This window comes from Strix aluco, chromosome Z (assembly GCF_031877795.1).
Source record: "Strix aluco isolate bStrAlu1 chromosome Z, bStrAlu1.hap1, whole genome shotgun sequence".
Taxonomy (NCBI): domain Eukaryota; kingdom Metazoa; phylum Chordata; class Aves; order Strigiformes; family Strigidae; genus Strix; species Strix aluco.
The window spans coordinates 60,123,258-60,253,319 of record NC_133971.1 but is presented as its reverse complement, the minus strand read 5'-3'; the positions used below and the strand labels follow the sequence as shown (position 1 = coordinate 60,253,319).

Genomic DNA, 130,062 nt, shown 5'->3' with positions numbered 1-130,062 from the left:
ATGGGATTGTCAATGCACTGCCTCCCTGTCAAACAATATGCAATGTATTCAGTAGAGTTCTAATGTGCAAGATGAAACCTGAAGGGATAGCTCATCCAACTTGCTCAGGAAGCTAATTTAAATAACAAACCTCTTCAAAGGTTTAAGATTGCAGCTGCCAAACCTGTTGATCCTGTATGAAGTGAACTGAAGTACATACCTGTGAATTTTGAGTACCAGACTAAACCTTGCAGGCTTTGGAAAGATGAATATTGTGTTTGTGGAACAACTTATGTAGAAAGTAGAAGGGAAGTGCCTCAAAAAATAGGAGGAAATTGGGACACCTGATTGTACTTGGTGCTTGTTAATGTAGGAATATTGTGTGCTGTGAAGTGCTGAGTGTTCCCTACCTTAGTGTTTGAGCTTAGTGTTTTCTCTGGGTCTGCTCCTCTCCTGATCCCTGCTCACTAGATCCTGTCAGTTTCATTATGGAGCTCAAAAATGCTATGTGATATTGACAGCCTTCCTAGTACCTGTTAAAGGAGTGTTTGACCCAGAGCCTTCCCTGTTGTCTTTGGTTCTGAGACTTCAGCATCCTCCAGGTTTCTGGAGTTTCTAAAGCAATGGGTTCACCAGATTTTGTGTGGAAACTGACCTTCAGCAAAGCAGAACCAGAAACAATCAACCTGCAGCAGTGAGCTGCTGTGATGTCTCATGGCTCCTCCTTTCCTGCTGCATGCCTGCTCTGTCTGCATGCTAAGTGTGACTCACCCTAGAGGCAAATAAGGTGCCAGGTTTGTCATAGTGGTGTATGAACCATGAGAACTGGACTCCCACAAGTGTTTGAATGGATTGAATTAAGGTTGTTGAACCCGTGCATGTTCTGCATAATTTCACTCACTTTTTTGTATATTATGGCTAAACTTGCTTCTCCTGCCCTCACTGACTAACCATGAAACCAGGAATGAATACAGGGTTTCTATTGCCAACATCTTTTTTTCACAAGTGTCTTGGTTCTCCATGGAAACTGCCCTCCCTTTTTCTTCGCCCACTCCCACTTCTCATGAGGCTAACACCTATTAGACCTGGAAATTCCTCATCTCCTTCTGTGCCCACCTACTGTAGCTGCTTTCCCCCATGTGCAAGGCAGGGGCCACTTTCAGACCTCTGTATTTCTTTTCCTGTGTGTGGGGTGTCATGAGGAGCATGTCCCGTGCAGAGTTGAGCTGCAATTTTTTACTATCCCCAGATGTAAAAAAGGGTGTTTGGGGGTTTCCTAGGAATTCAGCCAAGGGGGAAAGGCAGAAGGGATTCTGTTCTGTGCTCTGTTTTTCCTAATGCAGGCAGCTCTGCCTGTCTTTGGCCTTGTGGGCTCCACAGTAGGCTATAATCCTTTCCGTCCTGCCAGGAGAGGAGGGGAGATGGCAGTTCTGAGCCAGCCCTTCTGGTGGCAGGCAGGGCTGTGGCCAGTACAAGTCCATAAGGAGAAGAGGCAGCATCTCCACAAGAAGAGGAGTGCCAACTTTCTGCCATGTACCCCTCAGGGTGGGTGGCAGCTGCATTGCTCTCTTGAATAAATGCATCTGACTGCAAGTAGAATTATTTATCAGAATCATGTGTGTGTGTTTTGATTGCCACCTCCTGGCAGAAGGACATGTTCATAGCCATTTCACACTTTTATCACACAGGTTTTTTAACCAAACCCATACCATACTAATCAGTTTGCATGTGTTTATAAAGTTTGTATGTGAATGCTGCAGAAAAGGGACTGCTTTTGGATGTCTGAATTCATAGAGCTGATGATGCCTGAGGCAGGGCTCACAGCTGTCACTGGGGCTGGGGCTGGAAAAGCAACAGAGGCACTCAGCTCATCTCCCCAAGCTCTGCTGAGGGAAGGTGCTGTGCAGCTGCTCCTGTTTCAAGCTGGGGCACTGTGCCTGTTTTCCTCCTCCAGAAGCCCGCAGGCTCTGCCTGTGCTGCTTTTTAAATGCTACCACATGATAATGGGTGATCCACTACTTGAAGCAGGAGCAAGTAATCTACCTTGCTCTTGTCTTGGAGCTGGAGAAAAGGGGAAGATGAGGGAACAGGAATCTGAACTGGGAGTGGTGGGGGGAGAAATAACTGAAAAGAGCATAGGAAAGGAAAGGGCTAAGGAGTAAGCAGGTAGATGACAGGGCTGTGCATTGCATGTGCCCAAGCTGTGGTGAGTAGATGTGACCTCAGTACAGACATGCAAGTATTTGAGTGCAGATACTCAGACACAGTTGCCTGCAATGGGAGGAAGAAGAATAGACTAAGCAGCCAAAGCTTCTGGACAGTGCAATCTGCTATACTGCCGCAATACTTGCCCTGAGCTACCACTAAATGAGGCTGTACTGACTGTTCAGCCCAGGCTGCTTCACCCATGGTGAGGTGGTTGAGCCATCATCTGTACCTGCACTGTCAAGCACTAGTATCAGGGGCGGCATTCTCAACATGCACTCTCATAGAAAAGATTGATCTCTCACCAGTATTCCTATGCTGCACCATGACTGACACAAAATTCATCTGGTCAGGATGCTAAATACTTAAGCTTAGGTACTGAATGAAGTTCTGCCCTGAGAAGTTCCTTGTCTGAAGAAAGATGCCAGCAACTTCGAAGAAAATTTGATCTGCATTTATTTACCTTCATGCAGGAATGTATAAAATTCAGCCTAAGTGACAGCAATTCACAAGGAAGTGTTACCAACTGGACCTTAAAAGAGAATTTTAGTTTTACCTGGAGGAATGGTTGGAAACTGTATCTTTAATATGATCAAATATCTTGTGTATGGTAAATCAGATTAGATGAGCTGTTGCTGTCAAGTATAATGTGTCTGCTTCAACTGAGAAATGATAAATGCATTTCTTAAATTTCAGCACTATGTAAACAGTATTAGAAGATTACTCCTGATACTGGGAGATCAGCATAGACTGGAAGATCTATTGCTGCGATCCATTATGGCACTTAATACTTATTCTTTTCCATAGATAGGTTGAAATGCAAATGTATTTCTGAAAGGCACTTTTCATAGCACAAGTATTTGTTGTTTGTGCAGAAGCATACAAGGAAGGAGATGGTAAAAGACCACGCACTTATCCAGGAATATGAAATTAAGCTCCAGGTCTGCAGAACACTGGGGAACCTTTGCATGCCTTAACTGAACAAAGGCTGCATCATCTTTAATGATCCCCACTGAACAATGCACAGAAGGCACACATATTCACCTGCTGCTCTCACCTGTGTCCTCCTGCTAGACCCATCTCTGTATTTTCTCTCAGGATGTCACTAGAGTTCAATGTGAGCAAAACCAAGCATTCTTCTTCTACAGCTTGAGACTTATGAATGGAAATTTCCTGAAGCCTGTATAGGAGAGCTTGGGGAAGGTGCACATGGCTGGGAGGAAAGCATTATAAAGGGTGCTGGGAATTGTCTATGTGGGAGCAGTGCTGCTGCCAGTCCTTGTGTGAACCTAAAGGCAAGTGTTTGCTCAGAGCCCAAGAGCCTGGATGTGTCCTGTCTTCATCTGTTTGTACAGTTTTGCTTCTGAGCTGGCCCCTCCAACATGAGAAAAGGAAAAGAGTAAAATGTTTACCCTACAAAGTACAATGCTTCTAGCACTAATTACTTCATCATACTTCATCAATATCTTGCCTTAGCGCTTCCTGTGCATTGTTCCTTGGCATCCTGTGTCCTTTGCCAGGAGAAATCCTCTGTTGATAGCGGGCAATTTCTTCCTTCTTGTTTTTGGGTGCATTTAGGATGATCTTTCTATGTTTCAATCCCACACTTGCTAATAGGTTATACTTTCTCCTCTCTTGTGGGTCCACAGGGTTAATTATAACATGATCACTGAGGTTTGCTGTTTCTTTCACAGATCACAGAATCATCTAGGTTGGAGAAGACCTTGAAGATCATCCAGTCCAACCATTAACCTAACACTGACAGTTCCCAACTACACCATATCCCTAAGTGCTATGTCAACCTGACTCTTAAACACCACCAGGGATGGGGACTCCACCACTGCCCTCAGCACCCCATTCCAACGCCTAACAACCCGTTCTGTAAAGAAATACTTCCTAATATCTAGTCTAAACCTTCCCTGGCACAACTTGAGGCCATTACCTCTTGTCCTATCGCTTATTACTTGGTTAAAGAGACTCATCCCCAGCTCTCTGCAACCTCCTTTCAGGTAGTTGTAGAGGGTGATGAGGTCTCCCCTCAGCCTCCTCTTCTCCACACTAAACAACCCCAGTTCCCTCAGCCGCTCCTTGTACGACATGTGCTCCAGACCCTTCACCAGCTTTGTTGCCCTTCTCTGGACACGCTCGAGTAATTCAATGTCCTTTTTGTAGTGAGGGGCCCAAAACTGAACACAGTCATCGAGGTGCGGCCTCACCAGTGCTGAGTACAGGGGTAAGATCCCTTCCCTGTCCCTGCTGGCCACTCTATTGCTGATACAAGCCAGGATGCCATTGGCCTTCTTGGCCACCTGGGCACACTGCTGGCTCATGTTCAGCTGGCTGTCAATCAACACCCCCAGGTCAAATATGTATTGACATGATTTGTATATGACATGATTTCTTAGGAAGGGAGAAACGCACAAAAAAAAAGCTCAAAACCACAGGACAAAAACAGATAGTGGCCATTAGACAATTTCGGTGCTGCAGCTAGGACAGGCTTGACAATATGTGTCTAGTCCTATGGTAAGTTGCAGGTGCAGGTGATGCATGTTAACATCTAGAGATGTTCATTCAGAGATAGCCAAAAGCAGGCAAAGATGAGTTCAAGGCCTGACAAGACTTCAGGTCTATTATAGTGAATTCATGTTACAAAGTTTGAGGTCTGTTATGGGCATGGCTGAGCTACAATTTCTAGGTGAGAAAAGGCAAGTTCAAGGCCTCTTAAGACCTGACATTTCAGAAATTCTTATGTGGCGGTGATACATTTGTGGTGAGCAAACTCCCAGCTTCCCCTGTAGGGAATTCCAAACTGTTAGGAGGAATAAAATCTTTCAACCAACCTACAATACCATGGGCTTTGCAAGGGGAGGTCAATACTTCTGACTATTTAGATAGCTTCTAAAAAAATCTCAGGTTTGGTACCTTTAGAATGGGTCCTACAGGCCTGTGTGTTGCCTATATTCAGATGTTTGACTATGTCTGAGATAATGTTTGTCCTTGTTTTACATGTCCAGTTATTGATGCTGAAGCCACTCAGTTTTGGAGCAATGAGTGTGAACAAGAAAGCAGCCTGGCATTCCTGGCAAACGTGCATTGAGGTAGAGCCTTGTTTTCACATTTGTGGCTTTTGCAGAATTACCTGCTTATTGATCTCTCTGCAACTCCAGTGTTGGAGTCGTCGGAAACATTGGTGATTTTTCTTTTTCTTGCTATGGCATTTTTGGAAAGCTGAAGTGGTTCCCTTGGTGTTAAGTGTAACTGGAGTCATATGTCCGCTTAGGTTTTTAGCTAAAACTCAGGTTTCTGCAGCAAAGACTAGCCTGTGCAGTTGGGTACCTGGCTTGGGCAGATATGCCTTCCTGGTGATGTGTGGGCCCTGTGCTGCCTGGGCTGTGCCCCCAAGCGAGGCCTGAGAGGGGGTCTGTAGAAGGTCATGAGAGGGTTTCTGTGGCATTAGCAACATGCTGTCTTCCCAGCAGAAGAGTTTAGTAAGAAAATTATGCTTTGCAGTTCTGCTTTTCCTAAAGGGCAGAATAAATATTGAAGTGCTAGTAAGATCCAGCTGAGGTGTCTGAATAATCCACTAATAAACGGCATAAGTGATTTCTTCTTTCACTTCTTTCACAGAAGGAGGAGATCAGCTGTTTACACTGGTCCGTAATTGATCTCTAGCAAATAACACTCCCACTGAGCATCTTTCCTGCTTTCAGATATGCCAATACAGACCTTTCAGCCCTAGGGACATGAAGAATGAGATGGCACGAGCTGTTTCCCTCCTCTCTACTTTCAATGTCATTGTTTGCATAGTGACTAGGATTAGGTACATCCTGTGTGGGAGCCACTGCAAGGCAATTGAACGATGGGGCTTTGCATGAACAGCTTGCAGCTACTGGTGGTTGCAGTGTGCTGGCTGGAAGAAGTACCTCGCTAGGCAGAACTGATTATGCTCCTGTCACTGCAGACTCAACACCTAAATCTGACAAGGGAGCTGGCTCAGCATTGCTGCAGTGAGGACTGTTTTCAGGAGCTTGTGCTAGGGCTTTCAGGGGGTGCTGCAGGGAGCAGGGCAGCTCTGGAATGCTGGGTACCTGCTGTGGTCTTGGACATCTGACTTCAGGGCAGACGTTCTGGAAACATAGTACATGACACCTGGGAGTCTGCACACTGCTTCCCCAAGGACCCCATCCTAGATCCACCTGCCTTGTGTGGTCTGGGCTCCTGGGACAGGGTCTTAGTGCATTTTCTCTTGTGGCTCCAGGGCAGATCAGACCTCGGGGTTTCTGGAAGGATCCCCAATACATTGTCTGTGATAGTGTGACCCTGAAGCATTGGAACAGCTGACCATGCAAACACACATTTAATGGTTGAGCATCAGAAAAGGGATCTGCCCATCTCCAGTGGCTCATATCATAGCAACGTACCCTTTTGTGTCATGGGGCAAGGGACTGAATAAAAGGAATTGGTGCCCTCAGACAGCCCTCTGGAGCCACACACTCTCCTACTCCTGCTGCTTCCCCCTGCCTTATCTCATGCTTGAGCAGAAAACCAGAGGAACCATCCCATTGCTGTGTGCCTTGTAAATCCTGTCCCAAATGTCTTGGTGAGGGAGGTGATCCCTGCTCCTGCTTCTCTTCCTGTTACAGCAGCTACAAAGTGTGGGACACAATGTTCTTACAGTCCAACTTAGCACTTCTTAAGCCTTCTACATGCCCTTCTGCAACAGACATATCTCTGCCTAATACAACAGTGCAAGAGGCTCTGCTGTTTGGCCCAGTCCTTCCTCAGTGCTGCGAAAGGGCCAGCACTTCTCACAGGCTCCCCTCCTGCTCCCTTGTGTCTGACGATTTCTCTGAGCTGGCACCTTTTAAAGCTTCCTACCCTCTGCCTGAGGAGCACCTAGCACTGTGTGTGCTGTGGCCCCAGACAGGTTTTACGTATGTACTTTGGAGTCCTGATACATGTCTGGGTGGAAGGCTTGTTGGGCTGCCAATGATTCAGAGCCCTGGGGCAATGCACCCCATTAGTCAGGAGGAGCTGGGTGCTGCAAGCCGGCTAACAGCATCTCCTTTTGGTCAACCGCACAGTATGATCTGCCACCTCCTCCCACATTCACTGTATGCTGGAGTGCACAGAGACTTAATTTGATACCAAACAGATGCATTGGATATGCAGAGCACATTGCCATACACACGGCCAGTTTTACTGCTAGGAAGGTTTTAGAGGCTGTGAAATGAGGTAAGCCAAATAGTGTTACGTTGGTATCAGTGGACAAAAGAATAAAAAAAAAGGGTTCTGCATAACAACAACAACAACAAAAGATATATTAAGTCTGATGTTAGATGGTTCATGAAATAATTAGCTTTTCCAAGCGTGTCCTAATTTCAGACAAAAGTGAAGATACAGCAAGAGGAACACAAAATGACGGGTTATGCTTTTGGAACAAGGCACTTTGAGCCAGATGGGCCCAGATGCTTCTTCCCACTCTCTGACTGAAATGATCACCTATTCAGAGAGAAATGTTGTGGGAGAAACGGTAACAAAGATACAAGAGGAAATTTTCCACAAGCAATGACTACATTAAGGGGACTTCAGGCAGTTCCTACTGCTCTAGTAAGGCTAATTGTGTATGAAAACAGGAACATTTGAAGGCTGACTTAAAGAGGTGCTTACTGCTGCTCACACTTCAGTTTGCATTTTGATCCAAGAAAGACTTTATGATCAGTCTCCTCTCTCATCAACTGGCTTTGACTTCAGGTTTCCTTTTGGTCATCTGCTCTTTCTGTTCCTGGTTAATGCAAGCAGACCTGTTATCTCTGTGTTTCAGCTTTCCTGATGAGTTTGATAACAGTGGCTGTTTTTCTTCTAATCCATTTTTAGAGTTTCAGTTTGAAGTTGCACCTGAGAGGAATGGTTTTACATCATTGCAACATTTGACGTGATCAGCTTAAGCAGAGATCTTTGAAGAGTCTCACACCTTAAATGCCTCCCTGCTTCCCTGCACACTCATTTGAAGCTGCCAAGGGGTTATGCATGCATGGTGAGGTGGGAAGCATGCATACACTTGTATGCAGATGTGTCCACAAGAAAAAGTGGAGATTCAAGACTATAACATTAGGAGTCCGGTAGGTTTTAGGAAGGTGTTGAGGCCATCAGGTCTGGAATGGGTCTGGGCATGGGGATGCTTGATCTGTCTGTCCTGGGTGCTCCCTTGCTAGCCAGCCTGTGCTACCTGCTCTCCTGCTCAACCCCCTGGCTGTGGTCAGTCACATGTGGTATGATCAGAAAGAAGGTTTGGTTTATTTTTCTGCCCCAGGCTGTGGTGGTCAGGTGCAGGGCTGCATGGCAGTTGTCCTTGGACAGCCCTGACTGCATATCTTAGTATCCCATTACTTGATCCTCCTCTTTGTTGCCCTTGTTCTTCCCTTTCTCAGCTCAGTCCCCTCCCAGATAAATAAGTTACCTCCAAGTTACTGCTTCTCCACTGGCTCCAGTTTTCTACAACCATACCCAAGTTTGGTATTTCTGATATGGTTATCCATACAATCACTGTCCTCTGTGCTTCTACTGATGTAGTTCCTGGGTCACTGCTGGCCTGGCAAGAGTTATTCCCCCACAGGTCCCCAAAGCTCCCCTCCCTGTGAAGTTCAGCCACTTCTCGCATCTCTGAATGGCCTGTGAAACCCAGCTAGCCCTCATAGTGGCCTGGAAATTTCCGTATTGTTCCTCCATCACACTGTCCTGAAAAGCTGGCAGAGTTCCCTGCAAGGCCATGTTCCAGCACCTTCCATGGGTTATCAGTACTACATCTCCACTCCTCTTCATCCCATCAGGGAGAGAGTAGACACAGAGAGCAGCCACCCAAGTCATCCCTGCTATTGCCTTGCAGGGAGGGCAGGAAAGACAGGGGAGGGCGTGGCTCGTGAGAAACACACATAAAGCAGCTCACTTGTGACTGACTTTTAATTGAAGATCCTGTAGGATCCTGATGTCCCCAGTTCATCTTGTGAGGTGCCTCTGGAGACTGGGCACTGCACCTTCTCCCTCACATGTCCTCTTGGTAGGATGGAGGTGGAAGCATCCTAGGTAAGCTTCAACTCCATCTTCCCCTCCTTGGATAATGTGCCACCCCAGAGCTGAGGTACTAGCCCAACTTGTGTGAGTCCCAGGTGCTGGCCTCACACTGCAGTTGGACAATGGCTTCCTCCTGCCTTCCTAACAGCCTGGGCAGTCATTTGCTGGGGCATCCTGCAGGAGTGTTGCTGGGAAAGTGAGGTTTTGACTTCAGCACTAAACATCTTCTGAAGAAAACCTCCCAGGTCTGGGGGTCAATTCTCCTCTTCCAAATGCTCTGACAGTTAGGAAAAGGGGCTTCTCCCACCTGGTCCTGCCTCCAAAGTGCTCCACTGCCAGCCTCTGGGTTGGAGCTGTGGCTCTTTGAGTCCCACCACACCCCAAGAAGGAGCTTATGGGCCTTGAATGGCATGCAGTAGGACCTCTGCCTCTTCAGAGAGGTTCACTGGGAGCTGTGTACCCTTCCTCTATGAGCTGCATCTCAATCCAGCTCAGCTGGGGAAGAGGGCAAGGAATTGTTGATGAGTATTAAAGTAATTAACATTGCAGAGTGGCATTTTTCTCTCAGGTGTGTGTGACCCTGCTTCTCCACTGCTGGGAACCAGCTCCTGCTAGAGGGTTTTTCTCCAGGCTGGTGGAGCAAAAACCTCTGTGGAAACGCACTGCTTCCTTCTCCTCCCTGCTTGATGAGCGTTTGACTCAAGGATTCAGATTTGCTTTATAGCCAAACAGGAGACTGTTTCCTTTCGCTAACCCAGGGCAGCATGTTTCTCACCACATGCCTAAACTGCTGTTGCAGAATGGCAAGGGAGCAGGCACAAACGCAGTGAGGTGGTACGTGAGGCATGGGAAGCTGCTGCATCTATCAAACACTTCTAAATAAGAAGAACAGCTGGACAGCACAGACCAACAAACATCCCTGCAGATGCTTGCTTGTCTTCAACTTGGCAGCTTTCTTCCGAGCTCCCATTAAGCATTGTGGCCAGTTGATGTTGGGGTGCTTTATGTGGGGGTCTGTTTGCAGGCTCAGATGTTCTAGAGCTGTACTGATATAAACCAAAAGTCTCTGAGACAAACTGCCTTGTAGTTCCTATTCATCATCTAGGAAAAGCTTAAAGCTCTTGGACAAGTCTTTAGCTCTGCCCTGGATCCCCATATGAGGATTAATGAGTGAGAGCCCCAGGGAACAGTGCTACTACTCATGTTCACTTGTTCCAAGGAACACTACAAGCCAACAGCTGTTAAAAAAAAGAACTTATGAAGGTAGCAACTCCTCACCACCCCACACACCTCTTACTTAGTAGCTTACAAAATCTTCTTTCTGCTGATGAGAATAAAGAGGCTTTGTTTCTTCTTCTTTTCAGTAGATTTCTGGTTAGGAGGTAGTTGCACCGATACAAAAATTACATGAGTTCCTGGCCTGATCTCAATGTATGAAGACAGTACCCTACACAATAATCTCCCATCCTGGGTACACCTGCAACAGAGAGGTGATCAGCAAACAGCAGTCGGGAGGGAGGGAGATGCAAAAGCTCCCTGTGCATCCTCAGGCAGTGTAGATGCAGAACACAAACCTGCCTTGAAATATGCCATGGTAGCTGGTTACCTGCAGTTATCACTACCACAGAATCTCAGAAGTGTTGGATATTCATTTAGGAAATGGACCTCCAGGGTAAATACCAGTCCTTCCTTAAGTACCTCCGTTATGATGCACAGAAATCCGGGAACCAACAGTTCACAAATGGATAGTGTTCTCTGCATGCACCCTGTGATGTGGGAACATCGTTCTCAGCTTTGGCAACCCAAATGCAATGTTACTGATGACCTGGACAATTTCCCTCTTGTGACTGCTTCACAGGCTTTCTTTAGTTTTGGTGGTGGTTTTTTTTCTTGGAAATACAGGACAGTGAGGACATGAAATAAAGACAAATCACAGCACTCTAAGACACAGCGGTTCCTCAGCAGACTTACAGAAACTGTTCTAGGAGTGCAAAATGTGTTCTCATATCTCTGTTTCACGTCAGTGTTTGAGCACTTAGCGTATGAGATACTGTAAGAGTCACTGAACCCTAATCAAACAAAGTAACTTTCATAAAAAGAGGAACTGCTTGACAATGAATTTGAACACAGCATTTTTTCCCTGACCAAGGGGTTCAGGCATTTTGAACACTGGCATAATAAGCTCTCACCTGGAGAGACCCCTCTGGAGGATCCTGTAAGTATTCCAGAGAACTCCCTTCAAAGCTGGAGTCAGTTGCTAAACTAGGCACAGGGCAGTCTGAATACTTATTCAGCCATCACTCTGCCCCTTTGGGCATGACACAGCAGCTCCCCATCACAAACACTCCTCTGCTGTCAAGTCAGCATGTGCTTAGACTGGGAATTGTTCACAGAAACCCTGGGCTGCAGCTTCTCGTATGCTGGAAAGGCCATGCTCTGCTTCCTGGCAGCCTAGAAATGGGCAGGAATATATCTGCCAGTATCTGTATACCCTAGTTTCTTGCAAAGGAAATACATTCCACTACTGTTGGTAAAGGAATCTGGTTGTATCACTGGGTATAAACACAGGTTTTATTTTTTTGGACACAGAAACAAAAATTCTTTAGCAGTCCTTAATTTCCAAACTAATTTTAGTTTTTCATTAAATGTATGATGGCCAAATCTTCCTGTGAAAATAGCTGATCTTTGTGGATGTAGCTTGTCCAGGACATGTCTTCTCATATGGTGACAGGCAGAAGGAATCTTTTTTTTTAAAACTTACAAGGGCCAAGTTGCTTTAATAAATGTCATCTGGTTACCAGCAATACAGTGTTGAGCAAACAGAAGCCACCTATAAATGAATGATTACTAACTCTTGGCTTGTGAAAACAAATGCATACCTTATCACTGCAGTTGGGATGGCTCCCAATAATGGGTTCAGTTCAGTCCTGGGACGACACTTACTATGGGATACTATTAAAATTAAAATGGCACAGGTCCTCATCTCCACAAGTGCTGCACCCTGGTCTGCCACTGCACGCCACAGAAAGCTACATCTGGGGCTGTTTGCCGTGTCAAAAGCACCTGTCCTTTCATTGCTGCCCCCAATGTACTGGTGAATCAGGCAGGCAGTCAGCTACAAACTGAAAAAAACTTGTTCCTGCTGATACAGCCTGGACTCCACATTACCAGATCGTTTGTGTCTCAGAGATGTCTGCCTGGTTTTTATCTGTAATCCTGCAATGTAGTGACTAGCGCATGGAGCTACTGGCTTGAACATGCAGTTCACCTTAGCAACTGGCTCCCAAAAATGCTGCCTTCTCCCCACCTTTCCTCCCACATTTTCCTTTGCTGTAGAAGCTGGCTCGTCCTGACACATGGGCTATCTGGGGAAGCCAAGGCTCTGAAGAGTCTCAGCCCCTTGTACATTTGGGCATCAAACCTGCTTCCACCACCATGTGCAAGCCCTCCACGCTGCACAGAAATCAGTCACCTCCAGCAGCCAAGCCCTGGCCTGGCACTAAGTTGCACCAGTGAACCATGAGGTGGGGTCCCATGTTAAGTCAGCCACTGGCAACCCTGTGTCATCTTCACTGAGGTCTGTTCACACCTCCACAGTTAAAAGGGATGTTCTTGTACCACCTGAAACCCAGGCATGGACCAAGCTCTCTTACCTCTGAAGGCCCTGGAGAGGAAATTGGCTTTAACTGGATGATCAAAGGCTGCTGAGCACAAGTGGTGTCCTTGAGTGGTGCCACCACAACCTCTTCTTAGCAGTGGGCTAGAAGAGGGACTTGTGGGTGTGTCATCATGGCGTGCCTGTACACCTGTTATGAATCATGAGGAGGGTCTGCATGTGTCCTTTCGAGGGGCTTTGTGGGGACCAGGGGAAGCCCCTTGCAGGTGAGAGGCTCTGCACTGTCTGCCTTTGGCAGCAGTGTATGTACCACCCAGCATCCCACTGCCATGAGGGCTTCCAGTGCCCAGGAGAAAATACGCCATGCCTGAGGACCTCTTCCAGAAATACGCTTCTGAGGGTTGTCCCAAAGAGAAAAACCTCCTGATTTGCATCCTGCTGTTTCCTTCATTTCACAAACAACCTTAGTAAGAACGCTACTTGTTTCAGGTGTCATGCAGAAGGAAGTCAAACGCCTCACAAAAAGTCAGAGAAACCCGTGCCAACCTGGATCCTCTGTGCAACCACCTCCCACCCCTCCAAACAGATCCTGCTCTAACAATGGCATCCTGTCTTCCTCCTTCTCCCCAGCTAGTGTCAGGTCTAACAGTAACCAGATTTGGGAGTTATGTTGTTTTAAAACTGCTGTGAAAAGAGAGGATGCAGCATCTATGTGACAACAGCCAAATGCACTGGGGAGGAGTCAAGCTGTCCAGGGAGCTGGGTGTCAAAGGCCCAAAATGCAGACCAGACCTGCTTCATAGGGAAGTCTGCTGCCTCTCTGGGGCCCAGGTCAAGGGCCTCATGGCAAAACTCCCCACTCTAGTGAGACCCAAGGACTACTACCCTCTCCTGGTTTTTCAGGTACGTAATGACGACATTACCAGGAGATGTCCTAAAGCAATGAAGAGAGATTTCAGGGCCTTGGGGAAACTGGTTAAGGGGTCAGGGGCACAAATTGTGTTCTCCTCCATCCCTTCAGTTGGGGGGGATGGATGAAGAAGAATACAGAACTCAACAGATGAACTTGTGGATCCAAGACTGGTGTTACCGTCCAGACTTCAGATTTTTCAATCATGGGTTGGTATACAGGGCACCAGACCTTTTGGCATTAGACGGAATGCACCTGTCCCAGAGGGGGAAGAGGATCTTGGGGCAGGAGTTAGCTGGGCTCATTGACAGAGCTTTAAACTAGATTTGAAGGGGGCAAAACACCAGCTCATCTGAAGTGCATGTATACCAATGCACACAGCATGGGTAACAAACAGGAGGAGCTTGAAGCCATGATGAAACAGGAAAATTATGATGTTGTGGCTATTACAGAAACATGGTGGGATGTCTCCCAGTTGATGGCTGCAAGCTCTTTAGGAGGGACAGAGAAGGAAGGAGAGGTGGTGGGCTGGCACTGTGTGTTAGGGACTGTTATGATTGCTTTGAGCACAAGTGTAGTGAAGACAGGGTGGAGTGTCTTTGTGTTAGAATCAGGGGGAAGGCCAACAGGGCAGATGTTGTAGTAGCAGTCTACTATAGGCCACCCACCCAGGACAGAGAGGTGGACGAAATATTCTATAGGCACTTAGGAGAAATCTCATGATCGCTTGCCCTTGTTCTTGTGGGAGACTTTAACTTCCCAGACATCTGCTGGAAATACAACACAGCAGAGCAGGACCAGTCCCGGAGATTCCTGGAATGGTGGGAGATAACTTCCTGATGCAGCTGGTGAGAGAACCAACCAGAGAAGGTGCCCTGCTGGATCTCCTCTTTGTGAACAGAGAAGGACTGGTGGACGATGTGGCAGTTGGAAGACGATTAGGGCACAGTGATCATGAAATAATAGAGTTCTCTATTCTTAGAGAGTCCAGGAGAGGAGGCAGCAGAACTGACATCCTGGACTTCCAAAGGGCTGACTTTGACTTGTTTAAGCACCTGCTTGACAGGATCCCTTGGGAGATGATCCTGAAGGGTATAGGGGTCCAGGAAGGCTGGGCACTCTTTAAGAAGGAACTGTTAATGGCTCAGGAACAGGCGGTCCCCAGGTGCTGTAAGAGAAGCCGGCGACAGAGAAGACCACCCTGGCTGAACAGGGAGCTTTGGCTGCAACTCAGGGAGAAAAGGAGAGTTTACAGCCTTTGGAAGAAGGGGCTAGCCACTCACAATGATTACAAAGATGCTGTGAGGCTATGCAGGGCAGAAATCAGGAGGTCTAAAGCCCAGATGGAAATTACCCTGGCTTCAGCAATCAAGGACAACAAGAAATGTTTCTATAAGTATGTCAGCAGCAAAAGAAAGACCAGGGAGAGTCTCCATCCCCTGCTAGATGCAGGAGGAAACATGGTAACGAGTGATGAGGAGAAGGCTGAGGTCCTTAATGCCTTCTTTGCCTCAGTCTTTAATAGCAAGACTAGTTGTATTGACGGAGTCCAGCCTCCTCAGCCAGAGGACACAGACTGGGAGAACGACCTCCCCACAATCCAGGAGACAGTCAGTGACCTACTGCATCACATAGACACACACAAGTATATGGGACTAGATGGGATACACCCGAGGGTGCTGAAGGAGCTGGCTGGGGTGCTCGCTGAGCTGCTTTCCATCATTTACCAGCAGTCCTGGCTGACTGGGGAGGTCCCGACAGATTGGAAACTGGCCAACGTGACGCCCATCTATAAGAAGGGTCAGAAGGATGATCCAGGAAATTACAGGCCTGTCAGCTTGACGTCATTGCCCAGGAAGCTGATGGAGCAGCTCATCCTGAGTACCATCACACAACACATGTGGGACAACCAGATGATCAGGCCCAGTCAGCATGGGTTTATGAAAGGCAGGTCCTGCTTGACAAACCTGATCTCCTTCTACGACAGGGCGACCTGCTTATTGGATGAGGGCAAGGCTGTGGATGTTGTTTACCTTGACTTTAGTAAGGCCTTTGACACTGTTTCCAACACCATTCTCCTGGTGAAACTGGCTGCTTGTGGCTTGGATGGGCACACGCTTTGCTGAGTAAAAAACTGTCTGGATGGCCGGGCCCAAAGAGTTGTGGTGAACGGAGTTAAATCCAGCTGGCGGCCGGTCACGAGTGGTGTCCCCCAGGGCTCGGTTTTGGGGCCACTCCTGTTTAACATCTTTAGTGATGATCTAGACGAGGGGATCGAGTGCACCCTCAGTAAGTTTGCAGGCAACACCAAGTTGGGTGGGAGTGTTGATCTGCTCGAGGGTAGGGAGGCTCTGCAGAGAGACCTGGACAGGCTGGAGTGATGGGCTAAGGCCAACTGGAGGAGTTTCAATAAGGCCAAATGCCGGGTGCTGCACTTCAGCCTCAACAACCCCCAGCAGCGCTACAGGCTTGGGGAGGAGTGACTGGAGAGCTGCCAGTCAGAGAGGGACCTGGGGGTGTTGACTGACAGCCGGCTGTACATGAGCCAGCAGTGTGCCCAGGTGGCCAAGAAGGCCAATGGTATCCTGGCTTGTATCAGCAATAGAGTGGCCAGCAGGGACAGGGAAGTGATCTTACCCCTGTACTCAGCACTGGTGAGGCCACACCTCGATGACTGTGTTCAGTTTTGGGCCCCTCACTACAAAAAGGACACTGAATGACTTGAGCGTGTCCAGAGGAGGGCAACAAAGCTGGTGAAGCGTCTGGAGCACAGGTCGTACGAGGAGCGGCTGAGGGAACTGGGGTTGTTTAGTGTGGAGAAGAGGAGGCTGAGGGGAGACCTCATCGCCCTCTACAGCTACCTGAAAGGAGGTTGCAGAGAGCTGGGGATGAGCCTCTTTAACCAAGTAATAAGCCATAGGACAAGAGGTAATGGCCTCAAGTTGTGCCAGGGAAGGTTTAGACTGGATATTAGGAAGCATTTCTTTACAGAATGGGTTGTTAGGCAGTGGAATGGGCTGCCCAAGGAGGAGGTGGTGGAGTCCCCATCCCTGGTGGTGTTTAAGAGTAGGGTCGACATAGTGCTGAGGGGTATGGTGTAGTTAGGAACTGTCAGTGTTAGGTTAATGGTTGGACTGGATGATCTTCAAGGTCTTTTCCAACCTAGACAATTCTGTGATTCTGTGGGTGCAAGAAGGGAGAGTGACAGAGCGTGCAAGAGAGCTCAAGCATGCACTTGAGAGCACCTGTGAACAGACCCACAGCTGTGCATTAGAAAGGGTGCTAGGGGGGGCTCTGGCTGCAGCTGAGGGGAATAAATGAGTGCTGAGAGGATACGTGTGCCTGCCACGAACTGCCTGCTCTGTCTGAAAAGTGCTGTGAGCTGCATGGAGTTCATTTACTGTGCCTCTATTTCTGTTTCACTGACAATGAGTTTCCTCAAGAGCAGGCTGTCTAGTGCCTGTTCTGACAAAAAGCTGTCCCCAGTAAGGCTCATGATATCTTCAAGGCTGCACCATGGCCAGCATGGACAAAACAGTGCTTATATTTGTTCAGACTGAGTGGGAAGGTGGAAAAGTGGGGTTCACTCCAGAAGTAATGGTTGGGTGACTTGTTCTGCTTTGCTTGCATAGGTAAGAGGGAAGGGGGTTGATGCCTACTGTTCTCCCTCCAGACTCAGCAGGCATAACATCAGCTCTGTGGTGACCTTAGTGTCAGGCAGGTTCATGAGGATGCAGAGTATGTGCTGTTGTTTAAGCACATTTCCCAGCCCCTGGTCTCTAGATAAGAAGTGAATTCCAGGGGTTAGCTCAAGAGAAGGTAGACTTTGGAAAGGGACTGAAATTAGAAGCAATGTATTGAAAATGAGCTGTGTATTGCAGCAGGTGAATTGAAATGAATGCACTATAAATATTAAACAGAATAAATAGCATGTGTTATAAATTCTATAAATATAACAGAAGGGAATATTTGTACTGAACATTTTGAAAACTTGAAGATGTTAAAATACCACAGATGGCTAGCTAAACATTGCACAGACTTCTGGTGTAGCCTAGTTTTTCTACTTTGGTTTTACAAGAACTAGTCTTGCTCTCTATATTGTAGTCAGTTTGAGCTACTAGAGAGTAAACCAAACAAACAAACAAGTCTGCATTACTTCTATAGCTTCATGCTGAAGATCACATTCTCTGGTTCCTTTTTTCTCTTTGAACCACCTTAAGCTGAAAATCTTGACATAAAACTTATAATCCTTCAAAGAAATCTAAGGCCTCTGAAATAAATGCAATAATGTATTGCCTTTGTTATCTTCCTACTTCTTTTCATATGTACACCTTTTGGATAAAAGTAGCCACCATGTGTTGTGTTTGCACAGCACGCAGCTCAGCAGATCTGGTCCACCTCCAGTGTTTCTACAGTCTGCTGAAAATCCTGCAAACCTTCCCTGTGTTTTCCAGGCAGCCATCGAGCTTGCATTCCTTCAAGATCCCAGACTGGATCTCTGGCTGACTGAAGGCACTACCAGGTGCTTTGCTCCCTCACCCTTCTTTGCCCCATGCCAGTCCTGAAATAACAACAAGAGATCTTCTCTCCCATTAGTATCAGCTGTGCCAGCCTGAAAAACAAACATATTCCTGCTGCTTGTATAAACAGCTACATGGTGGTGCTTGCTGTGTCCCATCTCTGTGTAGGGTGAGACACTGATGTAAGCACCTGTGCCTTGTCCAAAAAGTGGACCACCTTCATTGCAGCAACTCTCAGCAGTGATAAAATAAGGCAGGATTTCCAGCAGAATCTTGCTCTCATCAAAAAAGGAACCTGTCAGCTGCTGCCATTTCACTGCAGTCCTTAAGCAAAATCTCAGGGACTCATTTGAAAATATTTGGTTTAAGTGGGGGAACACTGTGCTCTGGAGTCTTTGTAAAATAAACTCCTGTTTGGTAGCATAATAAAAAGAGAAGGTCTGAAAGCATTTCTCCCTTGGTGCTACGTCATATTGTCATTTCCTTGATTTCCATGTAGTCTCCTGTTCCCTACAAATGAAAAAATTCTTTGCATTGAGAAAATATAACAAAGCTGCTGCTTGATTATGGCTGTTGCATTTAGAGGTGTATTGGTGCTCCTTTCCTGGGGCAGTCCTGGCTGTTAATGCAGTCGTGTGTGCTGGTCAGTGCCCAACCCTGAGACAGGCCCCATGTAAATGGTTGAAATCTCCCACAGTAAAGTTCTGCTCATTCTGAGTGGGAAAAGTAGGGCCTTGGTTCTTTTTCTTATCCTGTTCTTACGGCAGCATTCTCCAGATGGCACTGTTTGGCCATTTTATGTGGGTTTTTTCTTTGCCCTTTTTTTTTTTTTTTTTTTTTTTTGTTAAAGTTCATAGGCAGTGTACAGTCTTTGAAGAAATGCTATATTCTTCCATATAGAAGGAAGGGCTGCTTCCTTTGATTCTGGAGCCTCTTCCTTAGAAATGGATTAATTCTTTTTGACTGTCAGTGTTTCACAATGCTCTGCTATCCCCAAATCCCTTCCTCCCATGACAGATCTTCTCTCTCACCTTTGAATATTCTTCAAGTATTGCAGGCAGCAAGAAACTGCGAGCAAGACACTGCTGTATGTGGATAGATGGTATATCCTGAAGCATCATACTCACAACCTGGTATCTTTCTTTGCAGGTCTAAACTTCCACACTTCCACTGTCAAGGATGTTTGTGTTTCTATCCCCTTTTTAGTGTATTTTTTATGACTCCTTCCATTGTTAACTCATACTTCAACTACATAAAGAAAACCAAGATGACTTTGATACATTTTTTTTCAGATAGAGTCACAAGCTAATAAGGGACTTCTAAGGTTACTACTGCTGTAGTTTGAGGAAAAGCCAAACAATATTTTTTGTTGTTGCATTCAGTACTCAAGAAGGGGGACATAGGACCAGATAAAGCCAGTGTAACACAATGTACAGAACTGTTCAGAGAGAGAAGCATAGTAGTGGTGAAACCTGTTCTCAGGTGGAGATGATTACGTTCCTCATCTAGCATTCTTAAGAAATGAAACTGTAGAAAACCTAGATGATTTTGGTTTTCTGCTTGGCATATATCTTGGCCCAGCTGCAGAGGGCAGGTGCAAACACAGGGACACAGGTAACTCAAATGTGGTGATGCAGATAGTCTGTTTCAGGGACCAGCTTCCACTGGGTGACGCTTCTCCAGGCTCGGCCCCCTGTGACCATCCAGGCAGGCCGAGTTCCCTCTCTTACTCTATGCTCCTTTCCAGGGCACACAACAGCTGAATCTCAGCTTCACCCCACAGAAAACACGGAACACAGTCATTGCAGAAGCAAGCTGGGAAAACCCCCAAAGCAATGGTCTTGTAGCCCTAATTGATTTGGGGCATGGAGGAGAATGGGTCCAGGTACAATGCAGAATGACTCTGGCCCACGGAGGAGCAGCTAGCTCTTCCCCACCGGGTAGGAAGTGGGTACATCTGCCTGGCAGGCTGTTAATTGGTGACAAGGCTATCAAAGCAAGAAGTTCTAGCTACAGGGTATTGGAAGAGATTTATCCTGAAAATATAAGCACTTGAGAACCTCTTTGAGAATTTACTGACGTCACAGTTTGACCATGCTGATTCATTACCTTAGGTGACTAAAGACAGCTAAGTTACTGTTTCTTGCCCCCTCACAAACACTTTTAATAATTTGTCTGCCGACACATTCTTGTTTCCTATGCCTGCACAGTAACAAGCAGCATTTCCTGACCTCTCTGCAGACACTGACACATTTTATTAAGGACCTTTGTATAGGTTCAGCTTCTCCCTTGGTGATGGTTTGACTCTTCAGCATCAAATCTGACAAAGTGAAGACTTCAGTTGGAAAATGGGCAAACAGCCTACACTCATAATACTTGCTGCATTTCTCATTTTCTTATTTCTTAAACAGTTGAATAGCACCTGAGCATTAAGATGAGCGGTTTATGATGCTAGCTTGGTACAGCATTGCATTTCTTAGCAGTGAAAAGCAACACATAAAGACCTCTCTCCTGGAAACAAGTATTCATGGTAAGAAGTGTCAGAGAAGAAGCTGGTTTCTAAAACAAGAAGTGCATACATTATATGTAGGTATTTTTTAACATAAAGAATGTGGTGTTTAGCTATCGATAAATAGTTACGTTTAAAGTAAATCAGAGACAGTATTACTGAACATCTGGCACCTGCAGGTCAATTTTGAAGTTAGTTCCTTTTAAAATGAAGGGTTTGGCCCAGAGAAGGGAGAGATGTGCAGCAAGAATGCTATAAAGATGAAAAAAGAAAAAACAAATTTGGCTAGGATTTCTTCATTAGGAGGCTTATTTCAGTAAATTCATATGTCATGGAAGAATGTAACTACATTTCCTACTTCAGCATTGTAGTTGTTTATCACCATTGTTCATAGGGACCCAGGAAAAGAGGATTTTTGCACCATGAGAAAGATTCTGAGTAGGATAAAGACCATGTGACTAAATAAAGACCTATAGCACTGGGCAGATTAGGCAAACAAGGAGGGCTGGAGTGGGCTGAAGTCATCACTTGCATGCTGGGGACAAACATACTAATGCCATGGAGTGGGAGTAGCTAAGCAGGAAAAGGGGCAGTCCTGTTTCTTGCAGTTGTGAGGTGGAGTTGCTGGATTCCTGGGTGACCAAGATGCAAATGTGGTTATTGCATGTGTTCTGGTTGGGACGTTCATATCATGCCTCTTTTCTCCCACTGCCCTGTGGATTCTTTGGCACCTGCTAAGGGGTCAGTTTACACCACAGAGGATTTTCTTGGTGGGGGCACTAATAGAGTCAGTTTGTTGTTTCCAGGTTCTCACTAAACCTGGAAGAACCTAGCGTCACCAGGACCGTGGTTCACTGCCTCTCTAGAAACAAGCTAATGCTGTCAGGAAGAGCAGGAGAGAGACTGTCAAGCATAGAGCATGGTTGCACAAGCTTTTTCCTTAGGAATAGGAAGCAGAGTAGGAAAGGAAATGGGATTAAAGAAGGAGACAGTAAGATAAGGGGCAAAATTAGAGGGAGGAGAGATTTTGGTCAGTTTTCATGTGTACAGCAAAACTGTGCCCTGATTTGGCTACTCTCAGTGTCTGCCATGAAGGCTAGATGGCTGGCATTACTCTAGGTGGTAGAGTCTGCTGACATTTGGGGTTTTCAGACATTTATACCACCAGAATCAGTCCATCTACTTAAGTGGTTTTGAAAGTTTTCCTTGAGGACTTATTCTTTTTCATTCGTGTTTTATCCAGCCCATTTAGACTGAATGAAGAACTAATATTGGGTCAGAGCATCCTGAGATCTGTTCTAACCAGCAGCACATGTGGTGATCCGGCTCAGCAATTCCAGCCTATGCTTGCAGCTCTTGGAGAATTTGCCTGGATGGGAGCACAAATGCAGTTCTAAAGACAGGGCCTTCTTAAACTGGAATGACTGTTGACATCTCCGTACAACCTGATGTAGAGAAAGGGGGTTAGAGATATTGCTACTAAGCAGTATAAGCTTTGGGTGCAGGGCTTTCAGGGAAATGAATGAGCAGTCTCTTTCTTCAATTAATTCTTGCTCCGCAGCTTTGCTTCCTCTTTGAAAGCAAGTAATTTCATACTGCAGCAAGGAGCAAGTCTGCAGTCTACAGAAACAAAACAGACTGGCTTCCTACAGATCACCATCTCAGGTGTTATCAGGGGTTATGTTTTCCAGTGATCCCTGGCTGCCTCAGTCTCAAATCCCGTAAGGTCTGCAAGCATGGTCTCCAAAGTATCTAAATCTGAAGGTAGACTCTGTGTGTGTATGCACATGTGCATGTGTGTAAAGATAGACAATCAATCATTTGATGTGGATAAAGCTATTGAATTATTTTTTAATGTATTTTTGCTGTTTAATTCTCCTGTATGTGCAGAAATTGCCATTTGGTCTCAGATTTGAGAAGCAGGGTTTACACTGATAGTGTTTCTGCATTGTCTTTTGCCTCAGCAGCTACAAACCTCTGGAGACTGCAGTGCACCAGAATGGAGGAGGGAGACTCACAGTTCAGTAAACAGTCTTTGATAACCTTTTCTCATGTTTTACCATGTCTTAAATACAGCACAGACCTGTCTGTCACACATTCAAATTGCCAGATACTGAAGGATGGAGAAATAATAGGAGAGAAAAAAATTACTGTGTGTCCTTCTGGATTTCTAACTACATAGTAGTGCTTTCAGAGTGTCAGATGACCTTTGAAAGTTTTTGGGGTTTGTTTTGTAAATTACAGCTTCACTTAACTGATATGCTACACACCCCTTGTATGTAAAAACGGTTGCTTTTACTTACACTGGTCAATTTTGCCACTGTCCCCGTCCCCATTCCTGCTTCTCTTGTGTGTTCCCCAATACAGTACTGAATGTGTTAGGGACAAGTTTAAGAAGTATCATTCTGATTACAGAAGAGGGATGCTTGTTTAAACAACCAGCATGAGATGTTCACATACCTGACCTTGTCAAGTTCAAAAGAAATGTGGGGGTTTCACATACACACACACTCACATGTGAAATCCTGTTAAATTAGGATCAGAGAGGGAGAATACCTGAGGCAGTTCAGAGAGCAAGGTGGTAAGCTGCAGGTCCCCAGAAGTTATTAACTTAACAGCAGATAAAGAGACCCGAGAGTAAAACTACAAGGGAATCAGCCAAAATAAGCTTAAGTAAGGTTAAGTTAGAGAAGGGGAAAGAAGAAAAAAAAAATGAGGAAATTGGCTGCATATTGGCTGTGTTTGAAACTAGAGGAGAGGGGAAGATTGGGCCTTTTTTTTCCAGTCAAAATGTGAAACATAAGAAGTGAAAGAATCGGGAGAAAAGGAACTGGGGAAGCAGACATGCTGGGTACTGACCAACTTGTGTAGCTTTTCATTAAGTGCTGGTAGAGGACACAGAGACTGTTGGAATGTTGCTCCTCCCTCATGGGACACACTAACTTTTTGTCTTATCTGCCTTTTAATTGTTGCCCTGGTAAAGAAAAGCCTTGAGGGATGCCAGAGAGACTAACAGCATCAACTGGCTTCTTTAACTGTTGGTTGCAAAGAGCTTCATCAAAATGTGTTCCTACTGGTTAAGTGGAACCAGTGGTAAGCCTGGTGAAGACAAGGCTTGGCTGGCTTTCTGTCTGCTGATTTCTCAGGAAGTTTGGGGCAATGTTTCTAGTGAGGGCTGGGCAAAGAGCCTTAAATTCCTCATTCTTCCTCAAGACATAGAGGTAAGTTTGCTTGAGTGGCTGCACAACATTTCCTGTCACTCTGACATGAACGTAAAAGCTATTTAAGTTAGTCTGTGCTCCTTGGCATAAATTGGTGTGCACAACAGAATCACAGAATCACAGAATTGTCTAGGTTGGAAAAGACCTTGAAGATCATCCAGTCCAACCATCAACCCAACATTGACAGATCCCAACTACACCATATCCCTCAGCACTATGTCGACCCTACTCTTAAACACCTCTGGGGATGAGGACTCCACCATCTTCCTGGGAAGCCCATTCCAACGCCTAACAACCCATTCTGTAAAGAAATACTTCCTAATATCCAGTCTAAACCTTCCCTGGCGCAACTTGAGGCCATTACCTCTTGTCCTATGGCTTATTACTTGGTTAAAGAGGCTCATCCCCACCTCTCTGAAACCTCCTTTGAGGTAGTTGTAGAGGGCGATGAGGTCTCCCCTCAGCCTCCTCTTCTCCACACTAAACAACCCCAGTTCCCTCAGCCGCTCCTCGTACGACATGTGCTCCAGACGCTTCACCAGCTTTGTTGCCCTCCTCTGGACACGCTCAAGTCATTCAGTGTCCTTTTTGTAGTGAGGGGCCCAAAACTGAACACAGGAATCGAGGTGCGGCCTCACCAGTGCTGAGTACAGGGGTAAGATCCCTTTCCCGTCCCTGCTGGCCACGCTATTTCTGATCCAAGCCAGGATGCCATTGGCCTTCTTGGCCACCTGGGCACACTGCTGGCTCATGTTCAGCCAGCTGTCAATCAGCACCCCCAGGTCCCTCTCTGACTGGCAGCTCTCCAGCCACTCCTCCCCAAGCCTGTAGCACTGGTTGTGTGCTTACAAACTGGGGAACATACGAACTTTTCCTCTGAATTCTCATTAAATGACCAACACTCACAGGGCACAAGTCTGTTATGCACAACAGAAAAGGTTACACTCACAAACTTGTAAAATGGCCACAGAAATGCACAGCAGTGATTGTATATTATTATATACTTGTAAACTCATAGACAGTTCATGTGGGAAAATAATGGAAGATTGGTGAGGAGGATTGTAAACACGCTCAAGTGACTTGCAACTGGGGTGTTGAAAAACACATGTATCACATGCATCATACTAATTGTTGTTTGGCTTTGTGTGTTGGACAAGTAGAACATCTGTGTTTAGGTAACATAGGCCTGTGATAGACTTAGAGGCACCATATTGAACATGCTTGAGATTCTTGCCCTGCTTTGGGAAAGATCATAGCATAGTGGTAAATTACACCTGTGCAAATCCCTGAAATACAGGCAAAACCTAGCAAGGACCGAGCTCCATGTGCCTGTGTTCCTGCTTGTGTGCCTCTGCCTGGGTGCTGCTTCGGGGATCCCCCAATTTTCATGGTAATAAAATAAATCTACTCTTTGCATTTTGTCTGTGGTTTTGTGGTTGTTCCTGCGTCCTGCCTGTGTCAGCTCACACACTCAGTCAGATCTAAAGTCTTGTGCAGCACTCAGATTTTTTCCTAGATATTTGATGCCTGCAGTTAAGTGAAATAATAAACTTGAAAGCATATTGCTGAAAGAACTTGCCAAATGGTGACGGGGGTGGAATGCTAATGCTACTCAGTAAATGCCCAGAGATAGATCCTGGAGAGCATGAAACCCATGCCAGCTAGTGTATTTATGTCCGTGGAGAAATCGTTTTGCCTGAACACAGAAATTATGATCTTAGTGGGTATTTGAAGGTGTGAACCATGGAGAAAGATGCAATGTTTGGGGAATTTCCACCTTTTTCCTGAAAGGAAAAGTGCTGTAATATTTGCCCAGGAAATAAAAAGAAGACACATTTCTTAGTTGCTGTTTTGTGGTTTATAAGCACTGACTATGTTAGTTTAGGTGCTTTTTAGCGGAGTTAACCTTTCTTATTTTCTACTTGGAGAGTCTCACTCACTAGTTCAAGGTTTAAAGGAAAGCAGAAAATGCCCCCAAAAAGTAACAAAGACAGCTTTTCTGGACATACAAACAATGTAGCTTTGAGGCATATTACCCAAAGACATTTCAGAGCTTGAACAACACATACGATGGTGTTGCATTTAAGGTGATGAATTAATTTGGTAAGAGATATGTTCTAGCCTAGCTAATCTAGAGATTAGAGGCACTAGGGGCAGATTAGAGGGGTTTATCTCTTAATAGGTATGCCAATTATGGCTATAACTATAGGTCTGACCCAGCCCAAACAGTCCATATGCTGTAGGTCCGGTTGCATTCAAGAGAAGCAGTCAGGTTCACGAATAGTGTGGTTTATTCTTATGCAACATCTACAGATTCTTTGAGATTGCTTACAATAAATGCACAGACTGCAGGTTGGCTATATAGCACTGCACACAAATGAAAAATGATTGCAATCACACACACTTAATTCCTGGGTACAGACTTGGCGTAGCCGAGGGCTCAAATCTTACCAAAAGATTCTGGGGGAGGGCGAAGAGTACAAACCCATCCATCTGTCCCTCCAATTTGGTGTTGGATTATTGTCCCTCCAAGTTAGGTACAAACTTGGGGTAGTATTTATCTTACTGTGCATGGTGAGTGGGTGGGACTGCAGTTAAGCCATTATCTTTTGAGTAACGACACAGTACATTCCTTGATGTGAGGGGTACAGCTGGTTTTTGTGGGAAAATAGGGAGGATGAGAGACAAGGTCGGCTGGCTACTGCAAAAACTGTTCCTTGACATAAGTGAAAGAACGGGACCGTGCAGCCTCCACCTTGCTTCGCATTCCTCCTTGGTGCCACGACAAACACAAATCACTGGAACTCCATCCTGTCCTGTGTTTGTTCTGGGCACCCTGTGTCAAGAAAATGTGTGTTTTACAGATTTTTCATTGTTTTGCTTTTCTCACACTTCCAACAAATGGCCAGCAGTAAAAGCCAGATGTTTCCTTTTACCCTTTCTTACTGACTTAAAGCCTTGCATGTTCTCTCTGAATTTCATTGCGCTGTCTGCAGTCAGCTGCAGTTAATTACAGAATACTAACTTTCATAGGCCTTCAAAGTCATGCTTCTTGAAAGAAACAACGAAACCATATCTGCAAAAATGCAATTTCTTTTTAACATAACGGCTTTACAAATTCTTAGGAAATGGCAATATTAGAAGCAGTCTGAGTAGAAGCATAAGATGGTAAGAGGGACCAGAAAAAGCACTTACTGTGTGGTCTAAACGTAGCACAGTGCTCTGGGACTTATTACCCAATCTGTCACCTAAGCAGCATGAGCCCACGGGACATAGGCTTCTTGATTTCTTCTCTGTACTCAGGAGGCCCTAGGAAAGACTTTGAGGGATATGTTAATCAAAGCTTTTATCCCAAACCTAATCACACATGCTTTTCACATCAAGGCAGCCTTGCCCAGCGACAGCTGTTGCAAAGCCCAGTATGAACAGCTGGCCAGTAAAAACTGGCAGTAAAAGCAGAAATGTACCAACCTAAGTGGGAAAACACTCTTAAAAGTGTGGTACAATACAGTTGGCCTGTCTTTACACAGAACAGATCTTACTTCGTGTTAAGGGAAATGGTCCAGCAGGAAAACTGTTCTGGAGGCCAGTTATATGGTGGTGTAGAGTCACATCAACATATGCATAGCTATGGGATGATGACTGTAAACAGGTGAAGTGTCACACTGGCATCAAGCTGCTGCAGTGCCACTTTGTCTGGTAACAGATCACAAGCAGCTCAGCCCAGGATGGTGACTGCCAGACAAGCAGTCTGGGGCTGGTGGGGTGTTGAACTTGTTAGATCAGGGAAGACGTGCCGCTCACAGGTAAAGCTAAGGAGTTGTTACATATGCTGCAAAAAAAGGTACCACATCTTTCTAGCAAAGAGGTGGGACATACAGAAACTGCTTGGGTAGACATGAGAAGCAGTTTTGTTTGGGGGAATGATACTTTTGAGTTTTGAAGCTATCTTCCTGTATCAATGAGCATAGTGAGACCAGTATCAACTCTGCTTCACTTTGCAGAATGTCTTTGGTTTCCTTTTTTGAAGAATTAAACCCTTTAAAAAACTTATTTCTCCTATCTGCCATGACCCACCTACTATGGCCTGTTTCCTTTTCAGTTGAAAGGCTAAAAGGTTACTACTATTCAGTATTATTAAAAAGTGGAAAAAAAGATTCTGCTTGTCAAACACCTGCCACAGTCACTGACTTCAGTTTCTTTCCTCACCTGCCATGCACCCTTCACTGTCACTTTACAGAAAATCTCCCTGTCATCACAGCTCAGGGTTCAAAGCTGTGTTTCAGAGGAAGCAGCTCACAGCACTGCTGGTTTCTGGAGCAAACATCAGCTCTCAGCACAGGCTACTCTTGAGAAACTGAGGCCCTGACAACTCAGCACTTTCTTCTTCCTTCAGCATTGCAGCTCCGAGGGACGGCCTCAACCCGCTGTCGCAGGGCCTCCGAAGGCCGCACGGCAAGGCAGCTCGCTAGAGCCTCGCGTCCCGAGGCCCTTTGGGCGCCGGCCTCGGAACACGCGCCAGCCGCTGGCCCAACGCAGCCTACTGATGCCATCCCTTAACGCTACGGCCTTTCGACTTCGGCTCCAGCAGCTCCGCCTCCGGGAGCGGGGGAGGGCGAGGGTAGCACTGCCCCCACCAGGCAGAGAGAAGACTGCTGGGAAGCTCAGCCATACCCCTTCCCATTGGTGCGAGCGCGGGGGGTCTACTTCCGGGTTGAGGTCACACCTTTCGCGGAGGCTGGCCGTTAGCCAATAGTATAGCCGGTGGACACGTACGTACGGTGGCCGCTGGTTGGTCGGCGGCAGGGAAGGGGGCGGACCGCTGCGGGTGCCGATCGGGAGAACTTGAGGAGAGGTGCCCTGCGGAGGCCGGCGCTACTGGCGGAAGATGCGGTTGCGCTCGGGTGTGTTTGCCTCCGCCTGCCTTCTGGTGGAGGCCCTGGGGGTCGCGCTGTTCCTCCGCGGCTTCTTCCCGGTGCCCGTCAGGTCCCTGCCTCGCAGAGAGGCCCGCGGGGATCCTCCCGCCGAACCGGCCCCTCCCGGTCCAGGTAACCAGAGCAACCCGCCCCTCCCCTAGTCGTCGAGGCAACCCTCCAGCCCCGCGGCCCATCACGGGCGGCTTCTGGTCACTAGGGCAACCGCAGCGGTTGCCGCGGTAACGCTCCGCCCCTGCCCGGCCTTGCTGGCCCCGTCTCTTCGGCCAGAGCCTGGCCGGGTGAGGGATGGGGCGTCGAAGCCCCGGCGGGGCTGGGTGTCCTGCCGCTCACCATCGCGTCTGCTGCCGTCGGTTTGTGTTGGGTGTGTTGAGTTGTGAGATGACAGAGGCAGGAGCAACCGGTGCGAGCCCTCTGCCGTGAGGCCCCTCAGTGCTGCAGGACAGCCTTCTATAGCGCCATCGTGTTTCCAGACCTGCTTACGAAACAGTTTAGAACTTAACTAATTTTGCACGTAGTTATTGGTCTCTGCCAGCAGTATCTGCTCACGGTCGCAAAAAGCTTTAAGCATCAGCTGTCACATTTTTGGAGGGTGTGCTTTTCTGTCGTTTTATTCCACTTTTTATTCTCTGATGCAGCCGTCATACCCATAGTCTTAAATGGTAAGTTGTTTGCATTAAGTAATGCCATTTCAGTTGTAATGCTTCACATGCTTGGTCTTTTAGCTTACTGGTTGTGTTGTGCTTGATAATCATTGTTCTGTGATGCTCACTGTGGTGTGTGAGTGTCTTAATGCCACTTTAGTGAGACTTTAACGCTTCACTAGTGAGGAAGACAACTGTAGTAATACGAGTTTCCTTCATAGTGTAGACAGATTGCAAGATACACAGTGTTACTGTCCATTACTATGTCTCTGAAATCATGGTCTCTACAGATCCTGCTCTATTCCTTAGCTGAAACTGCAGAACCAAAGTTTTCAGGCATCTTTTTAATGAAGAGTCTGTAGAGGATGTGTTGATATGTAGCTGTCTTATATGTCCAGTCACAAGCTGTATTAAAAGAACGTGAAGAAGAGGAATGTATACTTGAGGGACTGTCCTTCACCGGTGTTTGGAGCTTGTGGGGTGAAACTTCAGGTTCAGTGGACAGCTGAATTGAGTAGTATTTTGCTCATACAGAGCTCTTGCTTGGGACGCCTGCTTATGGTTACCTTGGTGGAACAGGACTGTAACTGCCAAACTGGGTCTTTAGCTGCTTGTTATTGTTAATTCTTCTGAAGTATATGACATTGTGCATGTTGGGACAGTCTGTCTTAAATAGTGAGAAGGTTGTATAATTTAGTTCGTGGTGTGCTGCTATCAGTTAAGCAGGAACACTGAAAGAATCTAATCTAATAACAGATCTGAGTGAATGCTGCCAAATGGCACATTGCTTTTTAGCTGGAGATTGCCAAGACTGTCAGAGATGCTTGATAGGCTGCTGTGAGTGAAATGTTGCTTCCCATGTGATTATTAGCAGGAGACTTAACATGGAGGGAGACTGGGTGGGAGGGAAGTGTCAGACAATTGGATTTTGAGAAGACTGATTTGATTTGAATAGTATAAATGTGTACCACAGGGCTCTACAAAGAGTTTAAATTTAGGCATGTCACTAGTAATCCTAGGTATAGGTAGGCAAAAATGGAGTGACAGTGAAAGAATACTTCCTTTCTGTAATTCTTGGGTTACAGTTTGCTTGCAGAGTGATCTCTTTGTCTGGATGATAAGCTCTGAAGACAGGGGATTGCTTACTAAACCATGATACAGAAGGCTTTCAGCCTACTTTAGATCTGTTCAGAAAAGAGTGTTTCTTCAGTGCTTCTGTATTTCCTGAATGTTTCACTTTGTAAGCCCTGACTACCATTGAATTCATCCTGTCTTGCCTGTGGGATGACTGTATAGTAGTGAATCCTTACAGCACATCATTGTAGTAAGTTTTTGGTAGAACCTGTGGTTTTCTTCACCACTTACAGAAGTTCAGCTTCATTTAAAGTAACTTTTCTAAACAACCATAGCCAAGATAAATAAACATGCCACATGCAAGGAGTTGCACAATGTGTTGCTGTAACTATCTTATAATGAGTATTTTCAGATGGCTTGTAATAAGCTCCTAATTCCTTTGCACTTCTCAATACTTTGACGTACTGATGAATAACACAGTAGGAAGGAGTTGTGAGTAGCATGTATGTGTTTGTGATCTGAAAATTTTTGGTGTCCAGCAAATTTTGTTTCCCTAAGCGAGTGGATAGGAGTAAATTATGAGAAAGATTTAACTAACAGTACAGTACATGCAGTTGTGCCTTCTTGTTTTACATTGAGAGCCAAAGCATGCCTGCTAAGTTGATAATTCAAGTCCTGGAAAAACAACATTATCATTTTAATCAGGGTTGCTGGAAGTTAGCATTTTGTGTTGTTGAAATTTCCTTCTTCCTCCTCCTGTGCCCCTCTCCCCAGTTTCCTTATCTGGGAAAAATCACTAGCAGTAATGAGTCTGTGACCGTCAATTTATTGATGCTTATCTGTATACCCAAAAATACAATTTCTGAGGTTGTTTTTTAAGGTTCTCTTGTTAGACACGACATTATCTGTGACCTTTCCAAATTGTCAACCACTTATTCAGAAACACATTTTATTCTAAAGGAATGTGAAAACCCTAACTTTATTTAATGCATGTACTGAGAAGCTGATTCACCACAGTGTTGTCTGAGTAGAGATTTGTGGGTACAATCCATTCTGCTTTCATTTTGTCCTTCTGTATCTTTTCCTGGTAGAGGTATGGGATCTGTAGAGGTTGGGCCAAAAACTGCTGCTATAAAAGCTAAATGTCACTGTATGGACCAAGCTTAAGGCAAATGAAGAGTTGCTGCAGCCAGCATTAAGCCCATACAAGAGAAGGAGGTGGACTTGAAGGCATGACACTGCCCACTACCTGAGTCACTGCAGCATATTTTGCTGTGCCCGCCCACATAGCATGTTCAGGGGATTCAAGAATTGGATTTTGGCCCTGCAGCTGCTATCACCAAACTATCCTGGCATACACCTTGAAGGGTGCAAGTGTGCACAAATCTTTTCCCTTCAAATTTCAGTGAAACTGCCTATTTCTTTGTAATTTTCCTGTTCTCTTACGGTGAGATTTCATTGAGAGGCATTACTTGAGATATGTTCTGATGTGCAAAACTGGGTATTAGCATAGGTGAATGCTACATCTTTGTTCTAACAAAAGTTGTCTGTTGAATATACGTAGTTCAGCTTTACTAAATTAACCAGAGAGAAGGTAGCAGCTATCCTTTCTTATTCGTTTGAACATTCTCTGTTTTGTAGCTTTTCCTTCATTCTCCCAATTTCACATCGTGCATACCATTCACATTTTGTTTTCCTTCCTAGACACTGTATTGGATTTTTTGTTGTTGCTGTTGTGACATTCCTGTGCTGGATGGTCTGAAAACACATCTTACTCTGACTACTTCTCATGTATACTATTGTTTGCAACTTCTCATGTCTGAATGTAAAGTTAATAAAGAAGTTGGAAGCGCTTATTTCTGTGGTAAAGTTGTCCTTTAACTTCTGTCTAGCCATTGTTAAAATTTGTTCATGACTTTTATATACCCTTTTTTTCTTGTTTAGGAATGGTTTCTAACTGGACCAAAATTCCACCACCACTTTTCAAAAAAGTTGTCATTGTGCTGATAGATGCTTTGAGAGATGACTTTGTGTTTGGATCCAAAGGTAAACAGTTCATGCCATATACTACACAGCTTGTTGAAAAAGGGACATCCTATAGTTTCATTGCTGAAGCGAAGCCACCCACTGTGACTATGCCTCGAATTAAGGTAAGTGGTTTTTTTCAACTTAGTGTTGTTTCCTTTGAGAAAGTTTTGAAGGCTGAGTTGTTACATATGTTCAGAGTTGGAGTAAAGGGCAGGTTTGTTGTGTTACTGCAATTTTTGGCTGAAACTTGCTTTGCTGTAGTAGTGCATGTGATCAAGTCCTGATTTACCACGGCCCGGAGGTGCTTTCTGCAGGAAAGGTCAAGGTCAGTGATCGAAGTGAAGTAGAGATGTAAGAGGTGGCAGCTTCCACTTAAGTCACTTTGTCTTGTTTTGTTCCTTTATTTGGTATCTCTGTGGTGGGTAGGTCTGTGAGAATCAGTTATGGGCAGTTAAGACCCTAGTGCAGGCTTAAATAATGGACATAATCTTTTTGTTTGTAACCATGGGAAGGCAGTATCTTCTCAGTTGTCAAAGTTTCCAGCTGTCTTCTATCCAAGAACATTCTCTGTGTTCTTGTAACTTCTGATAGGAAGTCCAGTTTAGTGTAAATTTGTTTTGTCGTAGGGATGTTTTTGCAGAGCTTAAAAAGAAAATTGTGTCAAGTTCCAGGTAACTGTAAGATGGATTGTGGTTGTGTCATCAAAATACTTGATCATCCAGGCTTCTCAGTGATGCATCTGAGTGACATTTCTTTCATTGAAGAAGTTGAGGTAGTGAGCTTTGGTAGGTCAGCTAGCAGGCCAGTAAGAGAGAATCTGGTAACTCTTGATAGGTGGACTTCATTGAATTTTCCAGCAGATTCTTAGTGACTGTTTTGAACGTGCTACCATTGTTTTGTTGTGTTAAGTCAGTTTACTTAGGCCTTCTAAACTGTCTTTTTGGTGATTTAATGACCAGTAAATGAAGCAAATTTTAACTGGCATACAAAGTTGTTTTGCTGTCCACTAATTAAGAAAATATTATTTTCACCTTTCTGTAAAGCAGTTATTATCTCTGACATCAGCCAGCACTGTGTTGCAGCAGGTGAGGTGATGTGACATGGCAGCTCATGTTCTTTTACTTTATTATGTTTCTTTATTGAAAATGTAATTTCTCTGCCTTTATTGCTGGTTCTTACACTAATACTGTCTTCATTGCTTCCTCTTACACTAATACTGTCTTCTGAGAACTGGAAACTCTTTGGTTTCTGTTAGTATGTCTCTTTTCTTGTTTTATGTAGGCTTTGATGACGGGTAGCATACCTGGTTTCATTGATGTTATTGTGAACCTCAATTCTCCAGCTCTGTTGGATGACAATCTGATATGGCAGGCAAAAACAGCGGGGAAAAGAATAATCTTTTATGGTGATGATACTTGGGTTAAATTGTTTCCACAACATTTCATGGAATATGATGGAACAACATCCTTTTTTGTGTCAGACTTTACAGAGGTGAGAAGCTTTTCATAATTGCAAGTTAAATTATATTAGTACAAATACATAGTGGTAACTTCTAAGAATCAATGAATAAAACTGTCCTTGTTCTGAAGTATGAACCTGGCAATTAAATAGAAATTTGATTTATTTGTATTTTCAGTATTGGCTGTGTGGAGTTAAGCATTTCAGTCCATCATGCATATGCTGTGGAAAGTGTTTGGATGATACAGTAACAAACAGTGCGTTACTGTATAACTTTCCTAAACATAAATTAATGTCACAAAACTTGCTGTGGTAGGAAGTAGACCACTTGCTTTGTTGAAAAATTCCACCATTCATGTTTCCAGTTTGATATCACATTTATATTTGTATGTGCCATCTAGAAAAGGCCCGCTAATAAATAATCTTGGTCTCTTAAAGGCATACTTTCTGTAGTATTGTATCACTTTTGTAGTTGCAATATGAGTAGTGTTTCAGTATGTTATCAAAAAGGAAGCGTAGAAGGTAAATGAAACAAATTGTGAAAAATCTTATTCTGGGCACTCTAAAAGAGTAAATGGTTTGGCAATTTTAGTTCATATTTTGAACCTTTATGATTTGTAAAACCTCAGGCCACTGACCTATTGCTACTGATGTAAGAATTATGATGTTTAAGGCAGTCAGATAGGTCTAACGTGAATTGGAAGACACTTTTAACTGGTTACTCTAATAAGACTTACTGAATCTTCAACATGGAGTGGAAAAATGCAAACATGCTGCTGGGTCTGTGATTATATGGCTCTCATGCTCTTTATGCAGTCGCTATGCTTTCTGAATATAGTCCATTGAACAGAAAGCTTTTTACAGTTTTTTAGTTAGTTATATCCAGAGTCAACAAAGCAGTGTTGCGTGGAAAATTTTGTGAAGATTTTTAATATCCAGGGAGAGATATATATGCAACTAAACAGAGGTTGTCAACCTAAGCAGGAGAACATGTGAGCTAGGCCCCAAATAGAACTTTTCAAATAATTTTTCTTCTTTGCTATGTCATCAGTTCTTTGTCTCACAGCGAGTACAGTCTTCTTGTGTTTGCACGGTGGCAAGAATTGAGTTGAAAGACCAGGAGTGAATTTCTTCCATTGCGCTTCCAAGCGCCAAAGAGGGACTTTTCCCTGTACCTACTTGTTGTGAAGTGATAAATCAGGAGTGTGAAGGATGAAAGTGACTGAAAATTTCTTTTCTGAAAAGATTGAAGACTGAAAAGTTTTTAAACATATCTGTGGAAGCATGGCAACCCATTTTCTCTGTTTGTATGTAATCTGATGCCTCATAACCAGAAAAGAGTGAAATGGGGTGAAAAATCTGTTTTGTAAGACAGATTTTTTGACTGTCTGCCATTGAACTAATCAATCTGATTTTTTTTTTTCTTGTTAACACTGTGAGAGACTGTAATTCTCATTGGCTTCTACAGAATTTTCATAATTTTTCCATGCTTTTTACAAGAGGAAAATTATTTCTACCTTTTAATTGCTTTCCTTTTATTTCTGAGGTTGATGATAATGTTACCAGGCATTTGGATAGAGTGTTAAAGAGAGAAGACTGGGATCTCCTAATACTGCATTACCTGGGATTGGACCACATTGGACATATGACAGGGCCAAACAGCCCATTAGTGGGACCAAAACTTCATGAAATGGATAACATCCTGAAGAAGATTCATATTTCTCTTCTTTCAAAGGTAATATAGCTCCTTCTTGGACCAATGTCTTGTTAGTTGTGGACTAACTTTTAAAGTTCTTGCTTGTTTGTGGGTGGTAGCTTGTTTATTCCTAGACCAAAGCGGGTATTCTGTTCTTTTCCTTCCCTGGCCATTCCCCAGTTAATAGTGTAGTGTAATATTTTTAAGGATTTACTGGCTGACCTGTGGGAAATAACTCCCCTTGGTGTGCAGGAAGAGGAGAGGAATGCATGCCAAAATTCTCTTACCAGTCATGAATTAAAATGGTGGGTGGTGCTTTCTAGTAATGAAATTCAGCAGAAGGAATAATGGGCATGGATAGCTAATAGCTCTGATTTCTACAGTTGTGAAGGCATACCTAATTCTTAGATATTGAAAAGATTCAAATGGAAATGGTGGTTGTAAATAGCATTTGTCTTACGGTAAATGTAGCACATAAATTACCAAGTCTGAATCTGGTTTTAGATTTGGAAATGTAAGATGTCACTTATCTGAATAGTCTGGATGGTGAAATACCAAGTCCTAATTCCAAGTGACCTGAAGCTTCTTTCTGGTTTGTTTTCGGCAACTGCAATTCAGAATAACTGTTCATAAAATTTCAATAATATTTTAGACAAATGAATGCTATTGTATGAAAAGAGAGGTTAAATTCTGCTTGTGGAAATTATAATCTCAGAACGTTGCAGTGGTTTTGCTGGATTTGTTTGGTATGTTTTGCTTTTGCCAACTATATGCAAGCCTTTATCTCAGTCCTAGAATACAGAAGTAATAAAAGCACTTTACTTTTGGATACAACAGGTACTGGTAATAACTAGATATGACAAAAAGTTGCTTTGTTATAGAATAACACGTTTATTTTCTGCCATCTTTGATTTGTTAGCTCAGAATTGTTGGGACAGGCCTCATTTATGCTTCTGTTTCTCTTCAGAAAAATAAACATAATTTGACATCAGTCATGTCAGATTTCTACCCCAAAAGCACTTGAGAGACTAGAGACTATTAGAAATAGGATTTTTTTAATATTATATTTCTATTACATTAATATTTACAATATCAATAATTTAGCATTTATATTATATTAAAAACTTAATGAAGCTGAAGAAATAGAGGTGGGGAATACTTCTCTGTTAGTACTCCTGGACTCCTGATTTTCTTCCCACAGTATGATGACCTTTATTTAATCCTTTAGTCATTTACTTTTGACTCTGTAAATAAGGAGTTTTTTTAAAGCTTTTTTGTGGTTTTTGTAACATACTGACAAGTATGTTAGATATGTATGCATGCTTTAACTGTTAAAAATAGATATTACTACATAACACCTTGTCTTATAATCTGCCCCAGGTGTTGTAAGTGAATTTAAAAAATGGAATTTGACAAATATTATGTGTTAAAATGATAAAGATAGCAAAGTATTATATGTACACAGCTTGTTTGTACAGTAACTTAAATTTATTTCTCTGACTTGCAGGAAGAAGCTTCTCTGCCGAATTTGCTAGTTGTTTGTGGGGATCATGGGATGTCTGAAACAGGCAGTCATGGTGGTTCTTCAGAAGGAGAAGTGTACACACCACTGCTGTTTATCAGCTCTGCTTTTGAAAAGAGAAGTGGTAAGGATCAAATAAACTTGAGCTTTTTTAGAACACGTTGCCATCTCTAATTTATATTAGCTCTAGAATTCTTCCTGAAAAGTACTTTGGTTTGTTCCACAGGTATCTGGCAAGGCCCATTTTGTGTGACTAAAACTCTGGCTTTAGCCGGAGTTTGCATCTGTGTTGTGGTGAAACCATGACTTAAGTTTTGTAACCACTGAGAGAATGGGTATTTCTCAGATGATAACCTTGTGCAGCACTGTCCTTCTTGAGTGTTGAGAGCTGATGAGATCTGTTGTCAGAATCCTGGAATACTGGTAAATGGGTAGGATTAGACGTGAAATCCTATTTGAAGTGAGTTTTGTCTTTCTTGGCCAGAATATTTCCCTGACCTCCATTCTCCTCTCTCAGACACCCAGGATAGAGGAATGAATGACAATTTCTCATGCTGAGAGTAACAGGAAAGAGAAAGAATTGCTCTTGTGAAAGGTGGAGAGATGACAGCTGTGAAAATGTGACTATTGATTTCTAAGCGTTAAGGAAAGAATATGGAGTATGAGTGTATTTACTGTATTGGCCAGGCAGTTAATTTTAAATCATTGGTGTGAGTTTATCTGCTTCTGAAACTCATTTTCTACTTGTATAATGTAGGTTAAGGTAAGAGGCAAGAAGGGAAAGGTGTGGTAGAGAATCTTCAGTCTAATTTGTAGAGTCTTGCTTAAATAAACTATTTGACTGAGTGAATTGATGAAAGGTAGTGATACCAGGGGTGAATATTTTTTCGTAATAATACTTCCCTCTGCCTTTCATTCTGCCTCTTGCTCATTTCCATCTGATTTCCTTGCTTTTAAAGCCTGTTTGCAGAACCTTGCCTTGTTTACCTTGCTGAAGGTTCCTGCAGCACAGTGGAAGTACATTTATCTGTCTGTCATTTATAAAGCTATTATCCAGCTGCAATAGAAAGCATTGCTTGAGGAGTCATTGAACTCTTTTGAGATATAAAACCAGAACAAAGTCAAGAGCTGACCAAAGCTCTCAGGTAAGTTTTTGCTTTATAAATTTCACTGGTATGTGTTGACAGTCAGGCCATATGAGTGTAGATTCTGTAAATGCAATCATTGGGATTAGATTCTGTTAGGTTTAAACTGGATGTGCAGTTTTTACAATACAGTGAAATATATCTATTCACCTGTCTTTTGGGATCAAGTTTGTGATTTCTAATGATGCCCATGTAAATATCCAGCAGCTTGCTTCTCATTGCTACAGTAATCAGAATTCTAGTGACTGCTCCTTATGATCCTACTGTAAACAAAATGTACTGTGGTTAATTTGGTAGACCTCTAAATAGTAGTCCTGTGGGCTTTTGCATTTAGTGTGCTGTCAGAATATTACTTGTGTAGCCTTCTACAGATATGTGTCACCCATGACTGGCTAAACGCATTTGGTAGTTTGGCTTTTTTTTAACCAGTTAAGAACTTGGTTTTAAAGATGAAATCTGAAAACTGCTGACATACAGGCACTCATGCAAAGAGGGTTTAGGGATTACAGATGGCATTCTGTACAGCATTAATCAGAGCTAAATGAGAAATGAGAGAAGTTCTAATGCACTTAAAGGGATCCTTGATAGTAATAAAGACTGTGTATAGAATTCTTTCTGTACTGTTATGTCAGTCAAAACCCACTCAATGCCTGGAGTTACAAAGAGAACAAGGTAAAAGCATAATAGAAGAACACTGTTATGTAACTAGTAAAGCACACAAAGAAACAATTAGCAAGACAATTTTAAACAAAAGGGCACTTTTGTAGTGAAATCATTGATGCAGGTAGATATCTGTGGGACTGAAGGCTAATCCTGATAACTGCAGTAAGGTAATGGACTCCTGCACAGAACCCTTTAAAAATCACTGTGTTTGCTTTCATGGAGCCATGGATTTGGTCCTCAGCATTCTTTACCTGACCTCTAATGCTGCTTGCCTAGCAACCGGTTATTAATTAAATCTCGAGCTGTTGTCATTATATCAAGAAGCTCCTAGAATGCTGTCAGCATTATTTTAGATTCTCATTCTTTGTTCATGCATTAGTCTACAGTAGTGCTTTATATTCTTTCTAATGTAGAAGTTATCAAACTGTCTTAAGATGTAGGATGCAACTTGATATTAAAGTGATCTCCTAGACCATCTCTTTTCTTACTTGTACTTGTTTAACATTCATGTTGTGTTTACAGTAGTTGCTAGCATTGAAGAGTAATGCTTACTAAGAATTGAATAAATTCTGAGTTTACAACAGCAGAGGACAGCAGCTGAAAAAGATCACTCGGCTCTCTAGATCACTTGAAATAGCTGATCTAATGCCAGTGAAAAAATTTTGGAACTAACAAGATGCCAGCTGTCTCTGGAGAAACAGAATGGGCCTGTTATTGAAATACTTTTTTCCTCTCTCTCTTTTTTTTTTTTCTTTCTCCTTTTTTTGTTGATTCTAGGTCCTCTAACACAACCTGAACTTGTGCAACAAACTGATATAGCTAGCACACTGGCAGTAGGTCTTGGTCTACCAATTTCAAGAAACAATGTTGGGAACCTTATATTGCCAGTTCTGGGAGGCAAGACAATGAGAGAACAACTACGTTTTGTGCACTTGAATGGGTTCCAGCTTAGCAGACTGCTGCAAGAGAATACACCTGCGTATGAAAAAGGTAAATCATCTAAAAAAGAAAGTTATATATACAAAAAAGAGACTGTTTATAACACAGTTCAGGCTTTTAGGTTCAAAAGTATAGCATGGCACTGCATATCAGCCATTCAGTTGAGAGCAGTGTTCAGAGAAATGATACTGAGTTCAGTCTGTATTGTAACCTGCTCTGGCACACTGCCTCTGAATGAAGTTTTTTTAATGACCGGTACTACTTCTAGTAGGCAAAAGAGCAGAAATAATGATGGCAGAGTAAGCATAAAGTAAAACTGCCAGTGTAGTTAAATCTCAGTGGTTTCATACCTGCTATTTGTGAGGTATCCTACATATGACACTGTTTCTGAGCTATTTGGAAGAATAGCACATTGGAGTGAATTTTCTAGTTTAAATAAAAATATGCTTCAAGTAAAGTTGGGAAATGATTTAGGGTAAGTTGCTTATTAAAAATACACATATGTGTGCATATATATATGTGTGTGTGTGTATTTGGAGGAAAGAATAAAAAACAAGTGGAAAAAATAAACCTAGCTTTCATTAGGACGCACGATGCAAAGTGCAGTATAAGTAAGCAAGTTAATGTGATAATTATGTGAAAAAATTTGAGTCAGAGGATGAGGGAAAATATTTTACCTTGGACATTAGAAGATGTTGTCTTAAAGTGACTGTGAAGCTTGAAGTCCTTGTCACTTGATTTATAATCTGTTGAATCATTAAAATAACTGGATGAGGATGCAGAGTTGTGTTACAGCTATGAATAATTAAAGTGGGTAACAACATAAAGTTTAGCAATATGATCACTGTAGGTCAAAAATTAATTAACTTTCAACATCACAGCTTCTAATTATAACTAAACCATGTCCAGGAGTCTAGCAAAATAAATGCCATTTATGGTAGCAACATGTCAATAGTGGGACCTATGCTTCATCTATTCCAATATTTTTTTCTGCACAGATTTCCTCACTTAACCCATTTGTATTAAGTGAGGAAACTTGCCTTGTTGCTGGAGTTCAGGTTATGGCAATGTTACTGAAAATTTCAACAGAAAGCTCCATCTGACAGTATTTCTGCAAGCACTGGTGAAACAGACTGAAGTTTCTACCAGCTTCTGGTTTATATGTTCACTTTGATTATATTTTCATCCGGTAACAGCTTAATTTCAATTTGGAGCTTTCGTCTGAGAAATTAAATCAAAATTGTTGAGAGTGGTAATGTGAGAAATTTTTATGCTACTTGCTTGTGACTGCAAACTGCTGTTAGAGATGCTACCCTACTGGAAAGGGGTTGGGGGGCAAAGCATCTGTGATGAGCTTCTCTCCTTTTGCTAATAGAGAGTCTCAGTAACATGGAACTGGATCCAAGTCATGGTAGCTTTCTTTGCAGAGTCTTGAGGTGAATTCTCCCTGTTGCTGTAAACTTCTTAGAGGGTCTTGTTTTTCTTAGAGAGTCCTAGATGTTCAGGGCTGTACCTTAACACTTTGGTCAGAATACTTAAGATTGGCAAGGAAAAGAGATAGGCTGTTTGTTTAGTGTTGGTTGATTGATGTGGATACTTCTGGCCCTAGAAATATTAAAGAAAATATCACTAATTCAGTGACTAATGCTGCATGTAGTTTAAAAGTGTGCATGAATGGCCCTTTATTTTGGATGGCTTCTAAGTGAAGATTATTGCCATCCCACCTGTCCCACTACAGGCACATACACATGTATGCATATCTGTTGTGATTCCTATAGGAAAGGGATTATCTTGCAAAGAAGTCATAATGTTCAGTAATCAGATTAATTTTCAAGAAGGACGCCTGTTTTTAAAAAGGGTGAAAAGAAACACCCTGGGAACTACTGACCAGTCAGCCTCCCCTCTCTGCCAGATAAGGTCATGGAACAGATCCTCGTGGAAGACATGTCACAACACACGGAAAACAGGGAGGTGACTAGAGGTGGCCAGCATTGCTTCACCAAGAGCAAATTGTGCCTGACTAATCTGGTGGCCTTCTACGATGGAGTAACTGCATCAGTGGACAAGAGAAAAGCTACGGATGTCATCTAGCTAGATTTCTGTAAGGCCTTTGATATGGCCTCCCCCAACATTTTTGCTGCTGTGTTAGAGAGAGATGGGTTTGACAAATGGGCTCTTAGACGAATAAGAAATTGGCTGGATGGCCACATCCAAAAAGTTATAGTCAATGGCTCAATGTCCAAGTGGAAACCAGTAACTAGTGGTAATCTAGTGAAAGATGTCCTTGCCCATGGTGGTGGGGCTGGACTAGATGATCTTTAAAGGTGCCTTCCCTTCCAACCCAAACCATTCTATGATTCTATGATTGTAAATTGGGAAGGTGAGGAGGGAGAGTTGCCCTTTGTGTGAGAGAGCAGTGGCAGCACATGGAGCTCTGCGCTGGGGGTGGATAACGAAACAGTTGAGAACTTCTGGGTCAGGGTTAGTCGACAGGCCAACATGGGCAATGTTGTTATGGGTGTCTGCTACAGACAGTCTGATTGACAAGAATTAATAGGTCTTCAGACAACTTGAGGAAGCCCCATGTTCACCATCCATGGTGCTCATATGCTGCTTCAACTAGCCTGTTGCAGTTCAGGCTAGATAACTGGACAGTGAGGTGGGCTGAAAAGTGGCTCAGCTGCTGGTCTCACGGGGTTGTGATCAGCAGCACAAAGTCCACCCGGACTTTGTGATCAATCCCTGTTGACACAGGCCATCTTCATTAATGACCTGGGTGATGGGACAGTGTGCCCCCTCAGTAAGTCTGCGGACAATACAAAACTTAGAGGAGTGGTTGATACAGTAGGTGGGTGTGCTGCCATTCAGAGGCACCTTGACAGGCTGGAGAAATGGGCTGACAGGAACTTCTTAAGATTCAGCAAAGGGAAATGCTGAATCCTATACCTGGGAAGAAGTAATCCCATGCATCACTTGGTGGAGAAGGACAAGGGATCCTTGGGAACACCATGTTAAACATCAGCCAGCCATACACCCTTGCAGAAGAAAGGCAAACAGCATCCAAGGCTGCATTAGGAGGACAGTCAGCAGCAGATCAATCCTTCCTTTTTCCTCAGCTATGGTGAGGCCACATCTGGACTCCTGTGTCCAGTTCTGGGCTCCCCAGTACAAGAAAGGGATGGATATAATGTAGTGAGTACAGTGAATGGCCATGAAAGTGATGAAGGGATTGGAATATTTGTCATACAAGGAGAGGCTGAGGGTGTTAGTACTGTTTAGCTTGGACAGGAGAAGATTTGACAGGGATCTTACCAGTGTAGGTAATATGTGATGGGAGGGAATAAAGAAGATTGAACCAACCTTTACTTGGTGGTGCCCAGTGAATAGACGAGGCAGTGGGCATAAATTGATACACAAGAAATTTTGTTTAAATGAAGGAAAACTCTTTTTATGTAAGGATTGTCAAACTGGAATGAGTTGCCCAGAGAGGTTATGGAGTGTCCATACCTGGAGACATTCAAGAGCTGACTGGACACAGTTCTGAGCAATCTGCTCTAGCTCACCCTGCTCTGAGTCTTTGGTTTTTATTTGTGGACCATCTAGACACTCATCAGAATTGTGCTGACAAGTCTTGGACCATACCGTTTTGGAATTCCACAGACAAGGTGTGCTGACAGGTTTTTTGGGGGAAAGAAACCCCAGAAGATAACCCAATTAAACATCTCACATTTGCTGCTGCAGGTTCAAGCTTTCCAATGCAGATTCTTGGTTAGTAACAACTGGTGGATCATAACATTTCTGTTGAATACTAAGAGAAACACCTATGGCTGGAGCTTCAGTTTAAAGTGAAAGATACTTGAAGCTATAGCCTAAGCCTTGCTGCTTTTTAAAAATTATTACTATTTTCACTCTTCAACTCAATCCAAAGGGGAAATTATGAAATTCCTGCAGAAAGTATTGTAATTTGCAGCACAGAGATAAGGCACCAGCTATTAATACCTTGAGTATGATGACTGAGTCATGGTAAGAAAAGATTCAGCCATTGTAAGCATAATGTATACATTCATTTTTTTGGTGCAATGTTCATTTCCGTTTTTATGCAAAAAGATGAAGTATGATGTTAATGAGATGAATCAGAGTCAGATGGGAAGGCGGAATGACCTTTATATGCTGTTTCATGAAGAAGCCATGGAGTTCCTTGGATTCAGCCACTCCAATGTTAAGAACAAACCAGAACAGTACACAAAGATATCTTTGTCTTCAAGTTTTAAGTATATCAGTTAATAAAGAATAGAATGAAGGCAGCTCAGTAACTTCTTTCTTTTTTTTGTTTTGTTTTGTTTCATTCCCCAATGTTTGCTCATACAAACATGCATTTTCAAACCAAGAGGTGGTACAGCATTTCATGGGACTTGGCTTTTGATTTATTGGGATACAAAGATATCTTCCCAGTTAAACCTATCTTCAGATAAATTAAATTTTAAAATAGGAACTTGAAGCTCAAATAAGGGCTTGATTATTTTGAGAAATACTAATAAATGCTAACGGTGAGGCATTAGGTTTTCTTTTGATAGAGATGGATGCATGCAGCTAAAAAAGAGTTCTGGAAAAGGCCACTAAAAACAACTGGCATAAAGGAAAAAAAAAGTTCTGGAAAAGGCCACTAAACACAACTGGCAAAAATTAAGCTGAAAGGAGAAGTATCTAGAAACACACTTTGGGACTTTGAGTTTGGAGCAAGTTCATTCCTCAGTGTAAGGTAGGCAGCTGTAGGTATCTAGTAATGCTTCCCTCATGTTCTGAACTTCTGGAAATGCATCTGAATGATGAACTAGGATTGTTTCTTTGAAAGGCACTTCACAGTGGAATGAAGAGTCACACTTGAGAGCAAGTTGGATATTGTTATTAAAATGACTGTCCACTTTTCACTTTGGAACTAATCCTGAACTTGTATTAGATGCATGTGTTGACTGAAATAATTTGATTTTTACTGGGAGCTTTATATAATTATGAAACTGGAGAAGTCACTTTTACATTATCCATTGTTCTATTTATATATTTTTTTCAAAATGATTGCTGCCTGTGCCTGGAACTAAGTGAAATTGTTATCAGATGCTTGGGAAGCATAGCCATCTGCTTTTGATAGCACTGGAGGGAGGCTGAAGCAGAAATCGCTAACATAATACTATGCAAGTAAACCTTTGCCAGTGCTTTGGGAAACCTGTAACTGGGCAAGCTTTCTTTGGATTTTGCTTCAAGTTTGACTTGTGAGTATCCCATACAGGAGTGACTTGCAAATGTTACCCACCAGTTACCAAAATGCTTCGAGTCTGTGACCCTCCTCAGTTTATACTTACTACATACAAATATGCCATTGAACAGATATCATTAGAGTTGTCAAAGGAAATTTGTTAACTGTGGTCCTTAATTCCTTTCTGCATGCTCTTTACATCATTCACAATATATAACAAAGATACGAATGTGGGTTTGACAGTCATCTTTCATAACGTGGACAGAATGGGTTTGTTGGGCAGTAGCATAGAAGGAGGTATAATAAAAATGCTAAAAGGAATTAAGAGAGAGGCTGCACAAAAAGCATGAAAAGGGAGCAGAACAGGAGCAGAAGATGTGGAGAGACTTTATTTAGATTTCAAAATATAACATGAACTCATTTCAGTGTTCTGTTTAATGAAGTAGTGTCATGTCAAATCTCAGTTTGATTAAAGCTCATTTTAAATGATCCTTTCTGGATTTTTGGATTTCCTCAGAAGTATGAATATTTAACTCATTTCAAATATATGGAAGAGGAACTTTCTAGGGAATCCACTGTTCAAAGAACTATGGTAGGCAAATGAAAGTCTCCATGAGCACTGGCAGCTATCTTGATATGCAAGTGTTTGCTGCTGGCTGAATTGCACTTTCTAGCAGGTACCTGCAAGCCTCCTGCATAGCAGAATCATTATGCTTTGGAGTCTGTTAGACCAGACTGGACATTCTGAATTAAACATTGCTTTCTAACATTCTCACTTTGAATTCAGCCTGTAGTATATCACAAAGCGTCTTGTAGTGATAAGAGACTTACAAGTGGTAAGCACAATTCTTTCATAGCTGTACAAGAATTATGAATAGAAATACTTCATTCATCTTCATTCACTTGAAATAAAATTTAAAATGTTTCTGGATTTAATAATGTGCTTTTACTGAAAAGGCGTAACAAAGAACATAGTGGGTTTTTTTCCCAAGTCTGGTATACTGTTGATCTACCAAGGAGTAAAAACGAGCTGTAACTTAAGTCTTTGTGACACCAAATTTACTTCAGTCATTGCTTTAACCCTTGTCATCTGAAACTGTACACCAAATGTTTCGCTGTGCTTATAGCTAAGAAGGTAAGGATTGCAAGATGGAAAGATGATAGGATCATTATATAAAAATTTCCAAATTGGCCTTTTTTCCTTTAAGTTGTCATTAACTTTCAAGTTAATGTAGGGAAATAGCTAGGATTATTAACGTGAAGTGAAACTAAACATTTATTTCTTGCAAAAAATACAGATATATGTGAATGTTCACACATAGCATAATGTCCAGTGAGATACCAGTTTCTGAAAGTTGTGCTCTTGCTTTCCTTTTGTGGTCAACCGAATTTATATTGTGATGGCATCCTATACACAATGACCAATATTTTAAGTATCATGTGTGTTGGAGTATGGGATAATGCACCTGTAAAATAAATAAAGAAAACATGTCTTAAGTGCTTTCAGGAACAACACCTTTTTCCACGTTTACAATAAACACAGAAACTGACCTAAATATTCTATTTTAAATAAATGCTTTTGAAATTAAACTTACATAAAGTGAATAGAATGCTCTTCAGGTGCATGTAGGATCCACAATATGATTTTGGCAGAAATTGGTTTAATCTTTTTTTATCTTTATGTTTGTAGTGAGTGTTCACTTTTTTTCCATGTGTGAACAAAATGATGGTCTTCTGTTTTCACCTGCAGAATCCGATTGTCACTGCTGATTATATCTTTTGAGAAGTAAAAAGGCTATCCAGGCAGTATCCAGGCAGCTTTTTGTGCTGCAGCTTTTTGTGTAAATATTTGGTAATGGGAAAATTGATGATGAAAATCAACAGTAATTGATGGGAGAGTAAAATTGTAGAGTATCATGAATCATCATGAATCATTGTCTGTCCATACCTACCCTTTGGCATGTATGAACCAGAACAGTTGGTGTAAAGATTCTGTGGATTCAGTGCGGGGAAATACATGTAGGAGAAAAGCTACTGCTGCTGTACTTGCAAAGGACTTCCAAAAATATAGGATTTGACTGTTTGCTTCTTTCCTGTGTCTCCTATTGTCCTCACTCAAGCTTTTAAAATAAATTTAGGGAGAGTAACGCAGACATGTTTCTACAGTATAAGAGAGAAAAGAAACTGTAATGTCTCTGTACCTATATTTAAAAGCATACTCACATTAAAACCTGAACCCACAGAATTCAGTAGTTGATTTAAAATTACTTCCTTCAGGGACATAGTCTAGTGCTAGTCTTGTCCTCGTCCCCGATTCTGAAAGCAGACCAGTCTTTATATGTGTTGTAAGTGTTCATCCACTGTCCTGCTTACACATATTTTTATCAGAAAACTTAATCAAAACTACATTTCTGCAAGAAAACATTACCTAGGTATAGACAACAGGTATATGTGCTGGAGGTTGGGTTTTTTTTCCTGAGATTTTCTTAGTTTGTTATTTGCTTGGTTTTGTTTTGGTTTTTGTTTATTTTTCTTCAGGTCAGAATTTTTTTTAATGTAGGTAGGCCATCATGAAATCACCTTCTGCCACAAGAATCTTGGTTCCATATGTTGGTGGCAGCATCAATCAAGTTAGACTGCAAGCCATCTTTACACTATAGTAGAATGACTAAGTTTCACTGCCAAGGATTGCTTTGCAGCAGCTTCATAGTCCAGATGCCTGAAGCCAAACTGTGCTTCAGCTGTTAACTTTTCTATTACTCCTTTAAAGTCTCATATCCTGTGTGCGTAACTTTGTGTTACCAACGGACTCTCACTAGCTTAGCAGCAAAATCAAGGCGCCTAATGTGGTGTGTGTGTCCTTTGGTGTTTCCTCTAGAGATCAGCTATTTGATCATTTCCTACTTGGCTTGTACAATATGGCCTGGATGATGAGTGGCTCCAGTGGAAAACATGACTTTTTTCAGCCTTTAAAGCATTTGAATAAGTTTGTCCTGGAAACCTTTTGTAACACTAAATGGATATTTTAATACATTTGGCACTTTTAGAGGTCATGGCATTTTATCAGGTTAGGGATTAATTGCTTTTATTCTGAGTAACTGGCTCATTATGGTCTTGCTGCAGGAAGATAATGTAACTTTCTAGGTATGAAAAAAGTTTCAACCTCCATAGCAATTTATTTTAATACTATACAAGCAAATATAAAAATATGATCACATCTCTAATTAATCATTCTTTGTTCATGGATCCTCTTACCTCTTTTTTTTTTTTCTTTCTTTCCCCCTCCTTAGATCCTGGATATGAACATTTTAAGATAGCAGAAAAGTCCCATGGCAATTGGATCAGACTGTATTTAGAGGGGAATAATTCAGAAATACTCTTAAATCTTGGCAAAAAGGTCCTGAAGCAATATTTGGAGGCCCTGAAGACTCTGAGTTCTTCACTAAGCAAACAAGTGGCACAATATGATATGTATTCGATGATGGTGGGGACTGTGATCATTATAGAGGTACAAAAATAAATCTGTAAAAAAACTAAGTACACAAACATAAAAGTTTCTGGTTTTTGACTACTTAGTGTATACTCTTACTGGCCTTTAGAATTACCAAGTATGAACTCTTAGAGGTGGTTGACTTTTCGCTTGAATGAGATTAATACTCCTTTTACAGTATAACTTGGCTTTGAAATTATTCAAGAGAGCTTTTGATATAAGCTACTTATGTTTTTATGTAACTAGTTACTGTAAATATGCACATGTGCTACAACTTAAATTACTCCTGTATTAACCTTCTACTTTTTAAGTAGCCTTACTGCATTAAAAAAAAAAAAAAAAAAAGTCTGGCAAGTAAGTTCCTACCTGCTCCTCTTTATCTAACAGTAAGCGTAGCTGCTGAGAACAGGCAATATCTTGTGTGGGCAATTTTCACAATTCCAAGAACTGTTATTTGAACTGATAGGTGTAGAACCCTGAAATAAATACTTGCTGTAAGGTGCAGCGTTGCCACTTCATGTCTCATGTAGCAATAAAGATAAGATATCCCATGTCTGAAAATTTTAAGTGGTTCTCTGCAATTGCAATTTTGGGCAAATCCCAAATGCTGGAAATAGCCTCTGTGGTAATGCTTTGAGAACCATGCCGAAGGGATATCATCCCTGAACCCTGAACTTTCATGTACAGAAGCTTGCAATGACATTTTAGATGTCACGAGCATCAACTTTTGTAAAAATAAGTGTTGTTCCCTAGGATGGAAATACCTACTGCAAGCTTAATTTAGTCCTTGCATGTGTGTGGTGCTGTACAAGACTCTGTAATCGCTGTAGTACTGGTCCTGTTCAGTGCCTGGAATGGATAACAATACATGAGCAGCTATTCAGTATTTGAGTCTCCTTTGTCCTGTCAGGACAAAATGCCTCATTTTGTATGCACTGTTCTCTATGTACAGAATACATCTGAAATGGCTTTATGGTAGACTGCTCGGTGGGGTTTATCACTCTGCCTATCACTTCACATGAATTAGTTCCACAATGCCCTTGGAAGTTGAGAGATGGGTTCTGTTTCCGCTCTACAGATGGCAGATCTGGAGGTGGACAAAACTCAGCACAAAGCTGAGGTGCTTATATTTCTTTTTTATTCCTCTGTTTTTTGAACCTATGCTTCAGGCTCTTGACAGTTACTTTGGACCTGAAGGATTGGATTTCTTTTTTTTTCTGGAATGTGGTTGCATTTTACTCAATCAGTGGGCCTTCATCAGAAGAAACATGTAGCTACTGACCATGAAAATTTTGGTTGAGAAGAGCTTGTTCAGCATCACTGTAAGACTTGGTGCAAAATTGCTGAAGTTTTTTCTTGTCTCTGGTGCAGTACTCAAGAAACTGCCTTGCTTTCCAAAACCTTTTGGTCTTGATACGGATTTTCCACCCTCACTGAATAAATAAGGGTGGGGAATCTCACAGGTGACTTCAAACTACACCATGCTATAAATGCTATTTATCGTGTATTTCAGATGAGGAGAAATCCTCTGGGACATGAATTGGTAACAATGCCTTTGCTCAAAAGAGCTAAATTTAGATTTGTAGATAACTACGATTCAAGCATTTTCCTACCATGAGTGCTTTGTTTTAATTGTAAATGCTCTGTTAAAAGGTAAGACCTAAGCCAGTTTGATACTATGAAACGTCATATTTTCATAACCAAGTGAACTGTGTGAAGTAGAATATGAAGAAGAAGGAAGACTACTGCAATACACTGGATTATTTTTGGTTTACTTTACTATACCTCACTGTATTGGAAGAATTTTAGGCAGAGGTCTTCACAAGAGGCAGTGAAAGATCACAGGTTGGCAGCTGTCTGATAGTTTTTATCTTGATCTGTTTTAATCTTCCCCTAGCACAGGCTGATTAAGCTCAGTCTAGTTGTAGCTCCATCTGTGTCCCTTGCAAAGCATTTTAGCATGTGGCTGAATTTTCCCTTTACTTGTAAGGGTTTGTACATGGGTAGCAGAGATTATTCATTATATTATTCATCTCCACTGCTACAGTTATCTGAGAGGAAACTTGGGATTCTGCCTGATCTGTGTGCAGGTTAGAGCAAAGCGAAAGTAAAACCAATAAATCAAATTAAAATGAGGAGAGGTACAAATAATAAGTATCAGGAAAATTCATAAGCTTGAAATGTAGCATACACTTGTGTGATACTATGAGAATTTTCCCTGGTCTGGGAAGCTATTTAACTCAGCAGGATCTCTGTGTATGTGTATTTCACACATTGTGAGATGAATTGCCTTTGACAGGGTGTGTATGTAACTTCAGGCATTTACAGGTGACAAATGATGGGTTGAATTTGTTTGCTTAGGAACTATTTTGATATTGGGAGTTAAAGCTCTTACTTTTGCAGGGAATGAAGATCATGCATGTGATCAGTTACCACAGGTGAGGAGGCACATGGTAATTTATTAAACTCTGGTAACTTGTGTGCCCAAGCCCTTAATAAATGCAAACACAATCTCTGATTCTCCCATTTGTATGGTAACATCTTACTGAGGACAAAAATACAGCATAGTTCTTCACAGTTTTTTTTGATGAAGTATACATACTTCAGCAGCGTGACATGGATGACAAGAGTATGATTTTTTTGTGTGAATTCTCAGTGTATGTTTTAGCTAACCCCAATACTTTAAGTATTAACTCTCTATTCTTTTTCTAGGTTCTGCTGCTGCTTTTGATCAGCGTTCCAAAAGCCCTGAGCAGCCAGGCAGAATTTGAAGTGCCCCTCTCCCCTCCACTATTCTCTCTGCTGTTTTACTTGATGTGTCTGATGTTATGTGCAGTTCACGTCATTGTATGCACATCAGCAGAAAGTTTATGCTATTTCTGCAGTATGTCCTGGTTAACAGCAGTTGGAGTGATGATGCTGATTTCTGCACTCATGTGCGTTATTTTATCTGCCATTGCAAAGGTCTCCGAGAATTCCACGCTGCCACTGAAGGTAAGAGCATGTGTTAATTACAGTTCCAAATGTTGTGTTCTTTATGTCATACTTTCAGGTAAAGTTTTATAGAAGTTTTCTCTGTGTGTACTTAGAGAAATTGTTATTTGTAATATAATTTGAATAATTTAAAATTGTAAGTGAATTGTGGTGTGTTCACTGTGGCATGATACCAATTGCTATAATGGAGATCATAGAAGTGCTTATTTTCACATTAAGAAGTGTTCTAATTAGTGTAAGTTATTTGCAGAGGATTTTAGGAGATCAGAAACGCTTTGTGTACAGATTTTTTGTTGGTACAGAGTGATGTTTCACAATTGCAACTAAAGCAAGATGTATGGTATTTTGCAACAACATGCACTGGTGATGATCTGTCCTTTCCCAAACACTACAGACACTAATGCTCTAAGACTAATAAGAAAACGCTTTGCCCCTTTCTTATACTGGTATTCTTAATGCTTTTTTAAAAAGGGTTTTGAAATTGTAACAGAGGGAGCAAAATGAATCTGACTTCTAATTTTGAAGTTAAACTTTTAAAATTTTTTAAGTTTAAGAAATTGTATTTGTTACAATCTTTGGAGTGCTCAGAAATGTTCTCAGTTGTGCAAGTAGTAACCTTATGACTAACATCAGGTAGTTACTTGATGAGTGTTATTGTTGTATTGAATAGAATTGAGACAATTCCAAGGAAGCAGAATTTGCAATGTTTTCTTTCACTATGAAACTTAGTATGTCAAGAACCATCAGTCACACCATAAAATCATCTTCTAGCTGTTTTTTCTGATGCTTGTTAGTCACATCTTTCAAAAGTCTCTGAAATTCAGTAACTTTAATGCTCACAGCTCTCTATTCAATGGTGCAACCTCTGTGCAGTACAGTCCTTTGTCAATCTCTGTTTCTTTGAATTATGTTTGGGGTTTTAGTACCATTTTTTTCAGTGTGTGGCAACATGTGGCAAGTACATTGCTTTAATGATATGATGACATATTCCTTCAAGCTAAAAAGCAAACTTTCTGACTTAGAGAAACATTTAATAACTGCTATATTTCATATAATTCAGAAACTTTGCTACTCCTGAGTGGAGATTAATATTGAACTCTATGCAGCTGTATGATGTAATTCCCAATCTTAATTATAAATTTAAATTCTTACAAGTAAGGCTGGTGATTTTTATTATTCAAGCTATACCAGTTTATAATTTTGTTTCTGTTAATTTCTGAATTTATGTTATGCCGTCTTGGAAATGCTGCTTTTAGGAGAGAAGCCTTGGACTAAAACTAATGCCCTTCTCTCCTGAAGACAGCTTCCACCCCCCCCAGTTTTCTTCAGTGCAATTCATTTCAGTGTATTGAAAGTGATTAAAAAGGGAGTTTTTGGTAGAAAGTGGTGTTTCATTCTTATGTTTATCAGCCACAAAAGATTTAGGTGTGTCTGTTGATCATTTAGGTAGACTAAAATAGAGTAACAAGTCAGCTAACAATATCCGCTTAATGAAATCAGGGAGAGAAGTTTCATCTTGGGTCTAGCAGCTAACAGAGCAATCTTTGTAAGCATAAATCACAGTTTGCTTTTGTTACTGAAAACTTTTGTGTCGAAGTAGTGTTGTTTTGCTGCCAAAGCTAGTGATGCTTGTGTGGGTTTTTTTTTAAAGGCAGATAAGAAGGTAAAATTAATCAATGTGAATGGAGAAATCTGCTGAATGAGATGTCTAGTTGTACCGTTTGTTAACACTGTTGGTACTTAGGGGTGTGTTGGTCTTTAAATGGACTCAGATCACTTATGCCATTTCTGAGTTGTTCTACGTATGGCCTTTATTAGTTTTCTGTATTTTATTGTAAATGAGGTAGAAATTATTCTTAGAAAAAGTAAAATAATATGGTCTTGAAATAATTATTTATGATCCAGTGTATTCTGTAGAAACTTCATGTTTACCTGCTGTGCAATGATAAACAAACAGCAGTGGAAGACACCTAATTTTTCATCCTAATTGTTACCAGTTTTTCTAATTTTAGCAAACACTAAGAACCTAAAAATGATGACTGTCTAGACCTGTGTAAAATGTAAAGATGTTCCACTTCAGTAGAGTTGAGAACAATGACAACAAATTATAGTTTTCTCCTCCAGGTTGGTAGTCTCAAAGCAGTTCAGTTTGTGACCAAAAATCTTTCTTACATGGCTAGAGATGAGTTAATTCCTTGTGAAACCCACTGCTGTAGGAGTAAGTTTAAAGTAACTTTATACGACCCAGGGAAAATGCTCTCCTACTATGTCAAAGACAAATCTAGGAGGATGCTGCTATTCCCTGTCTATTACTAAATTTAGAATAGGCTGTTACCAAGTATTGTTTGACAGGTACTAACTCTGCCTTTTTTAGTTTGGCCTGAGTCTTAGGGTTTCATTCCCATCTGTTCTTGTCATGTTTTCGTCCTTTTTGGTGAGAGTTGGCTGCTGGTGTGAACAACTTCCTTCAGGTGGCTTATATATTGTTAATACAGCTGCACTGTCAATGATCACAGCAGCAATTGCAAAATGTCTCCTGGTATTCAAAACTTGAGTTGGGTGGAAGGGCTTTTCTTATAAAAGGAATTAACTGTTAGCTCCCTGACAGAGGCAAATAATTTCTCAAGAAATACCTAAAAAGAAGCACCCATATAATCCATGCTGTTCCACTTTTAGAATGAACCTTTCTGAGGAACTTCAGAGGAGGAAGTGCCATTTCCATACCCATAATCTGTTGGCCATTTCTGATGATTGCATCTAGTCAGCAATGCCTAGGGAGCATGAACAGCAGTATGTGTGAGAAGTCTTTATCTGTCCCTTCTATTTCAGTTGTCTTCCTTCCCTACCCCTGCTTTGTCTGTACGTCTGCCTTTGAGGACAAACTGAGCAAAAACAGATAAACTGACTAGAAATTATATCCAGGACACTGTATCCAGTTTCATATCTTTGCCTCCAGCACCCTACATTCTGCATATGAGAGACCACTGCAGCTGGAGCTTTCTCCCTGGTTGATGGAGCTTCAGATCCAATCCCTTGTTGCTTGAAGAAGGATTTTACAGCAGCAGCTTGTCTTCTTTTCCTCTTTGGTACCAATTATGAGACCATCTGGAATTCAAGAAGTGTAAAAAAACCCTTTTATTCACAAGTGAAATTTGGTATCACTGGCAATTACACTTCTGTCATTTTAGGAGAGGGATCAGTAAGTGTCTATTGGACATGAAGATACTTATTTTCATGTCACCTTTGAAAGTATCTCCATGTGGCCATAATGGAACTGTTACCAATTCAAGCATTTCCTGTTTGAGTTAGAAATTTGAGGGAATATCTGAAATTGGTGCATACATGTTTTCTGGAGTTTTACGTAGCTGGGACCTCAGGACATACCAGCAGATGATCAGATCATCTACTTCAAGTTGATAATACATGAATGAGGAGGTTTTCAGCAATGTTTTCCAGAAGGTTTGTGTGTTTGTTTTTCTAAGACTGGGGCAGATAGAAATAAAAAATACTGGATTCTCCATCCCAGGTCTGTCTGTGATCATATTCCTACCTGAGACATATCTGAAAATGTGGAAAGCTGAAGTATGTCTTAGGAAGTGTAGGCAATAGTAGTTCTGGTTGAGGCAGACATGACTTTGTATCCAGACATGTAGAAATCCATTTTTGTCATCCCATCTTCAATCCTATTCCATAGGTGACTAGATTGCTGGATGTGTATGTCATCTCATCAGTCAGATAGGCTTTGCTGTTTCTGTTCAAGTTCCAAAGCAAGCTTGAAATATTTTGTAGGTTTAGTTATTAACTTCCTCCATTCCAGGAATGTATAAAAGCAGTGACGTGGATTTGATTTACATTTTCACCAGTCTCAGGGATGTTTCAGAATGATATGGTGGGTTTTTTTGCAGCTGGCTGCTTATACAAAGATAGAGCCTAGAGAATGTGAAAGGAGAAGTGGATAATCTGGTGTTGCTTGCAGTGTGGATGTGAGAGGTTATTTACTGGCAGCTGAATCACAAACACTGTAATTCACAAACATTCATGTCCCACCTTCCATCTCCCTTTCCAATAGAATGGCTAGACTTTGGCGGGGAAAGTGGTTGTCTGTATATGCTGTGTATATATGCTGTGGGTTGATCTTGAAGGGCCTTGTATGTGAGTTAGGAGTATTACTTATGCTAAAATATCTCTTGAATCAAAGTGTCTGTGACCTGTGCATCCCTGCAGTGCAAATCTTGTGTGGGCTTCACTTTTGAAAGAGCTCTGAAGCCCTGTTCTTCTGAGTAAAATCCTGAATCAGTGTCTTGCCAGTTAAAAAATCTAAAAACCTTTTCTCATCTCATGCTATATGATAAAATGTAGGTATTTTAAAATTAATTAAGATAAAATCTCCTGTTAATGGCTTCAGAGTGATTTTTTTCTTCAAATTATCTCCGTTCATATCTAAAGATTTCTCTGAAGCGCTTCTCATTTGTAATGCTTTTTTTCCACTGTGGCTGAATATAGAAACTGATTATCAAGTTCATGAATTTTCCGAAGACCAGAGCAGGCAATGTTAGCATCTGCTTCCTGTTATTTTTAGGTTTTGATTACTGTGTTTCTAGCAGCACCCGTCCCTTCTTTTAATGATACTTCAGGCTTTAAATAGGTATGCAGCCCTTTACGAATTCCAGAAAATCATCAAAAATTTTAACTTCTTGTTCATAGCTTCACTCCAGTTGCTTGGTAGTTGACTTAAATATAGTATTTACTGCTACTAGTAGTTGTATTTTTTCCCCTGTTTTGGATAGAAATCAAAACCAACAGTTTTTTTGAAAATAGAACATGAAAGTTAAAACTTGTCAAATACAGCTTTTGAGAATTTTCATTATGCAGAATTAGTGTTTTTTTTCATTACATACACAAAATGTCCATCTTTCTGTTTATTTTTAAACATCCCGTTCATTTAAAAATATTTTTGTTTTTTCTCCTTTGTGTGATACTCGAATGATGAAACATTTTTCTGCAATTGTAGCTAAGAGGTTTTTTTGCATTTTTTGACTTGGTGAAAAAAAGAAGGTGATGGGATGGTGCCTTTTAGCTTTCAAAAATGATCCCAAACTGCTGTGAAAATGTAGGAGCAAGTGTGGTCTGTAGTATTCTGTCATAAGAAAGTTATCATCTTTGGGAATCAAGACTGACTGCAGGGAGCTCAAATAGCAGAAGGGAACAGAATGATAAGTATTTAAATTTTGGGTGATGGTGAGCATGAAAAATAAAATGTTTCTCATCTGAAAAGTGATTGTAAAATTCCTCAGGCATTAACAATGGATGCTTAATTTTTGTGAGAAAGAGCTTTTCTCTCAACCATACAGAAGCCACATAACAAATTGGACCCAGAAGATAGACAAGTGAAGAAAATGTAAGTTTTCTGGGCAGAGATACATATATTCCATTGTTTATGTACTGGCACTTCTGCAAGCTAGCAAGATACATTCAAAGTTAAGGCAAAGAGATCAGTTTCTGTGTTACTTAATTACTCATGCTGATGTATCAAATGTTAAAGCTGCCTGGAGTTGAGACATTACAGGCTTGAATTGAAAGCCTGGCTTTTATAAATTTCTAACCCAAAGATTCTGTATTGTATGTTTGCCAAGATACTGGTGCGAGTCATATGAGTCTTTTAGTATCTGAAGTGTCTGCTGAGTTCCTGAGAGTAGGAGATGTTCATCAGCGAGAAAGAGCGAGCTGTGAATATCAGAGTAGGACCTACATTTCTGTGCCTGTAAACCAGATGTAAAAACTAAGTACAATATAAGTAATCTAAGGTCAGGCTGTATAAAAAACTGTAATGATAACATTGCTAATAAGACACAGTTCACATAAGAGGGACTACCAGTAAATTTAGAAAAAACTTGGTGAAGCTACTTTCAGTATTTCTTAGATTATGAAGGCTCAGAAGATTATAATTTGCAGGATAATTTTTCTTTTTTGCATAGTGACTAACTCTGATCCAAAATGTGGTTTATCAATAAATGCCATTGGACTTTAATCCTTTGATGTGAATATAGAGCAGTAAATTTTTTCTCTTTTCACTGGTGTTGTGAGAGTCAGACAAGTAGGCAAGAAGTGACGGTTTTCTGACACTGGGACATTTCACACTAACGCCATAATTTTCATGAGGCTTTTGCATGTTCCCTATTGATAATATATCACTTCTTCAGTTTTCATATCAGTGCTGACAGCAACCAGCTAAAAGGGATCAATCCTTATATAGATTTTATGTTATGTCTTATAAAGAAGACAAATTAATTGTATTGAAGACTGGTTCATCCGCATTTGTTGAGGATCTCAGATTCTTTTGTCTCTGCAAGCAGATAGTGTTTATGTGCTCACTCATTATTTAGTTAGCCAAGATCTTTAAGGTCAGCATGATGGAATTATTGGAGTTTAAACTCTCTGTAGTTTAGTCATGTACTGTTCTTGTTCGTGACTTTCATGGTCTTTGGTCTCTGCACAGACTACATTCTATCTTGTCCTTTTGTTCCAAATACCAGTTTATGATATTTGATTTTTCAGATTAGAATACTAAACAAAAAGGAGTGGCCTTTAGAGCACCAAAGAAATTTCAAATGCTAGTAATTTATATTGGGGCCTGGGCAGTTTTTCAGATTATGATCCTTCTAAATTTCAGATTGTGACTGCGCTAAATTTTTTAGTGTTTTTTTTCCCCATTATTGTTGTATGTAAACTTATGGGGACTTTTTGGTTGGTTTTGTTTTTAAGTGAAGTGACTTTGGTGTAATATATTTCTTTAATAACAGAAGAAATGGAGGTGATGTGAGTAAGTGGTAATTTTAACTATGCCTTCTGCAATCTTTCACACACGTCTTATAAAATCTTGATTTTGAAAAACTTGTTTTACTCAAAGCAAAATTCCAGATAGTGTTAACTAGCTTCTTGCATCAGGTGTGTTTGTTGTCCTCTCCATGCTACATCATCTTGCTTATTGAAGAAAAATGCATATGCTGCTGTCAGTAAATCTTAAGCATAAGTGAGACTTGTGTCTAAGATGCTCAGGGATATTTGTATCGTTTACACCCACTTGTTACCCGCTCTAAGATTAGTGAGTTTCTACATTCTATATTCTATATTCTTCTAACAAATGATTTAAACAGTTCAGGAGTTGTAGTGTACTATGCATCTTTGAATGTGAGTACGTTGTCTGTGAGATTTATCTGTATTAATATTCAAGGCATTTTTTAAAAGTTTGTTCATAAGGTCAAATGTAGGAGGATGATGTGGTTGAAAGGTGCAGTTTAATTAACATGAAAGTGGGTTCAGAGATCTTTGTTCGGAAGTACAAATGGCATGCAGTAGTTTCAATCTGGCTTTTAAATTGTTTATCAGGTGGTTAAAATGCCACTTTAAGAGATACTCTGTGGTATTCTCTAATAGAGGAAAAATTAATGAGAAAACAAAATGGTAAAGGATGATTTTTGACAGTGTCTTTCCCAAAATGCTTCACAAGATGTGTTTGTTAAGGAATGTTAGGAAGCCCCTGCTGGCTCTGGTGACCTCGAGGGCTGGGGCACTTGTCCTGCCTTGCTGCTGGAGCCCAGCTGTGCATGCCCAGCCTGGGCCCCTATCCCCATCTTTGGCTTAGACTTTGAGAAGTTAAACAGACAGAGGTCCCTGCAATCAGTGGCTCTGTGACCTCTCACACATAGATGCGCACTCTGGGTGCTCCAGTTTTTGATGCAGACCTACAAGCTTGGTGATCCATGGTTGCTTTTCCTGTTGCTGACAACCTGATCTCTTGTGCACTCTTGATTCCTCCAGCTGCTGCAACCTCGGGCACACAGTCCTGATGGCCTGTGGTCCCCACTCTGGTCTCTGGCACATGGACCCTCACATGCTGCAGTCTCTGGCACTACAAGCACATGGGTCCTATGACTTGTGATCCCGCTCCAGTTTCTGGCATTTGCTTTTACTTGCTCTGTCTCAAGTTGCTGGCATGCAGGCTTGTCCCCAGGTACTTGCAGTGAGACCTTGCAATGCCCAGAGGTGAGACAGAGTACACAGAAAGATAGAGGAGTTAGTAAGACAGGATATATCACAGTGCAGGCACAGGGTTCAGTCAGAGAAGTGCACTGACAAACGCTTGCTTATATGTGACTCTGGCCCTTTTATCCTTCCTCCTCTCAGCTTTGTCCCCAGCCTTCAGCCTGTTCCTCACCACTCCATCTCCCCCACCTTTGACACTTTCCTGAAGCATTGCTTTATGAGTTTGTATAGATCCACAGGCACCATCAGATATCCATAATATTCATGTTCTGTCACTTCCCCCTTATCTGTTACAAAGTCAGAGCTATGCCTGGCGTTTCTTAATGGCCTGTCAATAAGTGGCTGAAGAGTTTTGGTCATCTTTATGATCTCCTTTAGTGCTTACTTACCAGATTTGTGTCTCCATGTGATCTTTTCATGCCTTTCCATTCTACTTTGTATTCCCTGTGAGCTGAAAAGGTCTTTTACCTGATAACATCAATGAACCTTCCACATGCCCTTATGCTCTCTTTTTAGCCGTATGATCAAGGACAGTGATGATAAGGCAATTCCAAGTAGCTGCTGTGAACAGGAAATCAAACTAATGGAGGCATTATACAAGAATATTACAGTTTTAGATAGGCACAGCATTTGAAGTAAGTAATAGATGGGTAAGGTTTAAAGTAGATTTTATGATGAAAGACACATTTCAAGCTAAGCAAGGTTAAGGGGTGCCATCAGGCTGTCTGCAAGTAACTTCTGTTAATTTGAGTAGTGAAGACTGTCACTGTACTGAGTTGAGGGTAGCACAGATTTAAACTATTAGAAAATTACGTATTAGCTGTATCTCAAGTTTGATTTTTGCAGAATTTCTATTTTTACTTCTACAGATGTGCAGCAGGGAGAGAGCTTGTTTCAAACTTTCTGTCACAGGGTGGTAGGGAATCTTAATCTGTATGGCTGTGATGATTATTCATAGATAAGTTTTTTCCCTTAAACAGAATGTGATTTTTAAAAGTATGATTTTGTTGCAATGCTAGCTAAATAGACCACACTAAAATGATTATTTTATAAATTTTGGGGATTTTTCAAGATAGAAATAACTTGTCTCACTGTTTATTTTGTTTTCTTAGAGGAAATTGTTGTAAGCACACTCTGAATGCTTAAACAAGTGAAATTTTTATACACTTTCACCACTGCTGTATTTTGTTTTGTTTCCAGAATCCAGTTGTGTTCAGTTCCAGCTGGTCAGAAATAGATGTGGTGATTCTGGCTGGAACAATTGGCCATGTTTTGAGTTTGGGGGCAAGCAGTTTTATAGAAGAGGAGCATCAAACCTGGTATTTTCTTATCAATACGCTTTGTTTGATGCTGTGTCAGGAACTTTGTAGAAATAATTTTCTTCTGAAAGAATGTGACCCTCAATATAGCACCACTGTGAAACAAACTTTTGATAGTATTGGGGAAGCTTCTGAGTACAAGAATATAGACATTCCAGCACCAGGTATTGGGCATTCAGAATTGGGCAAGACCACCTCTTCAGCTGAATTCATGAAAGGATCTGATAAGTGGATAAGCTTAGCAAGTCCATGGATCATCCTTATTTGCTGTCGACTACTTCGATCCTTGAATCAGACAGGCATCCAGTGGGCTCATCGACCAGACTTTGGACATTGGCTGACAAGGTAGGTATCTGATTTATTGTCATACTTTCTGTCTTATTTAAAAATTACTGTGTTTTGTTTGGTGAAATATGTATACATTTCTATACACTCTCTGTTTAGAAAGTGCTGCAAACATGCGAAGTGGGTAAACAGTGACGTAACATAAGGAATTTTTCACTGCTATTTCATGCAGGAGTAATTGCTTGTATGCTATCAATAATTTATAATCCTTTCCCTGCACCATGACTTATCTAATTAATGCCAATTATATATGATAGGTTTATCAGAGGCAGAAAGTAAATATTTTCCTTGTGTAAGTCAACAGTGTCTGGTTTGGGAAGTAAAAAATTGCTTAATAGAGTTAAACCCTTGAAATTAAGGCAGAAGGTTCTACTCAGTTCCAGACTTTATGAAGTTGCAGGAGAAGATGCTGCACATAGAATTCTTTCTTGTCTATCACAGATATTTAATGTGTGGGTGGAAAACTAAGGAATTTTTCAAGTGTAGTATGATAAACAAGAAGGGGAACTTTTTATAACTTGAAGTGCACTGGAGAAGAGCTTCTACTTTTTCTGCTCCCTTTTAGTATTGTGAAGAACTACAGTCAGTATTCAGTACTTGATATTTGAACTGTCTTCTGTACTTCAGCTGGTGGATGGAGAAGCAGTACCTTGTGACTGACTAGTCAGGGTTTTTTCAGACAGCTGATGGGGAGGCTGTGCTGTGTAAAATAGAAATTTTTTGCCAATATCTTACAACTGTGGATGAAATGCCATTCATCATTCATTAAAAGCGACATGAGAAAATGAACTAATATGAGACTTCTTACTTATTGGCAGCCTCAAAGATAAAATGTTAATTGCTGTGACAGGCATGAGTGCTGAAAGACATGAGTTGTGAGGGAATTTACGACATTGTAGCAGTTGTTCTATACCAAAGCTTTCACCATGCATTCCTCCTCTTGAGGTGAGGTAAGGGATTGAGGAAGGAATGTCATATTCTCAATGTTAAGTCCACATGATAGAGAACTCCTTCATTGTGAGCCAAGCCAGTGTGTGGGCAGGATTAGGTGTGATTTGGTGCGACTAGGAGAATTTTTATAATTAATTCTGAGCATATTCCAGAGATTTATTTGTCCAATAACTTCCTGAGTCAGATGTTTTCTTCAGACTGTCAGCCCTTTTCTTTGGAGTGTACTAGTTCTACAAAGCCATGAAGTTCTTGCAGACCTGATGTTCTTGCAGCTGAAAAATTGTGTTAGTTTCAGAGATATGCTTTTGCTTGTATGGTCCCCCAGGAATGTTCACTGACACTTGAGAATGTTACCAACCTTCTAAAAATTGTGTGTGCATGCCTGGACTTAACGTCCGAAGATCCTGTACTGGTTAAGCGTGCTCCCATGTCTGATTTCCTGGTGCTAGGTATGTCCGTAGAGCAGTAAAACCTGTTATAGCCTTGGGCTGTGGGGACTGAGGGAGATAGCACAGGTAGAACGTAGCCTGCAGATAGAGCAGGTGCTTCTAGGGCTTCCTGATTTATAACAAAAGCTGGGAAATCCTGTATGTCCAGGAACCTGTCAGGAGCTTCCAAGCAATCCACTCGGGTAAACCAAGGTTCTTTACATCTGTTCTTAGTCTTTTTTTTTTTTTTTTTTTTTTTGAGGAGGGAGGGAGGAGAAAGGAGGGAGGAGGCTATTTTTGTGTTTCTTTTTTTTTTCTCATGTGATTTGGAATTGGCACACTTTGCAAAATTCCTATCCATCTTTGAAAACAACAGAATCATAGGATGGTTGAGGTTGGAGGGGACCTCTGAAAAATACTTGGTTCAGTCCCCCTACTCAGAGCAGAGTGATCTGGAACAGATTGCTCAGATCCTTGTCCAACTGGGTCTTTGATATCTCCAAACATGGAGACTCCACAACTGTCGTGGGCAACTTGTTTTCTTTTTCCCCAAAAATTGTTCCTTGTGTTTAAACAGAATTTCCTGTATTTCAATTTGTGTCCATTGCCTCTTGTCCTTTTGCTGGGCACCATTGAGAAGAACATGGCTTCATCTTTTTTTAACACCCTCCACCTCCAATCAGGCTGGTAAGATCCATACTGAGCCTTTTCTTCTTGAGGCTAAATAGTCCCAGTACTTTGAGCTTCTCCTTGTATGACAGATGTTTGAACCCCATTATCATTTTCAAGGTCCTTCACTGCAGTTGCTCCATTATGCCTATATCTTTTTCTGTATTGGATAACCCATAACTGGAGCGAGGGCTGAGCACAGGGGAAGAAACACCTTCCTCAGCCTGCTGGTAACATTATTCATAATGCAGCCCCACATGCTGTTGGTTGTCTTTGCTGCAAGGGGACATTGCTGGCTCATGATCAACTCAGGGTCCACCAGGATGCTCAGAGACATCTCTGGAAAGGTGGTCAGCCCCCAGTTCTGTCCTGATGTGTGTAGCTATTTGTTCCAAGGTGCAGAACTTGTCTCTTCTCTTTGTTGAACTTGCTAAGGTTGGGCCATTTCTTCAGTCTGTCAAGGTGCCTCTGAGTGGCAGCACACCCATTTACTGTATCAACCACTCCTCCCAGTTTTATACTGTGTGCAGACTTGCTGAGGGGGCACTCTGTCCCATCGCCCAAGTCATTAATGAAGATGTCAAATAGTGTTGGCTCCAGTGCCAAGCCCTGGGGTTAATCCTTAGTGACTGACATTCAGGTGGACTTTGTGCTGCGGATCGCAACCTTGTGAGTCCAGCAGTTGAGCTAGTTTTCTGTCCACCTCACTGTCCACTTTCCTAGCCTGAACTGCATCAGTTTGCTTGGGAGGATATTATGGGAGATGGTGTTAAAAGCCTTGTTAAAGCTAAGATAAAGAAGATTGCCTACTCTCTGCTCTTCCACCGAGCTAGTCATCTCATCACAGAAGTCTTGTCAGGCTGATTAAGTATTACTTCCCCTTCATAAAGCCATCACAACTGCATTATTAGAGCTGTCTGCCTCTCCCTTCAGTAAGGCTGAAATACAGCAGCTAGGTATCAAAACCAAAACTTCAGGATTTTAGAGGTAAATTGCTCCCAGTGCCTCCCCACCAAATTATAGCCTCACATTGGGTATGTTTGCTTGGGTCTTGAAGCAAGTAGAAGCGAAAAGGTCCTATGGCTGTAGTCTTAGGCTATGACTGCTTGTTTGGCTGTAATAGTATATTAAAGGAGCTCTTGCCTTACACGGCAAGGTACTTACTGTCTTGCTCCTCCCCTCACTGGCGCTGTATTTTACCAGCACAGCTGTTGCTTTGTCAGTATGCTGAACTAAATCACTGAATAGATGTGGCTGGAAAAATAACCCAAGATGGTGTGGGAAGCTTGTGGCTTTCAGATGGATCACTTCCCACTCTCATTTACCTTCCAGCTTCACAGGCAAATGGACTGACTAAGTAACAGGAATGCAGGAAGGGAGGAAGAGTGTGCAAGCCAGCACTGCTGCTGTTGAAATTCCTATAGAAACAAAATGTGGAAATATCTGCATCTTTTGAAGTGCTGCAGCCATAAACAGTTTTTTCTTTCTGCCATTTTCTAGCATTCCTTACAAAAACCCACTTGCCTTTTAAATCTAATTAGAAAGAAGCAATGATTCACAAACTTCTGCCTTTGGGAGCTTTAAAAAGATTGTCCAGAGTACTGTGCCATGGCAGGGTAAGGGGCTGCCACAGGTCTGCCTTCTCCCTTTCACTGGTGTAATTACTTCTGCCGTGTTTAGGGAGCAGGTGAAAGAGCAGAACCCTGGCAGCTCTGGCACAGTTTGGCTCGGACTACTGTGGAGCTACATCCTGACTTAAATGAATGGAGCAGTTTTTAGTCTAACAGGAGAGTAGAATATATATCACCATGCTGACATACACTTTAGTTGCTTTATAGTGTTAAAAGATTACCCAAATAGCAGTATTTGAAGTACACAGTTTTTGGACTTGAGTGGTGGGATATAGGTGAGTTCTTGGGTCTGAAATGGCTCACTGGACAAGCTTCAGAAAGATCAGTCAACAACGCAACTAAATCTTAGTACATCCTGTGGTTTGTAGAGTATCTGTGAATTCCTATTTGTCAAGCATGCTTGCATTTTCTTTGGTTGGAGTTTTTAATGTCTTTGTTGCTTCTCCTTCACAAGAGAACAGGGTGGTAGAGATGTCTGTTTCCCTAGTGTTTTAATCAGGATTGAGATGATGTGTTTTACTTACAGCATAAATTACAAGTTGGTGATAAGCTGAGTTGCATAAAGCACTTATTCCTCTTGCCAAAATGCATTGCTAGTCTGTAAGGTTGATTGTTATTCTATTTTTAGTGTGTGTTTAATTTGCATATTTATGTCTTAATAGCACATTTTTTAGTAATAAGAAATTAGAACCTTAGATTACATATGCCCTTGTTAGTTTGAGTTAAAGCTACTCAGGCTTTTCCTAGCCAGCCTTCTATTTTGTCTCTAACGTAAACTAATGAACAAACTACCCTCTTTTCCAGCCTGTACTGACCTTTTAGATATCTGTGCTCATGCTCAGACTAATATTTCACTTATCTGGACAGTGCTTAAGAGGCTCAGAGACTATTGTGCAGGTTTGTGCATGGAAAAATGTCAGCAGCAAAACACGGATCAATCTACATGTAGTGTGTTGAATTTGGCTACTAGGGCTGCATTCAGCAGTGCTGAAATAAGGAAAATGTTCTTTCATATTTGCAGAGACTCTGCAAAACCTTCTACAAAGGAGAGAAAAAAAGGCTTTGATAGGAAAAAGAGCAAAAGAAAATCAGACAGTACATGAAGCAGAAGAGAACATGCAATCCCTAAATTTGCCTGAAAGGCGAGTTTTCTTTTTAATTATTTAGTATTCACTTATCTTCATTTGGCTGTTAATCTTGGTCAGAGCTGATACTTGGAAGGTGTCAGAGCTGCTATGTGGCTCACTGTAGGAGGAGTGAAGCTGTCAATGACAGTGCCAGCTTGCAAAGAAGTGACGAGAAGGAGGAGCAGCAGCATGGGAAGATGATAATATTTTCTGTTAGTAATGTACTTAACCATCCCCATATGCCCTTCCCCCCAAAGCTAGCATACCGTGTGACTCCTGTGTATTCTATTACAGAGAGCAGAATGAAAGTAAACAATTAAAAAAGGCTTTATCCACATAAAATATGAATCGTGTACATTTATAATTCCTTTCACTCTACTTGTGTTTGGAGTAGTGAGGTGAGGTCAAAGCAGTGGAAGGAAATGTCTTTAATCTTAATTCTGATACCAGGAGTATGAAAGTGTAGACCACAAGCTGTTACAGTAAGAACATATAGCCGAAGCTCTCTTTTCTTTTTTTCCTTCCCCCCTCCCCAGATTCTCTCTCAGGTAACTATTGGTTCCTCACTTTCAATTTTATGGTTTGGGCAAAACCCATTACATTTCAGCTGAGATCAGAGTAGCATGTTCATGCTTGTATTTCTGAGTAGAATATCAAAATCATTTAGAGCTTTGCTAAATGGCTGGACTCTGTGTTGAGAAACCTCAGTCTCCTTCCAAAATACATACTAATTTAATATGCACTAGCTGTAAGAACTTCAGCTGGAAAAACCTTGAAACCGTAGATGATTTATGCTGACCTGACTTCACTTGCTGTAAATCCTTTTATTGTTTCTTCAGCAAACTCTGTGAAACACTGGAGTAGGGTTTTTTGCAACAAATTTACATGGTCCAAAAAAATCCAAAATGGAAATCACAGAAGACTGTTACCAGAAAACCTGGACACAAGCTGGATATAAACCCCTGTTCTAACAGTCAAGAATGCACCATTTAGTGACTGATGTGCACGTGACTTTGAACATACCCTTCCTGTCTACTGGGCCTAAGAATTTTCTTTCTTTTTTGTCGAGTTAGAGTATGATTTCAATTGTTCACTGTAGAAAACTACAGCTGTTAGTGAGTGTCTTGCTTGATATAGCACCAGCAATTACTTCTTACAGGTAGGAATGTTTTTCTAATTTTTTTGTGTTGATGTGTTAGATTTGCCTCCAGGAGTCTCTTAACAGAAGTGCATTGACTTTTTTAGATGAAGAGACAAAGATGATGATGATGTGCAGCTATTTATCTCTGTTTGTTTTATCTTGCTCTATACAAGGATCAGCCAAGGAGAACACAGCCTGAAAGCTTTTAAAATTTTCCACAAATGTTCATTTGAAAGATGCAGTGGCTACTAAATTAGTTCTTTCTGTGCTGATCGTCAGAGATGGTGCATACACTATCTTCACAGGTTGTGCTGCAGTCCATTCACTGCTTCTGCTCCTGTAGAGGAAGAACAATAGTGAGGAGAAACATAAAGACTACATTTTCTTTCCCGTAGTCTTCAAGTTCTTTCCTCTTTCCTCTACTGGCCTGCAGAGAGCAGGGCATCTCTTGAGAGTCTTGTGAAGTTGTATGAAGCTGGGTCTTGCAGGGAGGAATGACAGGACAATTTTTCTGCCACATATCCTTTCCTCTGTGACTTTGCAAGCACAACAGCTGTAACAGCTATTGGTCAAACTCCTGATAAAGCATGTACTAGGGAATAGGAGAGTAAACCTGTTTGAAGTAATATAATTTTGATTAAATCAAAGATAACACTGGAGTTTCATAAGTGCAATCGGATTTAATGCAGGTAACAGCCCAGGCTCACTGTCAGTTTTCTGAAGTTAGTGATCTTTTATCCTGACATTTTGAAGTGTGGAAGACTGAAGATGGAGCACTTGGCTTTCACACTCTGCATGATGTTCTTAACAGAAAGTAAATCTAACAGAATTAGTGGTTCTAGGCCATTTTGGGTACTGGGAATATTTGCAATAGGCAGGGGTTAGCAATTCTGGATTACAGTGGGCTTTCTGAAATTGCATAGCTAGGTATAGTAGGGGTTGAGTGCAGATCTTTGCCTTACCCCATTACATTTTGCAGTACTAATGGATATTGCTGTAGATTTAAATACATAATGTTGGCAGCATGCTCAATGAAATGCTCTTGATTCTGGAATGAGTGTTATCTGTTTAGGGTGTGGGGGAACAAACAAACTGTATCTGTAACCATCTTGGCCATGATGCAAATTTTGTGTCTTTGTCTCTTGGATGTATTGATCCAGTACAAGGTGCTGTAGTGGCGTAAGGGAATCATATTGTGCTAATATATTTGTGTGTGTATGTTTTAAACTATTTAAGTTTATTTCTGGTGATTTTGGCTAGGTAATGTTTTGTATGTCTAAAATTAAACAAATTAAATACATATGCAGTTATTTAAAAAGGGAGAATAGTTCTAATTCTGTAGTGCAAAAACCTTTTCTGGCTTATGCTAGAAAATGAAATGCTATAGTGTAAGCAAAATGCACTCTTTCAAAACGCATAAATAACAAAACTCTAGTTTAAAAGCATTAGACCTTGTTCCATTATGTAATATGCAGCTCAGTTTTTATGTAACAAAATAACTAGCATATGGTGGAACACAATAATTACACTTTTAAACATGCATGCTTAAATAAAAAACCTCATTAATAAAACCACTTTTCTAAAAATACTAAAGCATTTTATCAAACCTCTTGGAAAGTTCATAACAGATGTCAGTGCAGGGATTCATTTGGAAATACAGTGCTGTAGCTAAAGTTCTGTCAAATGTGTTTAGCAGTAATTACAGTGGCTTGAAAGTGATTTTTGCTTGTTTGTTTCATTGTTTTTTTTCCCAGCTCAGAACATAAATCTGAACTCTCCTTCGTGGCGGCAGTCTCCCTATTTATGATCTTCTTTCTGGTTCAAAGAAGATGCTCCCTGGTTTCAAAAATTGCTATGGCACTCGGGCTTCTGGGAGTCTACAGTTACCGGGCAGCTATTGGGAATGTCATGTTTCCATGGCAACATGACAGCAAAGATATTTCAAAGTAAGTTAATCAACAGATATGTAACTCTATTTCTAGAGAGGTATTAACCATTTGGATATCAGGGGATAAGGTGGAAGGGGACATTATGTCTAGGCCGAAGTCACGTTCTTATGAATAAAACTCTTATTTTGTAGGTAGCCGGCACTCAGTTTTTGTGGTGTGTGCGTAATTTTGAGCCCCGTGAAGTATCTTTCAACTGTGACAGATCAGAAGCCAGTCAGATAAGAATTAATGTGAGGAAAATCTAATAGTTGCACCCTGTATTTTTGCTACAAAGAAACTCCGAATGCACCAGCTCCTCGTTTTAAATAGATTTGCCGCATTTAGCAAAGCGCATGCCAAGCTCATTTAGCTACTTCCCAGTTTTGAAAAATGCTTAGGCAGTAATTGGGAGAGTTACTTTTCCATATCTTTCTTTTGCACATGAGTGTTCTGTAATGTATGGCCTTTCAAGATGTAACGAAATCCTTCCTGATGTCTAGGCTGTGCTGCACAGTGCATGCTAAGGATTTTTACGTGGATGTTAAGTTTCTTGTAGAACTACTCTGTAACTGTAAGAAAGCTATTAGTTTTTTCACAAATAGCTCTTTTGGAATGTAGCTAAGTGGCTTTTGTTTTGTTATGATACTTTTTACTGTTAGGTTATACCTGTCTCTGCAGCCTCAAGTTTTTCTAAATGTCAGAGAGCTATGAAAAACTTCCAGAGTGTTAGGAGGATGGGACCACGGAAAAGAAGTTGTAAAAAAATTGTCTTCTGGATGTAATAAACTTTCTCTCACACTCATTTTGAATTTGATATGGATACAAATGATTTCTGTTGGAAAAATCAGGGGCCAGCAAGTCACAAGATGTGCAGAGATGGAAAAATCCTTGCAGGAGGTGATCTTAGGACCTATAGAAGATCAGATTTGCTAATGAGGCATGTTTTATAACAAATATTTATATGTATGTGTATCTAGATATAATTACATCCAATCTCTTCAAATATTGAAGATAATTCTAATTGTATGCTAGTAATAAATTAATATTGTGTACTAGTTCTGCTGGATGTGAAAGTAATCTTTACTTAGTCTGAAGGATTTGTCTCTGTGTTTGAAACATGCTTGATTTGCTTTGTGTTTGAGTAGAATCCTTGGAGAAGAATAGTGTTCTTGCAATAAGGAGAAAAATATTGCAATGTTGGACAGAACATTAAATACAGCAATTGAGCCACCAGTGAAATGCCATTAGAGAAATAAGTGGAATATTTAAAACACTAAAGGCAAGCATTTACTGGGAACTTGTTCATTCTATAGTCAGCATATTGATTGCAATTGTATCAAGAAAGATACAGGCTTTGTGTATTATTTCACCTTAAATAAATACGGAACTTGGTGATTTGCTTAAATTACATCCAAGCTTTATATATCTCTGATTATACACTGATTTAAAAGTTACTGTCGTGTTCCAAAGCTTTATACCCTTTATATCCTCTATGTAAGTTGTTTGGTGAAAGCTGGTAGGGTTAGCAAACGCAGGTTCTGACCTTTGTGTCAGCATGTGTTCTGTGCCTGGGGCAGGAAATGTGGTGCAAGGCTCTTTCTGGATCTCAATAAGAAAGGACCAACAACAAATGTGTAACAATATAGCTGTTTTAATAAGACAGAGTAAAAACAGGAGTTTGAGTGCCTTCAAAGGCTGGGCACCTTGCTTTCATGCAGCATCAAACAAACCCTAGATGAATCTTCCCATGGCATGCTGTGGCATATGGGTCCCATCTGTGGAGAGGTTCTGCCTCCTTCCCATACCTTGGTGCCTTTTATTTGGTGTAAAAAAACCCCAGCCAGCCAAACCAAAACAAACCCATGTACCTACTCTTGCCAGGTCAGAACATTATCTCTGTCATAACACCCACCAGCACACAACACATGCCAGCACAGGAGTTCCAGCATGGTTCCTGGCAGCAGCTACTCGTGCTAGCTTGTGGATTTGTCAAGCCTAAAGTACAAGGCCTAGTAGAACAGACATGGTTTGCTCAAGATCACTAACTCCTCAAACACATTATCGTCGGCACGGCTCCCAATACAGCATGTCAAAAAAGATGGTAGACACGTGTTACTAGATTTCAGATGTTAGCTGATGTGTTGACATAGTGATCCTAGCTTACCTTTATTAGATGGCTGGTGTGATAAATGGTAAAAGCCTATATAAAGTGCCACCAGGAACAAAACTAGGGCTTTCTTTTAAATGTGTCTAGAGGTATTTTAGTGTATTCATAATATGGAATAGCTACAGACCCAGGCTGCAAGGTAGAGGTAGTTTTGTGTAATATGAAAAAAACCCTGTAGGCAGCCACTGCATTCTTCATGCCTAATGCTTTCTTCTTTAAGAGGGATAATCTTTGCTCTAAAACGCCCCCCTCTGTGTACCCTTTACTGAAGATAATTTTTTTCTCTGAATATGACAACTGCTGGGAGGTGGGTAAGGGAGAAGAAGCAATTGAAGTGTGTCCCGTCTTCTATGGCTTACACTAAGATAACCTCTAAATTAAAAAATGCAAGGAAGTAATTTGCCCTTCTGTTTTCCTTAGAGCTCTTTTTAAAAATGATAGTTTGTGTAATGAAAAAGATGAGCATATACCGTAACAGCACAAAAAAAATAATAGTAGTGCATTTTCAGGGAAATTGTTTTTTTAGTTTGAATTTCCATCAACTGGTTAATTTCAGTTTTCACGTAACTCATTTAATAGTGACAAATACCCAAAGCTATTTCCTAAAGTTTTACTTCTAAGTCAGACAAAGAAATTTGAATATTTAATGGTAATAATTACATCAGAATTACCAGACATACTGAGAAAGGGCACTGAATTGCTGCATTAACCAGAAACACAGGAACTCTCTAAACTTTATAAATTTTTTCCTCCTAAAGGAAAAAGCCCATGGGCCTTACAGGGGTTTTATAAAGGCTTGCTATTTAAGGGAATAAAATAGTAAAGCCCTCTACATATACCTTTAGGTATGAGTTTGAACCTTTGAACGCTAAACCTCAGAACAGAGTACTGTATTCAGGTTCAGGAAGGCCACATCATTATCATGTGGTGGTTTTGCCTTTTTTCTGGTTCTGTGGGTGCAAAAAGAAAACAGAACATGTATATACTTGCTTTTTGGTTCTATTTCCTGTATGTGGAAAAGAAAGATTGAATTCAAGTTCATTTGTTAGTAATTGTTGAGAAGGAAGTTGACCTTCCAAAGACTGCAGAAATATCTACTTTGAAAGGAGAAATTTATTTTTACAAATTTTGACTAGTGGTGTTTTCTGTGGTAGGCTAGTTACACCAAGTATAACTATGCTTTTACTATTTTTAGTGTCATGGTTTAATCCTACATATATTATTAAGTCCGAATGACTCAAGAATCCTCACTTCTGAGTGAATCATATTAACTTTGTAGGAGACCGTGTTTATTCACCACTCACATATAAAATGATTGGTAAACCTTAAGGATAGTGTATATTAAATTATGGATAAAGTGTGTAGATAATGTGTATTCTTATCTTTTGCAAGATAAAAAGTAGATTTAAAACCACAAAATTTTTAATATGCTCATTTGGTGAGTTCATTGGATGATTATTATAGCTTAGCTCACACTAATATGATCTGTGACTTTTTTTTCCCAGTAAACTTAAGTGCATTCTGATGGATGTCTGCTTTCAGTTTGTTTGTTCCTTGGGCCTTGCACTTCTAGAATAGCAGGTCACAGTTTTTAAGCTTACTGGTCCTTGTCCTTGTCAGCTTTTTGGACAAGATGCTGTGTTTCTTCAAAAGCCAACTTTCACTGGAAATGAAGAGGCCAGTGAATTTATAGGTTCCACGAACATAGCAGTAGATGCTAATTATGCTTACTACTTAAAACATTCATTTTTTTTTGTAGTGGGATTGCTTAGGGATTTGAAAAATGTGTGAAGTTCCAAGGAATATGTGTAGCTGTGTAAGGTGAGAAAATGTCTGCAGTGTACAGAAATTTCAGATTGAAATAAAGATAATCAAATACTAACACTGTCTTTTTGGTTGGCTAAAAAGAAACATCATTTGTGTGAATGAGTTGTGAAAAATCACTGAACAGCATAAAGGGAACAGTCATTTTTAAGTCAATTTAATTCCTGGAATAAAGTTTCATATCACTCTAGGAGTATTTTTGGGGTAATTAATTATTCATATTTATGTGAATGTATTTATGGATCTAGATCTTGAATAGTAATAACATAAATTTATTTTGGTTACATTAATTGACATATAATTTTATTTTTATATTTTAGGTTTTTAGCACAAGTAGTTTTCTTTGCTGAAGTTGATTTGGAGGTGTTGTAATTTAAGTATGAACCATTTTTAGAGTTTCTGTATTTAAGAAAGCTTTCTCATGAAATTGTCCAGTACTAGCCATAGAATTTAACCTTATCTGGCAGAACTGCATTGGTCTTACACTCCTGAAAGACTTTTTGACCTGTGAAGCAGATATTAGTAAGTAGCTCATCTTTCTGTTTTATTTATTTATTAATTATTGTTACCTTTTTTTTTTTTTTTTTTAATTTCCTCTTTAGGGGGATTACTGAAGCTCGTTTTGTTTATGTCTTTGTTCTTGGCATAGTCTTCACTGGCACTAAGGATTTACTAAAGTCACAGGTTATTTCTGCAGACTCCAGCCTGAAGAGTACAGGATTATGTGAAGTGTATAGTGGATTGGTTCTATTAGCAGCACTTCTATTTAGACCTCACAATTTACCAGTCTTGGTGTTTTGTCTGCTGATTCAGACAATGATGACAAAATATATCTGGAGACCTTTGAAATTTGATGCAGCACAGATTACTATCATGCACTACTGGTTTGGCCAATCTTTCTTCTATTTTCAGGTAAGCTGAATACTCTCCTTGCTACGGGGGTGGGAGGGGGGATAGATTTTGAGAGAAATATTGTCCATTGTGAGTAAAATGTCAACTAAATCTCAGAGTGAAAGAGTTTACTGAGTTCTCAGAAGGGTTTAGTTTCTAACTATTGTTAATGTTTTGTTTTCAGAATCAGGGAAAGATGCACACCTGGATAACTTATCCTCAATATAGATTTCCAAAAGTGTTAAAAATATCGGATACCTATACCAGGGGCAATTTTGGTCTGCTAGTAGTCCTCCTAAGTACTGTTCTGGTGATAATAAATTTTAAAATTTCAGCTGATAAAACACAGATGTCTTTTTGTCCCTGATTCTTGAGGCTTACAAAACCTTTGTAGCACCACAATAGGTCTACATACAGTTTAATACTGAAGGTAAGTTCTGTGACAAGGTAATGTCTCTATGAGAATCAGAACTAATTGCCATTCTTATTATATTCTTTCCTGAAGAGCCTTATTAATTTCAATAATATAGTTCTCTGCATTGAATATAAGGTTGCAATTCCACAAAAACTTTCCTTAGCATTGAAGCTGGACAACAGCTTCTTTCAGCTTCTAATAATGTTGGAAACTTAGTGTAACAGACTGTCTTAAGAGGACCTTTGTTCAGTTGGGAGTCAGGTTGTTTGTGGTTTAAGAGGAGAGACTGATTGTTGTAAAATTTCAAGGTGAGACCTGCGTTGGCATTACTTTTGAGGCATGACTGAGGATGTTAGAACTGTGGTCAAGCTTAGGGTATTTCCTACTCTGTTTCTGATCCTGTTAGTACTGACTGAGGATTGGTTTGATTTTGCTCTGAGAGTACATGTCAGTATAGGGAATTGCTGATGGGGATAAGCTCATCATGATTCATCCCTTCTTACCCAGTTTTCCTGCTCAGAGGATGTAACATTTCTTAGTTGAATGGCTTTTGCACGTCTTGAATGTTACTGCTCATGCGGTCAGCACTCATTATGGCTTTCTGAGAGCAGCCCTTAGTGGGGTTGTCAAGAGGCTGAAGGCAGGGTACTCTCAGTACTGAGCTACCAAGCAAAAGCAGCTGCCAGAAATTTAATGGTGGGTAGGCTGGCAGGAAAATCCTAATTATGGAAAAGGGACTAATAAAGAATTGTTTGAATGTTTTCATAAAGCACCCATTTTCAGTGATGATGAATTCTTGGTACAGCTGGATGAGAATTTCACAGAACCACCAAATCACAAAAGAGTTGAGGCTGAAGGTGCCTCTGGAGATCATTCAGTTCAACCTCTCCCCATCCAACGGCAGGTCAGCCAGGTCAGGTTGGTCTGGACCGTGTCCAGTCCAATTTTAAGTACCTGCAAGGATGAAGACTCTCCAACCTCTCTGGGCAGTCTATGTGCATTGCTTTTCATCCTTTTGCTAGTCAGTACTGGGTGACTGAGAAGGTCAGATCTTGCTACATCTTCTATACTCCCCCTCATCAGGTATTTATACACATTGTTACGATCCCTGCTGAGCTTTCTCCTCTTGAGAGTAAACAGAGGCAGCTCTTCCAGGTAGATATTTTTATGACAGATGCTTTGTTCCCATCATCACTGTGGTGCTTCAGTGGGCTTTCTCCAGTATATCCATGTCTGTCTTGTGCTGGTGAGCCCAGAACTGGACGCAGGAGCCCAGATCTGATCTCACCACTGCTTAGTAGAGGGAAAGGAGCATCTCCCTCAACCGCCTAGTGATGCTCTCCTTTATGAAGCCCCAGGTGCCATTGGTCTTCGCACAAAGGGCAAATGGCTGGCTGATAGACAACATGGTGTCCACTGAGACCCCCGTGTCCATCTCTGCCAAGCTGCTGGTTATGGTTACCCACCAGCCTAACCAGTTATGGTTACCCACCAGCCTGACCCAGGGCATGGATTTATTCCTCCCAAAGTACCGGATTTCGCTTTGCTGAACTTCATGAGTTTCTTGTCAGCCCATTTCTCTAGCCTGTCAAACTACCTCTGAGTGGCAGCAGACCCATCTGCTGTATCAGCCACTCCTCCCAGTTTTGTATTGTGTGCAGACTTATTGAGGGGTCACTCTGCCCGGTTGTCCAGGTCAGCAATGAAGACATTAAAAAGTATCAGCCCCAATGTCAAGCCCTGGGGTTGATCACTAGTGACTGGCCTCCAGGTGGACTTTGTCCTGCCGATCACAAGCCTGTGAGACCAGCAGCTGAGCCAGTTTTCAGTTCACCTCACTGTCTTACTTTCCTAGCCTGGACTGCATCAGTTTGCCTGGGAGGATGTTACGGAAGATGGTGTTAAAAGCCTCCTTGTGAGCTGAAAGACATTAGTACCATGCAGCCCATGTATCTTTGGTCAATGTGGTATGATGGAATAGAAAATAAGGACTTTCTGAAATAATACATTTGCTGTGGAAGTATAACTGGGCGGGTTAAATTTTGTGTCTTCTCTGATCTGAGTGCTGCAAAAAAATGGGGAATAACTTTTCTGGAATTGGAAAACATGTTCAGCTGCTTCAGAAATAAGCTGTCAGAGGCTATCAAGAGCATAATACCTCTTTTCATTTGACCTTGTTATACCAAAGGTTTTTTTTCTATACCAATAAAAATGTATTTATTCAAGATCAGTAAAAGGTAACAGTTAGATTTGATAGCACGTGTTGTGGTTTTTTAGTGATTTTTATACTGGTGTTAGTGGGAAAACAGATATGTGTTTTAAGATTTTTCTTTTAAATGACTTATTTTTTACACTTTCAACTAACCTTGCAATTCAGGAGTTTTTTGGTTTTTAGAGGACTGGAAGAAGTGATTTTCATTTTAATTGTGTGTTCTTGTGTTGGATATCCTGCATTTTCAGGGCATCCACCGAGGCCCCATCACCCCACTGACAATTTTGACATTTCCTCTACATGTGTTTCCTTTGGAAATAGTAACTTCCAGCATCATACAGATTTCAGCAAACTTGAGGATATTTTAAAAATTAGCTCTGACAAGGTAGTCTCTTGCATATAGACATGCTCCTGAGTCATAGTATCTAAAGCTCAGAAAGGAGAAATTCTCTGTTGCTTCATTATGAACCAGATTGCTTGATTGGTCTTTGTGCATCTCCTGTCACTCTTAAGATCTGGACAATAAAGGGTGATAATTACTTATCAAAACTTCTGGTAGAAGCAGACCAAAGATTTTTCCCAATGTTGTTTCTCATGCTGGTTTATTATTAACTCCAAGATATGAAATAGAGCAGATACAGATAAGGAGCTGCCTTTTTGTGTCCCATCACATGTCTGTAAATTCTAGCTTTGAAGAGATTCTTCTGAATTTAGGAATGGCTTAACAAAAATTTGACAAATTCTTACTCTCTTTACATGGGGCCCTTTAAAAAATGTATCCATTTCTGAAGAATTTGCCAACAGTCTTTTGCAAATTTGTTTGTCTGCTTGGAAAACCAAGGTGTGTGCCTATTCAGCATGCACAAGACAGAACAGAATGACAAATTAATTGAATTTTATAAAGAACAGTTTTGAGTGTGGCCTATTTCTCTATTTTTGCTTTCCCCCCCTCTATTTGTCTCTATTTCTCTTTCTTTTTTCTATTTCAAAACAACCTAGACATGTTTCAAAAATAGAGAAATCAATTCTGCTAAGGGGAAAAGTGCTTTTAAGAGTCAGGACAGATGGAATTTTCTTCCACCCCCCACTCCTTGAGAACAAGTTTTCAGTTCTGTTTTAAAAATGCTGTAAGTACAGTCACATTAGATGCCCTTTCTAGTATGGAGATTGTTTGACCAAAATACTCTTCAGATGTTAGCTTTGTTCTTTTATTCTCTGATGAAAAAACTGTTCTGCCAGGATGGAAAGGAACAAATTGCATTTTACAAGGCGAGTTTTCTTGCCCTTCACAATTGAAAGCAACTGTCTGATGTGCAAAATAATAATGTAGAAAAGTAGAATGGTCGAGCTGGTGTTATGACCCGGCCTGGGAGCCTAGGGAGTTGTAAAGGTTTCATGATCCCCCCGGGTTCAATTAAGGTGAAATGGCACTGGAAAAGAAAAGAAGAAAAGAAAAGGAAAAGAGGGGGAGGGTGAGGGAAGAGGGGAAAGGAAGAGAAGGGAAGAGGGGAGGGGAAGAGAAGGGAAGAAGAAAAGGAAGGGAGAGAGAGGGGGAGTCAGAAAATCCAGATTACCACCCAGGTTCCAGCGTTGTCTCAGGTCTGGTAATCTTGGGTGGTGGGTGCACACCCGGCAAAGTTTTCTGTGCCTTTTTGAGTACATCTTATCAGCTGATCTGCATACTACTCAAAGAGAGGTAGGTATTCCACAAACTCATTTGCATGAGAGAGAAGCAAAAGGCGGAGCATGGGTTCTATGCCTGTGTTGAGGGGGAATTGGGTGCATTGACCTTTTTGTCCAATTGAGTCGGTGGTCATCATATCCCTGTACCACCTTTACCTTTTCCTCAGTGTTTGTTTCTTGGATAATTTTCCAGCCTTTAGCTCCATCTGGTGTCGAGTGTTTTCTCTGTTATCAATCTTCTACCTCTTCTTCAAGGCTATAGTCGTAAATTAAAGTATAGGCATTAACCTGAACATATGGTTTTACTCAGTTTATGTCTCCCCCCTTCGAGGCTTATCTAGGGAATTTGGCTGTACAACTGCAAGGGAGTAGAGCTTTGCACCCTTTGATACAGTCTGTGCTTCCCTGGGCAGGTAATTCATTCCTGAGACTAACCACAAAGGCCACAATTTGTCCTTGAGGGTTTCTGTGTCGATGAATGTTTGAGTCATTAACTACTTCAATTCCTCACAGCTGGTAGCTCATGAAATTACAGAGGCTACAGGCGTCCCTCAAAATCTAATTAACGCTCTCTCTTCAATTGGTAAATTTCTCCCAGTTTGTTCTGAAAATAGGTTTTCCTGTCTGGGACTGTAGATCCAAGGATGGAATAAACTTCTTCCAGAAATTATGTTTAATTTCATGCTCTTGATATGTAGGTTTGCTCAGTATGTAGCATTGTGAATGGCACTACCAGGGAAAATTGAAAACCTGGCAACCTGCAAAACCCACTTCTCATTAATTAATTTTCTTGGATGTATTTAGGTTTATCCTTTTTCCTTTGAGTTCAGAGTCTAGAGCATGAATGACTTGTTGCAAGGGAAAAACTGCTTAGTTTATGTAGCTTAAAATCAGGATTGGAGTGTTTTATTATTAGTGACACATAATTAACTGGCAATCATATATTAATGGCACTTAATTAACTGGCAGTCACTGAACTATAGATACGGGATCCATACCAGATATACATCAGATGAACACTCACCAATTTCTTTGCCATTTGGTATACCTGATTTGAAAAAGATCTAGCCCCCCCACTCCTGCACTGGGACTGCACACCCGCCCCCCCCCCCCTCGCCCCGCCCCGCCCCAATAGAAACAATCCCCCCCTCAACCACACAGAAATAACCTCCCCTTCAGCTGTGTTACAAACACTCTCTTCTCAGGGCAATGCAGGTTTCCCTGTTTACTCACACCTGCAGGCACTCAGGCTTTAAGTGTTCATGTATATCTCAAGAGTACCACAGATGAATGACCTCAGGAGAAGCCATAGATGATTTTGTGTGGTTATGTACACTTTCCAACTCTTCCTTACCTGAGTGATGGAAGGTAGAACTCTGAAAATACCTATACTTTTCATGATGTAGCTTTCTGGCTTAGTAACAGATTTTAATTGTTTGAATAAACCATTTAATTTTTTTCCTTTACCTTGTGGGAAAAAGAAGGTCTTTGGTGACAGCTTTCAGATCTCCTCCTTACTTCTATGCCTTCCAGTGAAGAACACCATTCTTACTGAGTAAACTGCAGGTTGGTCCCAGATTTACCAACTACTTGTCTTGGCCATGACTGAGGTCTTAGATTCTGACTAACTTAGGAAAGTGTTGTACTTCAGACAGAGTATGTTACCATTTGTTCTCAAATACTGAATAATCATTAAGGAAGTACATCTGGGCTGTTTCTGCTGGAGAAGTCCATCAAATTCTCAACTTCAGTATTAACCTCTGTTCAGCCTGCCTTTGTACCACTAGTCACTTGTTTACTACTTCTGGAGCGAGCGGTATCTATGCTTGAATGCTAGGGGAAAGATGTGAAGGAAGCACAACTATATTATTAGGCATGATGTGCACTGCTGGCATAGATTTAAATGTCTTCCCTGACTTTCTTCCCTCAAGTTTTGTGGTTACTAGAGCTACCATTATTAAACTGGCTGGGTTCAGAATGGTGCTAGGTTTTTAATTTCCAGACAGGCATGCAAAAATAATAGTCAGTTTATGAATGAATACAGAAATTGAAAAACACTGAAATTTGTTGTTGATGTAGATCAGATTGGATCCTAAATTTAAACTGTGCTAGGTAAATGAGGCAGGAGAAGATAAAGGTAAACTAAGTATAGAACACTTCCACCTGGAAATAGGAGAGAGATTCAGAGAACTACTTTTTGCATGTCCTGGTGTGATTATGAGGTGAACGAGACTTGCCCATGTTGCTGAGCGTTTAACAAATCTTGGTAGTCAAGAGGGTATGTAATGACAAAAGCAGTGACTCTGTCTAGCTAAGTGTGGAATGTAAGTGATAGCTTTCGAATACGATAGTAAAAATAGCCTTGTTCAGGGTAGCATATTTAATGAATGAGGCAGTGTTTTTTCAAAAAAATATTGTAGGGTCCTTAAAGACTATGAAAGTATAGCTGTGAAAATCCTAAGTGTACACAGTAAACCAGGTTCATAGGAACAGATGCTATTTTTCATTAATCAGTTGGTATAGTTGATGAAAAAAAATGAAGTGCGTAAGTATGGAAGCTAATGTTTTGATCTTAAGTAAAATAGAAAACAACCCAAATTAAGTACAGGTTGAAAACAAATGCCTTGAGCTTACACTTTGTTTTGCATTCCATACTTCACCTGTGCCAGGGACCTGAGTGCATCTCCTGTCTAGGCGTTTAGTTTAGCAGAGTTCAAGGTCATGTCCTTCACTGAACGGAACTGTTGAGAGAAAAGCTAGAAGGAAGGGCCTGGCCCCCCTTTCTTTTGGGAGCTGCTTTTAATCTGATGCTTTACTGCCTGTGCTGTGTCACAGCTGTGTAGCAGGTATGTCTGTGCCTGTCCCATAACTTCTTGATCCTGAACTGGACCTGGACCTGGTGGCTGGGCTTCCTGGCCTAATCTTGGACCTTGAACACCAAGTCTGCTGACTTGCTGTGTGATCCCTGGACTGCATCTGGCCCTGATCACTGTCTCTGGATCCATTCTTGACCTGAACATGCCACTGAGCATTCCCAGTCCTCCTGACCTACTCCTCTCACTTGCCTTGTTTTCACACTTACTTCCCAGCTTACCTTCCCCCTGCAGAACCAGATGGCCCTTCCTGCTCTCTGACAATGTGAACCTAAAAGGCAAATTTACTCAACAGTTGTAACTTATATGGGAAGAGTACACATTACCTTGTTTTTCCATCCCTCTTAGCAAGATTTTTATGAATAGTAAGCAATGGAAAAGGTTGCTTACACAGGTTGTGCAGTGTTCGTGCTTGGAGGTTTTCAGAGCTTGGCTGAATAAAGTCCTGTGTTGTTTATGTGGAGCTAGGTAAAACCACTTCAATTTTTAGTCTTGTTTTAGTAATTAGGTGCTTTATTTATTGCTTTGTGTAAATTGATGAAGATAAGCAAAATTAAAAATATTCCAGTATTGTTAAACAGATAGGAAATTAATACATTTAGTCAGAACACTACTTATTTGTCAAGCTTGAGAACCTCTTGATGAATTTTTCAACAAGCTTGAATGATTGATTGTTTTCTCCTAAGCTCTGAGTTGTCCACATCTCATAACTCATCAGTCACTTCTCAGAAGGATACTATATATTTATCATTGCTACTTGGTCTTCAAATATGGTGAGAATAGAAATAAATGTCGTGGTTGTTTCTCTTAACTATAGCAGCTCCTAAAAAATTTATGTTGCTGTAAATATTTCTTAAAATGTTTTAGTTACCTTGGATGAAAATTCATAAATGAACAAAAATTCCATGTATTTATTAGTCTTGTAGTTTTTTTTTTCCCATCCTTAGAGCAGTATATTTACATAAGAGGAGAAAGAAAATACAATCTCAAAGCCTTTAAGATTTGTTTATACTTTCTGGTATTTTTCATCACTGGAGGAGAGTAAAATAGGTTTGTACATTTTCAGAATAATTTATATCTAATTCATCTTGTCTTAGGTAGAGAGATGGACAGAGTGACATTTTAAAGTGGCTTATAGCTTTCTTTTGCTGTGATTTCAAAGCACTGTAGGATAATTTACATTGGAGAGGACCTCAGAAGGCCCACAGTTCAACCCCATTCTCAGAGCAGCATCAGCTGTGAGGTCAGCCCAGGTTACTCAGGGTCTTGAAATCTCCAAGGATGGACATAGCAGAACTTTTCTAGCCAACCTTTTCCAATTACTTCATTTTTTCACCTTAAATTATTTGCTTCAAATAATTAAAAGAAATTCCTCATTCTAATTTTGTTTATAGAATTCCAGTTACTAGAAAGGCATACAGTTATGTGAAGGGCTCAGTGGAAGTGCAGTAACAGTCTGTTGTGTTAAATCAGTTAAGCCAGAAGCACATCCGTTTTGTCTTGCACCTGTGTATTTCTCTGTTCAGTAAGAGTCATTGAAATACTGCAGGTAATAGCTCATATTCACTGAGTGATGTGGTGTCTGAAAAGTTTTCAGAAAAATCATTGCAGCTTTGAAAAGAGTTTTAGATTGTTTTCATTACTGTCTATGGAAGGATTCTCTGTTACTGTAGCAAATATGCTGGGTAGTTTCTCTAGACAGTGTTCATATATTTGTGCTTCATTGATCTACATTGTGACAGATTATCATGGAATGCTCTTATGCAATAGTGCATTGTCTCCTGTCACTTTCTGCCCTTGACCACAGTAAGTTATTGCACTGTTTGAAATACTTAAGTGATACTTTAAAATAAAAGCAGACACTCTGAATTGTCAGTTATTTATGTATTATGTGGAGTATTAGAAGTTATAAGCTATGAAAATTCAGTTCAAATATATGAATTAGTATTGTGGTTTGAACTCAGCCAGCAGCCAGACGCCACATGGCCAGCCGTTCACCTCCCCCCTCCCCAGTGAAATAGGGGAGGGACAAAAAGAAGAAAATTCGTAGGTTGAATAAAAAGAAAGAATTTACTAAATATAACAAGAGAACAACAGTAACAATAGCGAGTCCAAAAGAAACGGGTAAAATGCAGCAGTGGCTACCGAGCGCAGTGACCGCCCTCACAGCAACACGCGACCGGACCGGAACCTGAGAACGGCGGCGCCGGAGAGAGCCCGCGCCCACCTGTATCCTGGGCATGACAGCACATGGGATGAAATACTCCAGTGACTGATCGGACCCGACCCAGCCCTCTAGCTGTGCACCCTCTCAACCCAGGGAAAGTTAACTCTATCCTGGTCAAAATCAGGACAATTAGTCTTGGAGAAAGATATCTAATGTGAAGGAAAAATGCTTACTACTGCTCAGCAGGGCTCTTCCAATGGCAGCTGTGGCCATCCATGAGGCTGAGCAGATTCCTGGTGAGAGTGGGGTGTTTGGACACTTAACATCCAGTGTCGTTGGAGTTGTGTGTGGATCCAAGTGTGCGCACCTTTGCTCTCCTTGTTCTACAGCTACATCACTTTAAACAAATTCAATGATAGGTGGAGTGAGCCCTGTGTGAAAGGAACCAGAGGGAGTTGGGGAGAAAGTGGAAATCACTGTTCCTTCCTCCTGGTTCCTTCTTCTGCCCTCACTACTTTCCAGAGGAAAGTACATCTTTTTGCCCTTTGTGCAAGACCAGTGACATGTACTCCCAGGGCTCATTCTTGCTCATTCTCACATGTGGTGGGAGGGGGAGCTGCCCCGAGGTGCCAGGGATCAACCATATGTATGTGCAGGTGGAGCAAACAGTGTGAAGAGACCTTTCAGCTCTTCATGAGATGAGCGTGACTGTCTGATGTCTCAGCTTTCCTACTTTGCATGCATCATACAGAGAAGCAGAGGAGAGAAAATAAGTAGATGAGATGGGGAGAAGACCTGTTGCTGTGGACAGGGATTGGAGGAAAAGAGAACAGGTTCTCTCCCTGCCTGTCCCTGTCAAACTTTTGCTTGTTGAAGAGCAGCACCCTGCCCTGCTCTCAGAGTGCTGCACCTGACCTTCCTGCTGTTGCCATGTCCTCAGTCTATACTACTTAAACCTGAGGAGGAGCCTTGTTTTACAGCTTTCTTTTCCAGTCTCATCTCACAGGTCCTAGGGTACAGATATGTTTTTTCTTTAGCTGCTCGTCATTAGTTATGCTTTGCACTGCTCCTGTCATTGCAGAACATTATACTAAATGCACAGCAATAATTTATTACACTGGGACAGTGTAACAATACTTTACTACAGTGGTGCATGGTGAGGGGCAAAATGAGGAAGACTGACAGTCATGTCAAGATGTTTCTGCTATACAATATCTTGGTAAAATCCATACTTTACTGCCCTCTTACAGCTTCAGACTCCCCTTACATTCTGGGGCTATCTTCATGGGGACAGTGACTACTGATAACAAGCTCTGAATAGTTCTGTCAACATGGATGGCTTTTTCCTCCTTAGATTTTAAAGCTGTTTCAGAAACAGGATTTTTTCCATCCCTGGTGCCTACTTATGTACCTGAAAAAGCTACCTAATTTTTGTGCTTCCCTGTGTGCTCTGGATTTCATGGGCAGCCCAATCATGTGTATTTGATGATAGCACTTCCACACTGGGTTAACTTGCAGTTCAAGAAGACTGCAATCACTGAGGTGGGAGGAAGTCAGGTCGGAGAGAAAATGGGAGCCACCACTCCTCATATGCTCTGCTGGAACTGGGCCTGAGGCTATCAGTGCTGGCTGACAAGCCTTACATTTGGGTTGTTCTGGAATTCTGTAGGGCAGAAAGGAGAATTTGATGGCTGTTAGAATACCAGTGCTGTAGAAACTGATCTGCTTCTCCAGGTATGGTAAGAATATCTGAGAGTTTTTGCACTAGTCTGAGGTAACCTATCTGTGACCTATTAAGCTAAGAAATATTCTGTCTTAGTCAGGGGGTATGTTTGCTGCTTTAGGTATTTGAGTAAAATTAAATAGTTGGGCATTTTCAGGGGAAAATACTTCCTTCAGTTTTATATTATCCCTTGTTATTTAGTGGTCTTAGTCACTGAAAAAGAAAATTAGATAAGACGTACAAGTCCTGGGCAGGTCTTGGTACTTTCATTGCTCTGTGTTCCTTGTGGTTTTCTAGGTTTTAAATGCCTTCTATTGATGATTCAGGCTATCTAGGCTGACTGATGGTCTATTTGAATGCAGTCTGTTGTGGTATAGAGACTTGGGAAGCAGAAACCTCTCTGAATTTTTCTGTCTCAGTTTGGTTACATGCAGCAATTTATGTCCTGGGGCAGACAGATGGGCAGTGTAGTGTCCACTACAGCTCTAAATTAGAGTCCTATTGTCTCTAAGGGCAAGAAGTATTTATTTCCTGGTGTAATTTTAGGCAGCAGGCCTTAAGTCTTGGGTTTGAACCATGTGTGATGAAAAATACTTTTTTTTCATGACTGTGACTGAAATCAGCAAGTGTAGCTGCTTGCTCTTTGTTGGATGTAATTTATTAAACAACAGACATGTTAATTTGCAGACAAAATAAGACAAGCAAAAGATCATGCTGTTTATGCCTTCATTAGTCTGTAAATCCTAAATAGAAGCTCTTGTTTGGTAAGCTGGTTTATTGAAATTACCATGTAAAGAATATGGCTGTACTGTAAAGTGGCTTAAAGAGCAAGTCTTTAACTGCTGCAATAATTAAATTTGTTCTAATGTATTCTAAATGTTTCTTTGGAGATACTTGAATCTCTACTTTTTCATTCCTGTTTTCAGGGAAATTCAAATGGCATTGCTACTGTGGATGTTTCAGCAGGTTTTGTGGGACTAGAAAGCTATGTGGAGATACCAGCTATTTTCCTTACAGCATTTGCAACATATGCAGGACCTTTGCTTTGGGCCATTCATCTGCTGTGCTACTTGAGTTCTGAAGTTAGCAGGTAATCATGCTTTGAACTAAAGTAATGCTCCTCTACATACTGCAGCTATAAATACCATCCATATAGAGCGTACTTTTTCAAATAAATGGTTTTGTTCACATCATTTTTTTCCATGAGTTAGTTTTCTATTAAGAAAATGCATGTTCTTTTTTTGGTATGAGTTTGTATCACCTCATTCTTCTAGTTTCATTTTCTCTGCAGAAGTTTTGCACTAGGAATATAGGTGCATGTTTTACTAATTTTGTTTCTTAATGAGTTCTCAGTTTGCTCTGCTAAATTACTTAAAATTTTATTATGTTTTGTTGTAACAGCATGTGCTGCCTAAAAACACTCTTCTTGGAACTTACTATGTAGGAGACCTGAGAAAGACTTTTTAAAGTAATAGAACAGAACTCAACTATCGTGCTGTTCTTTGAATGTCTGTCCTTGTTTGGCATAGTGACATACAAAGTTTTATAAATAAAACAGTTTTATTGTATGTTACTGGTTATTGCAGTCATTTGTAGCTAAAATATTTGTACTTTTGGGTATCTTGTGTAGCAGAGGGGTTAATGTAAAATGAATTAGTGCATTTGGAATTTTAAGAAGACATAGTTGGAAGATGCTTATGTAACTTAGAGCGTGCATGTAAAATCCAGTTGGACTCGCTAATATTGCATGTAACTAATCCAGAGCATTCAAACTGAGATACAGTATGATACAGTATGTTAAAATAGATGAGTTGTAAATTCGATATTATATAATATTAGTGCAGAAATGCAAAAACTTGATATATTTTCACAGAAATAACATTTAACAGTGACTAAAATCTTACCATCCCAGAATCTTTTCTGTTATCTGTGAAATTTAAATGTACTTTTTAAAAAAAAAAAAAAAACAAAACGGGGAACAAAATATTGCAGCAGGCTTGGCAAGTGGGATTTTAGACAGTATTTAGTTTATGACAACTCTTTGCCTTATGCATTGTCATCTACAGAGTGTCATCTGGTCTAAGCCAATTGGTGCTTTTTGTTTTCTGGCTTCTTCTCCTTTTGCTTGTTTGTTTTGGGCTATACCTACACTGTGAACTTGTAGACATGTGTGTGTTCATCAGAGGTGTAAGGAGATGGGATCCCCAGCTGATGAAGCTATGTAGACTAGTGGAGGTTTTTGAACCAGGAAGGACCTGTTCTAACAGACTAAATTCCTGCACAGTCTTTGTGTCCATTGCTCCATATTAACAGGCACCTTTAACAGGTAGAGTTATTATTCATCTTATTCACTGATTTGCCTGTCTGCCATATTGCTCTCTAAAGTTGTCTAGCACTCTCTACTTATTGCAGTGGAATTATGCATCCCAGTGCTGGGCCATCGTATTACTCCAGTAATGCAATCCTTAGTGTAGATTGAGACTCACTGTAGAACATTACCTCTTAGTCTGAGGCCAGCTACCTTGAAGTCATCTTTGGTCTTATATAGATTGATACTGTCTAAGTACTGGTCTTTATGTATAATGCCTCTGAAAACCATCCTTTTCTCTGTTCATTCTGATATTTTTTTGCTTCAGGAGGAGTAGATGTGGAATACAGTAATTATTGATGTCTGGATTTGTATAAGCACAGAAACCACTTTCCTGAATTTGCCTTACTACCTGGTGTCAAACTCAGTTTTAACTCTCTGTTTCTAATGCTCCTCAGTTTAGCTTTAGTTACTGCTTTCCTCAATCAATACATTTTTCCAGTATCCAAGCTCTTTGTGATTCTGTGAATTCTCCATTCTTTCAACTCTTTTAAAAAAGTTATCATGTACTTATAAAAAGCCCCATTTCTTGTCTTCTAGTAAATATGTGACCCATGACCCTGAGTATTACTTAGATTCTATTAATCTACTGTTTCTCCTAATTCCTTTATACCTCTCCTATGCTTTGTTTAAAATAGTGTTAGATAGTTTCACTGCTCACATCCATGTTCCTTTGTTGTTGGGTTTTTTTAGCAGTCCCACTTTCCATTCTTCATTATCACATTGTAGGTGCTTTGGAGCTGGAGCTTTTTGCTTGTGCTTGGAGGACGCCAAGCACAGTGGAGTAAAGTGTCTTAGTGCCATTGTCTGTGGAGGGAGAGGCAAAGAATAAGAGCTCCCATAATGTTTTTAAAGAGCTGAAGTTTTAATGTTGTTTAAACCCTAGACTGAAGACTGTGATAAACACTAACATACAATGAAGAGAAAATGATACCATATAGCATGTTTTTTGAAAGCTCTTCTAGTAAAATAATAAAAAACTTTCTGTAACAAAATCTTTGAGGATTGGTACTTGTTTAGTATTGTTTCAAATAATGTGCCTCTGTAATAGTGTTGGTTGTTGTTCTGATGTTTTCTTGGCTGAATTTTTGCAGATTAAAAGCTCAGCTAGTAGTGTTGCCAGGTACAGTGCTGGTTTAAACTGCTCTCAAGTGGGTAGCTGTGACCTGTAATACACACATCACTTATGTAAGTAGATGCCATCAAGCAGCTTGTGTCTATAGCCATTTTAAGGTTCATTTGGGTCAACTGGTGTCGTGGTTTGAGCCCAGAGGGCAACTGAGTACCATGCAGCTCTTCACTCACCCCTTTCCCCCAGGAGAAAATGAAGCAAAAGGCTTGGGAATCAAGTAAGGACAGGAAGGAAAGGGCTTACCCGTTACCATCATGGGCAAAAGACAGACTCGTTAGGAGAAGAAAAAAAAGAACATCACTTTAATTCAAACGCTGACTAAGACAAGACTTGACAGAGTGGGGCAGTGAGAAATATTGCCACATCTAAAAACACCTCCCCCCACCCCTTCCTTCTTCACAGGCTCAGTTTTATTCCTGATATCTCTACTTCCTTCCTCCAGCGGCATGGGGGCAGGAAATAGGAGATTTTTGGTCAGTCTGCCACTCGTTCCTCCTGAGGGGAGGAAAGCACTCCTCTGCATTTTCTTCCCCTGCTCCACGTGGCTCCCCTCTCACAGCAGACAATGCTCCACAAACTCTCTCCGTCATGACTCCCTCCCTCCCACAGGATGCACTCTTCCCAAGATGCTCTGGCATGGGTCACCTCTGTGTGCTGCAGTCCTCAGTGCTGAACTACAAAAGCAGTGGTAGCTTCTCCCCTCAGAGTCCTGGCCTCCTTTAAGCGCAGCCACCTGCCCTGGTGTGGGGTTCTCCACAGGTCAGCATCTGCTCCACCGTGGACCTCCATGGATGGCAGGGGGTTGGCCCTGCCATCTCATTACGGGATACAGGGGGTTCTCTGCCCTAGTGCACCTCCTCCCCTTCCTCTTCCTTCCTTCCACTGACCTCGGTGTTCACAGAATCACAGAATCATCTAGGTTGGAAAAGACTTTGAAGATCACCTAGTCCAACCGTTAACCTAGCACTGACAGATCCCAACTGCACCATATCCCTAAGTGCTATGTCAACCCGCCTCTTGAACACCTCCAGGGATGGGGACTCCACCACCTCCCTGGGCAGCCCATTCCAACGCCTAACAACCCGTTCTGTAAAGAAATACTTCCTAATATCCAGTCTAAACCTTCCCTGGTGCAGCTTGAGGCCATTCCCTCTTGTCCTATCACTTGTTACTTGGTTAAAGAGACTCATCCCCAGCTCTCTGCAACCTCCTTTCAGGTAGTTGTAGAGGGCGATGAGGTCTCCCCTCAGCCTCCTCTTCTCTAGACTAAACAACCCCAGTTCCCTCAGCCGCTCTTCATACGACATGTGCTCCAGACCCTTCACCAGCTTTGTTGCCCTTCTCTGGACACGCTCGAGTAATTCAATGTTCTTTTTGTAGTGAGGGGCCCAAAACTGAACACAGTCATCGAGGTGCGGCCTCACCAGTGCTGAGTACAGGGGTAAGATCCCTTCCCTGTCCCTGCTGGCCACGCTATTTCTGATACAAGCCAGGATGCCATTGGCTTTCTTGGCCACCTGGGCACACTGCTGGCTCATGTTCAGCCGGCTGTCAATCAACACCCCCAGGTCCCTCTCTGACTGGCAGCTCTCCAGCCACTCCTCCCCAAACCTGTAGTGCTGCTGGTGGTTGTTGTGGCCCAAGTGCAGCACCCGGCATTTGGCCTTATTGAAACTCCTCCAGTTGGCCTTAGCCCATCGCTCCAGCCTGTCCAGATCTCTCTGCAGAGCCTCCCTACCCTCGAGCAGATCAACACTCCCACCCAACTTGGTGTCATCTGCAAACTTACTGAGGGTGCACTCGATCCCCTCTTCTAGATCATCAATAAAGATGTTAAACAGGAGTGGCCCCAAAACCGAGCCCTGGGGGACACCACTCGTGACCGGCCGCCAGCTGGATTCAACTCCGTTCACCACAACTCTTTGGGCCCGGCCATCCAGCCAGTTTTTTACCCAGCAAAGCGTGCGATCATCCAAGCCTTGAGCAGCCAGTTTTGCCAGGAGAATGTTGTGGGAAACGGTGTCAAAGGTCTTCCTAAAGTCAAGGTAAACTACATCCACAGCCTCGCCCTCATCCAATAAGCAGGTCACCCTGTTGTAGAAGGAGATCAGGTTTGTCAGGCAGGACCTGCCTTTCATAAACCCATGCTGACTGGGCCTGATCATCTGGTTGTCCCACATGTGTTGTGTGATGGTACTCAGGATGAGCTGCTCCATCAGCTTCCCGGGCAATGACGTCAAGCTGACAGGCCTGCAATTTCCCAGATCATCCTTCCGACCCTTCTTATAGAAGGGTGTCACATTGGCCAATTTCCAATCTGTCGGGACCTCCCCGGTCAGCCAGGACTGCTGGTAAATGATGGAAAGTGGCTCGGCGAGCACCCCAGCCAGCTCCTTCAGCACCCTCGGGTGTATCCCATCTGGTCCCATAGACTTGTGTGTGTCTATGTGATGCAGTAGGTCACTGACTGTCTCCTCCTGGATTGCGGGGGGGTCGTTCTCCCAGTCTCTGTCCTCTGGCTGAGGAGGCTGGATTCCCTCAATACAACTAGTCTTGCTATTAAAGACTGAGGCAAAGAAGGCATTAAGCACCTCAGCCTTTTCCTCATTACTTGTTACCATGTTTCCTCCTGCATTTAGCAGGGGATGGAGACTCTCCCTGGTCTTTCTTTTGCTGGGGAAGTACTTATAGAAACATTTCTTGTTATTCTTGAGTGCTGAAGACAGATTAATTTCTAGCTGGGCTTTAGACCTCCTCATTTCTACCCTGCATAGCCTCACAGCATCTTTGTAATCATTGTGAGTCGCTAGCCCCTTCTTCCAAAGGCTGTAAACTCTCCTTTTCTCCCTGAGTTTGCAGCCAAAGCTCCCTGTTCAGCCAGGGTGGTCTTCTCTGTCGCCGGCTTCTCTTACAGCACCTGGGGACCGCCTGTTCCTGAGCCATTAACAGTTCCTTCTTAAAGAGTGCCCAGCCTTCCTGGACCCCTATATCCTTCAGGACCGTCTCCCAAGGGATCCTGTCAAGCAGTTGCTTAAACAAGTCAAAGTCAGCCCTTTGGAAGTCCAGGATGTCAGTTCTGCTGCCCCCTTTCCTGGACTCTCTAAGAATAGAGAACTCTATTATTTCCATGATCAGTGTGCCCTAATGGTCTTCCAACTGCCACATCCTACACCAGTCCTTCTCTGTTCACAAAGAGGAGGTCCAGCAGGGCACTTTCTCTGGTTGGTTCTCTCACCAGCTGTGTCAGGAAGTTGTCTCCCACACATTCCAGGAATCTCTGGGACTGGTCCCGCTCTGCTGTGTTGTATTTCCAGCAGATGTCTGGGAAGTTAAAGTCTCCCACAAGAACAAGGGCAAGCGATCATGAGATTTCTCCTGAGTGCCTATAGAATATTTCGTCCACCTCTCTGTCCTGGGTGGGTGGCCTATAGTAGACTGCTACTACAACATCTGCCCTGTTGGCCTTCCCCCTGATTCTAACGCAAAGACACTCCACCCTGTCTTCAGTACACTTGTACTCAAAGCAATCATAACAGTCCCTAACATACAGCGCCACCCCACCACCTCTCCTTCCTTCTCTGTCCCTCCTAAAGAGCTTGTAGCCATCAACTGGTGCACTCCAGTCATGGGAGACATCCCACCATGTTTCTGTAATAGCCACAACATCATAATTTTCCTGTTTCATCATGGCTTCAAGCTCCTCCTGTTTGTTACCCATGCTGTGTGCATTGGTATACATGCACTTCAGATGAGCTGGTGTTTTGCCCCCTTCAAATCTAGTTTAAAGCTCTGTCAATGAGCCCAGCTAACTCCTGCCCCAAGATCCTCTTCCCCCTCTGGGACAGGTGCATTCCATCTAATGCCAAAAGGTCTGGTGCCCTGTATACCAACCCATGATTGAAAAATCCAAAGCCCTGACGGTAACACCAGTCTTGGATCCACAAGTTCATCTGTTGAGTTCTCTGGTATTCTTCTTCATCCATCCCCCCAACTGAAGGGATGGAGGAGAACACAATTTGTGCCCCCGACCCCTTAATCATATCGCATAGGTGTCCTTCTCATAACACCTCCTCACAAGTCCTAACCCCGTATCAGGTTCCCCCTCTCAAATACATTATTGCAGAGGTGTGGCCACCATCCCTAATTGGCTTGGCCTTGGCCAGAGGCGGGTCAGTCCTGGAGCATGGGGAGCTTTCAAGAAGCTTCTCATAGGGGGCCATTGCTGTAGCCCCCTCCCCTGGTACCAAAAAACCTGCCACAGAAACCTAGCACAACTGGTAAGATTGTTTCCTCTACAAAACAGTGCATAACTCTGGACTGGAATCTCTGTAGCTGTTGGTACTTGTTTAAATTGGTATGTTAGGGTGCTCAGAACTTTTCTGTATGCTGTTTTTTTACTCCTGTGTTTTGCTGTTGCTAGGCAAATTTCATTACTTTGTTGTCAGTCCTTGGAGCCAAAGCTGAAACTGCAGAAGACAGAGGTTCAATTGCTTCATGTGTTTTCTTAAATGTATGGGAGACTGAGCTTTTCAAAAAACTGCTGGATGCTTTAGAATGGTCTTTATAAAGGCTTCTTATTAACTGTTTTATAAGCAATATGCCTTGCTCAGTGAAATTCACATCCTTTCTTTTTTTTATATGGTCCTGAGTGCAAGATGAATATCCTTTCCTCACTTCTGTGAGATAGGAAGGTCTAAAAGGATCCAGCTGCTCTTTTTTTTTTTTTTGTAGTATGCTGAGTAGGTCCTGTTTGATTGCCACAGGTTGTCATCAGGATTCCTGACCCATCCTGGTACAGTCTTAGCTGAGTGGATATGCCCAGAACTGCTCAACAGTGCCATTTTTAGCAAAGTCCCTAGCATCCTGCAGCCTGTTTTAGAGCTCTTGCATCTGAAGAAGTTGACCTGGACAGGGAAGCCTGACTTCAGTGCTAATTATCTTTGTTTATAACAGCCACTTAGCGGAGCCCATGTAATTTATAGCTGCATCAGTTAGGTTGACTTACCAGAGCTTCTTGGTGGAGTTCTTAGAAGCTGAGCTCCGCTGGGGCATCGCTTTCTAGGGGAAAGTACAAATGCATATCCTTCCCTCTCTCTGCACTTTGCATTGACAAAATCACAGAATACTTGAGTCTGGAGTCCAAGTCTCCAGGAGGGTCAATCAGAGCAGGTTCCTCAGGGCTATGTCTAGTTGGTTTTTGAGTATCTCCAAGGATGGACACTCCAGCATCTGCTTGGGTAACCTGTTCCAGTGTATGGCAATGCTTGCAGTAAAACAGTTGTTTTCTGATGTTTAAGGCAAATTTGTTGTATTTCAGTCTGTGTCCATGGTCTTTCATGCTTTCACTGGGCACCACTGAGAAGAGTCTGGGTACATCTTTACTTCTGCCCATCAGATATTTTTGAACATTCGTGAGATCCCTGCCTTCTCTACTTGAGGCTAAACAATCCCTGCTTTCTCAGCCTCTCATTTTATGTCAGATGTTCCAACCCCTTCATTATCTTTGTGACCTTTCAGTCGTCTTGCTCCAGTACACCCATGTCTGTCTTGTACTGGGGAGCCCAGAACTGAATCCAGAACCCCAGATGTGATCTCAGCCACTGCTCAGCAAAGAAGAAAAATCACCTTCCTCAATCTGCTGGCTCTACTTTCCTCCCTACAGGCCTGGATTCGCTCAGAGGAACATTGCTCACTCATGTTCAAGTTGTTGTTCACCAGGAACAACCTGTGTCCTTCTCTGCCAAGCTGTTTTCCACATGGTCAGCCCCAAGCCTGCCCTGATACATGGGTTTATTCTTTCCCAGGTGCAGAATTTGGCCTCTCCCTTTGTCAAACTTCTAGAGTTTCTTGTCAGCCCACTTCTCTAGCCTGTGGAGGTGCAGCAGATCCATCTACTGTATCAGCCACTTCTCCCAGTTCTATATGGTGTGCAGACTTGCCGAGAGGCACTCTGTCCCATTGTCCAGGTCATTAATGAAGATGTTAAACACTATTGACCCCAGTGTCAAGCCTTGGGGCTGATTGCTAGTTACTGGCCTCCAGATGGATTTTGTGCTGCTGATCACAACCCTGTGAGCCTGGCATTTCAGCAGTTTTCAGTCCACCTCACACTCTACTTTCCTAGCCTTGATTGAATCAGTTTGCCTGGGAGGATGTTATAGGAAGATGGCATTAAAAACCTCCTTGTGGGGCAAAAGTGCATTAGATACATGTAGCCCATGTATCTCTGGCCAATATGGTAAAATGGAGTAGAAGATGAGGAGGTTTTGAAATCATACAATTTCTGTGGAAAAGTAGTTGGAACTCCTTAAACAATTTACTTCCATCTGATTAAACACATGGAACTATAAAATATTCTCCTCATACGGAAAGGTGAATTTGCTTCTAAAATAATTAAGTGGCATGTGATAGACAGTAAAATGGATATTACTGCCACTTTTAGTTCTTCAGGCTTTCCCAAGAAACTTGGCAGCTTAGATGTAAAATTGTAAGAACTCTTTGGCTTCGGTCTCCATGGAAACTGCAAAAACTCTTGAAACTATTTCTGAGACAGGGAGTACTGATTAAACAAGTATTCTGTGTGTGACCTGCATAAATCCCAGAGAGCACCTGATTCATGTAAAGGGTAGTTTTTACAGTGACTGCTGTATTGCTCTGAAGTAGAACTTTGGATTTTGGAATCCTTGTGACGGGGAAAAGGGCCATGTTATTGGGTAATGTGACCTATATTATATGACCTCATTGTGCAGTACACTCCAGATGGATTCAGTTTTCAAGCTCCTACCAAAACAAAATTGTCATGTGGGTGACATTCACAATATTGTGTAATTACCACTCTGTAGCTAGGCATCGTGATAGTTTTCAGATTACTTGCATGTTGGAATCTGTATTTTAGTTGGTTTAGTGGGTGAACTGGTGGATGTTTCCTAGCATTAGAAAGCTGCATACTTATTGGCTTTTCTTCCTTAGTGATCAAAACTTGTAACAGTGCTTTCATGTTAACAAATTACTTTCAGTTATTGAAAATGGAAGTTATGCCCAACAGGAGAGTGTTAATAGTTGCAAAACATTTAATGTTTTGCTGTGACTTTGTTAATGTAGAATGTCAGCACAACAAACTGAAGTTTTGCTGTGAATTCTTTTATAATGCTGATCTAAACAGAATTAGGAAGGCATGCTAGCTAAAGGAATTTCAGCAGTTAACATCAGCTTTTGCCATCTTCAACCTTATGTGTTTGGTTCATTGAGTCCCCCATTCACAATCTGTGTTAATACATTAATCCTTCTTCTTTCTGACTTAAGCTGGACATGCAGTGAGTGTTTCAATATACTTTTTCTTTTTTTTTTCTTTGGGTCTCAGGTAGAAAGTGCAGCCCTCCTTAAAGAAAATGGAACAAACAAAACATTTTTCCATGAAACCTTCATTATTTTACATAAGTAGTTCTTAATTCTTCTGGTTTTACTCCATTCTCTCTTCCTTAGGTTAATTAAAGCTAAAAAAATGTTTGCAACTAAGAATATACTGCTGCTGCATTCTCTAGAATGGTAATACCTGTCATCTTTTGTGTTTGCCAGCAGTCCCATTCTCTAAATAAAAAAATAAAGGTGTAGAAGAAGGTATCTACTTGTTCGTTGGTGTGCATGGAAATCTGGAAGGGAATTGATAAAATTGGAATGGGGTTTTATGGCCACAAGCTGGAATAGTGTTTTACTCACTTAGGTATCGCCTGACATGCTGTCATTGCAGTGATGGCTGGAGATTTCTCTTAGACATCATTACTACTCTGTGATGGATACCTCTTAATTCATTTCTTTGTCATGCTGGTGAGACACTGACTTTTCCTATGAGGTTTCCTTTAGGCAGCCATGGCTCTTAGTATTGAAAAGTATTTTCTTAGTAGTGATCCAGCAAAGCAGGGTTGCCTGCAGTTGCCTCTATGTTGTAAACATACATGTTGCTTCAAAGTCATTTGCAAAATAAATGTCATCCTCTTGCTCCATGGACCAGCTATACAGTTGACTTTTACAAGTTGAAACACTTACTATGTAAATGTGAAGGAAGGCTCTGTGCACAGAATTTATAAACACACAGATCTGGGGTTAGGTTATTTCTGCTTTGTGCAGATAGAAGTAAGCATCTGAACAGATTTGGAATTTTAAAATCATCTAATTTTTGGTACAGTTGGCATATCCAACATGAGGTTTGTTTTCTAGTGATGACTAATTGAGAACTTGTGCTCCAATGTGTTAGCTACTGCCCAAACACATTGTAGAGTTGGCCACACACCTTTTAAATGGTCTTATTGATGCTGTGTACTCCCATTGCTATGAGATTCTTTTCATCGATAGGACTGCTGGCTTAGGTAGAGGCTACTTTAAGCATGTCACAGATGCTTTTTAATTTTTAAGTAGTCTATCACCTTGTGGGTAATCTTGAATTGAAAGGAAAGGGTTCTGAAATTGTTTTTTATTTCTGCCCAAGCTTTAATATGAGATTTTTGTCTTCTTCCTCTTGCTCTTCTGGTGTTCATCTGACTTACAGAGGTATGCTGAAAAGCACATAGCAAAAGACTGTACAGCCTTCCAGTTATCAGTGTATCTGAGCTGCTTCTTAATCTGCCTAGAGTGCAGGTATGCAGTGTCACTTTGCTGTACAGTATTTGACCTTTACTCTTGTTTGGAACCTCTGCATTGTGAGACAGTGTTTTTCTGCAATCCTGTATGACTAGATTTACAAATGCTGCTTACACAAAAGAATTAATTAAATTTAATACACACATAAACTTATTGAATATATTAGGAGAATTGATATTAATGACATTGGACATCAGTAGCCTAGGGGACATCAATTTCAGGCAGAAATTTTGTGATCCAGTGGTAAGTAACCAGAGTTTTTTCAAAGAATAATGACAATCTAGACAGGATCTGTTAGCAGGACTCTAGAAAGACTTGAAAAGCCTCTGGAAATATGAAAAAAATAATGAAATGAAGATTGGTTAAATTTTGTATCTGTAAATAAACTTCTGGTAGTCCTTCCTGTTGTTAGTGAACCACGGCTCTTGGAACTTAACAGAGGAAAGCTAACTTACATCAGACTTGCAGGGTAGCAAGTGGTCACATGGCATGTTATTTTCAAAAATTGTAGGTACTGGGTTGCAATAAAAGGAATTTTAGTAAATTCTGATGAAAGGGAATAGGTTTGTCTATACTGATATCAGAAAGTTCTTTGATTAGTCCACACAGCTGTTAGTAGAGGAAGGACCCTGAAGCTTGGTGCTGCTATAAAATGAAGTTACACTTTTCTGTGTGCTTCCCCTCTGTCTCTGACTCACTGTCCCTCATTCTCTCTTGGTTGCTGTCCCTCTCTGTCACTCACTTGGTATTCCTCTCTTTACTTTGCTTGGTATCCTCCCCATCCCTCTCTTTCTCTTGCTATCCCCTCACCACCCACCCACAACCCACAAGCTTCCCTTCTCTCCCGGACACACTTTATACCTCTTTGACGTGCTTTGCCTCTCACTTGCATGTGCTTTTCCTCTCTCCTTCTCACACTTGCCTTCCCTCTTGTGCATTTTCTGTCTTTCCACAAAAATTTGCAACTGGCCCGTGCCAACTGAGGAGAGAGGCAAGGATGCAAAGTATAGAATTACAAGAGTAAGTATTTATTCCTGTGCATGAGATGTCCCAGCCAAACTGGGGCACCCCTAATGTGGTTTTTACACAGGGTTCTTATGCCTTTGATCATACTTCTCTCTTGCTATCCCTGTCTCTGTCTCTTTCTGTCTTGCTATACACCTGTCTTCCCCCACGCCCCCAGACTATTCCTCTTTCTTTCTCGCCCTCTCACAGGTGTTTCCCCTCCTTGTGCACTTTCCCTGTCTCCTATGCCTGGGCTTTCATCATCTCTCATGCATGGATGTTCCCCATCTCTTCTGTGTGCAGGCTCTTCCCACCTCTCATGTGTGTGCTTTCCACCTCTCCTGCATGTACTTCCCCTCCTTGCATGTGCTTACCTGTGTCTCATGGGCTTCCCCACTCTTGCACTCTCCTCCTCCATGTGCTTCTGTCCTTCTTGTGCTTCTGCCCCTCTGCAAGCACGCTTTCCCCATCTCTTGCTTCCCTATGCGTTTTCTCCTCACACGCTTCCTCCCTCACACTTCCCCCCTCACGATCCCCATCATGCTTTTTCCCTCTCTCATGCACTTTCTCCTTCTTCCTGTTGTGCTTTCTCCCTCTCATGCATGTATCCTCCCTTCCTTGTGTGTGCTTTCTCCCTGCCTCACAGGCACTTCCCTCTCGTACATGCTTCCACCTTCTCTCATGCACTTCTCCCCTTCTCACATACTCTTTCACCTTCTCTCACATGCCTCTTTCCCTCTCTCTTGCCTGCTTCCTTCTCCTTTGTACTCTTCCCCTGGCTGGCACCTTTCCATCTCTTTTGTGTGCTCCTCCCCCACTTTGTGTGTTCCCCTCTTGCAGGCTTTCCCCTCACTCTTCCACATCCTCTCATGCATGCATGCACGCACTCTCTTCCTTGTGCATGCACTTTCCCCCTCTCACATGTGTGCTTTTCCTTCTCATGCATGGTCTCACTTGAATGTGCTTTGTCTCTCCCTTGCTTTCTTGCTCTCTTGTGTGTCATTGTCTTTTGCATCCTTCTGTCTCTTGCTTTTCCTTTTTCTGTCTTCCTTTTTCTTCTGTCGATTTTCTCCTTTTCTGCATGCTTTCCCATGTTTCAGTCTCTCACACACACACACTCAGATTCTTACAAATTCAAATTACTTGCACTTTCCCTCTCTGTCATATATTCAGCCTTTTACCTGGGCCCTCCTTCTCTCTCCCACCTTCCCTTTCTCACATGTCCTTTCTTTATCTTGCACTTCCCTCCCTCATTCTCTCCTTGCCTCTTACTTTCTCTTTCCTTCGTATGCTTCCCTGTCTCTGACAGACTTTTCATTTCTTGCATGCACTTTCCCTCTCTTAAGCTTGCAGTGTCTCACTTGTGCTTTCTCCTTCTCACTCGCTCTGTGTCCCTTCTATCTGTATATTTTTTCCTCTCAATCTGTAGATCTTCCCCCAACCATACCCTGCTTTCTGCTTGCCTCAGACCTTCTTTTCCCCCTTCTTAGATATGCATTTCCCCTCTCTTGGATGCAGTTTAGCTCTGTCTTTCAATCTTTTCTGAGTACCTCCTCCACTGGCTTACCTGCCTTTCCCTCCACCCCTGTTTCTCTTCCCTCTTTCTGTTGTCCCTTTTCCCCTCTCTTCCCCTCTCACATTCCCTCTCACTCAGAGGCTTCCCCTCTCTTTCTCTCTGCACCCATATTTTCCTCTCTCAGACACCCTTTTCCTGTGTGCCTTTCACCCTTCTCTCTGATATGCTTTGCTTGTCCCTCATGTATATCCTTATCAGTGATCTGGATGAGTGGATCAAGTGCACCCTCAGTCAGTTTGCAGATGACACCAAATTGGGTGGGAGTGTTGATGTGCTCGAGGGTAGGGAGGCTTTACAGAGGAATTGGGACAAGCTGCATTGATGGACCAAGGCCAACTGTATGAGGTTCAACGAGGCTAAGTACTGGGTCCTGCATTTGGGTCACAACAATCCCATGCAATGTTACAGGCTTGGGGAAGAGTGGCTGGAAAGCTGGCTGGCAGAAAGGGCCCTGGGGGTATTGGTCAACAGCTGGGTGAATATGAGCTGGCAGTGTGCCCAGGTGGCCAAGAAGGCCAATAGCATCCTGGCTTGTATCAGAAATAGTGTAGCCAGCAGGGACAGGGAAGTGATCTTCCCCCTGTACTCGGCACTGGTGAGGCCACATCTTGATTACTGTGTTGTGTTTTAGGCCCCTCACTACAAGAAAGTCATTGACGTGATGGAGAATGTCCAAAGAGCAACAAAGGTGGTGAAAGGTCTATATCACAAGTCTTTCAAGGAGCAGCTGTGGGAACTGGGGTTGTTTAGTCTGGAGAAAAGGAGGCTGAGGGGAGACCTTGCTGCTCTCTACAACTGCCTGAAAGGAGGTTGTGGTGAGGTGGGTGTCGGTCTCTTTTCCCAAGTAACAAGTGACAAGATGAGAGGAAACAGCCTCAAGTTGTGCCAGGGGAGGTTTAGGTTGGATATTAGGAAAAATTTTAGGAACAATTTCTTCACCAAAAGGTAATCAAGCACTGGAAGAGGCTGCCCAGGGAAGTACTTGAGTCAGCATCCCTGGAGGTATTTAAAAGATGTGTAGACATGGCACTTAGGGACATGGTTTAGTGGTGGACTTGGTAGTGTTAGATTAATGGTTGGACTCGATGACCTTAAGGGTCTTTTCCAGCCAAAATTATTCGCTGTGCCTCTTGCATGCATGTTCTCTCTCTTACACTTTCTCTGCCCCGTGATGCTTTCTCCTGCATGCTTTGCCTCTCCTGCACTACATCTGTCTTACAAGCAGAGCCTCTCTCATTTTTCTTCTACTTCCCTACTTCCCTATCTCATTCTATCACTTTGCTCTTTGTATGTGATCTGACTCTTGTGTGCGCTTCCTTCCACTCACGTGCTTCCCCTTGCACACACTTTACCCCTCTTGCACACTTTCCCCCTGACATCTATTTCTCTCCCTTGTGCATGTTGTCTTTCTTATGTGCGTATTCCCTTTCTCACTTTGCCTCTTGTGGGTGCTTTACCTTTCATGTGATTTGTTGCCTCTCCCTCATTTGTGCTTTGCCTCTCTCTCACGCATGCACTTTGTCTCTCTCTCTTGCATGCCTGTATGCTTTCTCTCTGTCTCGCTTTTCTCAGTCTCGTGTGCTCATGCTTTATCTCTCATGCATGCAAGCTTTGCCACTCCCCCTCTCTCATATGCACTTTGCTGCTTTGTCTTACATGCTTTGCTGCTTTTTGTGTCAATTTAGGCACTTTGCTCTCTCATTCTTTTGCTTTCCTGTCTAATAGTCTTTCCTGCCCCCTCATTCATTTCCATCTCTTTATTTACACTTTGTCTCACTTAAGCTTTCAGTCTTTCACCGTTCCGACTTGCTTTGCTATCCTGCTGTCTTGCTATCAATCTCTCTCTCGCTTTCTATCCCTCCCTCTCAGTTGCACCCCCAATCATTCCTCTCTTGAACTTTCCATCTCACTCTCCATCTTTTTCTTCCTATCTCCCCCTACCCCTGTCTATCTCTGTCTCCAGCTTTCTGTCCTCTCTCCTTTGCTTCCTCAGTCTGTTTTGCTCTGTCTCCAATCTTTTCCTCTCCCTCAGCTGTGCTTTTCCTCTCTCAGCTGTGTCCCCAAACCCCTGCTTTCCTTCTCTTTCAGATATGTTTTCCTTCTCTCCCTCACACATTTTGCTTCTCACATTATTTTTTTCTTGTGCTTGCCTTATTCATTCTCCTTCTCCCTTGCTTTGCCGCTCTTACTTTCTCCATCCCTCACGTGCTTTTCCATCTCTGACATTCTTGCATGCACTTTCCCTCTCACTCATGCTTTCAGTCCCTCAGTGGTGCTTTCCCTCCATTGTTTGAGATGTCTCTGTTACTCCCCAGCCCTTTTTCTTGACCTTGGTGTCCCCCCCCCTCTCTCCCCCTTGCTGTCCATCTGCCTCTTCGGGCTTTCCCTCTGTCTCAAATATGCTCTCTTTCTCACTCACAAATTACCCCCCAGTCTCACTCTTACATTCCTTTTCTCTGTTTTGCTTCTGCCTCTTTGACTCTGCCTGTCTCTGGCTTTCTCTATACTCTGTCTTTCCATTTGTCTCTCTCCCTCAGACATGCTTTCCCTCTTTGCAATGTGCCTTCCCACTGCCTCAGTTCCCTCTGCCCCCCCCAGCCTTTCCCTCCCTCTTGGGCATGTTCTCCCTCTCTCACAGAAACACACTCTTTTTCAGATGTGCTTTCCCTCTCATTCTGATTGGCTTTCTCTTTCACAGGTCCTTCCCCTCTCTCACAACCTTAAACATACATTTAGTATCTCTGACGTGCTTTACCCGCCTCTTGGTTTCTGTATCTCTCATATTCTTGTGAGCATGCGTGCTCTTGCATGTTTTTTTTCTATTTTCTGTTTTTTCTTTCTTTCTCGCTTTTCTTCCCCCTTGTCTCCCTGTTGGTTTCTCTTTCTTTTGCTCTCACTTCTCCTATGTATTTCTCTTTCTGCCCTACTCCAGATTGTCCTCCTTTCTCAGTTGTGCTTTCCTTCTCTCTCAGATTTCTCTCTTTCTCTAACATGTACCTACTTATGCAGTTTTCCTATTTTGCTTGCACTTTCCCACTTATGCTTCTTGTGCTTTTCTTCCCTCTCTCTGGTGCTGTTCCTTGCTATCTGTAGCTGTTCCTCTCCTACGTTTCCCTTTTCTTTTGCTTTCCCTCTTCCTCTAACCTTTCTTGCTCCCTTCCTCCCTGCCCTTCTCTCTCCCCTTCCTCTGTCCCATGCCCTTCCCACCAACCTTGGTTTGCCTGCTTTTCTGTCTTCACTCCCCTTCCCCCTGCCCCATTTCCCCTCTCTTTTACTGTCTTTGCCTGTGTCTCACATGCTATTCCATCTCTGACAGTTTTCCTCTTTCTTGCATGCAGCTTCCCTCTCCTGCTTGCGTTTCTTGCTTGTGCTATCACTCTGTTGTCACTATTTCACTGTTGATTGCTCACTTCCTCCCTCTCTTGCTTTCCCTCTCCTGACCTTTCCATTTGTCTCAAACATGTTTTCCATCTCTTTTGGGCATGTTTTACCTTTTTCTTTGACATGCTTTCCCACTCTCAAGTAAGCTTTCCCTGTTGCATGTGCTTCACTTCTCCCTCTTGCTTTCCTTGTGTGCTCACACTCACTAGCACACCCTCTAGCATGTTTCTCATGGTCTCTCACTTTCTCCCTGTCTTGCGTGCTTTCATTCTTCTTTTCCATGCACACTTTCCACCTCACTCACTTATCCTTGTGCTTTTCCTCCCTGTTTCTTGTCCTGTCCCTCTCTTGTGCTGTATGTCTCTCTGACACACTTTTCGTTTTGCTTCTCCTTGCACATGGTTTGCCTCTCTCTTACGTGATTTGCCCCTGTAAGAGTGTTTTTCCCTCTCTCTCCAATGCACTTGCCTTTTCTCACACCCCTGCCCATTGCTTGTCTTTTCTCTTGGATACTCCCCCCCGTCTCATTTTTCTTGTCTTTTGCACTTCTCTCTCGTCGTGCCTCATTTTCCCTCTCCCTCTTTCATTTTGCCACTCTGCCTTTTGTTTTCCCCATCCCTTGCGTGCTTTTCCATCTCTGAAACATTTCCTTTCTTACATGCACTTTCCCTCAGTTATGCTTTCAGTCTCCTTCTTGTGCTTTCTCCTCTTTGTGGCTCATTATCTCTCTCTCTCTCTCTCAGCATGCTCCCCACTATCCCTGTGCCACTCTGATGCATTTTTGCACTCTCACGCACGCTTTGACTCTCTCTCATGCTTTCCTTTTGTCTCTTGTGTGCTTTGACTCTTGTGTGTTACTTCTTTCTCTTGTTTCCCTCTCTCTTTTGCTTCCCCCCTTCATCTTGCTTTCTGATTCTCTCTCTCCTTATCTTGCATGCTTTCTCCCTGTTGCACAATTTTCATCTCTCCTGCTCGCAGTTTTCCTTTTGCTCATGCTTTTCTGTACCTTGATTTTCCTCCCTTTCTTGTGCTAGCCCTTGCTAACCCTTGCTATCTGTCTTTCTCTTGCTTCCCCCTCTTCACTCTCTTACTCTCTCTCCCTCTGTTTCCCCACACCTTTCTCTCTCTCTCCCTCGTGATTTAGTTTTCTTCTGTTTTCCCTCTATCCCTTTTGTTTTCACCTCTCCTTCTCACTACCCCCACCTTATTTGCCCCCCCTCTCTCTGAACCACTTTTCCTCAGTATAATCTTTCCTCTCTTGCATACTTTCTCTGTCACCTGCTTTTTTCTCGCTTGGCCTTCCTTCTCTCTCAGGTGCCCTTTCCCTGTCAAATGCATTTTACATCTCCCTGTAGTTTCACAGTCTTGCATGAGTCTTCTTGCACTTGCTTCTCCCTTGCTTCCCCTCTCTGTAGCATGCTTTCTCTCTGTCACACAATCCCTTTCTCTTCTGCTTGTACTTTCCCTCCTCATGCTTTTTCTCTTGGGCTTTTCCTCCCCCTTTTGTGCTATCCCTATCTCTCACCATCCTTCTTTCTCAATTCCCTTCTTTTTCTCATTTTCCCTCTGAATCTCATTTCTCTTCCCCTCCCTTTCCCCTCACTCTGTCCACCCTTCCGCCGTCTCATCTCGCCCCTCTGTGTCTGAAGTTGTGCTTGTCTTCTCTCTCTCATGCTTCCCCTCTGTATCTCATGCCACTCTGCCTTCCTCTCCTTCTCTCTCCCTCTCCCTCCGTCTTCCCACTGCTTCTCTCCCTTCGCTGCCACCCTTATATTCGCTGTCTCTTGCACACTTTCACGTTTCTGTCATTTCATTTGCAATGTCTCTCTCTTTTGCTTTGCATCTCTGTCACGTGTTATTCCTCTTTCTCAGACACACTTTACCTCCCTCTTTTTAGTGCTTTCCCTCTTACATTCACTTTGCTTCTATCTCGTTTGCTCTCTCTTACATGCTTTCGCTGTCTTGCATGTTTATTCTTTCTTAGGTGCTTCCCTCTCTGTGTCTGTTCCTTTCAACGTCTTTATCTTGCATTCTGTGCTTCCTGCCTCTCTCACACAATTATCATTTTTTGATTGTACTTTTCCTCTTGCTTGCACTTTTACTTGTGCTTTTCCTCCCTCCATCTCCTGCTGTGTCTTGCTTTGCCTTTGTGTTGCTTTGTCTTTCCCTCTTCTCCACCTCTCCTACTTATCTTCTCTCACACTTTTTCTCTCTGTCTCTCTCAGACATATATTTGCTCCATATTGCTTTCCTCTCCCTCACACACATTCCTACTCCCATGTCTCACATGGTTTTCCTCTTTCTCCTGCTTTGCCTCTTTTACTTGCTTTGCGTCTCTGTCGCATGGCTTGCCTCTGTCTGTCACCTACTTTCCCTCAGTCTCACTCACAGTTTACCCCTCTCATGTACTTTCTCCCTCCTCCTTGCATTCCCTTCCAGTCTTGGATGCTTCCCTTTTCTCTTATGTGCTCAGATGCTTTCTCACACACTTTCCCTCTCACAGACTTCCCATGCCCTTTACTTCTTTCCATCATGCCCTCTGCCTTTGGCACACCCTATGCCTGTCTCTCTCAACAGCCTCTCTCGCAGGCATTCTGTCTCTCATGTGCTTTTCCTCTCACTGGAGTTTTGCCTCTCCATGCTTTCCTTATCTCTCGTGTTCTTTTCCTTGCTCACTGTTTTAGCTACCTTGCACTCCCCTCCCTGTGTCTTATTACCCCTCTTTACTGTGTCTTTCTCCCTCTCTTCATGCTTTCTCTCTCTCAAAATTTCCCTTCTTGTTTGCACTTCCCATCTCACTCAAGCTTTCTGTCTTTCACTAGTGTTCCTCCCTTTCTTTCCTGCTCTGTTGCTATTCCTCTCACTTCCTCTCTTTTTTTCTTTCTTTCCCTCTCTCAGCTAATTCCCTCTTTCTTGCTGTCCTCAGTTTCCCTTTCCATCTCTCTTCTTTCAACTCCCACCCCCCCTCATCTCTGTCACTTCCACTCTTTCCCTCACACATGTTCTCACTTATTGTCATATGGTTTGCCTCTCTCTCACCTACCATGCCTGTCTCTGTCTAGTGTTTCTCCTGCCTGTCACGTGGTTTGCCTCTCTCATGCTTCCCCTCCTTGCTCTTTCTCACACACTTTCCACAGCTCTGCCTCATGCACTTTTCCTCTCTCACACACATTTTCCCTCTTCTGTCATGCAGTTTGCCTCTCTGTCATGTGTTTTTTGTCAGACATGCAATTTGTACTCTCTCACATATGCCGTCCTTCCCTTCCCTTGTACTTTACTGGTTCCCTTTTTCTTTTATGTTGTCTCTTCCTCTCTTGCTAACTTCCTTTCACATGCTTTCCCACCTTTCCCACACTTTTCCTCTGTCTTGCATGCTCTTTCCTTCACACTTAGGCCTTCAGTTTCTTGCTAATGCTTTCCCGTTCTAGCTTGCTACCTCCCTCTCTCTTGCTCTCTGTCCTCCTACTTGCTATCCTTCACACTTTCTTTAGCTTTCCCTCTCTCTTTGTATGTTTCAGTCTGTCATATGCCCTTTCTCCTGGATGCACTTTGCTCCCTTCTCTTGCTTTCCATATATCTCTTGTGTGCCTTCACTGACCTGGAGAATAAATCCTATGAGGAGCGATTGAAGGAGCTGGGACTGTTTAGTTTGAGGAAGAGAAGGCTGAGGGGAGACCTCATCACTCTCTACAGCTGCCTGAAAGGACATTGTAGAGAGGTTGGTGCTGGTCTCTTCTCACAGGTAATTAGCGACAGAACAAGAGGGAATGGCTTTAAACTGCAACAGGGGAGGTTTAGACTGGACATTAGGAAAAAAAATTTTCACAGAAAGAGTGGTCAGACAGTGGAATAGGCTGCCCAGGGAGGTGGTGGAGTCACCATCCCTGGATGTGTTTAAGGGTGGTTTAGATGAGATGTTGGGGGATATGGTGTAGGGGAGAACTTTGTAGAGTAGGGCTGATGGTTGGACTCGATGATCCCAAGGGTCTTTTCCAACCTGAATGATTCTGTGTGTGATTCTGTGTGTGTGTGTGTGTCTTCTTTCTCTTGTACATACTCTCTGTGTCACTTTGCTCTTCTGCTGTCCTGCTCTCTTGCATACTTTTCCAGGCACACAATTTTCCTCTCTTGTGCTTGCACTTTCTCTCTCAGTCCCATGATCAGTTTTTTGTGCCCTTTTCCTCCCTCTCTCTCATGCTGTCCCTCTTGCTTTATCCCCACTCTTGCTTTCCCTTCCTTTTGTTTTCCCTCTTGTTTCCTGTTCCTGCTCCTCTTTCTCTTCCCCTTCATGCCCATCTCTCCCTGTCTCTACCTCGTTTCCCCCTCTCTCTCCCTGTCCCTTGCTTTCCCAGTCTCAGACACACATTCTCTGTTGCTTTCCCTTTCTCACACACTTCCCCCCTCAGTCACATGCTTTTCCTCTCTCTGCTGTCCCCTTTTCCTCTTTCCCTCACAAACTCCATCTGTCACCCACCTTGCCACTCTTGAATGTGGTTCCTCTAGCACTTCCTTTTCTCACTTGATCCATCTTTCTCTTAATCCCCTAAGTTTTCTCCACTGTCTCAAACCCTGCCCCCCCCTCCCCTTGCACTTTTCCTGTCTCTAATGAGCTTTCTCACACCATCCCCTTGGTCCTTTGCCCCCTCTCTCTTCCAGTCTCTCCCTGAGCCTTCCGACCCTCTGTGCTTTCCAGCTCTCTTGTATGTTTTACAGTTCTCTCATGCACTTTCCCTCACTCACATCTTTCTCATGCTCTTCCCTCTGTCATTCTCTCTTGCCTTCCTCTTTTGGTTTCCTTCCACTTCTTGCATGCTTTCCATCCCTCACATGCTTTTCCTCTCATGCTTGCACTTTCCCTTTTACTCATACTTTCAGTCTCTTGCTCACAACACCTCTCTGTCCTGTTTCCTCACCGCTGCTGTCCCTTGTCTCAGATTCCCTCTCCCCTGCTGTGTTCTTACTCCCCAACAATTCCTCTTGATGTTCCTCCCTCATACCCTCCTTGTCTCTCTCTCTTGTCCTCTCTCTGACTTTTTCTGCCCTCTCTTCCCTGCCTCCTTGCCGCCCCACCCCCCCACCCCCATCTCCCTCTCTTGCTTTTACTTTCCCCCTCACTTCCCTATCTCAGAAGGTGCTTTCCCCTGCCGTGGAATGCACTTTCCCCACTCTCTAACATGCTTTCCTGACCTCTTTCACATACTTCCCCCACTCTCTTCTCCCATCTTCTTCATGCTCTTTCCTCTCTCATTCTCCCTCGCTTTGCTCTTTTGCAGTTTTATCCCTCTCTTGCATGCTTTCCTATCTCTCACTTGCACTTGACCATGCACATTCTTTCAGTCTCTTACTTGTGCTTCTCCTGTGTCCCTTGCTCACTAGCACTCATTATCTCACTGTCTTACTTGCTAGTCCTCTCTCTCTCCCCACCCCCGTCTTTCAGTCCCTCATTTTGTTTGTCTTGCTGCCCCCTCACTTTCCCTCTCAAACACCCCCCCATTTCCTCTCTCCCCAACACTCTCTCTGTCTTGCTTCCCTTCTGTCTCCCACCCTTGTTTTCCCCCATTTTCCTCCCCCACTGGCAAACTTTCCCTCTCTTTCTCACACACTTTTGCACTGTCTGTCATACACAGTTTCTGTCATTCTCACATAGTGCCTGTCCTCCCTATCTGTCTGTCTCTCATGTGGTCCCTCCCTCCCTCCCTCCCTCCCTCCCTCCCTCCCTCCCTCCCTCCCTCCCTCCCTCCCTCTTGTAGTCCCTCCACTCCTCACTCTTCCCTCTCACTGCCTTCTTCCTGCCCTTTGTTCCTCTCTCCCTCTCTCTCTGGCTATCCCCCCCTTCTCCTCCTGCTTTGGCTGGCCCTCTGGGTCCCCCCATCAGTCCCCACCCACCGCTTCTGTTCTGACCTTCCCTCTCTCTTTGGCTGTCCCCCTGTGGACTGCTCCCCCTTGCTGTCCCCATTTCTTCCCCCCCCCCCCCCCCCCCCATCACTCTGTCGCACTCTCGCTGTCCCCATCAATCTCACTCACTGCCTTTCCCTCCCACACTGTCCTTCTGCCTCTCTAGTTGTTCCTCTGTGTCTCTTGCTGTCCCTCTGTGTCTCTGTCTTATGGCCCCATCTTTCTTGCTGTTGCCCCTTCCCTGTCCCTTTGTCTTGCCTCTCTCTCTGCCCTTGCTGTTCCTTCCTCTTGTGTGCTGTCCCTTCTTCCTCTCTCCCTCTCCCTCTCCCCCCTTCCCATCCCACCCCACTCTTGCTGTCTGTCCCACTCAACTCTTTCTCTCCCACTGTCCCTCCTGTTCTTTTTCTTCCTCTCTTTCCCTCTCACTGCCCCTACTGCTCTCCCTCTGCTGCACTGTTCCTTTCATTCTCACTATCTTGCTCCCCACCCCTCTCTCTGTCTCATTGTTCCTACATCTCCTTATCTCTTTCTCTTTCTCTCACTGCCCCTACATTTCTTTCATGCTCACTGTCTCTCTCCCTTTCTATTAATTTCCACATAACTACACTTTTATTCTCTTATCTGTCACCCTCCCTTTCTCTGTCTGTCTCATGTTCCCTCTTTTGCATATTTCCCTTTCTTGGACACGACCTCTCTCACAAGCACTCCCCCTGTCTTGCACGTACTTAGTGTCTCTGGCATGCTTGTTGCCTCTACTGCATGGTTTTTGCTTCTCTTGCACACTTTTTGCCTCCCTAGAATAAGCTTTTCCTCTCTGTCTTACAAACTTTTTGACTCGTATTCATGCTGTTACATCCTTTCTGTCTCAGTTTCTCCATCTTATGCTTTTCTTGTCTTGTGCATGCTGTTATGTGCAACCTGGCATGCTTGATTTCGCTTGCACACTTGCCCTCTCTCACACTTTCTCTGTCTTACTTCTGCAGCCTCTCTGTCACATTTGCCCTGTCTCCTGTGCTTTCACTCATACACTATTCTCATTTGTGCATCCCATCTCATGCACTTTCCCTTTCTTCTGCCTTCTCTCCAGTGCATCTTTCTCTGACACTTTCCTACTCCTGTATGTGTGCGTTCCTTCCCTCTTGAATGCATGCAGTTTCCCTGTCTTGCATGTGCTTCTCATCCTATGTGCACTTTACCTCTACTGTATATGCTTTCTCTCTCACTCACTTGTATGGTTTACTTCTCATTCCTCACATAACAATTCCTTCTCTCTGTGCACATGCTTTTCCCTCCGTATCTCTCACACATTCCCTCTCTCCCTCTTGTGCAGTTTTTGTCCCTCCCCCCTACCTTGGGCACTTTTCCTCTCACCAATGCTTGTGCTTAGCCTCTCTTGTTCTTGCCTCCCCTTTATCTCTCACACCCTTTCCCTCTCTTTCTCTCACACACTTCCCTCTCTTGCTTTCCTGCATGCTTTCTCATGCTTTCCTCACATGGCTTCCCTTTATAGCATGCTTTTCTTGTCTCCTACCTGTCTGCATATGTTCTTCCCTATCTCTACTGCACCTTTTCTTCTCTTATGTGCCCTTTCTCTCTCTCAATTTTTCCTTTTCTTGGGGGTTGCCTCACACATTTGGTTTCTCTTCTATACTTCACTGCCTTTAATGCTCTTCCTTTACCACATGTAGTTTCTGTTGAACAGTCTCCCAGTCTCTCTTGCTTGTACTTTGCCTCTCTCATGCATACTGTCTCTCTTTTCCTCCCCCTTTCACTTGCTTTCACTTCCCCCCTTCTCCTCTCTTGCTCATGTTTTCTGTCCCTCTTTCACCCTTCTGTCCCTCTCCTTTTCTCACACTTTCCTCTTTGTGCATGCTCTCAGTTTCTAGCATGCTTTCCCTCTCATGCATGCTTTCACTTTTTTGCATGTGCTTTTTCTTTTGTCTATTGCAGTTTTCCTTGCTCTTTCTTGTACACTTTTATTGTGTGTGTGAATATGCTTTCCCTTTCTCTTTCCCTCACACTCTGTTGTTTTTCCCTTCTCTCTCAAATTTTCCCTCGCATGCTTTCCTTCACTCTCTCTGTTGTGTTTCCCCTCTTTAGCATGTGCTTTTCCTCTCTCGCATGTTTCCCCCCTCTCACTGTCTTGCACTGTCCCTCTCTACTGGTTGTACTTTCCCTCTGTCTTTCTTGTTTATCCTTTCCCTCTCTTGGGCACTTTCCCTCCCTCATGCAACCCTTTTCCTTCCTCCCTCATGCTGTCTTGCATGCTTTCCCTCTCACCTGTGCACTTTCCTGTTCTGTCACATGCTTTCCCTCTTCCATGTGCGAATGTCGTCTCTAATGAACATCTCTTATTTTGTCTATCCATTCCCTCTCTCATATCTTTCATCTCTTTTAGCATGCCTTTTCCCTCTCTGGCACCTTTCCCTTGCTCTTTCTGTTGCACCTTTCCCCCCTCTTGTGCATACTCCCTCTCTCTCTCTCACTTTCCCATATGTGCACTTCCCCCCTGCCCCTTTGCTTTTCTTTTCTGTCTTTGGCATGCTTTTCCTCTCTTTCTCTCAGTCACAGTTTACTGCTCTATCATGCGTGTTCCCTCTCTCTTTCATATGTCCTTTCACTTTCTTGTATGCATTTTCCCTCTTGTTTACCCAAGCTTTCCTTGCCCCTGCTGTGAATGTCTCTCACTTTCATGCTCTCTTGAGCTCTCTCATTTACAATGTTTCCCTCTTGTGCCTACCTTCCCTCTCAAATACTTCCCTTCTTGGTTGAACTTGTCTCTCTCATGCTCTTTCACTCCCTTTCACATGCTTTCTCTTCCTCCCTATTGTGTAAGGTTTCCTTCCCTCTTTTATAATGCTTTACCACTGTCCCGTGCATCTGTTCCTCTCTCTCTGGGACACTCTTCACACTTTCCAATTCTTCCTGATTTCTCTGTGCCGTTCTCTCTTCTGCATTACTTCTCTGTCATGCACTGTGCCTTTATTGTGTGTGCTTTCCTTTCTTCCCTGGTATATGTCCTCTCTCTTTCACCATCCCTCCCTCATGGATGCACTTTTCCTGTCTTTCTTCCTTGCTTTCTTAGGCACATTTACCCTTTCTCCATCACATGCTTCCTCACAAGTGCTTTCTGTTTGTCTTGTCATACTTTCCGTTTCTCCCTTGCCTGCTTTCCTGCTCTGCACTTTCCCCTGCACTTCACATGTTTTACATATGCTGTTCTCTCTTTTAGTTGTGCTTTGTCTGCCTTGCATTTTCTTTTGCTACACTCTCACTTTCCCCTCCTGTCTTACACACTTCCTCTGCCTCAGGCTTTCCCTGTATCTCATGTTTACCTCTTGCATACATTTTCTGTCTTGCATGCTTTCCCCTTCTCTCATGCATGCTCTGTCTTTACCTCTCTCTCATGTGTCTGCTTTTCTTATAATTTCTGTGTAGCTTCCTTCTCTTGTGCACTCTTTCCTTTAATCTCAGGCATTTGCTCTCTGTCTCACATGCACACTTGTCCCTTGCTCTTGCATGCACTTCTTTCCCTCCTTCTTGTGCTCCCTCTCTGTTGTGCCCTTTTCCTCCTTCTGTCATGCTTATTCCCTGTTTCTTGTCTGTGAGAGCTTCCCCTCTCTCTTGTGCATGTTCTCTCTCTTGCATGCTGTTTCTTGCTGTGCTGGGTTTTTTGTGTCTCTCCTGTGCAATTTCCCTTCTTGTGCTCTCTTCCCGCCCCCTCTCTGTCACACTTTTTCATGCTTTTTCTTGCATTCTTTCCCTTTCTCACATGCTGTGCCTCCAGTGCATGTTTTTCCTCCCTTGTGCATGCCATTTTCATATCTGTTGTGTGCTTTCCTTCTTAACTGCTTATACTTTCTCTCTTTTGCATGTTTCAGTCTCTGTAATCCTTCTTTTCCTGTCTCTTGTGTATAGGCTTTTGCTATCTCATGCACTTTCCCTCTGTTGTGGATTAACCCCAGTCTGCAGTCAAGCACCACACAGCCATTTGCTTGCTCCCCTCCCAGTGGGATAGGGGAGAGAATCAGAAGGGCAAACATGAGAAAAGTCATGGGAAAACAAGGTCTCTCTCCTTGTCTCTCACTCATTCCCTTTTGTTCTTGCTCTTGCCCTCTTGCTTGCTTTTCCATCTTTCTTTCCATCTTTTGCTTGCTTTCCCCTCTCTTTCCTTTATTTTCTCTCTTTCCCTATTTGCTGTCTTTGTCTCATGCTTTTCTTTGCTTGCACTCACTTTCCACCTTCCTCTCCCCCTCACAATATTTCCCTCTCACTCCCTGTCCCTGCTGTGATCTTTGTCTTTTTCCTTCTGCCTCTGTGTCCCTCTCTTTCCCACTCACTCCCTCTTGCATCTCACTTTCCCACCATCTTTCCCACTGATTTTGTTTTACATCCATTTCTGCCTTCCCACTTCCTTGGCCTCTTTCTCTTATTATCTCTTTCCCTCTCAATTGCTGTCTTCCTTCCACTCTCTCACTCTTTCCCTCTGTCTCTTCGCTTTCTATCCTTCTTTTCTTCCCTGTCCTGATCACTTTTCCTCTCTTGCTTTCTTCTTCCTCTGCCTCTCTTCCATTCTTGTTCACTCCTTCCCCCTCTAGCTACCTTTTCCTATTCCTGTCTTTCAATCTTGATTGCTCCTTTCGACACTCGCTTCCTTTCCCTCTTACTCGTTCCTTCTGCCTTTTTCTCTCTCAGTTGCTTTTTATGCCCTGTGCCCCTCTTTCCCTCTTGCTCCTTTCCTTTCCTTCTCATACCTACTTCACAAAGTCAGAGAATGGTTGAGGTTGGATGGGACCTCTGAAAGTCATCTTGTCTGATCCCCCTGCTCTGGCAGGGCCACCTGCAGCCTCTTGCTGAGGACCATATTCAGATGGCTTTGATTATCTTCAAGGATGGAGACTCCACAGACTCTCTGGGCAACCTGTGCCAGTGCTCAGCCATTCTTCAGTAAAGATCTATTTCCTGATGTTCAGAGTCCCATGTTTGTTTGTGCCCGTTGCCTCTTGTACTGTCACTGGGCACCATGAGGCAGCCTCCCTTTGCAGGTATTTATATACTTTGATAAGATCTTCCCTGAGCCTTCTCTTCTCTAGGCTAAACAATCCCAGCTCTCTCAGCCTTTCCTCATAGGAGAAATGTTCCAGGTCCTTCATCATCTTATGGCCCTTCACGACTCTTTCCAGTATCTCCATATCTCTCTTGTAGTGGAGAACTCAGAACTGGACCCAGTACTCCAGGTGTGGCCTCACCAGTGCTGGATAGAGGGCAAGGATCCCTCGACTTGCTGGCAACACTCCTCCTAATTCAGCCCAGGATACCAGTGGCCTCTGCTGCAAAGGGACATCACTGGCTCATAAGAACTTGGTGTCCACCAGGACCCCCAGGTCCTTTTCTGCAAAGCTGCTTTCTGGCTGGGTTGCCCCCAGTGTGTACTACTGCATAGGGTTGTTCCTCCCCAGGTGCAGGCCTTTGCACTTCCCTTTGTTAAATTTCTTGAGATTCCTGTTGTCTCATTTCTATAGCCTGTTGAGGTCCCTCTGAATGGCAGCACAGTCTTCTGGTGTATCAGCTTCTCCTTCTGTTTTGTATGATAAGCAAACTTGTTGAGGGCATACTCTGCCGCATCATCCAGGTCATTAACAAAAATGTTGAACAGTATTGGACCCTGTGTTGATCCCTGCAGCACTAGTCACTGGCCTCCAACTAGACTTTGTACCACTGTTCAACACCCTCTGGACTTGACCATTAAGATAGTTTTCAATCCCCCTCACCATCTGCTTTTCCAGCCCACACTTATTAGCTTCTCTGTGAGGATCTTATGGGGGACAGTGTCAAAAAACCTTACTGCAGTCTAGGTAAGCTATATCCACTGGTGTCCCCTCATCTACTAGACCAGCCACTTCATTGTAGAAGATTATCATGTTGGTCAAGCATGACTTACCTTTGGTGAATCCATGCTGACTACTCCTGATCATCTTGTCCTTCGTGAGCCTGGAAGTGGTTTCCAGGAATAGTTGTTCCATCACCTTCCCACAGATCGAGGTGAGGCTGACTGACCTGTTGTTTCCTGGGTCTTCCTTTTGGAAGATAGGAGTGACAGTTGCTTTCTTGCAGTCCTCAGACACCTTTCTTAATTCCCATGATCATTCAAAGACTGAGTGTGCCCTTACAATGACATCAGGCAGCTACCTCAGTATTTATGGGTGCATCCCATCAGGGCCCATGAACTTAACGTATGTCCAGTTTGCTTAAGTATTCTCTAACCTGATCCTCTTCCACCAGGGGTGGGTCCTCCTTGCTGTCTACTTTCTCTGGGTTTGTGAGTGCTTAGATTTCTGAACAACAGTCTTACTAGCAAAGACTGGGATGAAGAAGGTATTCAGTACCTCAGCATTTTCCATGTTTTGTATCACCAGGTCCCCTGCTGCCTTTAGCAGTGGGAACACATTTTCCCCAGTATTCTTTTCCCATTCCTGTACTTGTATAGAAGCCCTTCTTGTTGCATTTGTCAACTCTTGCCAGATTCAATTCCAGGTGGGTTTTGGCTTTTCTAACTACATCTCTATATGCTTGGACAGTGTCTCTGTGTTACTTGCAAGTTATCTGTCCCTGCTTCCACCTTCCGTATGGTTCCTTTTCATGTTTAACTTTTTCCAGGTGCTCCTTGTTCATCCATGCAGGCCTCCTGGCATTTGTGCCTGAATTCTTGATCACTGGGATGGACTGCTCTTGAGCTTGGAGGAGGTGATCCTCAAATATCAGCCAGTTTTCTTGGACCCCTCTTCCATCCAGGGTCTTTCCCATAGCATTTTCATGCAGATCCCTGGAGAGGCCAAAATCTGTTTTCCTGAAGTCGAGGGTTGTGATTTTTTTTACCCTCTTCCCTCCTCTCTGGAGTCCCCATGTCATGGTTACTGAAGCCAGGGTTGCCTTTGAATTTCAGCAAGTTCTTCCCTGTTTGTGAATATGAGGTCCAGCAGAGCACCTCTTCTCATAGGCTTCTTTATCAGTTGGGTCAGGAAGTTGTCATTGATACTCTCCAGGAACCTTCTGGATTCTTATGCCTTGCTGTGTTGTCCCTCCAGCAGATGTTGGTGTGGTTGAAGTACGTCATGAGGACCACAGCCTGCAAACATGAGGCCACTTATATCTAGCTATCTGTAAAAGGTCTCAGCTACTTGTTTTTCCTGGTCAGACAGCCTACAGCAGACACCCATTACAATGTGACTTGTACTGGTCTGCTCTTCAATCCTTACCTATAAGTGCTCTCAAAAGCACCACCAGATAATCCTCAGCTTTGAAGACAGTGAACCTGTCTGTAGTTTCTGTAGTTGAAAGCCTTCAGGTGGAGCAGGAGCCTTCCTCTTGATGGAAGAAGTCACCGTCTTCCAACCTTGGCCTTCCACAGAGTTTTCACTTATAATTCTGCTAGGGACACACTTTTCCTGTGTCTGCACTGCAGTTGGGGTCCAAGGCCCTTTAAGCAATAGGGTGTCTGAGAAGACCATGGCTGTCTTTCATCCTCTCCGATGCTGCAAAGCCTGTTCACTTCCTCCCATAACTCTTCCACTGGGTGACACAGCTTTTCAACAACAGCATATGGGCTGCAGGAAAGAAGACCATCTCTGCAAGCCTTAGGGAGAGGCCCTGTGCAGTCACTGCAGCTGGGGACTTGCAGGCCTGCATCTGCTATCCAAAACTCAGTCTGGGACAGCGGTTCCAAGAGCTGCTGGAGAATGTGCTCTGGTGCATCACTACCATTGCATGAGAATGTTTAGACTAGTCTGAATTGAGATGAGGATTCAGAGGGGCACTTCTGGAAAGAGAGGACCGTATTTGTAGACTTGCTTACATTCTTTGTTGTAGAAATGTTTCTAGATGTAGCCTGTACTTTTTGCTGTTAATAGCCTCACCTTATCTTACTTGCAGGTAAGTAGGTAATAATCTCACCTATTCTTACTTGCAGGTTTTTTTCTTTGTCACCATTTGTTTTCTGTCCTTCTCTGTTCTGTGGCCAACATAACTGACTGCTTGTTTCTGGTTGCAGTGGATAGAATACTGTCCTTGTGCATTTATCCAGGATTTTTCTGTCTTTCTTTCTCACACCTTTTCTTGAGGCATGCAAGTTCTTCTCAAATGTGTGTTATTGGGGTGGCAGGAGTAATTTGAGGAGAGAGCTCTTACTTTAGTTAAGTCACAAGTGTAAAAATAGTTACTGTAATGGAAAAATACAAGATAGAACTGACTCTGCCCTCAGTGGAGCAGAGCAAGCATTGCTTCACAGAACCTGTGGTGGTTTGACCTTGGCTAAATGCCAGGTACCCACCAAGTCACTCTATCACTTCCCCCCCCTCCCCCCTTTTTTCTCAACAGGGCAAAGAGGGGAAAGAAAATAAGATAGGAAAAAAACCCCAACCCTTGTGGGTAAAACAAAAGCAGTTTTAATATAAGCAAAGTGAAGCAAAGGTCCCTATGTGGAAGCAAAAAGAAAACAGATTTATTCTCTACTTCCCATTAATAGGCAATGTCAGGCCTTCTCAGGAAGCAGGGCTCCAATACGTGTAGTGGTTGCCTCGGAGGACCAAGGGTGACCCCACCCCCTTCCTCCTTTTTCCCAGCTTTATACTTGAGCAGACGTCATAAGGTATGGAATATCCCTTTGGTCAGTTCGGGTCAGCTGTCCTGGTTGTGTCCAAGATCTTGCCCACTCCATCCCACTGTGGGGGTAAAATGTTGGAAAGAGCCTTGGTGCTGTGTAAGCACTACTCAGCAGTAGCCACAACACCAGTGTGCTATCAACACCCTGCCAGCTCTCAACATAAAACACAGCACCATGAGGGCTGCTACAGGGGAAAACCAATTCCGGCTCAGCCAGACCCAGTACAGAACCATAGAACATCCCAGGTTGGAAGGGACCTTAAAAGATCATCTGGTCCAACCTTTCATGGGAAAGGGAGCCTACATGAGATAATCTAGCACCCTGTCCAATCACATCTTGAAAACTTCCAGTGATGGGGACTCTACCACATACCTGGGGAGATTGTTTCAGTGATTGATTGTTCTCACTGTAAAAAAAGTATGTCTTATACTGAGATGAAACCTATCTTAGTGCAGCTTGTACCCATTGCCTCTTGTCTTCTCCTTGTGGTACCTGGTGAAGAGAGCATCTCCATCCTCTTTGTAACCACCCTTTAAGTACTGGAATACTGTGATGAGGTCTCCCTGAGCCTTCTCCAGGGAGAACAGACCTAACTCCTACAGCCTTACCTTGTAGGGCAGGCTCTTCATCCCTTTGATCATCTCTGGCCCTCCTTTGGACCCTCTCCAGTCTGTCCATGTCTTTTTTGAATTGTGGGGGTCAGAACTGAACATAGCACTCCAGGTGTGGCCTAACAAGCACTGAGTAGAGTGGGATGATCACATCTCTATCTCTGCTAGCAATGTCACTATGGATGCAGCCCAGGACCTGATTTACCTTTGTTGCTGCAGTGGTGCTCTACTGACTCATGTTCAGTTTGTTGTCCACCAGCACCCCCAGGTCCCTTTCAGCAAGGCTGTTTGCCAGCCACACAGATCCTGGCCTGTACTGGGCCCTTTGGTTATTCTGTTCCAGGTGCGGGACTTTGCACTTGTCTGTTAAACATCATACAGTTCTTGCTAGCCCACTCTTCCAGCCTGTCCAGGTCTCTCTATAAGATGGTGTTCCCTTTTGATGTGTTCACCTTAACAATCCAGTTTAGTGTCATCAGCAAACTTGGTGAAGGTACTTTCAATCCTATCATCCAGATCATCTATGAAGATGTTGAACAGCTTGGGGCTCAGGATCAATCCCTAGGGGACCCTACTTGTCACAGGCTGCCAGCCTGAGTAAAAAACATTGATCACCACCCTGAGTATGGTCTTGTTGGGCAGTTCCCTGCCCATACTTAAATAATTTCCTACATATTACTTAAATAATTTGTGCTTCATCTCTCTAGAAATGTTTTGTGATACTGTTCATGTATACTGTTAGACTAGTATATTCTAAACTGGTAAGTTTGTATTTCATTAAATAACATGGTAACAGTCTATAAAGTCTCTTCACAGCCTGCCTGTCCAGAACAATTGTTGAATGCAATTTTTCTTTACACCTTAAGCTAAGATGATGAAAAAGAGATGTTTGTTTACAAAGGTGGGCAGGAAAGCCTGTAGATAGATGCACCTTAACAGGAAATTAAACTCTAAGTTTCCTTGTTATTACCTGCATGTATGATGCTGTTGTAAGATGCTTCAGGCTTTTTTCTACTGGAAGTCTTCAGAAGTGCTAAGTGGATTTTGGAAGAATACTTGTAGAATACTGACTAATGCTGGGCTTTGAAATAATTATTATTTTTGTTTTGCTGGTTAGGAATTTTAATGATTTAGTTATATCTTCTTCCTTTAAAGTCTGAGCCAGTGTCAACAGGAATAGACTTGGTTTTCTTGGAGCTGAACAGAGTAACACATGCTAAGGATTAACCTGAACAAATCCTTATGGGAAAGCTTGCGGCAGTGATAACAGGCAGGAACAGTCACTGCATATATACCAGTATGGCCCACCACAGAAATAGTGAGGAAAAACATATCAAGCAGAGCACTCAGGATTTCATGCAAATCCTGTCTTGGAAGAATGGCTTGAGCTCATGGAGCTCACGGCATGGAGAAAGCAGGTTTCCTGAGCCAAAGGTACCTACTGAAAAGGAGTAGCTTCTTTGTGGTGAAGAAATCTAGAGATTACATGGCCATGTTGCCTACAGTGCAGTTTAGCTATCTTTTTGCATGCAATCCTGAAATAGTCACGGATGTTTGAGCTTGTGAAGTGTTTTCTCTTTCTATAAGGGAAGGTGAGGACTGATCAAGTGAAGCTGAAAAGCAGAGAGTTTCCAGTCTTTTGTAAGTTGATTGCTACAGAATTAGTATTTGGGGAAATGAGCACATGCAGAGGACAAATTGCATCTAGTGGACATCTTTCCAGTTAGGTTGCCAAGATTTTTAGAAGCCTTTATTAAAGGTACAGCTGATTTCTTGCCCTAGCAGTTACATGATGGTAGTAGCCGGTCAAAGTGGCTGTTGAGACCTTCTGGCCTAGTGCCAGCATAACTGGACTCCTACTTGCAATCTAATATAAATCTTATTTAGGTATCCAATTTAAGGAGTTCCTCTGGAACTATTTTCAGAGCCCAAGCCTGACTGAAGAAGGGATGAAGGAATCTGAAACTTAATCAATATATGCCGTGTGTTTTATATAAAGCTCTGTTCTAAGCAAGTTAGCTAGCAGTGGATGCCAATGAGATGTTAGATGACTGAGACTACTTCTCTTTCTGACAGGAAGCTCCCAACACAACTGATTATGGCAACAGGCAAAACCATTGATATGATCCTATTTTTCCTGCTCTTGATGCTGAAATGCAGAGAATTGAAGTTTCAGATCTTAATAGCTTTTTACAGCTAAGTCTGCATGAGAACCTGCTGAACCCTATACTACAGTCCACACATACTACAGTCCACTGTAACTTAACTACCACAGACACTTGCCTTGCTGAGGTAGTTGAGCTTCTCTGCCTTTCTTACCGGGAAGGAGGATGCACAGGAATATCAATGGTTATCCCCAAGTTTCTTCACTTCTGTGGTTGTAGAATATACTTGACAACCCTTTTAGCTTGCTGGCAACTGCCCTTTTTGACATCTGTCCATTCATAGGGTTTGGTGTAAAAAAACATGACTCTATAGAATTAATGTTATTCTGATTGATAGTCTATACCAGAGCTGATCATATAAATTTCCAAAGAACTCTTGGTTCCCTTGGATCTGCTAAATATATAAAGTGTTCTTCCATGACAATGCAGGATTGTGTGCTATGTAAGAGTATGGCATGTGGAAGAGACATAAGACATTTGTTCTGGCTGCTAAACTAATTGATATTTACTTAGGTCAGAGGAATTTCTTATAGATTGCAGATACTCTATCGCAGGTTTGTTTCTGACTTCAACCCTTTATTAATATATATAGGGCAGATTAACAAAGTGCCAACTATTTTTCTGAGAGCAGTAAACAGGGAGATCTTGAGAACTTGAAACTGCAGAAAGCCTGGAAAGAAAAGTGCCACTAATACAGTAAAAAATGTTAATACCATAAAAATTGCCTTCAGATATGCAAATTCCATATCCCAAATAAGATGTAATCCAGGCAGTGATATTCAGCTGGAAAAGAGGAGCTGGAAGGGCAGAAATGCTGGAGGATAACTTTCATTGAAAGGATTCAGCACATTTCATACTGACACCCCCCCCCATCCCCAGTCCCAGAAAAATGACAGTCCTGGGGTGTTCCTCACTCATATGCTTGCATATTTCTAAAGTGTTCATTTAGTTTGGTGGCTTAGAACAAAGGTTGGAACAATGTAAGACTCTATTTTAAAATTCCTTGTGGAAGCATTTGTAGGGCTGTCTGTGGAGGTTTTTTGCTTGATTTTTAAACTACAAAATTTGTGCCACCATCTGCCAAATATTCTATATAAATGGGAGACATGCTGTCACAAGAAAAGAGTTGTTTTTCTTTCATGTTTTTGGCATCATAATTTTTTTCGTTTTATAAACCTTGTATTGTGCATTTTAATAGCACCTTAGAGACAGATTGAAAGGTAAAAGTTGACAAAACATTGGCAATAAGGATTTAGGACAACCAAAGAAGCAGAAAATCTATCAATAGCACAATTTCTTGGCCATATTTTTCTGCATATTAAATATTCAATTAAAAGAGATTATTTTTGTTGAAAGCCAGTATGTGCTCTAGACTATACTTAATGTTTGCAGTCTAAATATGGTGTGTTAAGTGCTGTGAATCTTTAGTGTTCTTTGCTTCAGAAGTCGCTGAAGGCATTGTTTCTTCTGGATCTAGCAATCTTCAGTACCAATCTTGTATGAAGTTTGGATATGCTTTGTCATCTTTAACACATTTGGATTTCTCATTCACATTTGGATTTCTTCTCCCCAGAAGCTAACTTGCTAAATGACCTCAATATTAGAGACTGGCTACGTATTTTTTTACTCCTGCATTATGCAGAGGCCTTAATATTGGGCTGATTCTGTTAGAACATGGAGGTAATGTGTACGGTTTACATCCCTCTATTCTGTACTCCTTTAAATAAGAAAAGGCATTAACTGCTGAAGAGACAGTTTAGTATGGAGTAGTTACAGGTTGATGCTTTAGATGTGTCCTGTAATCTTCTGTTGTTTCCACTGAAACAGCACTGAGAGGTTGCAAGGTTATTCCTTACTGACTCATCCAGCTCATAAACGGTAGAATACATGAGTGGCATGCCACAGCCAGCTTTCTGTGCTCTCATTGTGACTTCTTTTGGAATAACTCAGGCACTACCTGGACTGTGTTGGTCATGTTATCAGCAGTAGCCTGATCCCTGGCCACCGTGTGCCTTGTGGCCTGGCAAAGTCCTGTACCCTGTGGTCACTCTGTGTGTATAAAATGAGCAGAAGGATCACACAAAGTCATTATTCTTAGCTATTCAGCAAATTAGTTGCCTGACAGAGTCAAGAAGAAAGAATGGTGCTGTGCTCAAAGAACTAAGTTGCTGCCTTAGTGTCAGAATAACTGACTAGGTCTAACTGCTTGTGCTCAGTCATTCCAGTACTGTTTCTGCAACAACAGAGGTGTGAACTCTGATATCAGCTCCAAAATAAACTGAATTATCCTGCTATTGAACCCCACCAACAGTTTAACTTTGAGGATGCAGTGTGCTTCTGTTGCCTTCTGTAAACTGTGCCACTGCGTTATACTGTGAAACTGTCCAAGATTTCCCTCTGCAGGTAGGTGTCTATGTTTTGTTGAGAGATGAAGCGAGTGCTGAGACCTTTGAAAGTAAAGGTATTATGTAAGCAGAAAACAGTTCATTATTTTTACTATATCAGAATCCAGAAAGAATAGTACCATTTACTTGTTGACTTGGCGATTCTTTGCTAGTAATCATAATGTGAACATGCAGAATTTAAATGTTACTAGTAAAGATTACTGTGTGCTCTCATTCCAGTATAAAATGTGAGTATTTAAAATACTATGTCTACCTATTTTTGAACAAAGACGTGAACACACAGAGATTCAAAATAATCTTCCAGCCAGTTTCTTCATAATTAAAATGTAGCCATTTAAAAAAATTTTAACACCATTGATTTACAGTTAGGAGCTTTCTCACAAGAGAGTACTAAATGTGTTGTTAGGTGAGCACAAACTAGGGAAAAAGATATGGACTGAAATTTAAATTTAAAATGCGGTGCTCTTGAAAGACCTGGATGTGTTAGTTTGAGGACAATTCTCTCTTTGGATTCCCTTGAAAATCCCATCACTGAGCTTAATAAATGTGATAGCCGCAACCACTGATAGCCTTCATCTAGCTGGTGTATCAAGTGCATTTTTTTACTCTAGAAAATGGTTTAAAAATTGCCTGTTTGCCTATCTGACTCAAAAAAAATTTCCTCTGTTTATTCAGTTTTATCATCTAACTGCTACAAATACTGTTTTTAGTCATATCAGCGTGAAAACAGCTAAGACTGAGTGAACTGCAGTTTGTTTAATCCTTGTCAACAAGATCAGTTATTAAACATAAAGCTGGTTATTTACACAACCTCACTGAAGACGAAGATAGTTACGCAGAAGCAGGGAGCTGCCTATTTCACTCCCAGGTCACAGTTTCCTTGGCTAAGCAGCAAGGGAAATAGTTTCCTCTGAACTGAATGTATGTTTTGCGATCATTCACACCTGCTGTTCTTAGCTGATTTTTCAACGCTATTTTCATGCCTGTTCTTCCTTCCACTGAAAGCCTTGGGAATTTTGCTCTCGACTTTGCTGGAAAACAGGACTGTATCCTAATTATTTTGATTTAAGGAATAATAAGTTCAGTGTTTTATGTAAAATACTGCATTCTGCAGCTTATTTAGTCATAAGTGACTAATTTACATCTCACAGAGCACTAGTCATCTTAAATTTTTATTAGTTGGAACAAGATCAGAAAAACTGAGAGGAGCAGAACAGATTCTCAGATCAGGATTTCAGTGTAACTCATTTCCACTTTTTGCCTATGTGTAAAATATTTTGATGGGGAGAGCAAAATGTTCTGCTTATTATTCCAGTGAAATAGCTTTATTCCTTCCTTTTGTCTGAACAGGTAAGCATCTGAATTTGGTGTGAATTAGTCTCTGCAGATGAGGTTTGGGGATAGTGGACCCGTGCCAACCCAGCATCATTGCTGCAAGTTGGCACCTCAGCAGAGGGAAAACAATCAAACTGCAGAAAACCCTTTCACTTCTGTTTTCATCTGACTCCTGTCACCTACCAGAATACCTCAGTGTGGCAAATTTGGACCATGTAGGGACCACATGGAGCAGACATTTCTTCCAATGCAGTGGGCCAAGCTGAGCTAAGCTGCTGTGACAGGAATGCAATGTATTGCTCCTGTAAGCCTGAGAACATGTTATTCTCTGGAGAATGTTACGTTAGCTAGCTTTGCAAAGTTTTCGAATAGCACAATTTTTATGTTGCTTTGCACAGTGTTACTGGCTATGGGCAGCAGTAAACCCTGGCAAGTTTTATGCACTTTACAAGGGGAGCAGACTCCATCTGATTATCCATTGTACAGGTTAGGCAGCTTTGTGAAGCGTATTGAAGTCATTCTTACCATCCAGATTCTGTGGAAAGGCACTGGAAGGCCAATAAGAGATGAAGCTGTCTTGAAACTGCTTAATGGAGACTTTAACAATTAGAACAAAGTATATGAAAGCACAGAACCTTCTAAGTATGAGGTGAACCACTGGTTGCCTTTATTGCAGTGACAGTTGCTATGCTTACACTTAACATGCTTACACATTACAGGATATAGAGTGGTGATAAGGACAAGCTTTGTTAGTTACATTGTTGCATCAATAATCAGTTTTCTAACACAAAGTGGAGATCTGTGAGTATTCTTTGTGTTGTGAAATAATGCTAGAATGGAGGAACTTGGATGTATTTACTAAGTTTGCCTGAGAATGAAATCCTCTGTTTTTGTCACCAGGAATTCAGCGGCAGTGGGTCATGGCTGTTTCTGCTACGTTCTAATGCGTTCAATTCCAGTTGCCATCTACATTGTTTTGATAACAGGTCTGCGTTACCACCTGTTCATATGGAGTGTCTTCTCTCCAAAACTACTTTATGAGGGTGTCCATGTGTTCATCACAGCTGCTATCTGCCTGTTCTTCACAGCCATGGATCAGAACCACTCTCATAAAGTGCAAAATAGAAAATAAGTGTGTGGTGTGCAGTTCTGCATTGCTATGGCCACTGTGTCACTGGAATGGAAGAAGGAAAAAAATAGCTTTAAACTGTTATGCAGCATTTGAAGAGTAACCTTTTTTAGTCAAGATCAGGATTCGAAGGGCCTGTCGTGTTTTAAAAACTGAGTTTGCTTTAAAAATGTTGAATTGAAATAAACTGTTTTTTTCATGGATAACTTTTGTTCTATAGCTGTCATTATAGCACTCTCCAAATAACAGAATGGCAATGTTATGTGATTTGAATTTAAAAATTTACATCTTATTATAAACACAGACCAGTGCCTCGTGGGCACTGAAAAAATCTTTTGCACATACAATTTTTTAACCTTCTTAGACAGAATCCTAAAAATATGCATGATTTCTTGGTGCTGTTCACAAGATCTTATATTCATTAGCCTTGGTTTGGGGTTTTTTTTGTTTGATTTGTTTCTAGTGTATGCATTGAAATTGTTAAATTACTGAATTATTGTACAAATATCCCAGGTAAGAGATTTTTTAAATTTCTTTTGCATAGGCAGCATTTCTATTTAGAGGCAGTATTTTCTTTGTAAGATGAACGCAATCATTATCTGTAATGGATTTTGATCTGCACTTCAGGCACTGAATAAGAAATGCTAATGGGCTAACAAAGTAGTGAATCTTCTATGGAGTCTGTTCACTGCAGAAATGTTGTTTCTTTTTATTAATGTATAAATGTTAAATCAAGTTGGTGGCCGCTGCGCTGAACATTTGATCATGTTTTCCACGCTAGGGTAAAGAGTTATGAGCCATGAGCAGGAAAATAGTTTAATGGGCTAAGTTATCCACAGAATAAAAGTTGTGTTTGCATCACCTTTCCCCTAGTGACCTGTCTAGCCACCTCACTTGAATGTGCTATAATTAGTTCCTAGCAATGTTATTTTCCTTGCTTCTGTCAAGAAGTTACACATTGATGGCTATGCAGAGTATCAGTATTCTTTATGTGGGATTGTTTGCCTCATATTTTTGTTGATGTTAGCAGCCAAGAGGATTTAATCTAAATGTGTTAGAGATGTAGCAGAAGAGAAGCATACGGGGAACTTTAACTTTTGTTATAAATCTGAAAATAAAAAGCTTTTAAGCGCTATGTAGCTGACAGCACATTTGTTAGGATCACTGATACTCTTTTCATCTCATGTTTCAGATAGAGCAAATTGCAAAAAGTAGGCCTTTAGTTTTTATACATTAATAGTAGGCCATTTTGATCACTAATAATGACATTTTTTTCAGCTGTAAAACAACTAAATTTTCATTACCCTGGCTACATATTGTTGTTCACCTGGAGAAGAGTCTACTGGATCTTAATGTCATTCACTGTGACCTGTTGGAAGTTTGAAAATTAAATACTTCTAATAAATTTTTTTTCACTGCAAATTATGTAATATTAAAACCAGTTTGTATTTGTGAATGTTGTACACATTTACCATTTTCATCATTCTTGTATTTTTCTGGTTACCTGTTACCTAGCAACCATATGGAGATTATCGACATCTTCTCTGTTTGCTTACTTGGTTAATTCGTAAGCAACCCTCCCTAATGTTCATACAGAATATAAGAGATTTGACTCAGAGAGAAAGGGTGTTAATAAAGAGATGGAAAAGGTGGAGGGGAAGTTGCTTCTGGGTTACAGAATCCTAAAAAAGTGTGGGGTGACATTCACAAGGTATTTTATTCCTTCCTTCTGATATTTTTTGCTTCTGGTGTCTCTCTTGGACATTTTGTCAAATAGTGGATTCTAAACTACTGTGTGTCTATTAAAGTTGCATTTCTTCAGATTACTTAGTTAAATAATCATAGTGTCCCCTTTCTCCTTTGAAGTTGAAAGATATCCAGATTGAATCCAGGAGAAAATAAATTGTTTGGACAAACTCTGTTATTAGGTCTTCAAGACCAGGAAATAAAGGAAGAAGGAAGACTGCATCTCTGTCTCAAGTTAACACATGAGTTTGGGTGATACCTCAAGAAAACATGGTGCTTTCAACTTCAGAATTTCCAATTTTATTCTTTTTCACCTTTTCTCTTTGGGTATAGGTAGGTGAATGAAATTCTATTTTAACTTTTATCAGCTTTGGGGCTATGGAAATGCAAAGCTGAGGCAGTGAAGAAATGAGTTGGTTCTTGCTGCAGGCAAACAAACTTGAACTGGGGAATTATGTAAAAATAATTTTATTTTAAATCAACACAAAGTTTTGGAAATTCATCTGAATGTACAGAGAAAGCAAATGCCTGAACTCAAATTCCCATCTCACTAGTTAGCTGCTCCCCTTTCTTCCTCATCCCAACTCCCTTCGTGTTCAGCATGTCCCAAACACTCAGACAAGGAGACAAGCAACATGGGAAGCAGGAACGGTACATGGGATGGTTTCTGATGTTCTGAGCATACCGGTTTCTTCTGTCCAAGTCCTGTGTCATCCCTACTGTGACATGGTAACAGCCTGGGCTGCAGCTTTCTCAGGGGTACCCTGTGCACAGACACAAACTCCTTAAATATGTTCTGAGCAGGAATGTTGTGTACATCTGTTTGGATAAAGTTTTGACACATGGTAAATTTTTCCACTCAACATCTTTGCTGCTGGTCAGAGCCAGGTTCAGCCAGTTACAGTGGTCTATAGCTTCCTCTACTAGGTTTCACTAGGTCATCATTGGTCAGTGTGGCTCACTGCCACTCAAAGGTTGTAATATAGGGCCAATATGGTCCTAAAGATCCAGAGTGTGATGAATCTTGAGCTAAGAGACTCTTGTAAATAAATTCAGGTTGAAGAAGAAAACAACAAACCTATTCATATTTAAGATACTATATGCTCTGTAGGAAAAAAAAACAAGTTTTCCTTGGCTCTGTGTAAGCCAGCAGAACATCCACACAAACAGCCTTTGCAGCAGGTGTGGAGTGTGTGCTAAGCCACTGCTCCTGTGGTGCTGTCTGTAAAGGTCAGGGCAATTTCTGGAATTCCTCATGTAAAGCATTTCCAAATTAAACAAGATTTATCTCCACAACTGCACAGTTACAGAACAAGGGGCCAGAGATGCAAGTTGCCATGGAGTGCTTCCTCTGAAAAACCAAGGCTTCCCTGAATGCTTCAGCAGCACAGGGAGGGGAAGGAAGCTATGGTCCCACTGATGAGTGGGGCAGGAGAGGGAGCTGGCTGATCTTACGTACTGTGAAAGGCTGTGATTGGGTGATGTTCACGAGGCTAGCATTGCACCATCTTTCAGAAGTGTAAGAAGGGTCTGGGAAATGACTGGCCATCAGCCTCTCCTCAGTCCCCAGGCAAATGATGGAGAGGGAGACTATTTCCCAAGAACTGGAGGGGAAATGACCAAGAGGGATTTACTAGGACAACTTGTGCCTGGCCCATTGGTGCCCGATTACCTTTTCTGAAGAGATGACAGACTCTGGAGAAGGGAAGAGCACTGGATGTTGGACAACTTGACTTTAGCAAGGCCCTTAGCATGGTGTACTTGGTGTTCAAGGAATGAGCTATGGATCAGTGGTCTTGAAAGTGAACTGGATCACTGGACTCTGAGGGTTAACTTCAGTGGTGTGAGGTCTCATGGTTGGTGAGCAGTGGTGTCCCTGGGAGCAATGCTAGGGCAAGACAGTTTAAGATCTTTCTTAAGATGAATGAAGGGATAGCAAGACCAGGACATGTCTGGAGATGGTACCAAACTGGGGGGAGCAGTGTGTATGCTGAAGGGGAGGATCACCCTTTGGAGGGACCTTGGTAGGCTGGAGAAGTGAGCTGCCAGGAACTGCCAGGAGTACAGCTTGAGCAAAGGCCGAGTTCTGCTCCTGGCTGGGAGGACTCTGGTAGTGGTGCAGGATGGGGTCCATGGGCTGGGGAACAGCTCTGGAGCCCCAGTGGGCAGCAAGGGGGACTGTAAGCAGAACTAACAGCCTGATCCTGTTTCCCATCTGATCAGTAATCAATGAAAAAACACACAAACACACGTTTGCATAGGTAGTTTATCCATCCCAGTGGCCTCCCCTGCTGCTGGCACCCAGACAGGGAAACGCCAGAGGTTTGCAGCCATGCTCCAGTTGCTGGTATCCAGATCTCTTATTGGTGAGTCCAGCTTGAAGTTCACTGGTGTTCACCCATATGTACTAAGAGTAGAGACTGCACTCACAATGAAGAAGTAGGATTTAATGAGAGGATGGGGCACACAGTGGTGATGAAGTGAAGGGCTCCATCAGAGGAATACACTGACTAGCAACCTGTTTATACTCAAGCAACCCTTTTAAGCCATGTTTTCCTCTGCTTTCCCATGTATGTTGTTTCCAAAGCCATCTTGATCCTTCTTTTTTCCCTCCT

At 42.2% G+C, this 130,062-nt stretch overlaps 1 protein-coding gene across 6 annotated transcripts; it reads left to right on the top strand.

Annotated features, from left to right (window-relative positions):
• Window positions 1–28,806: 28,806 nt before the first annotated feature.
• Window positions 28,807–127,539, top strand: PIGG (phosphatidylinositol glycan anchor biosynthesis class G (EMM blood group)). Of its 6 annotated transcripts, none has more exons than XR_012621572.1 (13): window positions 28,807–29,079; window positions 32,628–32,833; window positions 33,993–34,202; window positions 35,716–35,904; window positions 37,373–37,511; window positions 39,973–40,185; window positions 48,676–48,893; window positions 51,588–51,869; window positions 61,113–61,576; window positions 69,278–69,469; window positions 74,045–74,354; window positions 74,518–74,763; window positions 86,333–86,421. XR_012621572.1 is itself a non-coding variant. In XM_074812149.1 (13 exons), the coding sequence occupies exons 1-13, from the start codon at window positions 28,920–28,922 to the stop codon at window positions 125,702–125,704; spliced, it is 2,979 nt and encodes a 992-aa protein (XP_074668250.1). In that variant the 5' UTR covers window positions 28,807–28,919; the 3' UTR covers window positions 125,705–127,539. The 6 variants fall into 6 exon arrangements, 5 of the variants coding, with proteins under 5 accessions (XP_074668250.1, XP_074668252.1, XP_074668255.1 ...); XM_074812149.1 differs by lacking the exon at window positions 74,518–74,763 and adding an exon at window positions 125,473–127,539 and having other exon boundaries at window positions 86,333–86,496; XM_074812150.1 differs by lacking the exons at window positions 28,807–29,079; window positions 74,518–74,763 and adding exons at window positions 29,322–29,627; window positions 125,473–127,539 and having other exon boundaries at window positions 86,333–86,496.
• The last annotated feature ends 2,523 nt before the right edge of the window (window positions 127,540–130,062 follow it).

Excerpts from the sequence above, each read along its gene's own strand:
- PIGG (XM_074812149.1), top strand. The coding sequence starts at position 28,920 with ATGCGGTTGCGCTCGGGTGTGTTTGCCTCCGCCTGCCTTCTGGTGGAG. Across the intron at positions 37,512-39,972 it reads TGCTTTTGAAAAGAGAAGTG|GTCCTCTAACACAACCTGAA; the intron begins GTAAGGATCAAA and ends TGTTGATTCTAG. Across the intron at positions 61,577-69,277 it reads TTTGGACATTGGCTGACAAG|CTCAGAACATAAATCTGAAC; the intron begins GTAGGTATCTGA and ends TTTTTTTCCCAG.